Below are 143636 nucleotides of genomic sequence, written 5' to 3'. Positions count from 1 at the left end.
CAGTATTGTTTTTAATATTTAGAATTTGGGGGAAAAACATGTCAATTCAGATAAAGGGGCAGCTCTTTCTGCCCACAGGTCCTGTCCCTGTGCTTTAATAGAACAACCATTTTGTACACACACACAAATAAGATAAAGGAATAAACTGCAGTATATCCATAGAGTGTAACTCAGCAATAAAGAGAATGAGCTATTTATACACACAATTCTCAAAATAATGTTGCATGAAAGGCAATGGACAGCAATAACTTCTAAGGTTCCACTTAAGATTCTAGAAAAGACAAATTTATCTATACTGAAAGTAAATCAATGGTTGCCTATGGAAGAGATGGGAAGTATTAAGAAAGGCACTGAGAGGGATTAGGAAGGGCCATGAGGTAACTTTAGGGGTGGCTATTTCCAATACAACGGCTGGGTGCTTTCTTATGTTTATACATATATTAAGGATTACAAATTGCACATTTTATATATGTGCAGTATATGGCCTGTTGACTACACCTCAATGAAACTATAAAATATGATTCCACTGCAACATCTGAGCCTCCCACTTCTACTGGAAAACCAGATGAGCATCAATATAGTGACTCTACCTTCTCCCTCCAAATGCCTTGTAAAAAGAACCTCTTCCCCAGCAGCAAGAAAAACTGGCAAGCAGTGAAAGCTATTTCCAAGTTGAGTCACCAGAAGCTCTGCTTGGTCACAAGATCTACATCCTTGGACCACAATGTCTATCCCAGCGTTCTTGCCCATGCAGCAAAGACACTAGGTATAGAGCCCAGGGAGGTACAGAAATTGATAAACTTTACATTCTTTGCTCTGCCACTGACCTTGGTCATAGAGTGACACAGCCCTGGAGAAGCTAAGAATTCCCATGCATCCCCATTTCATACAGCCATAGTGACAGGAACGTTTGTGGAGGTCTTTTTAAAAAGGGCACATCCACTCTCATTTGCTGCAGTCTCCCCAAACACAATTACTCACACCCAGTGTTTCTGTACTAATTTTGTTTCCTCCCTGGGATGGTAAGTCTTGCAGCCAGACTTGGGTACCAGATCTGATTCTGGCCTTCGGGGCATATGCACTTGGTAGGCCCTCAGAAACAGCTTCCCCTCAACAGAGCTGTAAAATATGGTACATATGCTGGAAATAAGATACTCAATCCATGCTGCTCCCACACATATCGAAGGCTGTCACAATCTTCCTCAATACCATCCTCAGGGGGATGTCTGGGCCCTCAAATAACTCTGAAATCCAGATGAAATCAGGCCCATAAACCCCTGCACTCTCACCTAAGCAGCTGTTGTCAGCAACACCAGAACTGGACTAAGAATGGTTCTCTGCCAACCTCCTCTTCCATCTGAGGCACATGAAACTGGAGCCCCCCCACACACACTGTTTATTGCTTCAGTTTGGCAGGGCCTAAGAGTTTTCAAATCATTTCAAACAGTAAAAAGAAAGTCCAAGATTAACGATGGCTTAAATAATAAGAAGGTCTTTATTATCACAGACACCAGAGCAACATAAGTAGTAGTCCAGGTAGGGTGACTGGAGGCTGGAAAATCTGTCACAAGTACCACATGAGACCAATAATGTCCATGAAGAAAGTAAACCTTTTCTGTAAGCCAGAACACAGCTCAGATCCTCTTGGATGTACAGTAAGGTCCACACCTTTAATCAGTCAGTGGGGGAGGAAATGAGAAATCCCATTTAATTCAGGATTCTGGTAATTCCCTCCAGGGACTGGAGAGTACAAAGTTCTACCTTCCCTGAGGATATTATGGTAACTAAACTGGTAGAGATAAGATGGTTTCAGTCACAAGCACTGAGTGACAAATCTGTCAAGGACCTGTCTGAAAGTGCAACACAACCCACGAACACGTCCCTGTACCTGACATTCATAAGCTATCTCCCTGGCGTTAATGCTGATATACGAGGATCAACATCTGTTTGATGTCTTCCTCCCAAAGGATAATCACAGAGCTCCTCTCCCTATGAGTCCCGTTGCTACGTTGAAAGCCATCCTAAAGCCTTCCTGCAGTGTGAACTTTCTGGTGCCGAATGAGGTGGGAGCTTAAACTATAGGCTTTCCCACATTCATTGCACTCATATGGCCTTTCTCCAGTGTGAACTTTTTGGTGCCTAACAAGGTGGGATGTTCTGATGAAATCTTTCCCACATTTGCTGCACACAAATGGCCTTTCCCCCGTGTGAACTCTCTGGTGTGCAATAAAGTCAGAGCTTCGACTAAAGAATTTGCCACATTCGACGCACTCAAAAGGCCTTGCCTCAGTGTGAATTCTCTGGTGTTTAATGAGGGTGTATTTGTGGCCAAAGGATTTCCCACAATCACTGCAAACATACGGATTTTCTCCAGTATGGATACTCTCATGCTGAACAAGTGTGGATTTGTGTCTGAAGACTTTCCCACAATTGTTGCACTTGTAAGGCCTCGCTCCATTGTGAACTCTCTGGTGTACAATTAGGTTGGAGTGATGGCTAAAGTATTTTCCACATTCACTACACTTGTAAGGCATTTCTCCAGTGTGAATTCTTTTGTGCTGAGTAAGGTTGTCTTTGCGGCTAAAGGCTTTCCCACATTCTTTGCATTCATAAGGCCTTTCTCCGGTATGGATTCTCTGGTGCTGGATAAGGGTTGCTTTGCGGCTGAAGGCTTTCCCACATTCACTGCACTCGTAAGGCCTTTCTCCGGTATGGATTCTCTGGTGCTGGACGAGGGTGTCTTTGCGATTGAAGGCCTTACCACATTCGCTGCACCTGTAATGCATATGTCCACTGTGAGAGGCCTCCCCACTCTCGGTGCTCCTTGTCTTCTTCTTGCTGTGACTGGCCTTTTGCTGGTGACTGCCCAAACTGGCCTGGAAGTTCTGCTCCTCCTCACATGGAAAAGGCTTTTCTGACAGGTGAGGTTCTTCACAAACTCTATAGTTCTTCACAAACAAGGTCTTGCCTTTGTCTCTTCTTAAGGGTTTCTCTACATTGTACTGCTTCTGGTGCTGAAGAAAGTTTGCACTGAACCAGAATTGTCTCCCACATGCCCCACATTTGTAAGGTTTCAGTCCTTGGCGTGTTTCCTGGTGTTCATCCAGGTGCAAGATATCTTTCAAGATGGGGCCACATATGTCACAAGGGTGAGCCATCTGGGCTGATGAACCTGCCTTGGAAATACTATCATGTGACACTTCTACAGAAATGCTCTGCTCTGAAGGCGCCTCTTCATCCTCCACTGCACACCAACAACCTGAAGGCAGAAAAATGGTGTTGAAGTGCATGATGACTTTGGTGCGAAGGGGCAACCCCATCACAAACGTGTCTAGTATACCCAGGATTTAGTCCATGGGGGTGTTGGCAGGATGCAGATTTGGCATCAGGTTAAAGAAAAAGCTGCTGTGCAATACTGGGCCTCAAAGGGTGACAGAATGAGGAAGCCTTCACAGGGGACAAAGACACAAGGATGGGGTGTAGCTCAAGAGAGAACCTGCAGGCAGAATGTCCAATTTATTCCTCTGCAAATGATTTTTAGAAGGGCCTTGGCTACTGGTGAGGACTGTACAGAAATGTATGTCTAGGCCCAGAAAAATCTGATGTAAAATGAGCAAGTGGTATTCAAGAATCATTTAAGGATATATGTACATCTCAAGACACATTAGCATTGTCCAACACAGGAGAGCACTGCAGAAGGAGCAGTCGAGAGCACTGGTGAGTGGGCATGGACAGCCCTGGGTCGGAGGTCAGAACAGAAATGACAAGTGTGTAGAGTGTCCAGAACGAGGAGAAAAAGACAGAAATAGGTACGGTCTATAACCTAGGCACCAAACAGGAGTGGGACCAGGACAGGCTTCTGGTATTATTTGAACCCAGCCCTGACACTGTCACACCGCCCCAATCTCCCACTCACCAGGGCCTGTCCACGTCCCTCCTGCCATGGCTAGAGTCATGACCTCTCAGTCAGGCACTCAGAGTTCTTCCCCCTGCTAAGTTCAGGAACCATAAAGGATCTGGAAAAAACAAGTCACAGAGGAAAGACAGTGCAAGTAGGAAAGCAGTGGCCCAGAGCAGCCCACCCACAGGAGATTAAGACAACTAAATACTACAAAATGAACATCCGAAATGTCTTGCAGGATCAGCACACTGGACCCCACAGCAGTGACCATGATGGCAATTCATAACACAGGTAGGTCCAAGGAAATGCCAATTATAGGAAAGGGGCAGAGTCCAGAGTACAGAGGTATCATGAATGTAGGCATAGCCATACAGCCAGGGAAAGGGCAAGCAGGGTAGTCCACTGGGCTGACCACTAGACTCCTGACCCTCAAACCCTTCCTGGCAACACTTTGGGGCAACAGGGGCTGGGGAGCATAGGAGTAAAGGAGGCAATACAGAGCAGAGCCCCAACACCCAGAAAACCTATCTTAGTGAGGGGAAAAAAGCAGTGCCCATGGGCAGCTACAAGAGAATGGCAACCTCTGAGGGAAGAAAGAGTAGAGCACAGCCCAGAAAACTGGGGTATGTGGGGTCTTACCTGGGAAGACCGTAAGCACAAAGCATAGACAACACTGCGTTGTGACACACCTCTCTGGGCCTTATTAAGCAGCCCTCACTCCTCCCAAGTGAAATTCACAAACACATCCCTGAAAGTCACATGACCCTGTACAAAGTCAACAACTGAGCACAGGGGTAGCAGCTCTCCCCAGGACTCCTGGTCTACCCACCACACATACACTTTCCTCCCCAGCTCCCCAACTCAGACCAGATACCAGGCCCTTGTAACTGATGCCTACTCACTTTCCCCATTTCCTAGTGATCATTTTGTCCAGCCTAGAACAACAGGCAGGGGACAGAGAGACACTTCTGCCAGCTAGTTCCCCTGGCGTCTAGAGATCATGCCTCTCATACAAATTTGAGCTCAGAATTCTCCCTAAAGCCCCCAGGCTATGAATTCAGATTCCGTCTTCAAGACCATAGCTCCCTCCTGTCTATGGATACCCACAACACAGGTGTCTCCCACATGCAAATCTGCACATTGCATCCAGAGAATTCTTGGTTAATGCATCCAAGATCACATCTGGCTCCAGTCGATGGTCCCCACTGCCATCTAACTCTGAACCCACCTTTTAAATCCTCCCTTCCTGTCCCTAGTCCTTAATTCAACTTTAGCAATCCAGAATGAAATACAGATAACAGACAAACCCAACCCCTTCCCACTTTACTGTCATATACTAAGGATGCTATACTCTCAACAATCACGGGCTTAACATGTAATACTAAATTCTCATTCAAAGCCCACACCCACCATCCTTCTACCTCAAGCACAGTTACTCTGCCAGCTGACCCAATTTGTCCCTGAGCTCATCTACCAGCTTGACTGAAACTCCCCACATCCCACCAAAGGCCACCATGAACACCTGGGAAGCACACAGAGGATGGAAAGCACCTGCTTTGGCCTCACTTTCATCTCATCTCTAATACTACTCTACCCCAGCATCCATCTCGAGTCCAAACTCTCTGGAAGACTTCCCCACCTGCCAGGTCCTACTCTCTCCCTCCACCATGGACACTAACCTCCCTTTTTCTATCTCTTAGGTAACTCCTATCCCACTCTGCTGTGTTCAGACCCTAAATGGCACTGCCACTATGACATAAAGGTTCTCTCTATGAATCTAAGTAAGTAGTTCTACTCTAATCCATATACTGACTGCCACCTTGTGGACTTGAATCCCGCCTCTGAAATCCAAATCTGTGTGCACAGCTGTCTACCTGTACCTCCACTCAGATTCAACATGGTCAAAGCCTAAGTCTTGATATTACTTCTGAAAGTTACTCCCACCACCAACTTCACCATCTCAATTGAGGATTTCTTCCATCCTTATACTTTCTCAGGCCAAAAACTTTGAGAGCTATAGTCATCCCTGACTCTTCCTGTTCTTTCTCTCACCATCCACATCAGAAAATCTGGTTACCCCTACTTAAAGAAAAACAAAAAAAAGGACCAAAATCCAAGCATTCATCCCTCACTTCCAGAGCAACCAGTCTAGTCCAGCCATCACCTACAGTGCTCCTTCCTCACCCCAAAGTCCTTTTTTCACTATGCAGCCAGAGAAAGCCTGTTAAGACCACAGTCAGAGAAAGCCTGTTAAGACCACTCCCTCCTCTACTCCAAATCTTCCCTGGCTCCCACCACTTTCAAAACAGAAGCCCAGTTCCACAAGCTGCCATTCCAGAATTGAATCCTGTCCCCTTCTCTCTGATCACGCTAGACATAATGGAGACCTGAGGCTCCCTAAACACTCCTGCTTCAGCCTCAAGTGATGTTTTTGCACATGCTGGTTCTTGTGCCTGGGGCACTGTTCCACACTTCATCCCAGTGCACTCAATTCAAGGCAAAAGACCGTTAGTAACACCAGCATCCCCAAGCTCAATGGCAAGTAGAAGGGTACGTAAAGACTCCTAAGACACCACCATTTGCCCTACTGGGTTGCCAAATCATGGGCAAGTGGAGCGTGATGAATGAGGCCCTGCATACTCTGCACTCACCTATGCAGAGATCCTAAGTGCTTCTACCATCAAAGCAACCTGGCAGAAAGGAGGATCTGAGAGTGGCAGGTTACCAGAGTGGGGTATCATGGACTGAACTATTCCCCTAACTCCTGCCCTGCCCCTTGGTGAGGATGATTTCTTAATGTCTAATCTCAGATACTAAGACCTTAGTGTTGTCTCCTATCAGATGTGTGTCCATGAACAAAGATGTGTTGCAGTGTCCTCATCTGTAAAGCAGGGATAATAGTGGTACCCACCTAAAAGGGCTACTGTGTGTATCAGACTGGTAAGTACATGTCAAGGATCCTTGAATTAGCTTTTACTTCCCACAACCTTCACGTTTTTCCAAATGTTTTTGGAGCAAACGAAGGGATATGTTTTTATTTCAAATATGTTTTTAAGCTTTTAAGAAAATGTGATATTTTGGGGTGCCTGGGTAGCGCAGTCGTTAGGCGTCCGCCTTCGGCTCAGGGCATGATCCCGGCATTTCGGGATCGAGTCCCACATCGGGCTCCTCCACTGGGAGCCTGCTTCTTCCTCTCCCACTCCCCCTGCTTGTGTTCCCTCTCTCACTGGCTATCTCTGTCAAATATATAAATTAAAAAAAAAATCTTAAAGAAAAAAAGAAAATGTGATATTTAAGACTCATCATAATCAAACCCTTAGAGGCAAGCACTTCAATGAATTACTAAGCATTATTAATATAAACTTATCATATCTATACATTTCAAAAAAAAAAAAATCTTAAAGAAAAAAAGAAAATGTGATATTTAAGACTCATCATAATCAAACCCTTAGAGGCAAGCACTTCAATGAATCACTAAGCATTATTAATATAAACTTATCATATCTAAACATTTCAAATGTTTAACTGCTTGTGTGTATCTGCCAAGTGTGCATTAATCCTTTCACCAAACCAGCCAACCTGGCACATACTCATCTGAAGGCGAGCCTGCTGGCAGCCTTTCATTAGAGATGTTCATATTCTCTCTTTACCTAAGAGTTGGGGAACTGATGTACCAGGACCCTAGAATGGGCTGAGGCTGACTTTTCCTGTGTTCCACAGGCAGTGCCTTTGCTGAATCCACAGAGTGGCAAATCTATAGCACCTCACACCTGCTTCTGCATCTCAGGCCAGGTCCTTATACCTTACAGCCCCCTCCTCCTGCTGAGACCATGCTTCTTTCTGGAGGGAATGAAGGATGTCCACCCCTTCTTCCCTGCCCTCCAATCTCTCACCTTAAGGACTACATAAGATAAACACTTCCTTCATATTCTTCCCCCAAATCTGATCTCCAGGCTTCAACCTGAGGCCTCATCCCTCAGTGGTCTCCAACACAGCTCCCTCCCCAGAATTCCAGACCTGCATGGCCAGATGCCCGTGGGACACTTCCTCTGTGCAACAGCTTGGCTTTACCATGTCCAAAATGCAATTCCTGATTCCTTCAAAGGAGCTACCTGCTCCAACAGACCCATTCTCACTGAAGTTCATGGGGGGAAAAAGGAAACAAAACTGTTTACGCCCTTCACTTTCTACTTTACATACAGACATTATCTGACACAGCAAGAAATCCTTTAAAATCCCACTTCTTCACCTCCCACCTCCCCGCCACAGCTCTGGTCCAGACACAGCACTGCTGGAATCTGTTGCCTCCTCACCGGCCTCCTTGCCTCCACGCTCATCATCCCACCCTGCTGTAATCTATTCCCCCGAGCCACATCACACCACGTCATAGTCCTCCACGGCTCCCAGCGTCCTCGCCTCGAAGGTACGCAACTCACCCAGCCCTCCCATGCAGGGCTACCACTCGCCCTCTAGACTCACTGCAAATACGAGGACCCCGGTTTCCTGAATCCTCCCCGCTCAGTCGCACCTCCAAGCCTTTGCTCGTGCTAGTCGATCGGCCAGGAACACTCCGACGGCTCATCACACCGGCTGTTAGAAATTAAGATTCACCCCACAAACACCCCCGCGGCCCACAACACTGGAGCCTGGACTGCAACGACTTCAACAGGCGCCCCTCATTCGGGGTTTCGTGATGCAGAGTGGAAGACCGAAACGCTTCAAAGTCTGGCGAACAAAGTACCCACCTACGCAGGATCCATCACCGCGGCCGCCGCCATCACAATCTGGACCACACGGAGCCGTGGAGTCCCAGGTGGGGATCCACGCACCACCGTCGCTTGGCCCTGGCCAGGGAGCCTTCGCGGGCGCTACCACCGCCAAGCCTCTCTGCAATGGGCACAGGGTCTCCTCCCGTGCCTTCCCGCTTTCCTCACTCTGAACCAAACCAGTGTTCCCAAAGCTCCGCTCTGAGGGTTCCACCAGGAGCGGACAAAATGTCCGCCGCGAGGAAGACGCCGGAAGTCCCGCCCAGACGTCTTCCCCGGGCTTTTAATAGCGCCGCCACCGCGCGGCGCAGAGATTTCTGGGTAATGTAGTGTCCCTGAGCAATCTGCCCTAGTGACTGGGGACTTGTCCCCCGCAGGGGTTAGGCAGCGTGGTCCCGCAAGGGACGCTGGGAAATGGTGCCTCAAGGCTCAAAGGACGGGGCGACGCTTCGGTCCTCTTAAAGAGCCCGCGCCCAGGTTCCGTGCGGTGTAGTCCGTTGGGGGTGGGTCCAAGAAGTGTTTGGAAACATTCTTGTAGAATGAGCACATCATGTGAAATATCATTTTGAGTCTACTCACAGTCCGCTCGTATTTCCTTGCTGGTTTTTAAATCCATGTAGATGGAAGCTTTAAATCGGTTTGGGGCGCTTTGGCTGGGACGGGGACCGGGGATCAGGGGTCAGGTCAGCGGACGGGGCCTAAGGAGGATGCCTTGGAGGGTTATGCAGCCGACGAAGGCACTTTCCTGTCGGTGGGGGCGCTGATGGAGGCCAATCCAGGTGCAGCGCCCTATAATTCAAGTGATCCTTCTTAGCCCAAAGCTGAGATATATTGATTTCCCTCTAGGAATATGCCGCCTATCTGAAAAGGACCATTATAAATGCTTTTTGATGTGCCAGGACTGGTGGCAGTAAATGTGCAAAGGTGACCATATGAACCTGATGAGGGAACGGAAGGCAAGCTGAAGACAAAGCAGAAGCTGACACCCTGCAACCCCCTCCCCCACCATGGGATGTATGTGACATTCCTCAGGCACTCATGGCTGCCCTAAAGGACAAACAGTCCTTACTACCTATAGCCCATTGACAAGTCCTTGAAACAGGCACGGTGACATTCCTCTAGGAACTCAGCTGCCTCGATGTTAATACTGTGCTAAAGGCAAAAGGCAGTCCTAGCCTGACCCCCTCCCCTCCCCCAAGATCCTGTAAGTCTACTTTAACGTATAAAAATTCTTTTGGAAACTTCCTTTATCTCTAACCCCCAAGATATGTATTGGCAATCATCCCCCAAGCATATGGCCCACCGATATACATCTGAAGGGTCTCATGACTCAGGTTTTATTAGACAGTGATAAATGACCTTTTCCCAACAACAGTTAGCCCCCTCAAGGTCCTGGAAACCTTGCTTCCAAAATTCCTTAGAGACTTATGCTATCCCTAACCCCCTCCCAGCTTGAGGTTATATAATGGGCCATCCCTCACAACCCTGGGGCAGCAGCTCTTTCTGCCCACGGGTCCTGTCCCCGTGCTTTAATAAACCACCATTTTGCACCAAAGACGCCTCAAGAATTCTTTCTTGGTCGTCGGCTCCGGACTCAACCCCACTGAACCTCACGTATATTCACCCGTACCTCATCAAACCCGGAAATAAAGACTTAGAGCATCAGGATCTCATTTCTTTGCTAAGAAGTGATTTTCACTTCACTTGCAATTACAGGGACAGTGTCTGAATTGGAAGTTGAGATTATTTTTGGTAAATGATGAAGAAGAGGAGAGGGAGAGTGAAGGGAGGGGAAAGAGGAGGAGGGAAGGAAAGGAAGCAAGGAAGGAGGGAGGAAAGAAAGGAAGGAGGGAAGGAAAGACGAAGGAAGGAAAGCAAAGAAGGAAGGAAAGAAAAAGAAAGGGAGGAAGGCAAGGAAGGAAAGGAAGAAAGAAACATTTATGAATTGTTTAAATTACTGAAAGCTATTAATAGAATTCTGTGGTTACGCACAGATATACTCAAATATGGCTCCGGGGGACATATGACAAGTGAAAAAGGTTAAGTGGTCAGCAAAAATTGAATTGGAGACATCAAAGTCTGAGAAGTGAGAGAATGAGGCTGAGCGTACGTGGGGGCTGAAACACTGACTATAGCAGGGTTCAGTCTCCAAAACGTAATTTCTTTCCACTCTTGAAAATGCTGAGTATCTACTTTGAGGGAGAATTAAAACATTTAGAAGTGCTGCCAGAGGGCAACCCACTATAGCAGGGTTCAGTCTCCAAAACGTAATTTCTTTCCACTCTTGAAAATGCTGAATATCTACTTTGAGGGAGAATTAAAACATTTAGACCCTCTCGGGTCCCCTCCCTCCTTGGGAGCTTTGTACTATCACTTAATAAACGTTGCTTTGCTGCCCACCAAAACCAAAACGAACAAAACAAAAAAGTGTTGCCGGAATGATGAAGATGAACAAGAATACTGTAATACCATGCCTATTCATGGCCCTAATAAACATTCATTGAACACCTACTGAATTTCAGGCAGTATCTTAAGTGCATGGAACAAATTTGAAAATAAGAGACAAAGACCCCAGCCATCAAGAAGCTTACACTCTACCGTATTCAACAAAGAGAGAGAAAGAAATACGAAATATATACTGAATTATGTGCAGTGTAAGAATGTGGTAGGTACAATAGAAAAGAGAAAAGATGAGGGCGCCAAGAAATGGGGTATGAGACGTAGTATTATATAACCAAGGGAGGCTGATTTGAGCCCATGTCTTAGTTTCTAAAGGTGACTTAGTGACAACATGGATAGGTCAATGCCATTGAGAGAAAAGTTTAATGTCACCGTTTCCCTAGAAATGAAAGGCTTAGCATTACCACAAAAGGCCACAGAGGGAACACCAGGTTTTGTTTAGCCCGCAAAAGCAGGAGCCAAGGGAAGGCCTAGCCCTGAGACTTTATTGTGTTTTCTACAGGAAAGGCAAGGCAGGGCAGAGCAAACAGCTGAGAACTGGCTAATTTGATTAACTCCGGTGTGGGTTTTGGGTTATAGAGGTGGTCCCTAGTTGCCTGTATATGGCCCTCGGATGATTTAAGGCAGGCGATTTTCTTCAGGAAACACTTAAATGGTTCAACATTCCTAGGTAATGGAACTCCCCATTTAAGGTAAGCCACTGGGTGCTTATATAAAACCTTGAGCCCATGAAAACTATTAATACAAGTTAGACTCCCTAAAGAAAACGTGCAGATTTTCAATTGGAGGACAATGGGCTAACGAAGAAAAAGAACAGCTCTTTCTATGAGACACAATGTTTCTCGAGTTTACTAGAAGCCGGAAATTTATCTCATTATGATTTATCTTTCATAACAAACAGGTTGCTTAAATATATTGGATTAAAATGATATTTAGATAATTTAGGTACATGTTTTATTTTTATATACATTAAACTGTATTTTACATGAGATACTTTCAAAAATATGATAGAGGTGCCTGGGTGGCTTAGTCAGTTAAACGTCCAGCTTTTTATTTCAACTCAGGTCATGATCTCAGGGTCACGAGCTCAAGCCTCATATTGGGCTCTGCTCTGGGTGTGGAACCTGCTTAAGATTCTTTCTCTCTCTCCCAACCCCTCTCTCTAAAATAGAAAAAATATACATATAACAAGTAAAAAGAATTTTAATACAATTTTAGTTATAGCATAATAGAAATACAGAATTGTACATTTAGCCACATATATATTTTTAATAATCAAACATTATATTTATGAAGTTAGTGATAATAAAAGTAAAGTGATTTTTTAAAAAGATTTTTATTTATTTGTCACAGAGAAAGTGAGCACAGCAGGGGGAGCAGCAAGCAGAGGAAGAAGCAGGCTCCCTGCTGAGCAAGGGGGGGGGATGTGGGACTTGATCCTAGGACCCTGGGATATCATGACCTGAGCTGAAGGCAGATACTTAACCACCTGAGCCACCCAGGCATCCCAAGTGATTATTTAAAGAAGGAAAATAAAAGTGAAATAAAAACGGAACTCTTTGAGAGTTTCCTTTAAGTAAAACCCAGGCATCCCAAGTGATTATTTAAAGAAGGAAAATAAAACTGAAATAAAAACGGAACTCTTTGAGAGTTTCCTTTAAGTACCAACAACTGACAAAATTTTCTAAAAATTAATTTTATTTCATAAAGAATAACATTCAAGATCTATTAAAGAAAACCAGAGCTGAACAGCAGTTAAAGCAGTAAAACAGGTTTTAATCAGAAACTGTTGTAATAGTGGAAAAGAGATCTCAGTATAGAACTTGGCTCAATTCCAAATATAGCATGAACAACTAGGGGTTCATAGCCAAGAAGCAGTGTGGGGGTCAGTGGATGGAAAAGTACTAAGAGGAAACCTCAGGGGTGTGGGGGATTCTTGCTGAAAGCAGGCAAGTGTGATCAGTACCAACTGGGGGATAGTAGGATGAGCAATTTGATCAGATATCAAGGGTTGTCAGCTATTAAGCGGGGATGGATTCTGGCTAAACCAACTTAATAGGATTCTTGCTAAAACTGGGCAGTGCAAAGATGGGCACAGAAGTCCACATGTTGAGGTCTAGTTGGGAATAGGATTCTGAGGAACCTGACTAAAGTTGGTCAAGGAGAGACTCTCAGCTTTGACCCCTAAATATTACTAAATTGGAAGTGCATTATTTTACCACTTATTTTTTAAATGAAAAGATACTGTAGACTAAGGTAAAAGAGTGCTAAACTATAACACGTACTAAATTTTAATTATTTTTTATTTGTTTATCATAATTTTGATTATTTCACTGGACAAAGATTCTCAGAGATCCATGATCTTTCCTATGAAAGGTTTTGATCATTGACATGACCGCTAGAACCTGCCAGAAGATATCACCTACTTTCCGGCCTCGCCACCTTGTATACCACATACTCTTAGCTAAACATCATGAACTTCTTTTCATTCTTTGAAGTCCTCCTGTGTTGTACCAACTTAGGGTATCCCCAGTCATTTTCTTCTCCTTTGCAACACTTTTCACTCAATAGGCTTTAACAATGCAATAAATCTTTTGGATGTCACTTCAGAGTTTGAATCAACAGTGAGTTTCTGCTCCAGAACTCCTGAATACTGAAAATCTCCCCTGTGTCATTATCATTACTGCTGGATATTCTCCAATGAATAACTTATGCAATTTTAGAAAGTCATTGTCATATTTACTCCATGTTCATTTTTGGCAATCATATAAGCGGTATGAGGCCAGGGTTATTTTTGCTGTTATTCCATACTGATCCCTATGTGATAATAGATCACCTGGCATAAAGTATGAGTGTTTTATGTGTAAACACACAAAAAAGTGATTAAATAATTAATTAATTAAATTACAGGATGCTCTATAGGGAACTTATTGTCCAGAGACCCTACTTGGAAAAATCATTTTCTTCCCAGAAAGCAGAGAAGAACGGAGAGGCACAGGTGTCACTGCCAAGGAGCACAAAGGGGCTGAATGTTGGGAAGCCAGAAGATGCCAGTGCACAGATATTCACCAACCAGTGGCTTGGGTTCACAATAAGTGTTACCCACAAAGACAAAGTGGAGGAGAGAAAATAAAATGAGATGAATATGCTCACCAGGACCTAATTCAGGATTAATCCAAAGAAAAGGAGTTACTTCTCTATTTTAAACACCATAATCTGAACATATAGTCTATATTAATACATATGTAAACAAGATAAGAACGAATTACTGCACTTATTGTAAGCAAAAAAAAAATAGTAATTTTTTTAGATTTGTTATTTATTTATTTTTGCGGGGGGGGGACAGCGCACACAAGTGGAGAGGGGGGCAAAGGGAGAGGCAGACTCCCCGCTGAGGAGGGAGCCTGATAGGGGACTGGATCCCAGGACCCTGGTATCATAGCTTGAGCCGAAGGCAGATGCTTAACCAACTGAGCCACCCAGGCACCCCCCAAAAATAGTATTTTGATACTGTAATTATATATGTTCATATACATAAGCACATACATATATAGTGTATTCACACCATTTTATTAAGAGATATCAGATCTTCCTGAAGAAATGAATGAATCCACATCTGGGATAGAAGTTACAGAAAACTATCTCAGAACTCTCTACTGTATAAGAAAACAAAACAGCCCCCCCCACTACTAAGATTATGTAAACAGGATGCTAGCGTTGGAGTGCCTGGGTGGCTCAGTTGATTAAGCGTCTGCCTTCAGCTCGCTCAGGTCATGATCCCGGGATCTTGGGATGGAGCCCTGCATTGGGTTCCTGCTCAGCAGGAAATCTGCTTCTCCCCCTCCTCCTGCCCCTCCCCCTGCTCCTTCTCTCTCTCACTCACTCACTCTCTCTCTCTCAAACAAACAAATAAATAAATAAAATCTTTAAAAAGAAAAAAAAGAAGAATGCAAGAGTCGACAGGAAGATAAATAAAATCTTTAAAAAGAAAAAAAAGAAGAATGCAAGTGTTGACGGGAAGGATGTCCAATGACAAAGTGTGGGACGCTTTCAGCATCAAATAGTAATTGTGACAAATTAAAACAAATAAACATGTTTTAAAGATGCATTTTTATCACTTTAAAAAAATGACTACATTTGGAGGACGATAGAAGACCAAATCAACACATTCTAGAAGTCCATTGAGCTATCCATTGTGCCACAGAGCCTGCCAAAATCAACACATTCTAAAAGGGAAAATAAAGAGAAAGGATTCAGATCTTTTCTGCTATCTAAACTTTCTCTTTTTGTAGAAGTTTCAGCCTGATAACAAAAAGGGAAACAGAAGTGAAACAGCACCTAAATGGAGGAAATATTCATTAATGACTGTGGAATCCCATAGATGACAGGACCAGGATGAATGTCATAATGGATGGGTCCAGAGAGCAATACAAGGACCTATGCATTTTTGCTGGAGGAAAGATGGGGTAGGTTCACAGATGAAATGAGTGTGGTCTTGGGTGGTTTCTGTTGTAACCATGTGATGCGTTCATGTGGTTCATATCATTACCGACTTCTCTTTTGTAGATGTTTGAAAAGGTCTAGATTAAAGTTGGAAAGTATTTGTTGCAATAACTAACACATACTGTTTGTTCTGTTTGCCGTAATTTTGTTCTTTTATTGTCTACAGCACCATACTTTATTTTGCATATTTACCCTGTCATTTTCAGATATGAGTTCATTGAAATCTATTTATATTACTCTTTTTCTTAGTGTTTTTCCTAAGTCAGCACCAACAATTTAAACGCCTTCATTAGGAGGAGAGGAAAGTGATAAAAGGAAAGCCAGCCATAGAGGTAGAGTTTGCAAAGTGAAACATACAAGACCCAACCAGGTGGGTGGGTGCTTCCCAGCTCTGACCAATTTTTAACTTGTATGGCCATATCAACAAACCCAGGTTGGTTTCTGCAATATTCTCAATTTTCATAAAAACACATTTCCAATTAAAACGCTACACGGGTAAGCAAAATATATCTATTGTTTACGAGTATCATCTGAGCTTCCAGTCATGGGCCTTGGCAATAAATACAGATGCAGTATATTAAGGAGATCCTACCTCAAGCACAACTTTTAAGTTTTCCAAAATTACTGGGTATTGGGTTTTTTTTTTTTTTGCCTTTCTTTTTTATTTTTGTTTTATAGTGGTTAAATATTATTACAATTTTTTCTGAAATAAGATCACAATGCTGTACACCACCATTTTTTGCTTAATATATTTCAGGCATAGTCTGTCAATAAGACAAAATATAATCCTGGATGTATTTCTGGAAATCACAAAATCACATGTATAACATTCAGAGAGGATGCAGGACCATAATGGCTAAATACAATTAATAAAATAAATTATTATTAATACTAGTAAGTGTTTAGAATATACACAAATGCTACATTTAAAAAAGTAATCATTTTCATTTTTCTCTCTCGAGACAGTGTTGTATTTAAAAATGTAAGCACATGGGGCGCCTGGGTGGCGCAGTCGTTAAGCGTCTGCCTTCGGCTCAGGGTGTGATCCCGGCGTTCTGGGATCGAGTTCCACATCAGGCTCCTCCGCTGGGAGCCTGCTTCTTCCTCTCCCACTCCCCCTGCTTGTGTTCCCTCTCTCGCTGGCTGTTTCTCTCTGTCAAATTAATAAATAAAATCTTAAAAAAAAATAAAAAAATAAAAATGTAAGCACAAAATGTTATGAAAGATATGCTTATTTATATAATTTGATAATAAAATTATAGAAATGTGGAAGAAACACTGAAAGAAAATGCATGAATTTTTTAAAAAGATCTAAATAAAGCAGAGATAAGCCATGGTCCCAAATGGGGCACTTTAACATTAACAAATGAATCCATAAAATGAATAAATGTATGCTTAAACAACCTAACTTATAACCAAATAATAATGTACACAAGTTTCCTGTGCTAGTGAAAAAGAAGAAAAACAAATGAAATTGTTTATGTTTTAAAGGATTTTATTTTAAAGATTTTATTTTTTTAAATTTTTTATTATGTTATGTTAGTCACCATACAGTACATCATTGGTTTTTGATGTAGTGTTCCATGATTCATTGTTTGCATATAACACCCAGTGCTCCATGCAATACGTGCCCTCCTTAATACCCATCACCGGGCTAGCCTGTCCCCCCACCTCCCCAAAGATTTTATATTTATTTTTTATTTTTTTTATTTTTATTTTTTTTAAGATTTTTATTTATTTATTTATTCGACAGAGACAGAGACAGCCAGCGAGAAAGGGAACACAAGCAGGGGGAGTGGGAGAGGAAGAAGCAGGCTCATAGCGGAGGAGCCTGATGTGGGGCTCGATCCCATAACGCCGGGATCACGCCCTGAGCCGAAGGCAGACACTTAACCGCTGTGCCACCCAGGCACCCCAAAGATTTTATTTTTAAGAAATTTCCACCCAACATGGGGCTCAAACTCACAACTCTGAGATCAATAGTAGCATGCTCTTTCAACTCAGCCAGCCAGGCATCCCAAAAAATTGTTTAATGAGAGGGTTAATTCTCTTGGTTATTGAAAAAAATGCAATTACAGCTTGGTTTTAGTCAATAGCCAGAGAGTAAAATCAAGGTTATGAACAGATTGTAAACAGAGCTATAAAATGTTGCAAAGTATTTGACACGTAGGGAGGTAGGCAGACAAATATAGATAAAATTGGATAAGTCTTTTTGTATATAAAATAGATGAAGATTTACAGGTATGAAAAATAGGAGAAACTTAGTGTGAGTAAAAATGAATTTAAAGATCAGTTGGAAAAGAAAAGTTTGATACATATAATTAAAATATTTCCATACTTATTTGAAAAAATAAAGTTAAATTTCTTTTTTTTTTTTTTAAGATTTTATTTATTTAGTTGACAGAGACAGCCAGCGAGAGAGGGAACACAAGCAGGGGGAGTGGGAGAGGAAGAAGCAGGCTCACAGCAGAGGAGCCTGATGTGGGGCTCGATCTCGCAACGCCAGGATCACTCCCTGAGCCGAAGGCAGACGCTTAACGACTGTGCCACCCAGGCGCCCCAATAAAGTTAAATTTCTTAAAAATAAAAACATGTATAAATACAAAAATCTAGATCTAACAGGCAAACTATATAGGAGTGTGTATATATATTTTAAAAATAATGCCTTCTGATAAATACTTAGTAAGCAATCCATAAAATAGAATCCTACAGCAATTTAAACTTTTGGAACATGTGAGAATGTACAATTTATATAAGATGAAAGGCATGAGGGGCGCCTGGGTGGCTCAGTCTGTTGAGCGTCTGCCTTTGCCTCAGGTTATACTCTCAGGGTCCTGGGATTGAGCCCTGCATCAGGCTCCTTGCTTAGCAGGGAGCTTCTCCCTCTCCCTCTGCCTACCGTTCCCCCTGCTTGTGCTCTCTCTCTCTCTCAGATAAATAAATAAAATCTTTAAAAAAAAAGATGAAAGGCATGACAAAATTAAATATAAAGATGAAGCACAAAATAACAGAAAATATTTTACATAAGAACAATGGAAAGGAGAGGCAGTCAATCATATTCTAGATGCCCACTCTAATCAATGAGATAAATGATCATGTATTTTCTAACATTGAAAGTTATATAAATAAGCATTTCTTAAAAATTTTTTAAATGTTTTTTCTTAGAAATCATCCAAATGCATAGTAAATATAAAAGGATATAACATTTATATGTAAAAATACACTCATTTGCCAAATATTTAATTTACGTTCACATCTTCACTTTACATAATCATATTATAATCTCCTATAACCTCACCTAGATAAATATAAATATAAAATGAATTAATTATGGTTTCTCAGTTTGAAAATTTTTATAATGGTATAAGAATAGGATCTTTCTGTATTTATAAAATATTATTATTAGGTAGAAATGTTCAGTTCCATTATCCACATTTAATTAAATAGCAATTCTTTGTAACCTTCTAAATTTTAGATGTTTTCCAGAGAATTAAATTAGGATTCATCAAACAAGAGCTGTCTTCATTTTTGCAATAGTATTTCAGTTGTTTATATTAATAGGCAATAAGTTATCAAATTAAAATAAATTTTGTAACTGACATTAAAGTTTGGGAAACATTGGAATCTTTGTGAAGTACAGATTAGTTAAAAGTAAATGCTAATGAATCAAAACATTTCTGGAAAGATACGCAATAACTGATAAATCATAAACCCAGTGACTATGAGCTTAGGGAAGCGGGAGAGTGAAGAAGAAAAGAACATTTGTTTTATGCATATAAGTTTGTTAAAATATTTCTTGGGAAAAAGGTAGAAGGTTTACAACACCAGTTGAAAAATTTAGGAAACCACAGGTGAAGTTAAATAAAATACACATTAGAAGTTGATTAACAAGTCCAAATAAGAGAAAGAGATAGGAGGATTGCCCTTGAATCATAATTATAATAAAGATTAATTTATAATAAATCATAAAAATGAATTTTAATAATTACATATTTTAATTGAGCAGGAGTGAGAAGAACAATGTTTGGGTAAATAATGTAGTACAAACGTTGTGAATACTGGTCCCACATGTTCTTTAAGAAACACAGAGATTCGTGTACAAATAAAGCCCCATCTTATGTCTTTTTTTTAAAAAAGATTTTATTTATTTATTTGTCAGAGAGAGTGCACAAGCAGGGGGACTTACTCCCCCATTTACAACACACACACACACACACACACACACACACACGCAGTGAATCACTCACCTGTCATCAGACAATAGGTCTATACTTAGAAGTTAGGAGCTAAGCATGCTCTTACGTCTAGAGGATGAAGATTCGAGTTCAGTGTATTTACTTAGGAAGAAGACTCCAGATGCAGCATAGTAGTGAAGACAGAGGTTAAATATCAGGCACCCCTGCGACAGGAAGATGAGGACTGGACATTTCAGGAACCCCTGGAAAATATGCCTCCTACCTGTATTTATCAGGGCTCATAATGCAACCTCAGGAGAAACAAGATCATAAAATTTCCACACAGTATTTATTAGGTTTTCTTTTTTTCTTTTTCTTTTTTAATTCCAGTATAATTAGCATACAGTGCTATATTAGTGCCAGGTGTATTAGGTTTTCTAGTAAATATTCTATTTCTGTGTCTTGCCTAGAGAGAAAGTCTATATACCAAATTACATTTCCTTGGGGGGACAGTGGCTGTCACGGTCACAGAGCACAAATGAAAAGGGGGCATTTTATCCTCAGGATAAAGGTTTGGGCCACCATGAGGTCAGCCCCTTGATGGGAAGTAATTATCATCTCATCTGTAACTCTACTGACCAAGCCTGTATACAGACTTGAGATGATCTCAGAAGAACGTTTGAGAAGGGTTTAAATTGCTGTATGCTGTAATAAGTACTAATTACTTTATCCAGAGAGAACTGAAGACGGGAGCAGCTAGGGCAAGGCATAAATGTAGTGCCTGAAAGGGCCAGATGAAATCGGCAGGGAAGGTGAGGGCAGCGAGGTCTACGCAGGGGGAGAAGGAAGCCGAGAACAAGGCAGGCCTGTGTTTGTGGCCAACCTGAGGGTTGCATCTCCCAACTAGGACTACTTCTCATTTCTGAGAACCAGGAGCAATAACCACCTTGAAGACGAGAGTAATGAGGGGGAAATGAGAAGGAACTGCCCGAGTGTTAGAGATGAACCTGGAGACAAGTGGAGAAACCTTTAGGCACTGTTTCAGTCAACTCTATAAAGCACCTAACGTATCACCCATTATTCTCAATGTATGAGAAGGATCACGGAAGCAAGCCAGAAAACCAGCACCAGGGGCGCCTGGGTGGCTCAGTCGTTAAGCATCTGCCTTAGGCTCAGGGCGTGATCCCCGCGTTCTGGGATCGAGCCCCACATCAGGCTCCTTTGCTGAGAGCCTGCTTCTTCCTCTCCCACTCCCCCTGCCTGTGTTCCCTCTCTCGCTGGCTGTCTCTCTCTCTCTGTCAAATAAATAAATAAAATCTTTAAAAAAGAAAAAGAAAACCAGCACCAAACCAGTTAGGGGCGGGGCACCTGAGTGGCTCAGTCAGTTAAGAGTCTGCGTTTTGCTCAGGTCACCACCCCAGGGTTATTGGATCAAGCCCCGCATAGGGCTCCCTGCTCAGCGGGGAGCATGATTCTCCCTCTGCCTGCTGCTCCCCCTTCTTGTGCTTTCTGTCAAATAAATAAAATCTCTAAAAGAAAAAACAAAACAAAACAGGGAAAGAGTAGGGCACGGTGGGGCTAGGATGAGATACTAAGTAGGGTGGTAAGGGGAGGCCTTTCTGTGAAGCAAGAGTTGAAAAGAGATGAGGGGGGAGGCTCCAGTGGGTAGTTGGGGAGGTGAGATCAAAGAAGAAGAAACAGACAGCAGTTGTGTTTCAGCAAAGCTGGCAGCCAGTGCACAGGGAACCAGAAGAGTTGAAGGAGCTTGTCAGAGAAAAGGTTAGAGAGGCAATATGCGGCTGAGTCCAGTGAGGCTCCCAGGACTATGCAAGGATTTTGCCTTTTCTCAGAAAAGCTGGGAAACGTTGCAAGGTTTTAACCGAAAGATCGACATTTTCTGACTCCTATATTGACAAAATAACGTTGACTGGTGAGTTGAAGAGTTAACCATTTTTTTCTGTCTTCACTTCTGCACGTCAATTAGTTGTATGGTAGGATTTCAGGGAAAGGAGATTTTCAAGTCTTTTCCTTTTATGTTTTTTTAAAGATTTTATTTATTTGAGAGCGAGCACAAGCAGGGGGAGCAGCAGGCAAAGGGAGGGGGAGAAGCAAGCTCCCTGGGAGCCCAATGTAGGGCTCCATCCCAGGACCCTGGGATCATGACCTGAGTTGAAGGCAGACGCTTAACCAAGTGAGCCACCCAGGCACCCCATGTCTGTTCCTTTCAGAGCTAAAAGGAGATATCTGCACTCTGTCCCTGTCTCATGGCAGGCTGCCCCCTACTGCACGCGGGCTTCCACCTACACGTCCTACAGGACTGCTGTCCCCATGGTCAGCAAAAGTTTATGGTCACTAAATGCAATGGTCACTTCCAGGTCTTTGAAAAGTAGCCACTCTAGTAACTTTGGATGCTTTTAGGCTCTTTCGTTTCTTGAAATCAAATCTATACTCTCCCAGTCTTTCTTTTCCTTCCTATCTATCCACAGCTTGTTTTCTGGTTCTTTTGTAAGATGTTATTTCTCTGCCTGCATCATGAATAAGGATGCTTCTCTGAGGTCTGAAGAATCGTTAATATTAATAATACATTCGGAAGAAACCTTATCATGGAAGCACACAGTTCACTTATACTATCTCCTTGGGTTGCACTATCTTCTGACCCAGATCTCACTATTTACTGCCCCCCTCCGGGGAGACTGTCAGTCTCCACAGATCACAGGAAAGTCTCTCTCACTAATGTTTTCCCCCTGCTTCTTGGGAGAACGTTATTAATCACTATTATGTCTGCTAATTGATACAGGAGACAGAAGGCTTTTCATAGTTATACTCAACTGCCCAAGCAGGCACTGTCATTACTGCACCAGGTGACTGGATAATTTGAGGTGAGATCAGATAATTTTAGATTATGTCTTAGGGTTCTGCTGATTCCCCACCACGCATCCTCTGATTGTGGTGACTGTCACCACAGGTCCGGCCTCCTGCAAAAAGACATTTTGGATGATTCTCTGTACACCAGTCTGAGCACATGAGCCCCAAAGAACAGGGCTCTGTATTGGAATAACAAATGAAGTGTAACGTCTGCAAAGGAACTCTGCTTGTCAGGGTTGGGACCCGTATTGACCGAAGCTTCCACATAAAGAGGAGAGACATTTTCTAAGTCATGAGCTAGACTTCTGAAGATAGCCTGCAGCCAGAAAACCCCACGCCCATCTCTGATTCGGCTTTAATTTCAGTTGGTGTGATCAGTGCTGCAGTTGTTAGTGCAGAACATGGCAACGAAGGGATCTGATTTTCGAGTTACTTCTAGTTACTAGATGGTAATTCTGTAGTTAGCTTCAGACTGTACTTTTAGGATCAGCAGGAGTCATACTATTGTTATCTCCATGTGTGGGATGAGGGATGATACAAGATTTGATAAGTTCTCAGATCATGGGCACCCGCTATGGACTTGAGTGACAACTGTCGGAATGTGGACACTTTATTGCTTTAACTTTGAACCCTGGTTGTGATTAAAGAACACAGTGATAGACAACAACCGTGGTCCTTAAAAAAAGTTCTCCTGGAGAATGGAAAGCAGTCTGAAACAGAAAGGTGATTTCGTGAGGACATGTTTCAGAGACCAAAAACATCCAGTGTCTTCAGCAAGTACACGGTCCTATTACTTGTGATCTGTTTTTCTGGTTCTCACAACTTTTTTTTTTTTTTTTTTTAGATTTCATCCATTTATTTGACAGAGAGAGAACACAACCAGGGGGAGGAGCAGAGGGAGCAGCAGACCCCCTGCTGAGCAGGGAGCCTGATGTGGGGCCCGATCCCAGGACCCCGATATCATGACCTGAGCTGAAGGCAGATGCTTAACCCACTGAGTCATCCAGGTGCCCCTGATTATATCATTTAAATTCACAAGTTCCCTTTCCAGGTTCCTGCTTTCACTTTCCACGTTTTTAGATGCATGTGGCCTAGGAGAGATTAAAAGTGTGGACAGAGGGGCGCCTGCGTGGCTCAGTCGTTAAGCGTCTGCCTTCGGCTCAGGGCATGATCCCAGGGTCCTGGGATCGAGTCCTACATCAGGCTCCTCCCCTGGGAGCCTGCTTCTTCCTCTGCCACTCCCCCTGCTTGTGTTCCCTCTCTCGCTGGCTGTCTCTGTCAAATAAATAAATAAAATCTTAAAAAAAAAAAATTGTGGACAGAGGACAGCGGAGCAGGAAGGAAAGCATCACTTGACCACCACGAGCTACTATTTGTGTTCTGGGGTTGAACATTCCTGGATTTTAAGTAATAAGCACCAACATTACACATCTGTTCAACAGATATTCATTGCTTATTTGAAATTTGTCAGCCACTTTTCTAGGCACCCGAGATACTCTAGGGAACAAACTACGAAATTCCTCCTTAAACTTACATTTTAGTGAAGACAATAAATGGAAAATATAATCAGGAAATTATATGTTCTAAATTGGGAAGTACTATAGAAATATACATACTTACAGACATATTCACATATCATTCCAGTGGGGCTGCACCCGAGGAAGCTTCTGGTGTGGAAGAGACACCTCTGAAGGCACTTTTCTGGTGAGTCCTCAGGTGGCGGTGGTAGGTAGATGACTGCCGGTAGCTTCTATGGCAGAGGGAACATTCATACGGCTTCTCTCCCGTGTGGATTCTCTCATGTGCCAGAAGGTTGCTTTTGTGGCTGAAGGATTTTTCACACGTGCTGCACGTGAAAGGCTTCTCTTCTGCATGAATCTTCTGATGCACGTGCAGGTCTGATGCTTGGAAGAAGCCTCTGTTACACTCAGCACAAGTAAATGTCCTCTCGTTATTGTGTCTTCTCTGATGGGCTTTTAGCTGAGAGAAATACCTAAAGATCTTGGGACACTTTTCACATTGGTATGAGTTTTGGGCTTCACAGCATCTTTCTTGGTGTCCCCCACGTGTGGAGTTCCCCTCAGCTCTCTGGTGGGTAGGAACAGGCTCAGGGGTGACCTGGATTGACTGAGAGAGAAACGCTGGTCCCCCCTCCACAAGGACATCTTGATACGAGGGTCCTTTCAGGGACCTTTCCTGGGACCCGGACATGCCTAGACCTGCTTTTCTGGAGCTGAGCGGATTCTTCAAAGAAACACTGTCCTCTTCTGGCCTGGGCCAGTCCTCTTCCCGGATAATGAGCAGGGAAGGTATTTCATTGCCTTGACTAGTAATACTGTCATTTACGTGATAAATGTTGTCACCGTTTTCTTTATCTCCTGTGGGGGATGGAGTGACTCAGTGAAGTTGTACCCAAGGAGGAGTCCACACACAACATCCCTCTGGTACCTCGGCTTACCCCACTCACCTTGTCCTGTTTCCAGGGAAGTATCTTGGGGAGTCCAGGAGGGCATCTCCATATCTGTTCCTGTTGGGGATCCTACTGACAGCTGTTTTGTTAGATGGACAATGACTTCTTTTAAGGGCATATTCTCAGAAAAGAGGGCTTCCCGTCCCTGCATGCGGACATGGACCTGTTATAAAAAAACAAACAATGATCACTGTTAATATATTCTTCATTAATGTGTCTTTCCTAATGGAAAAAGATGAACAGGGCCTGGGTGGCTCAGCTAGTTAAGCTTCTGCCTTTTGCTCAGGTCATGAACCCAGGGTCCTGGCATCAAGTCCCACATCAGGCTCCTTGCTCGGAGGGGAGTCTGCTTCTCTCTCTCCCTCTCCATCTCCCTCTCCCCCTCCCTCCTGCTCAGGCTGTCTCTCCCCCTCAAATACATAAAATCTTGTTTTATTTTTTTTTAGTTTTATTTTTTTTAAAAGATTTTATTTATTTATTTGACAGAGAGACAGCCAGTGACAGAGGGAACACAAGCAGGGGGAGTAGGAGAGGAAGAAGCAGGCTCCCAGCAGAGGAGCCTGATGTGGGGCTCGATCCCAGAACGCTGGGATCACGCCCTGAACCGAAGGCCGACGCTTAAGGACTGCGCTACCCAGGCGCCCCTAAAATCTTGTTTAAAAAAAAAAAAGATGAATACTGAAGTTTTCTGAGGGAAGATCCAGGCACTTCTCTTCATCCTTGAGGTTTTGCCCAACCGACAACTTTTCAGTGACTTCTTCCACCATCTCTCCAATGAAACTCAATGAAATAAATTAATATGTTGGTTCCTATATTATGTCCCACTGAAAGAATGACTGTTAACACTTTTTATTTTTGCTCACTTAGGTAGCTAAAGATTCCCCTTGGTGAGGAAGAGTGTGATCTCACAAATAACTATGTCTACAATAACTTCGTTCTCTACTTCCAGCTATCTCCTACTGACTACTTATTCCTTACTCTTTTTGGCCCCTCTCTCCAGGGATAAAAGAACCTTCTACTCACTAAATCAGGTGGCTTCAGAGAACTATCACTCAGATCTTCCATGAATTTCTCCAGGTTTCTGCCACTGGATTCCCATTTCTTCTTCAAAGTCGACCGACCACTGCAGTGCCTGTTGATCATAAACTGTTCCAGGACGACTTGAAAAATAATTTCATCCTTGCTGTGTTTTTCTGGCTGTAGCCACGAGTAAAATGATTTACAGAGTCTCTGCAGTTCCTGCTTTGCACGTGAGTTGTTGCCATTTTGAAATAAGCTGTGCTGAGCATCCTGGAACTCAGAAATCTCCTCTGCCTTTTGGAGAGCAGGTCCTTGGCTGGGTTTAAAGTCTTTATTTTTTGACCCAGGGTCATCCATGGATAGTTCACACAGAAATGAATCTATTCTTAGTAATAATAATCAGAGACTCAACCTCCTGAATTCAGTTTGTGAAGTCCTGTGTTTCTGAAGATCTGTTTCAAAACAAAATCAGGACATCTATAAATAATACTGGATGTGTTTTCTGATCTTATTTTACTAGTCAGTTAACAGTCAAATGTTGCATAGTGTTGATAGTGGTGGGTGCTTAAAAACTACAAGCTACGGGCACCTGGGTGGCTCTGGTGGTTAAGCGTCTGCCTTTGGCTCAGGTCATGATTCAGGGTCCTGGGATCGAGTCCCACGTTGGGGCTCTCTGCTCAGCGGGGAGTCTGCTTCTCCCTCTCACTCACCCTCTGTGCTTCCCCCTCAATCTCTCTCTCTCTCAACTAAATAAATAAAATCTTAAAAAAAAAACCCTGTAAGCTATAAGTACAAAAGATACATATTTAATTATATCACTGGAGTAATTTAAAAAACAAAAAGAAACTATAAATTTCAGGCCCCTATTACTCCATTGGTGAATTTTATGAGACATTTAAGAAAGAAATAATGTTAGTCTTACACAAGAACATTAAAAAGACACTTCTCTTTTAGTTAATGAGGCCAATTAATCAACCTTACTGATAATAAACCTTACTAGTAACATTAAAGAAACACTACTAGGCAGTAATTCTCATGAGCATAGATGCAAAAATCCTTAATATCTGAAAACAAAACTCAGTCATATATAAGGAAAATAACAGATCACAAATAGGTGGATTTTATCTTCTACATACAATTTGGGTTAAATCTCAAAAAGCAATGTAATTTACCACATTATTGAATTTCAAGAATATGCTATCATCTTAGTAGTAGATACATTAAATAAGCTTAATAAAAGTCAGTACTCAATCCCGAGAAAGATATTTAGTAAACTAGGAGTAGAAAGGAGCTTCCATTGTGTGATAAGGCATTTACAAAATGACTATAGAAAAAATTCTTAATAGTTTTGCCCTTGACATTTGGGCTTTTCCCATACCTTGGCTATAATACTGCTATAAACATCAGGGTGCATGTATCCCTTCGAATCAGTATTTTTTAGTATTTTGGGTGAATACCTAGTAGTGCATTTGCTGGGCCGTAGGGTAGCTCTATTTTTAATTTTTTGAGGCACCTCCATACTGTTTTCCAGAGTGGCTGCACCAGTTTGCATTCCCACCACCAGTGTGAGCGGGTTCCCCTTTCTCCACATCCCCGTCAACACCTGTTGTTTCCTGTGTTGTGAATTTTAGCCAGTCTGACAGGTGTCAGGTGATACCTCATTGTAGTTGTGATTGGTATTTCCCCGATCATGAGTGATGTTGAGCACCTTTCCAAGTGTCTGTTGGCCATCTGTAAGTCTTCTTTGTAAAAATGTCTATTCAGGCACCAGTACAGATGAAGTTGAGTTTGCATCACTTAATATTTATTTCTATTTGCAAACCACACTGTATGGGCAACTACAGGCACAACACTTGGAAGATCGAGCTGGTAACATTAGGAGGAAGATCGAGTTGGTAAGATTAGGAGAAAAGGTACACCGTGGATGGGAATGTAAATTGGTGTGGCCACTATGGAAGACGGTATGGTGGTCCCTAAAAAAATTAGGGTAAATGAAATAAATCAGACAGAGACAGAAAGATAAATACCATATGATCTCACTTAAATGTGAAATCTTAAAACAAAAACCCAAACACGTAAATAGAGATGAGATTGGTGGCTGCCAGAAGCAGGGGGTGAAGGTGGCAAAATGGGTGAAGGGGATCAAAAGTCATGAACTTTCGTGGAGATGTAATACACAGCATGGTGACCATAGTTAATAATATTATATTGCATATTTGGAAGTTGCCAAGAGACCAAATCTTAAAAGTTCTCATCAGAGGGGCTCCTGGCTGGCTCAGTCTGAAGAGCATGCGACTCTTGATCTTGGGGTCATGAGGTCAAGCCCCATGTTGGATGTAGAGATTACTTAAAAATAAAATCTCTTAGGGATGCCTGGGTGGCTCAGTGGGTTAAGTGTCTGCCTTCGGCTCAGGTCAGCATCCCAGGGTCTTGGTATCCAGCCCCGCCTCAGGCTCCCTGCTCAGCGGGGAGTTTGCTTCTCCCTCTCCCTCTGCTCCCCGCTCCTTGCTTGTGGTGGCATGCTCTCTATCAAATGAATAAATAAAATCTTTAAAAAAAACAAGTCTTACTAGAAACAAAATTAACAGGACAACAGAGCCATATAAAATGCTTTCGAGGGGGAGAACTCGTTCAATCCGGCCAGGATTTTACGAAGTCCACCACATCAATCCTTATTGAGCCAGAGCATCTGTCGAAATATACCATCCCCAATACAGCAGAGGCCGCTTTTGGGCAACAGGCTTGAGCAATGAAATGTAGAAATTGACCACAGCGATCCCCTGGCTGAATATGGACAGGCCCTAGGTGACCCACCTCAAATTATCCAGAGGCCCTAACTCATCAATGAGCTACTTACAACCAGGTACAGTTACCAAAAAAACTGGAAAATTCCATAGTCACCATAACGCCTCACCTTCCTTCTTGAAAAAACAGCCCCCACCCATTGCCTCATTGCAAGCGGTCTCTCCACTGCTGAGCTGCCCTCCAGTCCCTTGCACTGTATTCAATAAACTTCTATCACCTCTGTTCTGCTTCAGGTGAATCTTTTCACCTTCCAGGCCACCGGATTTCCACCCGATCTTGTCACCGTACGTGTGGGGGCCCCCATCCAATTGGGAGAGACGCCACACCTAACACCTGAATAAGCCCCATATTTTTGTACCTAGGAGTTTTCCCCCCATGATTACACCCACATACACATGCACAAAACTGGAAATCTCTCTTTCTTCTGGAAACTCACCTACTCAGGAAGATTGAACTTTAAACTGGGTAATCCTCGGCCATAAGCTGAGCTGCTGCAAGACTCACTCTGCACAGGCTCTTTCCGGCCACGTTAAGGCTCCTCCCTCTTATAGGGTGTGGGGTTTTATAGGGTGTGGAATCAATGATGCATTTAACAGACGTGATTGGATAAAGTCTTCCTGTTGATGGAATCCCCGATGGAATCTCCATCTTGCTTAGCTCCAGCTTTCCGATACATTATGAGATAACATCGCTGGGGCTGGAGCAATCGGCCACAATCAAACGCACTAATATTTCTGCAGTGAAATGTGACAACACTCACACTGAAGGAGAATACGAAGATTAGCGTTAGTCTCACATAAATTCTGGCCAAGTTTTGTCGTAAGCGAGTCTCACACAAACTTGCTAGTACTTCCTAATTTCCTGAGATTTGTGGATTGCAAGTGTGGCGGAGAACCAGGCTAATGTTCTCTCCTCCTGTGTCAATCCCAGCCTGGTGAATCAGAGGATATCCCAGGACCCCGGAGGAGAGGTTCCTAGTTCAGCAAAGAGCCCACAGGGATTGGAACAAAGATCATTTCAATGGGAAGAGAGAAATCGGTGCTTATCTTTATGTTGAGAAAGTACATCACATCTGAGAGACTTAATGTAAGGACAGTGTGAAGGTGAAGTTACAATGGTGTGAGGCTCCTGGTTTGAAAATCTGGCTGGTGGGGGACTGTCCTGTACTGAGCAGGAAGAAAGGCAACAGGAAAAGATTCTATGAAATCCAGCACTTCTGTTTCCAGACTCATGGGGAGTGAAACCATCCCATAGAAGATGAGGGAGAATTTGGGGAACAAAGGGGTTATGTTTGCAAGGGACTGGTGTGGCAACATAATCATCGTCCGTCCTCCCTCTACTTTCAAGTTGTGTCTAGACTCAAACCTTTTTCACCGCTCTACAGCCAAGACCTTCAGCCCAGTCCCCACTCTCTCAAGCTTGGATTATTGAGGTCAACTCCTGATGGGCCTCTCCTTCAGGCAGCCTTCAGCCTATTCTCAAAAAGAGCCGCTAGAGGGACTATGTTTTAGCCAAGTCTGACTCATTCCCCTTGTCATTGTGGAACTCCCTGAGGACCCTACAGTCACTGAGGGCAGAGCTTCCCAGCTGCCTCTGGTGAAGGACCTAACCAACTCCACCTTCCTCATTCCTTCCCAGCTGTCATGGAAGCTGAGGGAACAGAAGTCTGGCTGAACACAAGGCACAAGCTCGTACCCTGAAACCTCCCCCCATCTCCACTCCTGGGTGGGACATGTGACATTCTCCCAGGGTTCTCCCAACTATCTTAGTGTTAATAATTGCTAGAGGGGAAAACCACCTCACCTTGACAATGGCAAGGCCTCCGGTATCTTGTAGGTATCTTGCAGGTCGGTCCTCTTTAGCATATGAAAGTTCTTTTGAAAGCTCCTTCTTCCTTACTTCCCCCAACTCCTGAGTATGTAATCACCACTCCTCAAGACCCTGGTGCAGCAGCTCTTTCTGCCCAGGGTTTCTGTCCCTGTGCTTTAATAAAACCACCATTTTGCACCAAAGACATCTCAAGAATTTTTTCTTGGTGGTCGGCTCTGGACCTCACCCTGCCGAACCTCACCTGTATTCCAAAACCACATCAATAGACACACTTTCACAAAATGACTAACTAGAAATATAAAATTAACAAGAAAGCCATGACACAAAATGGAAGACCTTTGATGTCATTAGATTTAACAAACTGTCAGCTTGCTCTAATGATCTAAATGATCGTTCACCACTTCTGTACTAGCTGCAGACAGAAGAGAGAGTGGAGATGGGCAGTGTCCTCTGACCACATTCTGACTTAGAGTAGAAGCCAGATTCCTAACAGTAGCCTGGAGACCCTGTTGACCCGGCCCCACGTCCCGTCCACCTCGGCTCCTCCTCTCACCCCTTTACTCTGCTTGAGCCTCACTGGTATCTGGAATCCGGCAGCTTCTTTCCCATCTCGGACCTTTATTAGCTCTTCCTTTTATGGAGTACACCCTCCCCACCCAGCTCTCCTGCATTCTTGCCAGGTCTTTGTTCAAACATCTCCATCGTGAGAGCTCTGCCAGACACGCTTTCTAAAATTTGAAGCTACGCCCTGAAATTCCCCAATCACTCATCGCCTGATTTTTCTCCTTATCCCTTATCACCATTGGGCACGCTCAACATTCTACCTATTTATCTTGGTTTTTATCACTCCCCTGCCTCCATCATGGAATTTAATCAAACGGAGGGCAGGGATTTTCATCTGTACGTTGCCTACAGCAGTTTACGTGGAACCTGGCACTTGGTACGTCTTCTTCAGTATGTGTCAAGTTGAAATGCATATTCCAGCAAGAGAAGGTGAAATCCTCCCCAAAATGGCGCGGCAGCAATAGGGAGGGGACCATCAGACTGGACTAGAGGGAATTATGGAGTAGCCATTCCTAGACAGTCTCAGGGAACTGACAGACGGGCAACTGGCTATGTCCCAAAATCACCACAGAGAAATTAAAAATTAGAGGAAACTCAGATTCTAGGAACTAGCCAAGCGGGGTGAGAAAACCCTGGGGGAAATCAAGGCCCATCTTAGATTTGGCCAGATGCAAGTTAAAGGCTGCAGGGAAGGGAGGAGCTGAGAAAATCCCTTTAATTGCTCACTTAAATCCCCTGGCAGGCAGCGGCGACCTCGTTTACTGCTGGAGTAGATGGTGATGTCCGGAGACTTTGAGGATGTCAGCAAGTCGAACTCATCAGTGGCCCCTGGGCTATCACCCCATCTCCTCTCATCTTGCAGACCTGGGGGACTACCACTTGGGTTAGACAGACACAACTCCGCCCAGTGGGGCTTCTCTGTGGCCACGTAAAGATAAAAACTGACCAGCAGGGCCACCTAGTGTGGAGGGAGCTGGATTGTCCTTCCTGATCCACTCATCACCAAACATTCACCAGATCTGACAGAGCACATGGCCGAACTGTATCCCTTCCTCTAAGCACACAGGAGACAGGATTTCATTCATCCAAGGTAAGTAACTAGAGAGGGAGGAAGTACACAATCAAAAAAAAAAAAAAGTCCATATTAAACAACAAAGGGAGGAAACAAAGGGAGGAAAGGAATAATGAAGAAATTAAGTGTAGAAAAATAATTAAGGAGATAAGGAAAGAAAAAAAGCCACCAGAAACAAGAAGATAGGTTTTAGGGGCGCCTGGGTGGCTCAGTCATTAAGCGTCTGCCTTTGGCTCAGGTCATGATCCCAGAGCCCTGGGATCGCGTTCCCGCATCAGGCTCCCTGCTCAGCACAAAGCCTGCTTCTCCCTCTCCCACTCCCCCTGCTGGTGTTCCCTCTCTCGCTGTGTCTCTCTCTGTCCAATAAATGAATAAAATCTTAAAAAAAAAAAAAAAAAAAAAGATAGGTTTTAAAAAAATGCAGAGGATGTTAGTGGAAAAGGTACGTCTAAAAACAATAGAAAAGAGAGGAAGAAAATATTTTTTTAAATTAGTAGTAAGATAGATAATCAAATTGAGAACACCTAAAAATCAAAGGAAACAAAGAAGAAATAGAAACCACAAAATAGTGGGACGCCTGGGTGGCTCAGCTGTTAAGCGTCTTCCTTTGGCTCAGGTCGTGATCCCAGGGTCCTGAGATGGAGTCCCGCGTCGGGCTCCCTGCTCAGCAAGGAGTCCGCTTCCCTCTCTCCCTCTGCCCTTCCCCCCACTCGTGTTCGCTCAGGCTGTCTCTTTCTCAAATAAATAAAATCTTTTAAAAAGAACTATGTTTAAAAAAAGAAAGCACAAAGTAGCTAAAAATATCAACTGGCATAGGAAGACATATGTTTAAAATCTTTACGTCGCCAAAACTTTACGTACACCTCAACTGTAATCGGCACTGAATAATGATGTAATAAGTGATGTAGTTTTGGAATGTTGGCGAGGCCCGGGGCTGATGGCCAAGAAGAATTCTCGAGATGTCTTTGGTGCAAAAAAGGTGGTTTTATTAAAGCACAGGGAACAGGATCTGTGGGCAGAAAGAGCGGCTACACTGGAGTTGGTGAGGAATGGCTGATTATATAGTTGGGAGTTGGGGGAGGTAAGGAAAAAGGGAGGTGTCCAAAAGGACTTTCATATGCTAAAGAAGACCCTCAGGGTCCCGGAGATGGAAACTGTCAAGCTGAGGTTGTTTTTCACTCCGGCAAAGCAGTAAGACAGTGGGGAGTTTCCCCGGAGGAATCTCACACATGTCCCGCCCAGGAGTGGGGTGAGGAGGTTGCTCAGCTTGCCTCCTACGCCCTCATCAGTAAAGAAAGAAGATGGTGATGGAGGTAGCACAGTATGGTTAAAAGGAGTCCCAAAAGGAAGGAAGAAAAAATGGGATGACCTAACGAAGGCGCATCTGTGGAGGGAGCAGAAACCCCGTGACGGGAAAGGCCATGATGTTCTCAGGCTGCAGAGCCCTCAAGTGTGAGGTAGAAGGTACTGGAAGATGTTCAGAGACCCAGCAGGAAGACACATGGTGGGTGAGGCAGGGGTTGAGGTGGGAGCACAAGACTAAAAAAAAGTTGGGGAGTTGGCATCACAGAAGCATTCATCATTCCTTTTCTTTCCCCTTTAATTTCCAACCAACAGGACATCCGTAACTCAAGATTCCTCTCCACAGCACACCAGCACGCTAGAGAGATTCATACATCTATACATCTGAAGGAGGGGGGATTGGAGGCAGCAGAACTGGAGGAGCAGTGCTGCTGGTGCCGGTGACCCCATCCGGATCCAGGAGCAGTGCCTCTGGCACAGTGAATGGAGGGCGGGAAGTGCACACCCACACAACTAAACCTGGAACGACATGGATGGATTCAAATGCATGGACCCGTTTACATGGAGAATTTTTTAAAGGGTTTATTTATTTATTAGAGAGAGAGAGAGAGAGCTCAAGCAGGGAGATCTGCAGGCAGAGAAAGGGAGAGGCAGGCTTCCTGCTGAGCAAGGAGCCCAATCTGGGGCTTGATCCGAGGACCCTGGGATCATGACCTGAGCGGAAGACAGACACTTTTTTTTTTTTTTAAGATTTTATTTATTTATTTGTCAGAAAGAGAGACAAAGAGAACACAAGCAGGGAGAGCTGCAGACAGAGGGAGAAGCTGACTCCCCACTGAGCAAGAGCCAGAGGCGGGGCTGGATCCAAGACTCTGGTATCATGACCTGAGCCGAAGGCAGCGGCTTAACCCACTGAACGACCCAGGCATCCCTGAAGGCAGGCACTTAACTGACTGAGCTACCCAGGTGCTCTATATACGTGGAATTTTTTTTTATAAAGACCATACAGTACTGTAAATATATTTCCTTTTCCTCATGATTTTCTTAATGACATCTTTGCTCTAGCTTACTTTGTTATAAGAATACCGTATATAATACTTAGGGGCGCCTGGGTGGCACAGCGGTTAAGCGTCTGCCTTCGGCTCAGGGCGTGATCCTGGCGATCTGGGATCGAGCCCCACATCAGGCTCTTCTGCTATGGGCCTGCTTCTTCCTCTCCCACTCCCCCTGCTTGTGTTCCCTCTCTCGCTGGCTGTCTCTATCTCTGTCAAATAAATAAAATCTTTAAAAAAAAAAAAAGAATACCGTATATAATACTTAAAACATACAAAATATACGTGTTAATTGGCTGTTTATGTTATCCGTAAGTCTGCTAACAGTAGGCTATTAGTAGTAAGTTTTGGGGGAGTCAAAAGTTTAAAGTGGATCTTTGAGTGGGGGTCAGGACTCCTTACACCTCCTCCTCCCCTGCCCTCCGCATTGTTCAAGGGTCTACTGTATAGACCTGAGACGGCTCAGGCAAGAGAAACCAAAAACTTGTGCTATAGCACCACCTGCTGGAAAACAAAAGAAAGGCCTTTAATTCCCAACCTGTTGAACAGTAAAATCAAAGTAAACAAAACTTTATATAAATAAGAGTGTTTGCTATTTCAAATGAGCTAGCAGAGGCACATCATATCACACACTATGAAAAATCACAGTATTATGGTATAACAAAAAGAAAATGATGATTCTCCAGCAACCAAATTCAAAGTCGCAGCGATTGGGATCTAACTGATAGAGAATGCAAAATAGCCATTATGAAGAAATTCAGTGAGCTACAACAAAACTCAAAGGAAATTCAGTGAACTTGGGAAAAAATTAATGAACAAAAGGAGTACTTTACCAAAGAGACTGAAGTTCTAAAAAAACAAACAAATTCTGGAGCTGAAGAACTCAATAAATGAGATGAAGAACGCATTGGAAAGTGTCGGAAATAGATCATATCAGCGGGAAGAGAGAATAAGCAATCTAGAAGATAGACTCGTAGACATTATTTAGGTGGAAGAGGAGCAATAACTAAGACTTTTTTTTTAAGATTTTATTTATTTATGTGACAGAGATAGAGACAGCCAGCGAGAGAGGGAACACAAGCAGGGGGAGTGGGAGAGGAAGAAGCAGGCTCATAGCGAAGGAGCCTCATGTGGGCCTCGATCCCATAACGCCGGGATCACGCCCTGAGCCGAAGGCAGACGCTTAACCGCTGTGCCACCCAGGCGCCCCGAACTAAGATTTTTTTAAAAGGTGAAGAAACCCTATGAGAGCTATCAGGTTCCATTAGGAGAACCAACATAAGAATAACGGGTATACCAGAAGAGAAGAAGGGGCAGAGAGGTTATTTAAAGTCATTAAGCGCCTGCCTTCGGCTCAGGGCGTGATCCTGGCGATCCAGATGGAGCCCCACATCGGGCTTCTCCGCTGGGAGCCTGCTTCTTCCTCTCCCACTCCCTCTGCCTGTGTTTCCTGTCTCGCTGGCTGTCTCTCTGTCAAATAAAATTTTAAAAAAATCTTAAAAAAAAATCACATCAACTATCCTCTGACTAAAATGGCATGAAGTTAGAAATCGACAACAGGAGGAAAGTGAAATCTTCAAATACATGGACACTAAACAACACACTTCTAAGCAACCATTGGGTCAAAGAAGAAATCAAAAGGGAAATAAAAAATTGTCTTGAAATGAAAATGAAAATACAATATATCAAATTTGGGGGAACTGCAGCAAAAGCAGTTGAAATGAAAGTTTACAGCAATAAATGCACATATTGAGAAATTAGAAAGGTATCAAATAAACAACCTAACTTTACACCTAAAGGAATTAGAATAAGAGAAACAAATTAAACCCAAAGTTACAGAGGAAGGAAATAATAAAAACCAGAGTGGAAATAAGTGAAATGGAGACCATAAAAACAATAGAAAGGATCAATAAAACTAAAAACCTGGTTCTTTGAAAAGATAAACAAAAGTGACAAATTTTTAGCTAGACTAAGAAAAAAGAAGACTCAAATAAATAAAAATACAGGGGCACCTGGGTGGCTCATTTGGTTAAGCATCTAACTCTTGATCTCAGCTCAGGTCTTGATCTCAGGGTTGTGAGTTCAAACCACATGTTGGTCTCCAAGCCTACTTAAAAAAATAATAAAATTGTAAATGAAAGAAGAGACATTGCAACTGATACTACAGAAATACAGAAAATTAAGAGAGACCACTATGAACAACTGTATGTTAAAAATTACAAAACCTAGAGGAAAGGGATACATTTCTAGAAACACACAACCTACCAAGATTGAATCAGGAAGAAATAGAAAATTTGAACATACCCATAACAAGTCAAGAGACTGAGTCAGTAATTAAAAAAACAAAACAAAACAAAAAAACCCTCCCCACACAGAAAATTTCAGGGCCAGATAGGTTCACTGGTGAATTCTACCAAACATTTAAGGAAGAATTAATGCCAATCCTCCTCAAACTCTTTCAAAATATTGAGGAAGAGGAAATATTTCCAAACTCATCCTATGAATCCTACATTACCTTGATACCAAAACCAGATAAGGACACCATTAAAAAAAGAAAACAATAGACCGGTATCACTGATAAATATAGATGCAAAAAATTCTCAATTAAATACTACCAAACCAAATTTGAGAATGCATTAAAAGGATTGCACACCATGACCAAATGGGATTTATCCCTGGGATGCAAGGCCATTTCAGTATACACGAATCAATAAATGTGATTCATCACATCATAAAATGAAAGATAAAAATCACATGAGCATCGCAGTAGATGCAGAAACAGCATTTGACAAAATACAACATCCTTTCATGATAAAAACTCTTAACAAATGGATGTAGAAGGAACATACTTCAATATAATAAAGGCCATATATGACAAACTCACAGCTAAGATTATACTCCATGGAGAAAAATTGAAAGTGTCTCCTCTGAGATCAGGAACAAGATAAAAAACAAGGTTGCCCACTCTCACCACTCCTATTCAATATAATACTGGAACTGCTATCTACAGCAATTGGGTAAGACAAAGAAACAAAAGCCATCCAAATTGTGAGGAAGAAGTAAAACTGTCTGTTTGCTGATGATATATATGATCTTATATACAGAAAATTCCAAAGAGTAGATTAAAAAATTGGTGGAATTCTCACTGATTTCAGTAAAGTGGTAGGTTACAAAATCAACATGCAGAAATCAGTGGCATTTCTTTACACTAATGATGAAGCGTCAGAAAAAGAAATAAAGAAAACTATCCCAATCACAATAGCAAATCAAAATAAATATTGTTAAAAAGGCCATACCACTCAAAGCTATCTATCGATGCAACACAATCCCCACTAAACATCACAGACATTCTTCACAGAAATAGAAGAAACAATCTTAAGATTTGTGTGGAACCACAAAAGCTCCCAAATAGCCAAAGCAATCCTGAGAAAAAGAACATAGCCAGGGGTATAACACTTCCTGATTTCAAACTATACTACAAAGCCATAGTATGGTACTGGCACAAAAATAGACCAACTGAACAGAACAGAGAGCACAGAATTAAATTTCGGCATATACAGCCAACTAATATTCAACAGGGACCCAAGAACACTCAATGAGGGAAGGATAATCTCTTCAACACATGGTCCTGGGAAAACTGGAGAAACACAAGCATAACAATGTAATTGTATCCTTACACACAACTCATAAACATTAACTCAAAATGGATCAACGACTTAAACATAAGAACTGATACTATGTGAAAACACAAAAAAGAAGCTTATTGACATTAGTCTTGACAATGATTTTTTTTTTTAAAGATTTTATTTATTTATTTGACAGAGATAGAGACAGCCAGCGAGAGAGGGAACACAAGCAGGGGGAGTGGGAGAGGAAGAAGCAGGCTCATAGCAGAGGAGCCTGATGTGGGGCTCGATCCCATAACACCGGGATCACGCCCTGAGCCGAAGGCAGACGCTTAACCGCTGTGCCACCCAGGCGCCCCTTGACAATGATTTTTTGGACATGATGCCAAAAGCACAAACAAAAGCAAAAATCGACGAGTGGAACTACATCTGCACAGCAAAAGAACCAATTAACAAAATAAAATGGCAGCTTACAGAATAGGAAAAAAATGTTTGCAAAATATTGGCAAAAAATCAGATAAGAAATTAACATCCGAAATATATAAAGAACTAACACATCTTAACAACAACAAAATCTGATTTTAAAATAGGCAGAAGAAAATAATAGACATTTTCCCAAAGAGGACATCGCAGCTTACAGAATAGGAAAAAAATGTTTGCAAAATATTGGCAAAAAATCAGATAAGAAATTAACATCCGAAATATATAAAGAACTAACACATCTTAACGACAACAACAAAATCTGATTTTAAAATAGGCAGAAGAACTAAATAGACATTTTCCCAAAGAGGACATCAAAATGGCCAACAGGCACACGAAAAGATACCCAACATGACTGACTATCAGGAAGATGCAAATAAGAACCACAGTGAGCTATCACCTCACACCTGTGAGAATGGCAATCATCAAGAAGACGAGACAAGTGCTTGTAAAAAAGGAATGCTTATACACTGTTGGTGGAGACGTAAATTAGTCCAACCACTATGGAAATTAAAAAATTAAAAATAGATCTAATATATGACCCTGCAATTCCACTTCTGGGTCTATACCTAAACAAAATGAAAATTGGATTTCAACAAGATACATGCACATGCATGTTTATCCCAGCATTATTCACAATAGCCAAGATACGGAAACAACCCAAATACCCATCAATAGACGAATGGATAAAAAAAGATGTGGTATAGGGGCACCTGGGTGGCTCAGTCGTTAAGCATCTGCCTTCGGCTCAGGGCGTGATCCCGGCGTTCTGGGATCGAGCCCCACATCAGGCTCCTATGCTGGGAGCCTGCTTCTTCCTCTCCCACTCCCCCTGCCTGTGTTCCCTCTCTCGCTGGCTGTCTCCCTCTCTGTCAAATAAATAAATAAAATCTTAAAAAAAAAAAAAGATGTGGTATATATACACAATGGTATATTATTCAACCATAAGAAAGGAGACTTTTCTGCCATGTGTGACAACATGGATGAACTTTGAGTATATTATGTGAGATAAGATAAAGACAAGTACTATAAGACATCACTTACATGTGGAATCTAAAAAAGTCAAACCTATAAAAAAACAGAAAGTAAAACGGTGATTATCATTAGCTGGGTGCTGGAGGATGAGACATGATATTTAAGGATGCAAACTTGTAAATAAGCCACAGCAGTCTAATATACAGTATAATGAATACAGACAATAATATTGTACTACGATGATGTAATGTTATAAAGTTTGCTTCAATGGCAATCATATTACAATATATGAATGCATCATAGTAACATACTGTATACCTTAAACTGACAAAATGTAACATGTCAAATTTATTAATTAAAAAGGAGAAAACTATGACTGTCATTACACCTGGAAAATTTCTATGCCCACAAAAGACATTATTCCAACTCAATATGAAAACTAAGAGCAGGTATCTCATGAGTACAAGATGATTTCTGGCAGAATTATTTGTAATAACAATGATTGGAATCAATCCACTGTTGATCCATGGGAGATTGATTGAATTAATGATGGCACATCCTCACAATAGGGCACTAGGCAGCCATGGACATGATGATAGAGTTCTCTTTACTGCTGTATGTCCAGGACATACTGTTTAGTAAAGAGAAAAAGTGCCAGAAGGTCACATACTCTTAGCCTTATTTTTCTAAGAGTGAGCAGGGGAACAGAGACCCTATGAAAGTTAGACTGCTCTAAATGTGTTTTTCTTATAATTTTTAGAATTATTAAATATTTTGGCTAAATTTGTGTTCAAAAGATATTTTATAATTTATAAAAATAAAGAAATAACCTAACAAAGAGGAAATATTTACACTGACTTTTAAATACAATAATTTGACGACATTTTTTTTAAAGATTTTATTTATCTGTTTGTCAGAGAGAGTTCACAAGCAGGGAGAGCAGCAGGCAGAGGGAGAAGCAAGCTCCCCACTGAGCAGGAAGCCCGATGAAGGGGCTCGATCCCAGGACCCTTGAATCATGACCTGAGGCAAAGGCAGATGCTTAAGTGACTGAGCCATCCAGGTGCCCCATATCCAGACCAATTTTTAAAGTTTGTAGTTATAGTCATATTTTCTACAATGGATCTCATATGCTTTGGCCTCATGGTCTGGGATAGTGGCTCCATGATTATTTTCCTGCACAAGCACAGGCAATGAGTCCAATACATTCACAGCAACAGCCATTCTCCCAGACCTTCCCCCAAGGTCACAGCCACGTGTACTATCTTGATCCCTGCGAGCTCCTTTTTCTCCTTTTACTCACTGTTTTCTCTTTCGTCTGTTTGGATTCTTCTATTTGTTATTCCAGGCCAGTGGCTGGTGGATACCACTACTTTTTGTCTATGTTTCCCGACATTCAGCCCCTTTGTGCTCATTTTCAGTGGATACTCAGGTCACTGATAAAACTGGTAAAACAGTTCTATCCGGTAGGCAAGGAAAACAGCTTTTGCTAATTTGGTTAGGACCATAAGACTCAATTCTCTACAGGAAATTCAATCGTTCTTTCCTTCGTCTGCTAATATTCAGGGGACTAATAATTTTCCGATTCTTGATAAAAGAAAGTATTATTCTGTGTAGAGTAGAACAATTAAGTTCTGGAACCCCTAAAGCCTATAATAGGAGAACATGAATACTATGTATGTTGTTTATACAAAAATTACTCAAACTGTTTTAGCTTCATCAGTAGAAAACTCCATGAAATTCTGAAATAGTATAATAGAGGAAAAGATTTGAGTTTTGGAATTTGGACAAAATCTCTCACTCTGCAGGTTTTTTGGTGTATATATATAGTGGTAAAATGTATGTAACACAAAATTTGCCATTTTAATAATTTTCAGGTATGCAATTCAGTGGTGTTGAGTAAATTTGCAATGTTTTGTATTTCCTGCCATTTATCTATTTATAAAATATTTTCATTGATGTATAGTTCACATACAATGTTATATTAGTTTCAAGTATACAACACGGTGATTTGACAATTCTGTACATTACACAATGCTCACCACGATAAGTGTAGCTACCATCTATCACTGTGCAGTTTTTGCAATATTTTTAAAAAGATTTTATTTATTCATTTGAGAGAGAGCACAGAGGGAGAAGCAGACTGCCTGCCAAACAGAGAGCCCGATGCGGGGCCCGATCCCAGGACCCTAAGATCATGACCTGACCCGAAGGCAGATGCTTAACCAACTGAGCCACCCAGGTGCCCCAGTTTTTACAATACTTTCAACTATTCCCTATGCTGTACTTTTCGTCCCTGTGACTTATTTCTGGTTGGGCATATAAAACTTAAAAAAAATCAAACCAAACAGAAAATATATACCCATTAAGCAATATTTTCCCATTTCCCCCTCCACCAGCCCCTGGCAACCTCTAATCTATTTTCCATCTCTATGAGCTTGCATATTCTAGATATTTCCTACAAGTGGAATAATAATATTTATCTCTTTGTGTCTGGCTTTAATCACTCAGCATAATGTTTTCAAGTTTCACCCATCTTGTGGTATGTATCAGAACTTCATTCCTTTTTATGGTTGAATAATATTCCATCACATGACTGTGTCACATTTTATTTATTTGTTTTTAGAGAGAGAGCATGCGAGTGGTGGGAGAGGGACAGAGGGAGAGGGTTAGAAAATCTTAAGTAGGCTCAGCACCCAGCGCGAGGCCCCACACAGAGCTTGATCTCACCACCCTGAGAGCATGACCTGAGCTGAAAACAAGAGCCAGATGCTTAACCAACTGAGCCACCCAGGCACCCTGAATGTACCACATTTTTAAGAAATCCATTCATGTGTTAACAGATACTTGGGTTATTTTTACCTTTTGGTTATTGTGAATAATACTGTTAGGAACATTGGTGTACAAATGTGTGTTTCAGTCCTGTTTTCAATTCTTTTGGGTATATACCCAGGAGTGTAATTGCTGGGCCCAATGGCATTTTTATATTTAAGTTTTTGAGGAGCTTCTAAACTGGTTTTCACATCGTTTAACTATTTTTACATTGCACCATTTTACATTCCCATCAGCAGTTTATGAGGGTTCCCATCTCTCCATAGCTTTGTCAATACTATTTTTTTCCCAGAGCCATCCTGGTAGATGTGGAGTGATACCTCATTGTGGCTTGGTTAGAATTTCCTAATGACCCATATTGTAAACATCTCAAGTAATTTACACCTGCTGTTTTCCATGATCCCTTTCCTTATCTATTTTCCCTTCACTGACCTCCCATTGGTGTATAAACAGGGACTGACACCTAGCCTCCTAAAAGGAAAACTCTTGCTTCCATTACTTTAAGTTCTATTCCATTTCCTGAGGCTCCCTGGATCCTCTTCTCCATTGCCCATCCCAGTCAGTTTTGCAGCCCACACGTTAAATTCCCTCCTCCAATACCTCTCTTCCATTCCCCAAATGAAGTCAGGGAAATCCATCTTTCTTCCAGTAAGTAAACTGCACATAGCAGAAAGATCTCCAATAGGATGGAGACACATCCTATTAGAAATAGAGGTAATACATGACTTGAGGCTGTCATTTTGTGATTCTCTTCCCCTTTTATTCAACTCAAAAGATAATTTTCCTAATTCAAGTAAATCTGCTTCTAGAAGCAGCTCCTCCTTCAAATAAGATTTCTTCCAACCTTTAAACAAGTTAACAGGTTTTGTGCTGTACTCTGTGGATTTCCATGTAGTCAGAGCTCAGGGCTGAGGTGGCTGGAATTCCTATGTATGCCTGACAGAAAATGCGATATGGGCACTGAAGAAGCTCAGAAATCTGCGTGAGGTCCCCAGGGTGTCTGGAAGAAAACTAACCTGTGCAGGTGCTGGGTGAGACTTCACAGGCTGGGCGAAGAGCTGCTGCTGGGCCTGGGAACCCTGCAGGTTTCACAGACCACAAAGGAGGGTACTATTAAAACCCTGCAGGAAACAAAAGCAGCAATGATTCCCCCTGCTGCTTGCACTCAGGCTGTCACCCCATCCTACTACCCCATAAAGCGTTTCTCACCCTTTGAATTACCAAGTATTTTTCAATTTTGTTTTAAAAGAATTCACCATTGCTTTAGGTTGCTTTTCTGGACACCCCTGCAGGAAGAGACGCCGGGGGCGCTTGTCTGGAGCCGGGGGCCGGAGCGGCGGTTGTCTCAAGTGGAGCCTTCCTTGCATGGACTCGGACTCAGGGGCAGGTGGGTCTTGGATGCACTAGAGGCCCACGGGTAGGCTCCGCATGGGGCTCTGACTGCTCCTGTTTTCCTGAGGAAACCTGGTGAATTCTTTCCCTCCGCCAACAGACATGCTTCAAGTCAGCAGGCCAGGTGTGATCTGCGGTCGCATGTGACAGGGGACAGCGTGGGCTGGGCACAGTGGGGGTGGAACCTCAGACCCCAAGATGCCAGTGGGCCCCAGGGAAGCTCGGTGTAGGGCAAGGGAACGCGGGGGCCAGGGGACACATCTAGCGGGCATAGGCACCTCCTCGGGTGCCTCAGAGTCTCCACCCCAGACCCCTGAGCCTGAGCTCCTCTTCTTACCCAAAGGGCCGAATCCGACTTTCACCTGCTGCTCTGAGGGCCCCCGGGTAGGAGCCGGGAGGTGTGGGGGCTCGCGGAAGTTCCTGTGTGTTGGGCTCCTCCCAGCAGGGCTCCTCCGCCGCCCCCCCCCCCCAACACGGCCTCCAGGTGCTGCGTCTCCACTGCTGGTCCCGGGGACGAAAGTCCTCGCTACGGCCGCACATCTGAGCCGCCAGCGACGCGTCCACGCGGCCCTCAGGGGGCCGAGTTTGCACCTGTCGCCCCCCAGTCCAATTCCCGACCTCTGCGGGCGACCCCAGGAGGCGCACAAAAACCCGCCGGCCCTGATCCGGTAAGGTCCTGAGCCCGTGGGGAGCGGCTCCAACACTGGGGAGGGGGCTCCGCACATTTTGCAAAAGGTGCTTCCGGGGAGGCCTCCCACCTGGCCCGTGACCACCCCGCTCAGCTGAGGGGTGCCTGTGTAGGGTTGAGCTTCCGCGAGGGGACCGTCGCCGGGCCCTCTCCCTCACACCTCCTGAGACAATGTCAGTACCTGTAGAATAAACGCGGCCTCGGGACTCTGAGAACCTCGTGCCGAGCGCCCCCGGCTGCGGCCCGGGAAACCGTGAGAACTACATTACCCATAATGCCCGGTGATGCGTGCTGAGGATGCTGCCAATGAATGCGCAGAAACAGGGCGTTTCCTCTTGTGGACCAGAGCATCGGGGCAGGACTTCCGGCACGTTGTGGCGGCAGTCGCTTTGCTCTTGCGCGCAGCGGCGATCTGAGTTTTTTAGGAGAGCGAAGGCTATAGGGGAGGGGTTGTCTCCAGTGCACGGCAGCTGGTGTGAGGGTAGGCGGCGGTAGTTGACAACCGTGCACGGGTCCCGTCTCTGTCGCCGGTTTCTTAGGACCCCCGCTCCGCCCACGCAGTCCGATGGCGGGGGCTCAGGTAAACGCTCGTCCTCCGGGCCCTCCCAACCCTCCCCTCACCCAGACCCGAAAGGCCCGAGCGCGGGGCGCCTGCTCGCGTCCCTGCGGCCCAGGCCCCGGTGTCTGGGACAGTGGGGAGATCGCGGGTGGCGTCCCCATATCTGAAAGCCAGTGTGATGAAGTGTGAGAGTGTTGTAGGCAGAGGGACCCTTTTGCAGGGGCGATTGATCCAGGAGCAAATGCTCCCGGAGAGTGCCAAGATGAAGAGTTTTAACTTAGCTCTCAGGATGCTGGGAGCCATGGAAGGTTGTGAACAGAAGAGGCACAGGATCTGAGTTAGGCTTTTCAAAGTTTTCAAAAAGTTGCTAGGAGTTAGAACAGACTGGAAAAGGGATGATAACCTTGAGGCACAGGGAAGTTGAGTCCTTGTCCAAGGTCACACAGCTGTAAGAGTCAGCACTGGGGACCGGGGCTCAGAGATAATGCAGTCATCCCAGGTCACCTGTCTCCAGGGTTGGGCAAGGGGTGCAGGGAGGCCTGAGCCTGTGGAGCCCTGCAATGATTACATCCCTCTTATGACCTTCGTCTTCCCACAGATTCCCATGACCACAGAATCACTTACAGACTGTAGGAAGGTGAGTGAAGGATATTTCAGGCCCTCAATGGTCCTGATCCCACCCTTTGTCTCTGGGATTGTGTCCTGGGACTCTTTGCCTGCCACTCTTCCACTCTTCTTGGGGCCAGAGACCCTGAAGAAACTCCAAGCCCAGGGTCATAAATCCAGGCTGGAAGTTATATGGAGAGTTTCCTTTTGCTGGTAACCAATATAATGAGGTATAAAAGATTGTTCCAGACATAGGTATCAGACTATGTTCATTCTAGGAGGTGAGGGTGAGTTTGTTCAGGGAACTGCAGTTCTCGCTTCTCCTTATCATGAGAGAGAAAGGAGAACTGAAAACAGGTGGGAAGGGGTCAGACGTGGAATGGCTCCATGAAAAGTTGGGCGTCTCTTCTGGAGGTGATGGGAAACGCAAGAGGTTTGGAACAGAGGGAGGTGATCTGACCCAGGTCTCATCAGGCTCCCTGTGGCTGCAGCCTGGAGAGGGAGAGCAGATGATGATGGAGTGGGGAGGTGATGGGAAGAACAGGGAAGAGGCAACTGCGGTACTTCAGGCGAGTATTGGTGGTTGTACCAGGGTGGTGGCTGTAGACGTGGGAGAACCGGTTGGATTCTGGATCAGTTTTTTAGTTGCTGCTCAGAATTTCACATTTTATGAATGAGAGAAAGGAAGAGAGTTTTAGGGCTCAGCAGCTGGAAGGATGGAAATTCAATTAACCAGGATATTAAAGTTGATAGTAAGATTAATTTTCACTGGGGATATCAGTTTTGTTTTTGGCTATCTTAAGACTCGGAGATGTTTCAAAGAAAAATCTGTGGGGAACAATTAGTAGATGGTCACATAGGTCTGGAACTCTGAGGAGGGGTTCAGTAGGGAGACATGCAGGAGGTGGTAGACAATAAAGGTATTGGCTGCCCAGGAAGGGGGAGGTAGGAGCTGTGACTGGTGTCATGCCTGGGCATCTGGGTGGGGTGCTGGGCCTCATAAACACAGCTGAGGGAGAGAAATGGCTGTGGGAAGGTTGTGGGAGAGAGGACAGTCTGTCAGGTGGTCAGGGTGTCCGTAGGAAGCATAGACATAAGAGGAATATGTCACAAGAATAATTGAGACAAGATGACACTGAGGCCCAGACTATAGTGCTTATTCATGCTGTGGACTTACCAGGAATTTATTGTGTCCCTTGGTGTATCTTAGATGTTTCAGTCAGGCTGGCAAATTAGCTCAGGGTCACAAGTGACCATCTAGGAGCGTCACTGGAACTGGGGTGGAAGACCTCCAGGGCTGGGCTGAAGGATGATTTGATGGAGGGGCAGGCAGTGGCTGATGAGGGAACATCAACTGCACCACAAGTGGAAGAGAGCCATGGGGTCCTGAGATCTACAGGTGGTTCTTGGTGGCTGGGATTGAAGCAAGGAGCAGAACTGGGCAGGGAGACCTTCAAGTGGGTTTTGTCCCCTCTGGCAGTGGGGACCATTGGAAGTCTGGGGTAGTACTGGATCCTGTTTGAATTTGCCAACCACCACCTGGATGCCATATGTGGGTAACATGTGGGGAGGACGGGGTGATGCTTCTGGGTAGGAGAGTAGAAGTGGTATCCAGAGTGAGACCATGTGAGAGAGGTGTGATAGAAATAGTTACATGAAGATAGAACATGAACCAAAGGACCTAGAGCCATGACATTGAGGTCATCAAGGGTGAGCCCACATTTGGTTGTGCCTCAGAGGCACAATCTGGGGACCCCCAGTTGCCTGACATGAGGACATATGCCCCAATGCCAGGGTCAGTGTTTAGATGGCATCTCCCTGCCCATATGCCTGTTGTTGTGGGCAGTCACAACGATCGTGATACCTTGAGAAGAGAGCAGGTATCTCTGGCTCCAGGGCCTGATATTTCCTTCATAGTGGAGATGTTGGAAGGAGGGTGAGCAGGGGATGTGTGTCTGGGTGAAGAAACTTGAAGTCCTAGAAAAGAAGCTGATCAAGGAATGATCTATCCCCATTGTGGCAGGGCTGTGTGACCTTTGAGGACGTGGCCATTTACTTCTCACAGGAGGAGTGGGTGCTCCTTGATGAGGCTCAGAGACACCTGTACCATGATGCGATGCTGGAGAACTTTGCACTTATAGCTTCACTGGGTAAGGCCTTCACACTCACCCAAGTGTCCTGGTTTTTGTCTGTCCTCTTTTACCTCACAGGAAGCTGCCCTTTCCACAGCCAGACAGTGGGTTCTGCGCACTTCCCCATTTTCTTGGCATATGTGTTGTCAGTGGTAGACCGAGTTGTGTGCACAGCCCTGAGAAAACCTAAGTCCTGTTGCTCCAGGCATTCAGGGAATGGTCTGGGATTCAGGAGTCTTGCAGTCAGCCTAATGCACCTTACCTTGTTTGCCCTCTCCCTGGCAGGATGACTTGTCCAGATCCGTGGCACCTTGTGTTCCAAGTTCTCTATTAATGATTGAGTTTGAATAATATTGATGTTGGAGATGGGGTCCTTATGGATGGGACCACAACATTAAGGTTATAGTAATCCACCAGGAGGTACCCTTTAATTTTTCCAGATTGAAGAACAGGCACAATCGGGTTGTAGGAAGAGAAGTAGTGAGGATAATCACCCTTTTATTAGATTTTTATATAATAAGTTTTAGGCCCTGTTTTAACTTACATTGGGCAATATTAACCATTTTACCTGGGGCGGAGGTGGGGGACTGTGGAATCCTATTTTATTAACCCGATCTGTGTCAAAGACTTACATTAATTTTAAGTGCATTATTCATCATGCTAGAGCATCTGTGCCCAATATGGGATATTTTGGGGTGTTATGACATTGGGAAATTTATGCAAGGCTATAGTTCAAATGAGGCATATCTATTTTTCTGTTTTATATCTGGTTACTTTCCTGAGCGTAGGAGTACAGTGTGTAAAAGTAGTGGGATTCCCTAGATATGATTTAAGCCCCAGTAATGATTATGTTTCTGAGGTTTGGGCTTTGGTGCCTTTTAGTAAATGATGATTAAACCACTTTATTGAGGAATTATTGACATGTAAAAAGTTGTACATATTTCATGGATACAATATGATGGGTTCAGGATAAGTATACACCATAAAACCATTATCATCATCAAAGCCATAAATATATCCATCACCTAAGTTTCCTTCTACCCCTTTATTATTATTTTCATTATCATTTGTATTTGGTAAGAGCATTTAACATAAGATTTACCCTCTTAGCAAATTTTAAGTGTACAATAGTCCCCTCCTTATCTATGGTTTCTCTTTCCACGGTTTCAGTTACCCACAATCCCCTGCAGTCTGGAAGTAGATGATCCTCCTTCTGATGTATCTTCAGAAGGTTAGTAGTAGCCTCATGCTAAGTCACAATGCCTACATCATTCACCTCACTTCATCTTATCACACAGGCATTTTATCATCTCACATCATTACAAGAAGAAGATATATTACAGTGAGAAATTTTGAGAGAGATGACATTCACATAACTTTTATTATAGTATATTGTTATAATTGTTTTATTTTATTATTAGCTACTATTGTTAATTTCTTACTGTACCTAATTTATATATTAAACTTTATCATAGGTACGTATACAAAAAAGTGTAATATTTATAGAGTTCAGTACTATCTGCAGGTTCAGTTATCTGCTGGGGGTCTTGAGGAATATATCCCTCAAGGATAAGGAAGAACCTCTGCATATTTTAGTATTATTAGCTATAGGCTGCTGTATGGTAGGTCTCCAGAACTTACTCATCTTAATAATTGAAAATTTGTACCTTTAAACCATCACTTCCCCATTGCCTCCTTCCCATAGCCTTGCAAAGCCCCCTTGTCAAGATTAGTTCATCTTATATTTATGGGTTTATTTCTGTGCTCTCTATTCTGTTCTGTTGGTCTATGTGTCTGTTTTTATGCTACTACCATACTATTTTGATTACTATAGCTTTGAAATATAATTTAAAATCAGGAAGTGTGATGTCCCCAGCTTTGTTGTTCTTGCTCAAGAATTCCTTGGCTATTCAGGGTCTTTTGTGGTTCCTTATTAATTTTAGGGTTGTTTTTCTACTTCTGTGAAAGGTGTCCTTGGTATTTTGAAAAGGATTGCATTGAACCTCTAGATTGTGTTGAGTCATATGGAGATTTTAAGAATATTAATTCTTCTAACCTGTGAACAATGGATATTTTGCCATTTATTTGTATCTTTAATTTCTTTCATCAGTGTTTTATAGTTCTCAGTGTATAGATCTTTCACCTCCTTGGTTAAATTTATTCCTAAGTATTTTATTCTTTTTGAAGCTATTGTGAAAGAGATTGTTTCTTAATTTCTTTTTTTCCATAGTTCATTGTTAATATATAAAAATGCAGCTGATTTTTGTGTGTTGATTTTGTATCCTGCAACTTTACTGAATTCATTTGTTCTAACAGGTTTTGGGTTCAGTCTTTGGGTTTTCTGTATAAGATTATGTTATCCACAAATAGAGATGATTTTGTCCCTTCTTTGCCCATTTGCATGCTTTTTATTTCTTTTTCTTGCCCAATTACTCTGGCTAGGTTTTCCAGTAGTACGTTGAATAGAAGTGGCGAGAGTGGTCATCCTTGTTTTGTTCCTGATCTTAGCCAAAAAACACTCAGCTTTGCACCATTGAGTATGATGTTGGCTGTGGGCTTGTCATATATGAGCTTTATCATGTTGAGGTACATTCCTTCTATGCCTAATTTGTTGAGAGTTTTTATCATGAAAGGATGTTGAATTTTGTCACATGCTTTTCTATCTATTGAGGTGATATGATTTTTATCCTTCATTTTGTTAATGTGGTAAAACACATTGATTTGTGTTTGTTGAACCATCTTTGCATTCCAGAGAGAAATCCCAGGTGGACATGGTGTATGATCCTTTTAATGTGCTGCTGAATTTGGCTTACTAGTATTTCATTGAGGATTTTTGCATCTACCTTCATTAGGGATATTGATCTGTAATTTTCTTGTGTCATAGTATCCTTATCTGGCTTTGGCCTGAGGGTAATGCTGGCCTTGTAAAGTGAATTTAGATGTGTTCCCACCTCTTCAGTTTTTTTGGAGGAATTTGAGGAGGAATGACATTAAATATTTCATAGAATTCATCAGTGAAGCCATCAAATCCTATGCTTTTCTTTTGGGGGAAGGTTTTTTGTTTTTTGTTTTTAAGGGGAAGTTTTTGAGTACTGACTCAATGTCCTTATTATTGGTTTGTTCAGCTGTCCTATTTCTTCATGGTTAAGTCTCAGTAGGTATTATGTTTCTAGGAATTTATCACTTTCTTCTAGGTTATCCAATTTGTCGATGTACAGAGGTTAACAGTAGTCTCTTATGGGGGCGCCTGGGTGGCGCAGTCGTTAAAGCGTCTGCCTTCGGCTCAGGGCGTGATTCCGGCGTGCAGGGATCGAGTCCCACATCGGGCTCCTCCGCTGGGAGCCTGCTTCTTCCTCTCTCACTCGCCTGCTGTGTTCCCTCTCTCGCTGGCTGTCTCTATGTCACATAAATAAATAAAATCTTTAAAAAAAAAAAAACAGTAGTCTCTTATGATCCTTATATTTCTGTGGTATGAATTATAATGTCCTCTCTTTCATTTCTAGTTTTATTTATTTGAGTCTTCTCTTTTTTTCCATAGTCTAACTAAAGGTTTGTCAAGTTTATCTTTTTCAAAATCAAACAAACAAGAACCTCTTAACTTTAGATCTTTTCTGTTGTTCTTCTAGTCTTATTTTATCTATTTCCACTTTGACCTTTATTATTTCCATCCTTCTGCTAACATCAGGCTTAGTTCTTTCCTAGTTCCTTGAGATATGAAGACTTAAGATCTTTTATTTTTTCCTAATGTAGATATGTATCTACTGTAGCCGTCCCTCTTAGAACTGCTTTTGCTGGATCCCATAAATTTTGGTATATTGTTTATTTTCATTTATCTCAAATATTCCCTTTTGATTTCATCTTTGGCTCCTTGGTTGTTCAAGAGTGTGTTCTTTAATTCCCACGTATTTTTGAATTTTCCAGTTATCCTCCTGTTATTAATTTTACTTTTCATTGCATTTGGTCAGGAAAGATACTTTATGATTTCAGTTTTCTTAAGTTTGTTAAGACTTGTTTTGTAGCCTACCATATGATCTATCCCAGATACTGTCCCCTGCACATTTGAGTAGAATATATATTCTGCTGCTGTTCAGTGGAATGTTCTGTATATGTGTGTTAGCTCTGTTTGGTCTTGGTCTATAGTGTTGTTCAGGTCCGTTGTCTCCTCTACCATCAAGGTTTTATAAGATGTGAAAACATCATATTATACAGAAAGTTAAAAACAAACACATGATGAGTAGTCTCCCACCATGGTCAGCATGGTTCATCAGCATTTCTCTTTTTTCAGTTTGTTGGCATGGGATGGAGGATGAAGAGGCAGCTTTTGAACAGAGCATTTCTGGAGAAGTTTTGTTACGGGTCAAGACTCCAAAGGCAGGTCCATCCACCCAGAAGACTCACCCCTGTGAGAAATGTGTCCCAATCCTGAAAGACATTTTGCACCTGGCTGATCTACCTGGGCAGAAACTATACTTGGATGGAGCATGTGCAAACCTACACCAGCTTCGGAAGCATTACACTGCAGAGCAAGGGGATGTGGAGAGGGCCTCATTTGTAAAGAGCTGCATATTCCATGTGTCAGGGAATCCCTTCACCTGTAGGAAGGTTGGAAAGGAGTGTCTGGCCACATGGGGCTTTCTCCACCACCAGGTCATTCTCAACAGTGAGAAGCCAAACAGAATCACCAAGTGTGGGGAGGCCTTTCACGGTGGAAAAAGTCATTACAAAGCGCATGAATGTGAGAAAGCCTCCAACCACAAACAGAGTCTTGTTTACCACCCAAGAGCCTCCACTAGAAAAAGGGTTTATGAGACTAGCAAATATGGGAAAGCTTTTCACTGCAAGTACTCACTTGTTCAGCTCCAGAGAGTCCACACTGGAGAAAGGCCTCACGAGTGCAGTGAATGTGGAAAATCTTTTAGGCAAAGAGCCACCCTCATTATACACCAGAGAGTTCACACTGGAGAAAAGCCTTATACATGTGGCGAATGTGGGAAATCCTTTAGTCAATGTTCCAACCTTATTGAACACTCCAGAATCCATAGTGGAGAAAGGCCTTATGAGTGTGAGGAATGTGGGAAAGCCTTTGGGTGCAAATCCAATCTCATAAGGCACCAGAGAACTCACACTGGAGAAAAGCCTTATGAGTGCAGTGAATGTGGAAAATTCTTCAGACAAAGCTTCACCCTCGTTCAACACCGGAGAATTCACACCACAGTAAGGCCTTATGTGTGTGTCCAGTGTTGGAAATCCTTTAGCCAAAGAGCTACTCTCGTTAGGCATCAGAGAGTTCACACCAGTGAAAGGCTTTACGAGTGTGGGGAATGTGGGAAAGCCTTTGGATCCAAATCCAAACTTGATCGGCACAACAGAAGTCACACTGGAGAAAGGCCTTATGAATGCACTGAATGTGGGAAATCTTTTAGACAAAGCTACAGCCTTGTTGAACACCAGCGAATTCATAGTAGAGCAAGGCCTTTTGAGTGTGGCCAGTGTGGGAAATGCTTTAGCAGAAGAGCTATTTTCACTAAACACCAAAGAATTCACACTGGAGAAAGGCCTTATAAGTGTGGTGAATGTGGGAAATCCTTTAGTCGAAGCACCAGCCTTATTCAGCACTGCAGCATTCACACAGGAGCAAGGCCTCATGAGTGTGGCCAGTGTGGAAAATCCTTTAGGCAAAAATCTGTTCTTATTCAACACCAGGTAGTTCACACTGGAGAAAGGCCTTATGAATGCAGCAAATGTGGCAGATCTTTTAGCCAACGCTCCAGCCTCAATCTCCACCGAAAATTTCACATCTTGGAGAGGGCCCATGAATGCAGGAAATATGGGAAATCCTTCACTCCAACATCTGATATTGTTTAGCAACAGAAAGTCCACACTTGAAAATAGGCTTAGATTTGAAGGAAACATGCTGTCTACTTGTTCGCTGTAATGGCACGAAATAGTTTGTGTGAGGGAGCCATGTGCCTTAAGTTAAACCTCATACTTGCAAGCATCCAGAGTGGTAAAACTCCCCAGGAGTTTATAGGGCTGTGTGAGGTTTACAGGAGCTGCACTGCACATTCCAAACCACCCAGGACCCTTACCAGAGTTAGATCACTGCCAGTTCCTCTAGGAGAAGCCATCCCACTTCTGTCGCCTTGTACAGTGTTTCATCAGTCACCCCAGGGTGCCAAAGGCAAGGCAGATGTTTGTGTTCTCCCCCCTTGACTGGAGGAAATCTTGAGTAGTCTTTGCCCTTACAGTGATCTCCCTTTTCTGATTAAGTATGAATGACCCAGTTTGGGCCAAGAGTGGGCTCTGCTGGAGGCTTGCAAGGAAGGGTTACCTTCTTCATGGAAATTGTTGGTTTCACATAACACTTGTAGTTGAATTTTCCAGCCTTCAGGCCACCAACCAGTAACAGTCTGCCTCATTGCTCTGGTTTGTGCAGCAATAAAGTTCTTACTGTTTAATCTATCTTTAGTCTTGGAGGTTGTATTCACTGTTTTGGATGAGTGGAAAACAGAATTGTGCTTGTGTAGGGGCCCCAACTTTGTGCAGCTCAGTGGGGACAATACAATGACCACAGAGTAGTTCTCATTCCAGTTTTGGCCTAATTTGCATTGCTGCACAAGACCTAGGAACCAGTTCAGTGCTTCATGGTCCTAATTTGTGACCTAGATGCCCCCATCTACTGTGAGACCATAGGACACCCCAAGGAAGGGTCCCTTTTTTTGGCAAGCTCTGGTGCCTTTAGGAATGGCATGAGTTTATTCTCTTGCTCCCAGAGGGTGTCATGTGATGCCCAGCACTGTTGAGGGGAAGAGTTTCACCAGGTTCTACAAAGGAGCCAAGTGTCCTGATGTTTATAATTCTGAAGACGGGTATCACTCCTCAGACTACAGGAGCCAGTTTCAACCATAAGTGGTACTGATATCCTGGATGTGATTAACAGGCAGGGGAGAGGCCTGCAGCAAACTAGATGGCATATGCCTCTTCTAAAAGTGCATTCCTAAATCTTCCAGTGACTGGTTGTGAGGAGTTACAGGACTGCCAGAGCTGTGTATCTCCTGTAGCTGAAGTCATTGTCAGAGCAAATAATCTAAAAATTTTGTGAATTCATTGTCTTCCTGGGCTGTTCACCTCAGTTGCCATCCATTGCTCTAAAGGCAGAGAAACAAAGAGAATGGAGATCCTGTTGTCTCAGGATGTGGCTTTTGTGGTCCAGCCAGTGTTCCATTTGTCCCAGATTGGAACAGCCTCCATGGCTCACCAGTATTTCCTGCAGATTCAGAGCTGCTCTTCCTCAGAAATAAGGAGAAATAGAGTGGAGTCAGTACTGGGTTAAGCCTGGCTTACAAAAAGTAGGTGATTCAGATTTTTTATTTTGAACTATTTTTTAAGAGACTTTATTGAGGCATAATTGACATGCAATAATATACACATATTTAAGGTGTACAATTGAAAAATTTTGTCATACATTTAAACCCATCATAAAACCATCATCATCATGATATGAACAACCATGATGTACCTTGTATTTTTTTTTTTAATCTCTCCTTGTCTTTACCAGACCTACAGGGATCCAGGGATTTACTTCAACAACTGTCTAGAATTTACATGAATTGAGTCATAAAGTGTGTACTCTTTTCTGATAGTTTCCATACTGCGTAATTATTTTGAGATTCCTCAATGTTGCTTATATGAATGTTTATTCTTCTTATTGTTGAGTAGTATTCTTTATGGATATGCTATTACTTGTTTTATCCATTCATCTGCTAATGGGCAGTTGGGTTGTTTCTAGTTTAGTGCTGTTAGAAATAAAGCTTCAATGAACATAGGCATATGATTCTCTATGTGAATATGTGTTTTGTTTCTCTTGTACCAATACTTCAGAGAACATGAATGTTTTAATATTTAAGGAACTGCCAAACTGTGATCTAAGCTGGTTACACCCGTCTATGTTCCCATCTCCCTGTGGTTTTAATTGCAGTTCTCTGATGTTTCATGATGTTGAGCAGTTTTTATATTTATTTGCCTCTTGTATATCTTCTTTAATGAAATGACTGTTAACACCATTTGCTTATTTTAAAATGGATGAAAGGGATAAAGAAAAGGGGGGTAATCAGAAGGGGGAATGAAGCATGAGAGTCTATGGACTCTGAGAAACAAACTGAGGGCTTCGGGGGGGGGGGGGAATGGGATAGGCCGGTGATGGGTAGTAAGGAGGGCATGTACTGCATGGTGCACTGGGTGTTATACTCAAGTAATGAATCATCGAACTTTACATCAAAAACCAGGGATGTACTGTATGGTGACTAACATCATATAATAAAAAATAAAGTAAAATTACATCCCCACACTAAGGAAAAAAATAATAAAATAAAATAAAATGGATGTTGGCTGATACTTTTAATTAATAAATAAAAAGACATGTTTTGGAACACTCATTTTTCAGCAATGATGTGTCCTCTGCCAAATGAAGTACTGTTTTTGAATTCTCTAAGAATGTCTTCTCAATTTCTTTTGCTCTATTCACAGTGTAACACCCACAAAGGCTATATACTTTTGAGCATTATCTACATTCTTAACATATTCTCCATTGTTTTCTGAAGTCTAGACGTTCCATAAACAAGCCCTGTGTTGTAGTGTTTGTCAGTTTCCCTCATGTATATACTCCCATCCTGGTCAATTTCAAGTTGCCAGAGTGTCACTGAACATAGTTTTGGGAAGAAATGTAGTAGCACAACACTGTATTCTATATCCACCATACAGATACAGTAGTCATCAATGACCTCAGGAATATATGTAAGTTAAGACATAGTAAAAATTTGGAAGTGACAACTTTTGAATATTTATTACTTTTTAAAAAAGACTTTATTAATTTGTTAGAGCACAAGCAGGGGGAGCAGCAGGCAGAGAGAGAAGCAGGCTACTTAAGGAGCCCAATGCGGGACTTGATCCCAGGATGCTGGGATCATGACTGGAGCCAAAGGCAGACACTTAACCGACTGAGCCACCCAGGCATCCTTATTACATTTACTTTAAAAAATAGCTTTATTGAAATACAGTTGTCTTAAATTGTGCATATTTAAAGTGTCCAATCTATGTTTTGATACATGCTTACCCCCTGAAACCAAATGTTCTGTCATTTTAATGCATTCCTCCTAACATAAAAATGATAGACATATTTGCCCTTTGCAATGAATATTTTCAAATACATACATAAAAGGAAATATGTCATGAAGCCCCATGACTCCAGCCCTAGTCTTTCAACATTGATCAACTCTTGGCTGTTTTTGTTTCCTCTATCCCCACTCACACTACTGGAGTGTTTTACTTATAATCCCAACATCTTGTTCAATGCCTAATCTCTTTAGAGTGCATTTCCAAAATGTGAGGACTCTCTTGTAATCCTAATAACTTTTTTTCAAACAAAGTATTTGAAGTATCAAAATATATTGTCAGTGCTCTGTTCTCTCAGTTTTCCTAAACTGTTTGTCCTTTAAGGCAATCAGATCCAAAATGGATATATCTGACTTTTAGTAGATGTGTATGGTCCCTACTAACTTAAAGCCACTTCATCATCTAATTTTTAGACCATTTGTTTGTTGAAGTTCCTTAGTCATTTGTCAGAATTTGCTACGTTCTAGATTTGTCAGCTTGGGAAGGAAACAGAAGTCCAGATCCAGGAGGCACAGAGAGACCCCAACAAAATCAACCCAAGGAGGTACATATCAAAAAACATAGTAATTAAAATGGCAAACAGTAGTGATATAGAGAATTTTTTAAAACAAAAAGACAAAAGAAAACAGTTACATACATGGGAAATCCCATAAGTCTATCAGCTGATTTTTCAGCAGAAGCTTTGCAGGCCAGAAGAGGGTGGCATGATATATTCAAAGTGCTGAAAGAAAAAACCTGAAACAAGAATAGTCTACCAAACAAGGCTATCAAGGGACAGATAAAGAGTTTCCCAGACAAACAAAAGTTAAAGAAATTCATCACCACTAAGCCAGCCTTACAAGAAATGTTAAAGGGGATTCTTTGGGCAGAAAGGAAAGAAGCAAGAGTAAGAAAAGTAGGAAGCACAAAAGCAGTAAAATTAAATGTATCTATAAAAACCAGTCAAGGGATTCACAAAATAAAAGGATGTAAAGTATGACACCATACACCTAAAAAATAGGAGGGAGGGGAGTAAAAATTTAGTGTTTTTAGAGTGGGTTCAAACTTAAGTGACCATCAACTTAATTTAGACTGCTATATACATAAGATGTTATATATAAAACTAATGGTAACAACAAATCAAAAACTGGTAGTAGATATGCAAAAAGTAAAGAGAAAGGGATCCCAGTATATTACTAAAGAAAGCCAGCAAACCATGAGAGGAGAGAGCAAGAGAAGAAAGGAACAGAGAAAAACAACAAAACGACCATAAAACAAGTACCAAAATGGGAGTAAATACATACCTATCAATAATTACTTTGAATGTAAATGGACTAAATGTTCCAATCAAAAGTAGGGTGACAATGAATTAAAAAGCAAGAGCCATCTATCAATATGCTCCCTGTAAGAGACCCTGCAGACCTACAGACATCTGCAGATTTAAAGTGAAGGGATGAAAAAGCATTTGCCATGCAAATGGAAGTGAAAATAAAGCCAGGTTAGCAACGCTTATATCAGACAAAATAGATTTTAGAATTATTCATGTAATGATATTAACCATAACAAATAATAATATCATGTATTTTCTTGTAGAAGATTTCCTCTTCTTGAAATTACTGTCTGTACTATACTCTGCATCCTACCCTTTCCACATTCTCCATTCATTTATTTGTCCTCCACTTTGTCTATCAGACTCAAAGGCATTCCCTTGTACTGTGTCTCTGTGACCTTCCTGTCCTCTAAATACGAATATGATATTTAGCCTTGTCTATTCCACATATGACTGCAGAGCCAGCTGCAGCCATCAAGTAAATAGATTGGCTTCACTGTCAAGTTGAGGCCTCTTCCCTCTAATCATCTTTCAGGCTACCTAGCCAGCCAGGAAGTGCCCATATCCAACCTCAACTAAGATCCTGAGTCTGTTCCAAATGGCCTCCTAAATCCTCAATCCAATGTCTCCATTTGAATGTCTCAAATGCACCTTGAGCTCATATTCCAACATCCCCAATTTCACTTAATAGTCTTGCCATCCAAACAAGTTTGAAATCCAGATTCAGCCTTTGGCCATAATACTCTACACACAGTGCTGAGAAACTATGATTGCCTCAAGTAAGTCTGCTCTGATGTATGGGTGTCTCTCTTTTGTGATGAGTCCTAATGTTATTAGTGCTTTCTATCCAATACCAATTCTCCATACGTCTTATAAATTGTCGGCATGCAATGATCATTGGGTAGTTGATTATTTCATGCACCACTGAAACACGTTTGTATCCTACTTCTATTGCTATTTCTGCGTTTATTAGCTAGAAATTCTAAAGAAGCATAAAGAATTTTTCATAATCTCCTGTTCAGTTACCTCAAAATACAGTCTGCACCACAAAGGGAAGAAAGATCTTGATACATTTGCTCTATTTAGCAATTTTCAGAACAATTATTTGGGTCACATCATCCTCAAACAATAACCAAATTATTTTTTGTTTTGGTTTTTTAGAGAGTGAGTGTGGGGTGGGGAGAGGGTGATGGAGGGGCATAGGGAGAGAGAATCAGGTTTTTAAATTTATTTTAGTCAGAGAGAGCACACAAGGGGGAGGGGCAAAGGGAGAAGGGGAGAGAATCCTCTAGCTGACTCCCTGCTGAGTGCAGAGCCTGATTCAGGGCTCAATCCCAGGACCCTGAGATCATGATACCAGCTGAAACCAAGAGTCGGACACTGAACCCACTGAGCCACACAGGTGCCCCCAAATATTTATCTCAGGATAAGATGCCCCCTTTGCACATGTGCTCAGACTGTGATCATAGTAGCCACTATCACAGCAGGAAAAACCATTAGTCAAGTGACTCTTCTTTGCAGAGAAGTCTAAGATTTTAAAATGAATTGTATCTGTCTGTGTTTGTTAGAGCTGCTATAAGGAGATACCATAGACTGAGTGGCTTATAAACAACAGAAACTTCTCACAGTTCTGGAGGCTGAAGTCCAAGATCAAGGCGCTGACAGATTTAGTGTCCACTTCCTGGTTCACAGACAGCCTTCTTGCTGTGTTCTCACATGGTGGAAGGGGCAAGGAAACTTCCTGGGATCTCTTTTATAAGGGTACTAAGTCCATTATTAAGGCAGAGCCCTCATGACCTAATCACCTCCCTAAGTCCCATCTCTTAATACCATCACATTAGGCATTAGGTTTTCAACATATGAGTTGAGGGGGACACAAATATTCAGACCATAGCAGTATCTGTTAGGAAATTCAGTTAGAAATATGTGGGGGTGGGGAGAAACAGGTAGGATTGCTGGAGTTGGAATACTGAGATGTATCCATGCAGCGAAGAATTTCTTTGTGTGGGAAACAGGCAAAATGTTACATCATCTGCTTTCCCCTTCTCCTTTCTCTCCTTCCCCTTCTTCTTTGGGGGGGTAGGGTCAGAGGGAGAGGGAGAGAGTGAAGTGTAAGCAGGCTCCATGCCCAGTGCAGAACCCAATGCGGGGTTCAATCTCACAACCCTGAGATCATGACCTGAGCAGAAATCAAGAGCTGGATGCTTAACTGACTGGGCCACCTAGGCACCCCATCTGCCTCCTTCTGATATGCCTCATTCACTTCCCTTGTCATGACCCTAGCTGAATTTTTTCTTGTCACTTGACTGCACATACCAAAAGCTTACAAAATAGACTCTGAAGCTTTGATCAACATATAGTTGGAGAGCAATAATATTTGTTGGTTGCCAACTATGGAATGCACGTATTTCATGACTAACATTGCAGTGTGTACATTTGGGTTTTTCTTTGGGTTCCTGTTCTGCTGAATGGAATCTATAATATATTGTCTTACTTTTAGGGATTTTTTTTTAAGTAGAAAGGGTAGAATAAATATAAAGATGCTTGGATAATAATAAGCTTAAAATTATAATTTATGTCAAACCTCTCTCATTTTAGGTAAATTAAATCTACTTTATATATTCCACATAAAATTTGAAGGACCTTCATAAACTTATTTAAACATTTATAGAAAACAAATTTCTCACTATTCTCTACCTGTTTCAGGGACATACATTTTCCTCTTCAATATCCCAGCAGTGGCTTGTGTGAAGTCTTTTCTCTCTTGAACCTGAGCCAACACACTGAAACTCACAAAGTTGACTCTAAAGCTTCAGTCTACTTAAAGAGCAACAAGATAATGTTTATTAGTTCGGAGCTCTGAGTGAAGGTACTTTGTATCTAAGTGACACTATGATGTAATATTACGTGTTGCTCCCCCATACGCTGAATGCAGGAGTAAGTCCCCCTTGTGGAGTCTTTAAGCAACACTACAACAAGGCTGTGTAAATTATACACTCAGTGGTATATGAAAATAAAGGATCTATTACATTCACAGTTCCTAGAAGAGGGAGGCACCATACCTCATACGAGGGCCAGATGGGAGGCCAGATGGAGCCAGGGAACTGGCTCAACCAAGCTGGTGGAGAGCCCAGAGAGAGACACTGAGGACCCCTAGGCAAGCATTATTATTAGGAGTCAAGGGGGAGTACACAGACAAGCGACGTAGGGGAATCTCATTAATGCAGTAGAATGTCATTAGATCACAGGGAAGGGCAAGAAAAGGAATTCATATAAGGTACTAACCTTATTATCACACTGGTATACCTGGTCACGTGGGTGGGGTGCTCACAGCTTGTATGTAGAATGATGAGGCAGCAGGAAAATGTGGTTTTAAAAATTTATAATACGGTGTGTCCGCTTGCTCCATTAGGAACTTCTAAAATAAAAAGATGCAGAAAACGCAATTTGGGAAACTGCGGAAATTTCGGGGCGTCCCCTTTAGGAGTATCCGATGCTGCCCCCTTCTTTGGAGCCTGTGCACACCCTTTCCCATTGCCCCTGTCCTGGACGCTGGGCGCTGGTCTCCTAGAAAGAGCAGAGGATTCCTCGTCCTGCCGGAGGCAGAACAAAAACTACATTACCCAGAAGGCTGTGCCACACGAAGAGGCGTTGCTGGGCTCCACTGGCAGGGGCGGGACTTCCGGCGCCGCGGGTGGGCGTATGTTTGTGACGTGACGGGTGGGTGCACGGGTGACTCATCGGGCCGACGCGGGGAACGGCGGCGAGGCGCTTCGCCCGCATCTCTGTGAGACTTGGGGGCGGGCCGGCTAAGCCCGCGGGAACCCCGTGGCGCCCTCGCGCGGCCCTGCTGTCCCCGCGGCCCGATGGCGCCGCCCGTGGACCCGGCGCGGGTGAGTGGGCGTGTGGGGCGGCCGTGCCCTGTGACCCTGCGCCTCTCCGACGCCCGGCCGCTGTTTCCCGGCGCTCGGGGTGGGTCCCTCTCCGCTCCGGAAGGCAGGTCGGGGGCCACGTGGGGTAGCGCGCATTTCTGGCAACCGGTGGGATGCTGTGTGGAAGGGACAGGCGTGGCTTCTGCAGTCCCCCTCCGCGCCTCCCGCCCCGCACCGTGTGTCCCGACCCGCAGTCCCAAGACCTCACTGTGGGTTCCGGCCGCGCCCCTTCCCGAGGCAGTGACCTTGAGCGAGTCCCCCTGCTGCGCTGGACTTGTGTGTTCTCCGGTGTAAAATAGAGGAGTATTGACAGTTCCTCTTCCTGGGTTGACGGAACTAGAAAGGGTCCGTGGGTGATGTGTGTCACCCGGTGTCCTGAAGGGTCCCGGGAGCATCGCTCTGGGAGCTCTTTCCTCTTGAGCCTGGGTTGGTCTTGGCTCAGCCCAGCGGGAGTCTGACCTCTAGCCTCTAAAGCTAAGGGCTGGGGTGGAGGAGACGCAGTAGTTTTTTGGAATTGCTGCCGTGCTAGGGCAGAAAAGGTGGAAGGACAGGCTGGGAGCCAGGATTTGAAAAGTGAGTCCATTCAGATGGTCAGTGATGATAGTGTGCAGGATTGTGGGTGTCCCTTTGGATACAAATGCACAGGGGGATCCAGCTAACTGTCTAGCAGTCACCCCAAGTACCCTCTTCATAGCCTTGATCATTGTCAGCACTTGCCTTACTCCTATCCACATGGCTCCCTCCCTCCCTTTCAGACCCACTCCAGTGTGCCATCCTGAAAGACGCCTTCCTGTTGCCCCATGTAAAGTGGACTACAATCGCTTTAGTCTCCTTTAGTCTCTATTTCCTTGTCTTTGGAATCTTTAGGGCCCTCTGACATTGTCTTGCTGATTTTAGTTGCTGGTTTAGGATCTGTTTCCAGCCCTGGATCGTGAGCGCCTGTTGCTGCCCTATGCCAAGACCTAGAACGGCCTGGGCTTGTCAAAGGTACTCAATAAATGGTTGAATGAGTAAATGGGTCTCCCCCTCAGGGGGCTCCCATCATACTTGTATTAAATGCACACAACCCCCACGTGGCCCTCAGGGCTCTGCTCCATCTGCCCCTGAGACTTATCTCAGTGCTCCCCTTCCCTTCTTCCCTTGCTTACTGTACCCAGCTGGGTGGTACTGAACTTGCCAAAGTCCTTCCCATTTTGCCGCCTTTGCCCTTGCACTTCCCTTCATCCCAGGCCCTGTCCCCAGGTCCTTGCAGGGCTGTCTCTTTGCACCTCTCCTGTGCATCAGTGTCACCGCTTAGAATAGCCTTTCCTGGCTGTTTCATTTCTAATTAAGGTGCCCCTGTCCCCCACCTGCCTGTTTTCTGTTAATTCTGTCATCTGCTGCTGGATGTTCAGTTCCTGTTTCTGCTCCTTAAATGTGAGATTGTGGGTGACTTTCTAGAGCTGCCCGAGCCTCAGGCTGCTGTAAGTAACGGTGGCATTTACCTCATGGGCTGTGGGAGGATTAGTAAAAGTCACAAAATACATTGAACACATTCCAGGCCAGGCACTTCACTGTTTGCCATGTGGACATTTTCTCTTCTCAGAACTGTCTGGTGAAGTGGGAATGATTCTTGTACTGATGTGGAAATCCGGGCTTAGAGAAATGATTTGATATCTGCCCCAAGGGCACAGCTGGCAAGTCTCAGATTCAAGAGTCTTAATTCAGTCCCTGTGAGTCTGGCTCCATAACGGGATTTTTAGTCACTATCTTAGTTTGTGAAGCCCTTAGCTGGGGCGGGCACATGGGGAGGACCAGGGAGACTCAGCTACTACTGCTGCAGTTCTCCTTGGAATTATCATCATGATGATTTTCCCTGTTCCTCTGATGTCCCAGGTCACCTCCCACAGTCTTCATGGGAATGCTACTGTCTGTCATCTCCAGCAGCTTCCTAGGGGAGGTTTTTCTCTCAGCCATATTGCATTTGTGTCCAAAGGCTGTGTCTATCTCCCCCTTGAGCCCAGCACAGAGCTCTGCCCTCAGGAGGCCTCAGTGATTCAGGTTTGGGTCTCTCTGCATCTTGACCAGAGACTGAGTTACAGGATTCTGACCCCATCCAGCAGCACGAAGTCAACATCATTACCTCTGTTTGACTTTGCAGGTTTTGGTTACCTTCAAGGATGTGGCCGTGACCTTCACCCAGGAAGAATGGGGACAGCTGGACCTGGACCAGAGGGCCCTGTACCAGGAGGTGATGCTGGAGACCTGTGGGCTTCTGGTCTCACTGGGTAAGGGCTCACCTCTCATCCCTGTGGGGCAGATTCCTGGCTGATGAAGAAGGTCACAGGAGCCATCTTCTCTCTTCCCCAAAGACCCTGCAGTTTTCTGTTTCCTTCTCCTACCTGGTCTCCCTGCATCAGATCTGCATCAGGGATCATTGGGATAGAAACAACTTCCTTCTGAACACAAACCCTCACCCCAATACCCAGCACACTCAGGCTGCAGTCTGAAGTCCCTATTCCAGATTGCATAGGAGCCTGTTGGGTCAGGCATCCAGGGCCCAGTTAGCAGGGCTGTGAGTGACGGGCTGTTCTCAGGAGAAAGGGTGAGTCAGGCAGATCCCCATATAGCATTTGTCATCAGTGCCCCCCAGGGATCTTCCTAAATAACACAGTCTCTGTAAAAAGACCCCTGTGTCTCCATGATCATCATTTGTTCTCCTGAGGCCTGGGTCACAGTCCTCCACTGGGGCAGGAGATGCTTTGGAAAGAGCACAAGAATAGCACAAAATGCCAGGGGTGGGCACCTTGAGAAAGCCAGTCCTTTTACCTTCTCGGTCTGGAACGCTGATTGGTGTCAAGAGAAAGTCTCAGAACAGTACTGAGCATTTCATGTGCCTTACTTGTGGGTAATTTCTCTCTTCAGCTGAAGGAACAGCCTCTAGCTCACAGTCCTGAGCTATCTACATGAGCTTGCTAGGGCTCTAATGGTATTACTTTGATTTCGTTGTGTTTTGATGGTAACCTGCCATTTGTGGAAAGTGAACTTGACTTTTCTCATTTACCAGAGCAAAACAGAGTTCCCTTTTAGAACAAAATACTTAACCAAAAATTAAAAGTGGGTCTGTTTAAAGAGAAGCCATCAGTGACAATGGCACCCTGTGTGAGAATGCAGACTAGTCACTCTGAGTTCAGGTGGGAAGACAGACATCAATTCTTAGATGAATTGTGATGAGTTGTACATAGAAATATTAGGGGAACTTAGGACTATGTAGCCAGATGGTCATAACACATCATGGGTGCTTCAAAAAAGACATCTCAGGAAGTGACATTGGAACTGAGCCTTGAAGCTTGGAGGGGAGGTAGAGGAGAGGTTCCAGGTGGAGGAACTAGTACAAGAAGAGGCCCTGAGGTGAGAGGGAGCTCAGCTCCTGGCAGAGCCAAAGGAACGTCAGGTTCACCTTTTCTCCTGCCCCTCCCTGAGCTTGGTGCCAGGCACGTAGGACACATCGGTGACTGTTACTGAGACCTGTCCGAATGAATCCTGGGCTGAGGATTAGAATCTGCCAGTAGAGACTTCAGTGGGTCCTGGTGCCTCAGTCCTTGAAATTCTGTACAGAACCCACCTATCTCTGTTGAGCTGTATCTGGCTGCAGAAAAACAAGCTTGAAACTGGTTTCCCCTGAAGGAAATTTCCCATCCGACCTAATGAGAAGCTCCAGGATGGGGCTGGCCCCCAGGTTGAGGGTTGCAGCTACAAAGTTCTATCCTCTCTGCTCCTCTCCCTGGACCACGAATCTCCCTGTTCCTCAGGCTGGCTCCCTTGTGGGCCTGTGGCATACTGCGGCCTGGACTGAGGAAGCAGCCCCCTTGTTTATCCTCCCCTCACGGAATAAAGGCTTTGTTTTCAGCTCAGGTTACGTGCCTCTCAGATTACCAGTGATCAGAGATGCCATTCACTGATTTCTTCCCCTGGCAGTTTCTCTTCGGGAGAGAGAATTCCCTAGGGAGAGCCCAGAACTACTGATGGCTAGGCCTCAGCCCAGGCAATTTTGTTTCTTTCAGTTTGAGGTTGGAATCAAGCTTCCCTGAGTGGTTCTGAAGCACAGGGTATTTGAGAACAGTGACTTAGATTAATTACAGAATGCCTTGGGAAGGAGGGGCTCCCATTCCCAGGGTCCCGTGGCTGTGTGTGAAAGTGGTGTGCCCAAGTAGGATTGGCTTCTGCTGATGAGGTTCAAGGACATTGGTGGTGTATAGAGAGACAGCACCACCCTCTGTGGCAGCTGCAGCCCGAGAACGGAATTTGTGCACTTGGTTTCCAGGTCACGGATCAGCATTTTCTTCACAGCTTCATTCAGGTCTTGTCCCTGCCATGAAGTCCCAGATGGGATGGAGATATTGCCTTTTTCTCCTACACCATGACCTGTTTCTTTCTCCGTCGACAGGGCATCCGGTTCCCAAACCAGAGTTGACCCACCTACTGGAGCATGGGCAGGAGCTATGGACAGGAAAGAGAGGCCTCTCACGTAGCACGTGCTCAGGTAGGAGCAGACAGCTGGGCAGGTGGGGTCATGGGAGCCTTCAGCATGCAAGCAATCAGTGCCTCTGAACTTCTGTGTAACTCTCTGTGACCTCCTGGTCACATTCATGGAGAAAATGAATGAAATGGGAGTCTCCTAGACTCTCAGATGAGGAAGTCATGCCTTGAAGAAGAAAGTAACTCATCCCAGATCACTCACTTGGTAGAGGTGGGACTGGAACAATGGCTTTCTGGCTCCAGAGCCCTCTTAACCACCACATGATACCTCCCAGCAGAGCAGAAGCTTGTCTTTTATACCGTTTGTCCCCTAGTGTCCCTCCATCCCTCTCCTTCAGTCCTAATTCTCTTCCTTTTACGGTGATCCCCTTTCAGTGTTGGCTTCACCAGGCATCTGGGGCCCTTTCTTCCTTCAACTGTTCAGCACTCTCCAAGAGTGACTCTTCCATTCCAACCCAGTGCTCCCTTCCTTTTCCTCTCTCTGGCAATTCTGATTCTCCATTAGGACCTAGCTCATAGGACACCTCCTGTGGGAAGATGACCCCTTTTTCTTCCCAGTCCTGTTTGGTGCCACTTCTCTGTACTCTTTTTAACACCAAGAGACATCAATTCTTGAAGCAAATACCCCACAGTCAGTGTTATCAAAACTGTCCTCCCTCTTCTCCTCTGGACTGTGAGGAGGGGTCTCCACTCCAGATCCTCAGTCCCCTGGTCCAGCCTGTCCTCTGGATTTTCCCTTTAATGGTGTTAAGGGTACAAGGACCATAGACAGTCATTGGAAACCCCGGATACAGAGCTGTGGAACACAGCAATCCCAGGGTGCTGTTTCATCCTCACTTTCCCACTGAAGTGTTGAGTTTGCTTCTTCTGTATTGAGTCACTAAAAGTCCCCTTCTGTGTATTGGCTTCTCTGCAGGTGACAACGTGAAACTTCAGACCAGGGACCCAAGCACTTGTCAGCTAGTTTTATCTGAGGGAGCCTTGCGCCAGGGAAGCCTGACTCAGGGATCTTCAAGGGACTCCAGGTTGGCGCATGCCAGGGATTGGGAAGGGCTTTTGGAAATACAGAAAGGTCCGTTGAAGCCTGGGGCAGATGCTCAAAATGAGACTCATCTTGGGAAAATGAGCCTTGAAGATGATAGTTCGGGGACAGATGATAGTCCGCGCTCCAGGGTGTTACAGGAGAGAGTCTCTCAGGGACATGTTCTCCATGAATGTGACCCACAGGGACTAGGTAAAGACCGCATGATTCATGTAGGGAATAATCTCTACAAATGCAAGCAGTGTGGGAAAGGTTTTAACCGGAAGTGGTACCTTGTTCGACATCAGCGGGTTCACACTGGAATGAAGCCCTACGAGTGCAACGCATGTGGGAAAGCCTTTAGCCAGAGCTCAACCCTTATTCGGCACTACCTTATTCACACAGGGGAGAAACCATACAAGTGCTTGGAGTGTGGGAAGGCCTTCAAACGTAGGTCCTACCTCATGCAGCACCATCCAATTCACACTGGAGAGAAACCCTACGAGTGCAGTCAGTGTCGAAAGGCCTTCACCCACCGCTCTACTTTTATTCGGCATAACAGGACCCACAGTGGAGAAAAACCCTTTGAGTGCAAGGAATGTGAGAAATCATTCAGCAACAGAGCACACCTGATTCAGCACTACATCATCCACACTGGAGAGAAGCCCTACGATTGCATGGAGTGTGGGAAGGCCTTCAGATGCAGCTCAGAACTCATGCAGCACCAGCGGATTCACACCGGGGAGAAGCCCTATGAGTGTGCCCAGTGTGGGAAAGCCTTTCACCGGAGCACGTACCTCATTCAGCACTCCGTTATCCACACGGGGGAGACGCCATACAAGTGCCTCGAATGTGGGAAGGCCTTCAAACGCAGGTCACACCTCCTGCAGCACCAGCGGGTTCATACTTGAGAGAAGCCCTCTCAGTGCCAGGAATGTAGAAAGGCCTTCACCCACTGCTTCTCTTTTGTCCTTCATAAGGGGATCCACACTGGAGGAAAAAAACCAAAAACCCTTTCAGTGTAAAGAATGTTGGAGAGGTTTTTTTTGTTGGCTCTTCAAACACATAAGTAGTCACACTGGAGATGAGGCCTGTGATGCAGTGAACACGAGAAAGCCACTGCTCTGCCCCCAGTCATCATTGGATTCATACCGGAGAGAATTTTGAGAAGGCAGGTCACCCGTGGGTCCACCTGTCAACATCAGAGAAAGCCCTGGGGAAACACATTTTGAACACAACTACTGAGGAGTCTTTAGCCAGAAGAAGACTCTTACCTACCATCTGAGAATTTGTAATGAACAGGAACCACATTGTTGTCATTGCTGTGAGAAAACCTGTGGACAGGTCAGCACTTACTGGTAACGTCAAGAGTCAGACGGAATGGGACACAGTGTGGGCCTTACTGTGCCTGAGAGAAGGATGTGGGAGACGGACAGTGGGTACTGTGCACTTAAAAGACCTCCGGCCACAGGTCTGCCCCTTGGTTAACACTTAGAAAGCCATCTCAGCATTATTTTTAAAAGAAGAATGAAAAGAAGGGGCTGGAAACCTGGACTATAAACGGAACAAACAAATGTCTTCACGAACTCTTTCAGATTTCCCTGCCAAACCTATTACAGTTTTTCATCAGTTTTATAATTTTGGTGGGGGAATGTTTGAGAGAAAGTGTCTCAGCCCTTTGTTTTTATGTGTGTTCACTGCTGTCCTGTGTCAGGAAGCTTGGACAGTAAGGACAGTTCTACAGACGTTTGCTGGAAGCGTTGTTCCATACATCTCTACCCACAAGGAGCATCATTCTTTCTGAGAAATGTGAAGGCCGAGTCATGCGATACTTGAACTTAGAAGAAGTTAGAATTCTGAAAATAACATCATATGCCACTTGCCTCTGGTGTTGTGAGAGAAGGATCTGCATACAACAGCCACATTAAAACATGCTCCCTCAAGACTCTTTAAGGCTTTGATACTTATAAGTAAAACCCCTTGTTTGTGTGGTTTTTAAATGCCTGATGTTCTCCCTCACTTTTTCTTGATTCCATTCTGCTCTTCTGTTTTCTGTATTTTTTCCCTGACAGCATGTGTGTGGCCTTCTCAGTTGGGGCCTAATTCCTTCCTGTTGTTGGGGTTTCACAGGTTAATCCCATGTAGAGGACTGCGCACTCCCAAGTGGCCCCTCTACAGCTTTCTAGGGGCTGAATTATTGCTAGAACCAGAGAAATAAAACACTCTACTGAGACAAATTTATGATAAGCCCAGAAAAACAAACACAGTATTCTTATTGTCTGATCTTACAAATGGTTGTGTGAAGTTTTGTTTTAAAATAAAGTGCCAGGGATTTGAACAGGAGATGCCGGTTGTGCACATGCGGGAGTGGGGTTTGTGTTGGCTTCACAGTTGCCACCATGGACTTATTCCCTGGGCGCTGGCATTGGATACAGTCATTTGAAATTCAACCTTGGGCTTTCCTCCAAGACTAGTTTTCAAGGTACACAGATAATCAATGTTAATTGGTTAAAAATGTACAGAAAAATATAAAATGATCATTTTCTCAACTTGGAGCTTTCCTCAGTGCCTTTTAAAAGACTACATACACAGTTCACATTTTCACAGTGGGCATGCGCCTTTTTTGCGGTACACATAGTATAACTGCATTCCTTGATGAGTTAATAAGAGTTTTTGTTTGGATAGTGTGCATAGTTTTCTATTCTTTGGAAAGGAGAGTTGACTCAAAGACCCCTATCTCTTCTGTCCTCTCTGGAGGGTGGTGTGTATTGTAGTGGTGGCTGTACTTGTGGCTGAGCCTTGGGTTCAAGAGAGTTGGAGAAACTCCTCTGGAAACGTCTTGGTTTTTATAAAGGGTTCTCCTTTGCATGCCTGGGACACTGACCCCAGTTTGTCCCAAAGCAGGAATGATGCATCTTCCACTAGATGAAGGAAATCTGGGGATTTGTTCCCTCAACTTCAAGGTCTTTCCATACAGTCTTCAGTTAATGTGTTCAGTGCCAGGACCTACTATATACTTGCTGCCATGCTTGGCAGGGGTCTCCTGAGACTTCCATCCTTCATCCACATGACCACTTACTGTGTTCTGGGCACACTATGAGGACTGGGGCAGCTGGGTGACTGAGATAGAAATCATGTCGTTGAGCAGGGAGGGAGCTTAATGCTTAGTGTAGGTAAGCAGACTACACTGAAATCCAAAAAGAGAAGGAAGTTGAGCACATGGTTTTGCTGGGTTCTTTTTTTTTTTTTTTTTTTTTTTTAAGATTTTATTTATTTATTCGACAGAGAGAGACAGCCAGCGAGAGAGGGAACACAAGCAGGGGGAGTAGGAGAGGAAGAAGCAGGCTCACAGCGGAAGAGCCTGATGTGGGACTCGATCCCGCAACGCCGGGATCACGCCCTGAGCCGAAGGCAGACGATTAACCGCTGTGCCACCCAGGCGCCCCTGCTGGGTTCTTAATCACCTTGAAAATTTTGTCTCCAAAGTAGGATTCTTCTCCATTCTCAGGGTACTGAACCTGAAGGGAGGGTGGTAGTGAATTAGTAAAGTTAGGATAAGTAGCAGAGTGGATTCTTACAAATGGATTCCTACAAATGTCACAAAAGGTAACATTTAGTGCTCCAAGAAATCATTTATTGTAGATCTTAAGTGAGTCTTGGACTCTTGTAGGTATATGAGAGGCACAAAACACCAAAAGAATTTTGCCCTCGTAGAACCTACGTTCTGGGTGAGGAAACGGCAATGTTCCTAACTTCCATAGAATGTTAGAAGGGGATGGGTTCTGTGGAAAAGAGAAAAGCAGGACAGCGGTGACGGAAAACACAGGAGAGGGAAGAGTCCCGACAACAAGACTTTTTGCATTAGGGCTGGTGTGGATGATGTGTTCTGGCATGTATGTTAAAGAGGTGAAAGAACAATCTATTTCTTCCTCTCTAGTGCATATGTGTATACATTTTTTTCTTGCCGTATAGCACTAGGTAGTTTCTGTGGAGTAAGGTTGAGGGCTGGGCGATGCCAATTATTTTTCCTTCGTCTCTGATCTTGGGTGAAATATTATCATACCTATGGCGAGTGTTGTAGAATTTTTTGAATGTTTAAGGAAAATCCATTCTATCGTTGTTTTCAAAAAAAGCCAAGAATGGGTGAATTAGCATCAAATTATATTTTATTCATCATCTGAGTTGATGATACATATCATTTTGTATGAAGTGGTAAAACATATTGATTTTTGAATTTTTAAATCTTTCAGTTTTAAACTTACAGTAAGTGCAAGAATAGTACAATATACTCTTGTATAAATTCTACCCAGATTAAACAATTGTTCGTCCTGCATCTTTTGTTTCATCAGTCTTTCCTGGCATACATGTGCATGTGTGGGTTTCTGAACAACCTGAATTAATGGGGAAATGTATTGCCTCTGTACAAGTGAATGCCTCAATGCGCGATTCCTAATGGCACATTCTATATTACCAGAATATTATCATAATCAGGAAATTCACTATTGGTAAAATACTATTATGTAATCCACAGGGCATGTTCAGATATTACCATTTGTCCTACTATTGCCCCTTGGTGCCTTCACAGGTCGGTGACCAAACCCAGATAGGTTGTCTTTGCTCTCCACTCCTTTAATGAAACAGTCAGCCTTTGAGTTCCTTGGATGTGACATGTCATGTATTTTGTAGAATTTCCCTCTCTCTCTGCTGTTTCCTAATGCGATATTTTTCCTTTTGCGCTGTTTTACACTGAAATCATAGAAGTGATGCTGTGTCTTTCGTAGTACTTCATATCAGGAGGCACGTGGTGTCCATGTTTACAATACGGATGGTAACTACAGTCACTTCTGTAAGTTTGTGTTCTTGACTTAAGAATTACTATTTCCCGTTATTTTCTGTAACATTTTTAAGAGTTTATTTGAGCAAAAATTGATTCAAATGAGGCAGCATCTAATCTAGCAGATAGACGGGAACTCCAAGAAGCTGTACAAAATGACATACTTTTGTAAGGGAGAAGGAAGTAGGGACAAAGAAGTCACCCTAGGCAAAAAGTGGGTTGGTTCATACAAGGTCACTTTCCTTCAGGAGGTGGCTGGAGTCCATCAGGTAAAGTACCTGACTAGTACTGATTAGGATATCCTGATGGTTTATAGTTCCATTTCTGGGAAAGCCAAACTGTAATTAAGTCCTGGTTTGGTGACATAGGACTTAACATAGGGGACTCCATGTTGGCCTATTGTTTTATTTCCCTTTATTTTTCGTATGTAGTTACTCAGAAGATGTTTTGAAACTGTGAATATACTGATCCACGTCAGTATTTCACCCCATAGTTTTAGCCACCACTGATGATTTTCAAATCCCAGCAGTCTTCTCACATTTATTAGTTGGCATTCTACTTTGGAAGTAAGTTTCCCAATGGATTGTCTGTTCACTCATTTTTTATTAATTTACATCAGTAGGGAATAATGCACACTTAAATATATAAGTGGGCCATTCTTTGTGATGCTTTAATCTTCCCAGATTGGGCTCAGGGGAGCTCCTTCCATCTTACTTCTTTGTCCCCTTTTAACTTCACCATCACACTGTGGACACAACTTTCTGGTACAAAAGAGGTTACAGTTTTATCTTGTATCTTTCCTTATCCTGCCAGGAATCAGTCTTTTCTTCAAGGAGGTTTTCTTCTTTTTGGTAGAGACCGGTACTGAGAAATCAAGAACTGGGCACTGGGTGTGCTGAATGGCACATGTTAATCACTGCTTCTAGGCCACCTTTTGACTATGTAGAGTGTACTTCTAAAAAATGATTTTATTTAGAGTGTGAGCGGGGAGAGCGGTAGAGAGGCAGAGGAGGAGGGATAGGGAAAAGGAGAGAATCTCAAGCAAATGCCTGGCTGAGTGCAGAGCTCCACACGGGGCTCGATCTCACAACCCTGAGATCATGACCTGAGCCAAAACCCAAGAGTTGGATGCTTAACCAACTGAGCCACCCAGGAGTCCCTGAGTACAGAGTTTATATTCACAGATGCTACCCATTCCATGGCAGAACCAAAACCACTGAAGTTCAGGAAATGTTTTAAACTTATTTAAAGTAGGCTCCACACCCGACATGGGGCTTGAGCTCATGATCCCAAGCTCAAGAGTTACATGCTCTACCAACTGAACCAGCCAGGTGCCCCAGTGTTTTAAACTTTTTTTCCTTTTATTTAAAATTTAAATTCTAGTTAGTTGACGTACAGTTCAATACTGGTTTCAGGAGAAGAGTTCAGTGGTTCATCATTTGCATGTATCACCCAGTGCCCATAACAAGTGCCCTCCTTAAGCCCCAATGAGGGGCTTGATCCCAGGACCCAGGATCATGACCTGAGCTGAAGGCAGATGCTTAACCGACTGAGCCATCTAGGCACCCCGTGGATTTTTAAATTAATTAACCAGTAATAAAATTATGCTCCTAGCATTTTTAAAAATTAGTTTTAGTTTTAAATTTATTCTTAGAGCAGCTGGACTCTTATCAGTATATGTGGTGTTATATATGAGTCCCCTATTACTTCTTATATAAAATGAGCCATTTTTGCAAATGACAGAATTCATTAAACATATGTATTTGCTACCTACTATTTGTAAGACTTTCTGCGCAAGGGTTGCAATGTGAGAGATGATATTCATAAACACTTCCCCATGTGAAGAATAAATGCAGAGTGCAAACAAAATTGTATTTAAAATGCTATATCTAGGGGCACCTGGGTGGCTCAGTCGTTAAGCATCTGCCTTTGGCTCAGGGCATGATCCCAGGGTCCTGGGATCGAGCCCCACATCGGGCTCCCTCCTCTGCTGGGAGCCTGCTTCTTCCTCTCCTACTCCCCAAGCTTGTGTTCCCTCTCTCGCTGGCTGTCTCTCTGTCAGATAAATAAATAAATAAATAAAATCTTAAAAAAAAATGCTATTATCTACCTTGGGCTTCACGGAGCCTACTTAAAAAAATATAAAATAAAAAAAAACATATTAGGGGTGCCTGGGTGGCTCAGTTCGTTAAGGGTCCAACTCTTGATTTCAGTCAGGTCTTGATCTCAGAGTTGTGAGTTCAAGTCCTGCGTTGGGTTCCACGCTGGGAGTGAAGCCTACTTAAAAATAAAGATAAAATTTAGGGGCGCCTGGGTGGCACAGCGGTTAAGCGTCTGCCTCCGGCTCAGGGCGTGATCCTGGCGTTATGGGATCGGGCCCCACATCAGGCTCCTCCGCGATGAGCCTGCTTCTTCCTCTCCCACTCCCCCTGCTTGTGTTCCCTCTCTCGCTGGCTGTCTCTATCTCTGTCAAATAAATAAATAAAATCTTTAAAAAAAAATAAAGATAAAATTTAAAAATTAAAATTGTAAACCTGCCTATTAAAAAAAGTGAAACATGAGAACGAGGGAATGAGACAGGGAAGGTATTGTGGTTCTGCTTATCTATGGATTTGCCCAGAGGAGGCATCAATGGGAGTGTGACTTTGAGTAAGGATATAAAGGGGCTGGGCTAACAAGCTGTATAGAGAATGGGCATAGCAAGGGCAAATTTTCTCATCTGTTTGATCTTGTAATGGTCTTGTCATTACTCTTAGTCATTACTCAAAGATTAGAATTCTTCATCAGTTATATAGTTACATAGTGCCAGCCAGGATCAGCTAGCGTGCGTATTTACACCTCTCCCTCCTCCCCACCCCCTACTAGACGCTAAACAGGCTGGGTTTCATCAGCTCCCTGAAGGCTGTAAGTGATTTCCCATAAATGGGTCTTTCCAGGTCATTTTTCCTCTATCTGTAATTGCTGGACCAGCTATGCATAAAGCAATTCATAGAGTTTTTCGTGTCCATATAAAACAAGGACACAGTGACACACTTCCTTGTCCCTGAATGTGATATTTCTCTCCATTATACTTTCTCACATTTCTCCTCTGAGTAATTATATACTGTAATGAAATTAATCCTTTTTAAAATTTATTTTAATTCCAATATAGTTAACATACAGTTATATTAGTTTCAGGTGTACAATATAGTGATTCAACAATTTTTTAAGTAATTTTTTATTATGTTATGTTAGTCACCATACAGTACATTCCTAGTTTTTGATGTATGGAGGGCACGTATTGCATGGTGCACTGGGTGTTATACACAAGTAATGAATCATGGAACTTTACATCAACAATTCTATACCTTACTCAGTGCTCATCAAAATCAGTGTTCTCTTAATCCCCTTCACCTATTTCACCCATCCCCCCACTCATCTCCATTCTAGTAACCATCCGTTTGTTCTCTATAGTTAAGACTCTGTTTCTTGGCTTTTCACTTTTGTTTGTTTTGTTTCTTAAATTCCACATATGGTATTTGTCCTTCTCTGACTTACTGCGCTTATTAGCATTATACTCGCGATCCGGCCATGTCGTTGCATAAGGCAAGATTTCATTCTTTTTCATGGCTGAGTAATATTCCATTGTATCCATATGTACCACATATTCTTTTTTTTTTTTTAAGATTTTATTTATTTATTTGACAGAGAGAGACAGATAGATATATATATATATATGGTGGCAAAAAGTCTGTGGGAGACAGACAAAAGGAATAATCAGGACTTTAATAGTCTCAAAATACAGATGTTACTCTGACGGGTAACCAGACTTTAAAGGTGCTTTACTAGTCTCCTTCTTGTACAAATTTGACATTTTCTCTTTACCATCTAGGGACCTCACCTGTCCCTTTGGATCCATCATATCTATATCTAATATCATCTATCTACCTATTATCCATCTATCATTCTATCTCTCTCTCTATGTATCCATCCATCACCAATCGATCTAAATACATATGTAATATGTGGCCACCCCATCCACTTAACCACCTACCTCATTTTATACATTGTTCTTTTTTCAAACAGAAAACAATTCTGACAAAAGACTCTGACTGACACGCAGGCAGGTTCACCTTCCTCTCTCCTAGAGCAGGGGCACTAAATTTAGATTCTCCCTGTGACTCACAAAGCCACTATAATCAGGTGGACACTGTGGGCCATTATTGCCCTGTGCATTGCTACAATTTTTTATTGGGACTGAGTGGTTAAAAATCACACTGATTTGAAGATTCATTCATTTCTGTTGTGAGATCTCATTAAAAAGAAAAAAAAATTAAGTCCTATACCATGACTGTTAGCCTACCTATTGCTATTTTAATACATTCTATGATTTCTTCTCCAAATCATTCCTACTTCTCTCCCTATTCTCTTGTTTTAGTTTTATAATATTTTACTATCTAGTGTTGTTTAATCTTAACTGTCATTATCAAGAGTCAGTTTTCTACCCCAAAACTTTAACACCACTGGACCCTTTATTTCAATTGCATAGTGTATTTGAAATGATGAAATGCTGGAATATGGATACATTAAAAAAATACCTTCTTTTTACCAAACCTTAATTTAATGCTTTGAAGAAAATAAACACTGTATATCTTTTTAAAAAGCTACTAAGGAGAGGTGGATGATGAAACGCGAGTGCTTTTGAGAATAGCATCATATAAGCCAGTGAATATTCTGTACTCAAAAAGGTTTTCAAATGTTTTAAACTCTTTGGGCCATTTTTTAAAACTTGCAGAGTTTTAAAACCTTTGACTAATTATAGTTTGTGATAGGAAAATGAAAATGAAAATACTGTACCACAGAAATGTGACCCATAAAACAAGTTTGGTAAATTAATAAAAATTATACTTGACAATAATGGAATATCATTTTCAACTGATTTCACTTTCTTATTTTAGAAAGAAGCATTTCATAACTTTACAATGTTTTTACTTCTAAGTACTACCTGTTCACACACACTGCCAGCATTTTAAAAATCTATGATCTAGGGGCGCCTGGGTGGCACAGCGGTTAGGCGTCTGCCTTCGGCTCAGGGCATGATCCCGGCGTTATGGGATCGAGCCCCACATCAGGCTCCTCTGCTATGAGCCTGCTTCTTCCTCTCCCACTCCCCCTGCTTGTGTTCCCTCTCTCGCTGGCTGTCTCTATCTCTGTCGAATAAATAAATAAAATCTTTAAAAAAAAAAATCTATGATCTAAATGATTAATATCCATAGTGAAGTCGTACTTAATATTTTCTCCTTTATAATCTACATAGTTAAATAACTTCTTTGTATTTAAGTTTAATTCATTTCTGGTACATCTGTATTTTTCTCTACTTTCATGTTAATGAAATAAAATGGCCTCTGATTTGGGCCATGCATAATAATGATGTATCAAAACAAATTTATAAAAATATACACTAGCATTTTTACATGGCAGGTTTGACATCTTTATGTTAAGATAGAGTATGTTATTTAATTCTAAGATGAGAGCAAGAAATTTACCTCCAAAAATATATATATATAAATTTACCTCTACTATTTCAAATAAATCTCCAAGCAGTTTAGCCATGTATTCAATAAACAGCTTTCCCAAATACTTGATGATTTACTTTCATCAGATACGGGTTTTGGTATACTGACCCCGTTCTGTGACATCAATCTGTATATTTCTTCAGCAGTGATGAGTTGTGTGTAATGCTCTTTTTATCAGGCCTAGCAAGTTCTCTTCATTGAACTTAAGTGTAAATACACAGATGATATAAAATGCATTATGTAATATGGAATATATGTAATATATAGTATATAATTAGGTATGTTTATATTTTTTGTTCTTTTTTTTCCAAGATTTTATTTATTTGACAGAGAAAGACACAGCAAGAGAGGGAACACAAGCAAGGGGAGTGGGAGAGGGAGAAGCGGGCTTCCCGCTGAGTGGGGAGCCCGATGCGGGGCTCGATCCCAGGACCCTGGGATCATGACCTGAGCCACAGGCAGACGCTTAAAGACTGAGCCACCCAGGTGCCCCTATATTTTTGTCTTTAGTAGTATGAGAAAAATTTAGGGGCACCTGGCTGGCTCAGTTGGTAGAACATGTGACTCTTGATCTCAGGGTGGTGAATTCAAATCCCACGTTAGGTGTGGAGCCTACTTAAAATAAAAATTCAAAAAAAAGAAAGAAAAAAAGAAAGGGTGTCTGAATAGCTCAGTCGGTTAAACGTCAGACTCTTGATTTTGGCTCAGGTCATGATCTCAGGGTAATGAGATTGAGCCCATGTTGGGCTCCAGGGTGGGCATGGAGCCTGCTTAATATTCTCTCTCTCTCTCTCTCTCTCTGCCCCTCCCCCATCCCTCTCTAAAACAAGAGAACAAAAAAGGAAAATATAAATTTTAACTGGAATTATATGAAAAAGATACTAATTGTGTTAACTAAATCATTTATGGCATTCAATTTTCTATTTTGGGATTAAGTCTGTCATGCTATTTTTTTAGTACTGATTTTAAGCTTTTACTAGGGCTTTAATTTTGCTTCAGCATTTCCCTACCATTATTTAGCTTAAATTATTTCATTTAGTAGAGAATATTTTAGTAGACTATTTGATATTTTGCAAAACTGTATTATCTTTAGTGAGATATCTTTCTCTATAATTGCAGAGACAATATTTCCTACATACAGAAAACTGGTTGATTTCTGATTATTTTCATAGCATATACATAAATGTTAAACTATGTTATTAATTCTAACATTTTATGTGGTCCTATAGTGCCTCTGAGATATGCAGGAATTTCAGCTCTCAATAATATATTTCTATTTAAAATAAATATAGCTCATAGCTATTTTCCCTGCCTTGTTGAAATGCCAGGAAATTGGTGAGTCAATAAGGGACCAGAATAGTCCTCTTATGTCTGATCAACTTGGGAATATTTCCATATTTCTCCATTTAGTACCAAACAGAATATTTCTTGAAGAAAACCCATTCTTAGGGAAGCCTCCCCTTAAAATTTTGTTGAATTTCATTTTATAGTAATATACTTTAGATCTTTGCTTCTTTTTCCATCACCGATAAGGTTTTTTATCTGAGTGAAATCACTGCCTTGCCACAAAGGCTCATACAAAATAGACCTGGTTTGGATATCTGCCCCCAAAGAGCTTTCTTAATGTGATTATTCCTTTCTTTTAAATAGTATGGTAATTTATTTATTAAGCTAGATTCCTTATATTTAGAATTATGTGAAAATCTGATACATTTCATTAACTGATTAACACACAAGCACCTGTATATTAGGCAGGTTTTACCTTCTTTAGCTTCCAAACTGCTCATTTATCTGGTCTCTCTGGATATAGACATCATTTGATTTTTAGAGTCCTGTCTAAAGACAGAAAAACATTTAAATATAGTAAGAATAAAGTAATTTAACAACGAAATGCTAAGAATAAAAAGTATATTGTCTCAAGTTGAAAAATATTGCCTTAAAGACATAAAACTTAGAAAATATTAATAGAAGAAAATATTTTTGAAAACTGGCATAATGGAATATTACAAATATATGTGAAAGATAATAGCATAAGGCTCACAGACTTATTACACAGTCATTTCATTTCATTTACACTGCTACCCACATTATCCACACTGGATTATTTAACAAAAAAAATCATATATATCATTATATTCTTGAGTAAATAATCAAGAACATACTTCCACACAATGACATGGGATCTAAAGATGGTATTCATTCATAAGGAGGACCTGAGTACCTTTATAATACCTATAACAATAACAAAAACTCAATAATACCATTAAATAACAGTAAGAACTCATGTTTTCCTTATTTCCTCAAAAAAACACTAATAATCATTTGACTCAGGATGTAATCAATGTACCCCCATATAATTTGTGGGGGGTTTTATTTTATTTTTTTTAATGTTTTATTTATTTGTCAGAGACAGAATGAGAGAGCACAAGCAGGGGGAGCTGCAGGCAGAACCAGCAGAGGGAGAAGCAGGCTCTCTGCTGAGCAAGGAGCATGAAGTGGGACTCCATCCCAGGATGCTGGGACCATGACCTGAGCTGAAGGCAGACACCTAACCAATTGAGCCACCCAGGCATCCCTAATTTGTGTTTTTCTATTAAGAATCTGGCAAATAGTAAGTCCTCCTTTTTTTTTCATTCTTATAAAAAATAAAATAAATGGATCATTTATCTAGAATAATTTAAGACATCCTATTAACTTACTCCATTCCACTGATGTTGTTTCACACACTGTCCCAGACAGCCACTAAATGCATAATTTTTGCTAATGGTTTACTCAAACTCTAGGTCAGTTTATTGTGAAGGATACTTCAGAGGTAGCACAGTTCCTTCACACTGCCTCCCACTAGAAGTTTTTCACAGCTTTCTTGCTTGATGGTTTAACAGGATGTTTCAAAGTCATTTTTCTCATGCTGGCTAGGAATTGTCAAATTTTTATTAAGATGTCTTACACTTTTTTAGTGAGAAATTGCATTTAGAGGTCACAGTCTGGAGAATGGAGGTGGTACTTGCTCAGAAGTTGGTCATAATATCTAGACCTGTTCATATTTCTCTATATATTTCAAGTCAAATATGGATTGGTTAATGTTGATATTTTTTTTCAAGGGAATGAAAAAATATGGCATCTTAAAACAGTTTCCTTTTCTATTTCTTTTATTTTTTCCTAAATGTCTGGGTTCTCAAGTATATTAATATTCTTATTCAGTCATTTTTTAAAAAAAAATTATGACTTTACTAAAAAAATATGATATTGGATACCAGTTCACAATTTCTTGGCTGGTTGTTTTATCTGAATATATCCCAATAAAAATAAACAGATAAAATTATTTTTTTAAGTTTCTCAAAAGTTATTATTTATATGGATTGGTCACAAACTTCACACATAATGAGGTTTGTATACATACACACAAATATATATCTTAAAATTCACTTTGACATTGAAAGTAATGGGTTATTCTATTATATGTTTACGTTATTTGATAAATATCCAAAGTATTTCCATTTTTACAATAGTCAAAATATAATACCAGGTCAGTTCACAGAAGTCTAGCATCCAACTTTCTCTGCCCCATGAGGCCATCGTTTTTATAAGTTTTTTGTTAATCCTTCCATTAGTCCTCTTCAAACACTGTACTTATTTTTTATTTATACTGGTATTCTTTGCATTCTTAGAAAAACAGACCCTAGTTCACATGCTCGTCTGCATCTCACTTTTTTTTTTCACATAAGAATATATCCTGGAGGTAACTCCATACCTGCAGTGAGGAATTCCTCCACATTCACAGCGTAGAGAACCAGGGCCCGTTGTCCTCAATGTTTGCATTATTTCCAGAGCAGAACATTAGTGAGTGACACTCACACAGATACTCTCAATGCTCATTTACAGAGAGAAAAGCCTGTGTTAGGCTTAATGCTGGAATTGCTGCGCAAGATAACAAATTTTTATTATTTCTAATTCTTCTGACTTCAATTAAGATCAAATTCCACTAGATATTGCTGTGATGAGTTTTGCCAACTTGGAAACGGGGATTTTCTTCCTCTGTCAGGGTTTGGCATCATGGGTAATTCTTCACTCCTTTGTCTTTATAATTTAATTCTGTTTACTGGATACAGGATGAGACCTAGAGGCCCGATTCTGAACCAACTATTATTAGCTAGATCCTTGCTTCTTTTCTCTATAGGGATTCTTCAGGCAGTGGCAGTTTTTGAAAGAATTTGTGTCCTGGATGATGCAGAATTTAAACATATCTTTTTTTTTTTTTTAATATAGAATGGGCAGAGGGGTTTTCCTCAGCACCACCTCCCTCTTCAGTGGCTTTCAGGACAATGAGCTTTGCCCCCAATTTCTCTACATGGATTGAACTCAAAGGTAAATCCTCAAAGTGCATTGGCTTCTGATCAAACACACACACATAGACACATGCAAACGTGTACAGACAAGCACGTCAGTGCAAATACATACTCATACAGATACACACAGAGAGACATACCAACAAAGGATGCTATACTTCTTATTTAATTGCTTGCAAGGTGATATGTCAGCCAGGGCCAATTAGAAGAGAGAAACCACATCAGAATCTGTACAGTGAGAGTTTAATATAAAACACCAATAGGGCATTGCTGTAATGACAGATTGGTCCATAAAAATAAAGAGAGTCCTGAAACATATAGGAAGAGCAAATATTAGAAGCCACTACCCTTTGGGCTGAGATTGTGTAAGACATCCCCCAACCCCACCAAAGGACCTTTATAAGATCTTGTCCGAAAGGGCAGGTGGTGATTTATGGAATGACAGAGTTGCCTTGATGCCTCACCAGCAGTACTTCTGGGAACTGTCCTCTGGAAGTTGGGAGTGTTTGGGAAAGCTATTCTTGAGAGTCAGAGGTAGGCCACTTTAAAACTTCTCAGGAATGGTGGTGTTGGGAAAGCTGCTGGCTACCATGCACAGCAGGACCGGGGAGCTGGAGACCCGCACTGAGACTTCTCTGTCATTCAATGGTCCAGCTGTGTGCTTGCCCAAAAGGTACAGATTTCATTCTGGGATATGATCTCTGACTGCTCTGTCTCGGGCCTTGAGTTCCTTATATCCGATAATCCTATACTCCAGAGTTCTCGCTACTTTTTACCCTCCAATCCCTTGTTACTCCAGTCCTCTGTTTCTTTAAACTTTTCCTGTTCAAATTATGGCACAATAGTGACTCACTGACCTCTCCACTTTCTCTGTTCCCCCTAGTTTATATACAATACAGAGACCAGAGTGATCCTTCTAACATACAGGTTGGATCATGCCCCTCTCTATTCCAATACTATGTACACACTGGCTCACCATTTCACTTAGAGAAACTCCAAATTCTTTACAACGGTCTACAGTGCACGACATGACCTGGCTCCCTTAGCCCTTCAACCTCAAAGCTGTACACTTACTCCCTTCATAGCTGTGCTCTGTCCTCACATTTTCAGCAAAGATCCAGGCATGATCCTCTCCTTCACGTACTAGTCTGGTTATTTCATCTGTGTGGAACATCCTCCCATACATGCAAATCCCTCACCACTCAAAAATTTGCTCAAATGTCACGCCCCTGTGAGACCAACCCTGATGATCACATTTTACATTGCCATCCACTCTACTATACACGCGCATCTTTACCTGAATTTTCTACCGTCTGTATTTGGGTGACACAACTTTACAACTTACTATGAACCCCAATATTTCTTTTATTATTTGTTCTTTGTTTCCATCAATTAGAATGTGAGCAACACATTTTTGGTTATTTTCTGGTGTGAACACACATTTAGAATAGCGTCTGAAACAGATGAGGTGCTCAATAAATATTTATTCAGCAATCAAACAGCAGGTCACCACCCCTTTCCTTCTGTTTGTACACCTTGGTCAACTTTCTCTCACTTTACTTTTTCTTTTTTTTTTTCTTTTTTTTTTTTTTAAAGATTTTATTTATTTATTCGACAGAGAAAGAGACAGCCAGCGAGAGAGGGAACACAGCAGGGGGAGTGGGAGAGGAAGAAGCAGGCTCATAGCGGAGGAGCCTGATGTGGGGCTCGATCCCAGAACGCCAGGATCACGCCCTGAGCCGAAGGCAGATGCTTAACCGCTGTGCCACCCAGGCGCCCCTTCACTTTACTTTTTTCTTAACAGCCGAGTTTGTTTTTGTTCAGTGGTCTCAGAAATAAAAACATGCTTTGGAAAACAATTTTCATGGTAGCCCGGATGCAGCATAGCCATGGACTCAACTGAATTCTCTCACGTCTCAGAACCCAGGGACCTCTGCTTCCCACCGAGCCTTATCCAGTCACCAACTTCACCAACTTCTCTATTTCTATAGTCATTCTCTTTGTATACATTTGTTAATTAACATTAATAGCTTTATATAATTTGCTTACTTGACAAATGCTTTTCAGATATAATCTTAAGTCCCATACAGACCCTCTCCCACCAATTACAAGTGAAGAGATAATCACTTCCTAGCAAGAGGCGAAATCATGGAATCCCCACTCTTTATCTCAGGCGTTAGAATCCCCATCTCCACAGATGTACAGGTGTGCAGATCTCGCCACTGCAGCCACTGTCGTGGCAGCAAACACAATCTGGGTAGGTGGCTATTTTAAAAAACAAATATCAGAAACTCTGAAGAAATAGAATGTATTTCATAAAACCTAGTAAGAAACTCATATGAAAAAAACCCCCATTCTTCTTGCTTAGATTGAAACAAGTACTCTTATGATTAAAAGCGTCAGGGAGTTTTCTGAGGGATCCATACACTCTGTCACGCTCCTCTGCCTGCTTCAGGGCTCTCAAGCATATCTTCCTTCTTCCCTGTTACCCTGACATCTTCTCCTCTTGCTTCTGAATAAACAGACATGCAGACACTCTCATGACTTTCAGGGCAAAGACTTAACTCTAAATGGAAGTGAAGAACAGTAAGATAATGATTTTTTTTTTAAAGATTTTATTTATTTATTCGACAGAGAGACAGCCAGCGAGAGAGGGAACACAAGCAGGGGGAGTGGGAGAGGAAGAAGCAGGCTCATAGCGGAGGAGCCTGATGTGGGGTTCGATCCCATAACGCCAGGATCACACCCTGAGCCGAAGGCAGATGCTTAACCGCTGTGCCACCCAGGCGCCCCCAAGATAATGATTTTTTGTTCTCATCTGCAAGTGGACACTTGGTTTCTGGGTGGCAATTGCAGCTATATGCAGTAGGGTTTTGTTTGTTTTTAATCACTGAGAGCCTGTGTGTTTAAAGGAGTCTGTAATTACATTTCTCTACAATACCTATGATTGGCGGAAGATTATAAATCTCCAACTCCTGTGTGGAGATATGACTCTTTTAAAAGTGACTAACGATTCCACATTTAAGAGAGCAGAGATCATCAGGGACTTCAATATCCTCAGATTCTTGATGTTACTCTGACCTAGAAGCAGATTTCAAAATTACTGTGAAATTATAATTATCCTATAAATATGTAACCCTTTCTACCCAACAATAACTTCACTGTCCCTTCTGATCAATATGAAATTCTAGTGTGTTCACCCCTCACACACCCGTAGCATTAACAGGATGGTTTTTCTGACATATAAAGTTCTACCCAAGTAGCATAATGATGGATATTTCAAAATTCTTTCTCTGAGAGCACAGTGCACATAATTTAGCCCCTAACCATGCCTCCATGGCCACCATTCCCTTTTTTAAAAAAATTATGTTAGTCACCATACAGTACATCCTTAGTTTTTGATGTACTGTTCCATGATTCATTGTTTGCATATAACACAGTCCTCCAGGCAATACGTGCCCTCCTTAATACCCATCACCGAGCTAACCCATCCCCCCACTCCCCTCCCCTGAAACCCTCAGTTTGTTTCCCAGAGTCCATAGTCTCTCATGGTTCGTCTACCCCTCTGATTTCCCCCCCTTCATTTTTCCCTTCCTTCTCCCAATGTCCTCCATGCTATTCCTTATGTTCCACATGTGAACCATATGATGTGAAACCATATAATTGTCTTTCTCTGCTTGACTTATTTCACACCATTCCCTTTTGATTAAGGGAATAAAATGAGTCTCTTATTTTTGCCCTTGAATGACTACACTTGAGCATAAGAGTGACCGGTGATCACAGCTATTAAGGAGTCAGAGACTCCTCAAAGTTGTCTCTGATTTATAGAAACTGTATAAACCCTCACTCCACATAAAACGACATTTTTGTTGGAGAATTAAATTCATTTTATGTTTTCTTTTCAAAATTATTTCCGGAACTTTCCCTTGGTTTAAAATTCTTCTTTGAAAAAGTTCATATGTATATTCTACTACTTTTTCTTAAAATTATCTCTCAATTTTTTTAAAAGATTTTATTTATTTATTCGACAGAGACAGAGACAGCCAGCGAGAGAGAGAACACAAGCAGGGGGAGTGGGAGAGGAAGAAGCAGGCTCATAGCAGAAGAGCCCAATGTGGGGCTCGATCCCAGATCGCCGGGACCACGCCCTGAGCCGAAGGCAGACGCCCAACCACTGTGCCACCCAGGCGCCCCAAAATTATCTCTCAATTTTAATTGCTGTTATAAAAATCACAATTGTATTTAAATATTTTGAACAAATCCACCTGCCTATAAAGTTAATGTGGAAGATTATGTCTAAATACCCCACAGCTCCCTCCTTCAATAACCCAAGGACTAAGGGTTGCTGTCAATTAGTGCACATCCTTGGAGAAACATTTTTATTTATTTACAACTACTTAGTAAAATCTCTTTTAGATAGCCTCTCTCTGCCTTTTGTTTGCTTTTTTAAAAATTTTTCAGGGGCAGGGAGAGTGGGGGAGGGGCAGCAGGGAGGGGGAGAGAATCTTAAGCAAGCTTCATGAGGTGGGGCTTGATCTCATGACCCTGAGATCATGACCTCAGCCAAAATCAAGAGTCGGATGCTTAACCAACTGAGCCACCCAGGCACCGCCTTTTGTTTGCTTTTAAAGACATATTCTGAATGCGCTTTATGTGGGGGGGGAATGTGGTTAATGAAAAGCCCCTCAGGAAACATGAAGATAGTAATACATATATTTTGAATTTCCTCCAGATCTTCAACTCCAATTAAGACCAATTTCCACTTCAAAAAAAAAAAAAGACCAATTTCCACTTGATATTGATGTGATGGGCTCTTTCAACTTAGAAATGGGGATTATCCTCCTCATTCAGACAGGGGTGAGGATCCTGGAAAATTCCTTCCTCTTTGGTCTTTATAAATTCACTTTGTTCACTGGACACAAGTTGAAATCCAAAGACCTGATTCTCAACCAACTGGTCTTAGCCAACTCCTTGGTGCTTTTCTCCAAAGGGAACCCACAGACCATGGCAACTTTGGGATGGAAATACTTCCTGATGATATTGGATATAAAGTTGTCTTTTATGCACACAGAGTGGGCAGAGGAGTTTCCCTCAGCATCACTGCCTGTTGAGTGGCTACCAGGCCTTTAAGATTCATTCTAATATCTCTAGGGTAATGGAGCTCAGAATATCTCCAAAGTGCATTGGCTTCTGCTATTTCCTCTGCTGATCTTACATCTCCTGTTAAATATCTACCTTCCAGTAAGAGTGACTGGGCCACTGAACAGCAAAAACCTTAGTTTGAAAAAAAACATCTGTCTACTGTTCTGGACTACCCCAAGATAAATTTATAGGCTCACTAAATTCTGTCGTGTATTCTTTCTTTGACTTTGTGTGTTTGAACCTCAGGATCTGGGCCAGTGGCTCCATGGTCCTTGTCTTGCTCAGGCACAAGCAGCAAGTCCAATATATCTGCAGCCATAGCCTTTGTCCCAGATCTTCCCACGAGGCCAGAGCCACACGCACCATCCTGATCCTGGTGAGATCCTTTGTCTGCTGTTACTCTCTCTCTTCCGTTTTGTTTCTTTGCATAGTACTTATTTTGAGTCCAAACCAGTGGCTACTAAACACTGCTGTGTTTGTAGCATTATGTTTTCCAACATTCAGCTCATTTGTGCTCATCAGCAGTGATATGTACGTCTCTCAGTTCTGCTTTGCCTGCTGGACAAGGAAAACAATTTTCCTTAATCTGGTAAAACAGTTGTATATCTTTTCATCTGTGCAGATAAATCTATTTTTCATTTCACCCTTTGTTACTATATAGGGGACTATTTGGTGCTAGTTACAATTCCAGGAATCTGTGATATCCAGTGATTAACACCCCACTCTCATACAGCTATAGTGGAGCCAAAATAGATTTATACAACATGCAATGATTACTTAATATACACATGCTATATTCCTCAACTAAATTCAAGATCCTTTAGGAGGATATAATGTATGAAAACTACTAAGTTTGCCAAACATAAGTAAAACGTCCCCTATATCTAGCATAAAACAGGGTCTTTTAATAGTTTCATTTTACTTTTTAAAGATTTTATTTATTTATTTGACAGAGAGAGAGACAGCCAGCGAGAGAGGGAACACAAGCAGGGGGAGTGGGAGAGGAAGAAGCAGCCTTCCAGCGGAGAAGCCTGATGGGGGCTCAATCCCATAACGCCGGGATCACGCCCTGAGCCGAAGGCAGACACTTAACGACTGAGCCACCCAGGAGCCCCTAGTAGTTTTAATATATATATTTTTTTTCCTAAACATAGATGGATGAGGCTGTATCTATCAGGGAAAATATCTGGAATGGCCCATGTGGGGAAAGCACATGCAACTTAATAAACAACAGAACTATAGTATTTGTGGCAGAATACCATAGATCAGACAAGAATTCTAAACTTTGTCCTAACAATGGCAACGATCAATGAAGGGACATCACCTTTGCTTTTTAGATGTCATTTAGTACATACGTAATTAAATGTGTTTTATTTTATTAAACTTCCTCTGATTCCTAATTTTGATTAAAATATTTTGATTTAATGGTTCTCAAACCTAGAGTTTCCAATCTTCAATCACTGGCTTTTATTTTTAACAAAAGGCAAACTTTCAAGAATGTAAGTAAGCATTTTCACTCTACTTCTCACCTTTATTATTAAATAGAAGAGATTTTTCCCCAGTGATCTCTTTTCCTCTATTTAATTCAGGCTGTTCATATTGTCTTTAAGGATTTTAATTTAATCTTTTAATTTTCCTGAAGACTCCAGGTAATTTTACAACTATTTTACAGTTAATTTTGATAAATCCTAGGACTGAATGCTATGTCTTTGAGAATGTATAACCTTTTATTATTTATTTACACACAGAAAATGATGACATTTATAGGCCTCAAGTCCAATTAATTTTTTTTAAAGATTTTATTTATTTGACAGAGATAGAGACAGCCAGTGAGAGAGGGAGCACAAGCAGGGGGAGTGGGAGAGGAAGAAGCAGGCTCATAGCAGAGGAGCCCGATGTGGGGCTCGATCCCATAACACCGGGATCACGCCCTGAGCCAAAGGCAGACGCTTAACCGCTGTGCCACCCAGGCGCCCCCAATTAATTTTTATAAAAAATTCATGCACTGTCCAACTGTTTCTTGAGCTTAAGTTTACACAATAGTCTATGATGAGGACTTTTCCTTCCCATAACATCCACTCGCACAGGCTCCGCTCTCAGGTCAGGCTGTGTTTCTCTAAACCATCCTGATTTAAATGCTTTCTAATTACCTCCGGAGTCACCAACCAACTTCTGTCCTCTGTAGTCCTAAAGTAATTCCTAGACCAATTAATTCTTGAATAGTTGTTTAGAAAACACTATATATAAAACTGAACCTTAGCCCAATGACACCTAATTCATACAGTTAATCAATGAAGTCACAAAAGATACAGTAGTTTCCTTATCTATGACGACCGCACCTGTGACGCAGGCAGACACGCCCCACAGGGAGCTCTCCCAGGCCTGTTCCAACGCCTGCGGTCAGTTCTTTGCCGACCTGCACGCCTGTCCCCTGACCTTGTTGGTCTGTGGGTTCTACAGCAGATTTCGTATTTACTAAGAGTGGGTCTGAAATTATTTTATTTCTGTGGTTTTACTAACAAGTTATTCGTGCAACTCAGCTATAAGCTAAGTATCCTCATGTCCATCTGGAGATGAGAAAACAGATTTACAACTTATAAACTCCAGCCATCATTCCAGGTACAACTTGACTCAGACTCGTTTGTCCAAGTTCTAGACCGTGTTCTTAATGGAAATACTTTGCATCCAAATAACTGTGATCATCCTGTTTTTGAAGCTGAGTGAATCATTTTGGGAAAGTTTTTTCTTTTGCATTTTATGGATTGATCTGTATTTCACCTGATTTTCAGCTAATCTCCCTCTGGGGTCTGTGAGGAATTCATACTGATACCGACTGATTTTGTGTTTGTTTCATGCCTTGCCTCTCATGAGAGACCTCATTAGAAAGAAACCTGCTAGTTAAACCTAATATTCAACCTTTTTTTTCTTCATTTTCCATTTCCAATTTTTTTTAAAAGATTTTATTTATTCATTCGACAGAGATAGAGACAGCCGGCGAGAGAGGGAACACAAGCAGGAGGAGTGGGAGAGGAAGAAGCAGGCTCATAGCAGAGGAGCCTGATGTGGGGCTCGATCCCACAACGCCGGGATCACGCCCTGAGCCGAAGGCAGATGCTTAACCGCTGTGCCACCCAGGCGCCCCTCCATTTCCAATTTTTATTTTCTCTTTTCTGCTCTCTGGGCAGGTTATGTGTAATTCATCTCCATTAAAGTCTTACATTTTATTGTTTTTGGTTCTATCACTTGAGGACCACACTTAACATTTATCCCATTTTTCTTTACATTCTTACTGTGAAAGACAACATTGGTACAGGGAATATATATTTAGAATTTAACAAGTGTTCCTAAAATGGATGCTTCTGTATCTGCCACTGAGGGAAATAAAGAATGCTAGTAGTGCCCTGCCGTGTCAAGTGTTCCATCCCAGACATGGTCTACACCTCCTCCAAGAGTAACCCAACATCCAGAGTTTTAAAGTCAGCATCTTTTGGATTTTAATAGTTTTCCTTACTATGCATAAATCCTAAAACTATAGTTTGGCTCTGTATATCACTGACATTTATATGATGGACTCATACACTATGTATTTGTTTGATCTTATTTCTTTTGTCCAATGAATGTCAGTATGATTCACCTATGCTGTTCAGTGTGTTTGTATCATTGATTTTCATTGCTGCTGAGGGCACCGTTTCATAATCTGTCTCTATTCTACACTGATGGACCTTTGTATTGCCTTCAAGTGTTGGTAATAACAACAATGCAGCTGTAAAAGCTTTTGTTCGTGTGTTTGGATACACATCAGAATGTATTTCTTTGGAGCAGCAGTTCCCTTCCACACCAGGTGTGGATATCCAAATGTATGTGGATCTCCTTCTAAGCTCTACATGGTCTCCTCTGATCTGTACGTGTAGCTCTGTGCAAATATCTAACATCAAACTATCATTTCTAGTTTTATAACAGGTCCTAACTTCTGAAAGAACAATCCACCTTATCTTTTTTCTCTTTCTCTTCTAAATGTGCTTTATTTTTCTGTGAATTCTGAGTTTTATTTTATTATTTTATTTTTTTAAAGATTTTATTTATTTATTTGACAGAGAGTGAGACAGCCAGCAAGAGAGGGGACACAAGCAGGGGGAGTGGGAAAGGAAGAAGCAGGCTCGCAGCAGAGCAGGGAGCCCGATGCGGGGCTCAATCCCAGGACCCTGGGATCATACCCTGAGCCGAAGACAGACGCTTAACGACTGAGCCACCCAGGCGCCCCTGAATTCTGAGTTTTAAAAACTTACTGTCAAGTTCAACAACAGTAACAAAAATCAGAAAAACAAAAACTTAAAAGCATTTCAGCACTCAGAAGACTTTTTCTCTTAAAACTACTAACTATACCAGAATTTACTTTGAAACTGTGCTATGTGTACAAAATAATTTTTTCTTTTAGATAATAAAAAAACATTATGAAGATATGGATTATCCTTCCATGCCAGCCCTATTTCACCACCCTGCTTGGTTTGTCTTCTCTGAATATTTGTTTTTAAGATAGTCATTGTGGTAGATTCCCAGTTTGGAAAAATAAATTCCAAAGTTTAATATGCCCACAAATATTTTTATTGCTTTTCTTTCAAATGGCATATTGGCTGAGGATATTTTTAAAAAATTTCTGCTTACTTACTACTTAGCCCAGTCTATCTTTCTTAAATTAAAAGTCTCAATTAATTTATTTTAATTCCAGTATAATTAAGGTACAGTATTATATTAAGTTTCAGGTGTACAATATAGTGAGTCAACAATTCTATACATTACTCAGTGCTCATCATAACTGTACTTTTAATCCCCATCACCTATTTCACCCATCCTTCACCCACCTCCCCTCTGGTAACCACCAGTTTGTTCTTTATACTTAAACATCTGTCTTTTTTGGTTTGTTTCTTAAATTCCATGAGTGAAATCATATGATTTTTGCCTTTCTCTGACTTATTTCACCTAGCATTATATCCTCTACATCCATCCATGCTGTTGCAAATGGCAAGAATTCATTCTTTTTAATGGCTGAGTAATATTCCAGTATGTGTGTACATTTTCATACACACACACACACACTCACACACACATCTTTATCCATTCATCTAGACACTTGGGTTGTTTCCATAACTTGGCTATTGTAAATAATGCTGCAATAAACATAAGGGTGCATGCAATCTTTTCAAATTACTGTTTTCGTGTTTTTTGGGTAAATAGTAGTGGAATTACTGGATCATATGGTAATTCTATTCTTAATTTTTTGAGGAATCTTCTGTTTTCCACAATGGCTGCACCAGTTTGCATTCTCACCAACAGTGCATGAGTTCCCTTTTCCTCCACACCCTTTCCAGTACTTGTGTTCTGTGTTTTTATTTTAGCTATTATGACAGGTGTGAGGTGATACTCATTGTGGTTTTGATTTACGTTTCTCTGATGATTACTGATGTTGGGCATCTTTTCATGTGTCTGTTGGCTGGCTGAGGATATTCTTGGTATATAATCTTTACTTCAATACTTTTAAAGTTTTTATTTCATGGTAACACTTGCACTCATTGTGAAAAGGAATGAGCTCAAGCTGATTTTAGTTTCTCTATTTCTCTCACTGTACATGTGTATAACTTTCTCCTGTCCTTGATTCTCATTACAATGGCTCTAGGCAGCATGTGTTTCCCTGTTCTAAACATTCCCCCTCTGTAATTTTCTCCTTCTTTGTGTTGTATTATCTAGATACATGTCTACTTCTTCTTTAATGTTTTAGATTTTTAGCTTTCCTTTAAAATTTTTATTGGCTTTACCCCTTTCTGACTGCTTTTGTGATTTTCCCCATCGGAGAAAAAAAAATTTTTTTTTAAAGTAAGCTCTATACCCAACGTGAGGCTTGAACTCATGACCTGGAGATCAAGAGCCGCATGCTCTACTAAGTAAGCCAGGCGCCCCTGATATTTTTTATTTTAGTTATATAGACATTTATTTATCCTACGCATTGTGTACTTTGTGAAACCACTGTATTCAATGTCCAATATTTCCACATTATCACTTTTACATTGTATTATATTACTAATATCCTCCTCACTTTGAAAGTAACTATTACACTTTATTTAATAGATATATTAGTCTGTTACAAAAGATGTTTCTCCAGTGTTATACATAGCCCCTTTGACAATGGTTTTGCTTACAGGTAACTTTGAAAGAGAAAGCCAAAAGGTGACTTCTTTACTAGATAGGAAAAAACTAGAAAGTCATGGTAATGAAAAGGTGTGGTGTCAAGCAGTCATGCAATCTTTATGCAGCAGCAGCTGCTAGGTTTTGCTTGCCAATCTGCCATATATATGGCTGGAAACCACAAGGAAACCACAAGCCCAAATGGATTGAGAAAGATTATTCCTTAAACAGATAGCATAAGAAAGTCAGCAAACATTCTGTCACCTCCTGCTATATCTGTCACATAGGACACCACCAAACTAAAGGGACCAGATTACAGGCAACATGTGCGGTGGGACTCAGTTGCGGAGGAGCCTATTCAAGCCTGGCTGTGAATGGTTTAATATCCTTGCAGATGGACCCTATGGTGGAAGGGATTAAGTGGAAATTCCAATGACTCACAGGAACCAAGAAGGTAGTGAAACTCTCATATACCGTTGGTACGAAATATAAAAAAATAACCATTTTAGATCAGTTCGGCAATTTCTTAAAAAGTTAAATATTCACCTACACTATGATTCAGGCATTGCATTCAGAGATATGAACACAAGAAAAATGAAACATGTATCCGTATAAAGATTTATATGTGTGAATCTTCATATAAGTTTTATTTGGAATAGCCAAAACCTGCAAACCCAGATGTCAAGGAACAGATATGCGGAACAACAAATGGCAGTACATCCATACGACAGAATACTCCTCAGCAACGAAAGGAATGAACTTTTTAAATCTCAAGGTAATTATGCAGTATACACGAAACCAGAAAAAAAGAATACTTTATGATTCCAATCATATAAAATTCTAGAAAATGTAGTCTACTATTAAGGCAAGTAAATGTAGTCTACCGTAAAGAGAACCAAAGAGGTTAGGGAGAGAGATTAATAAAAATTATGAGGTATACGTGTGGGACTTACATGTTCATTATCACAATTATGATGATTTTGTCAAATCTTATCAAACTATACACTTTAAATATGTGCAGTTTATATCATTATAACTTAAAGCTTTAAGCAATGGTTCAAAATAAAAGTAAGGATCTCTCCCACTCCATATTAAAAAAAAATCAGGTTTGGCAACATTCTATTATCTCTATCACCTCTCTCCTAATGCTTTGGGAGGGATGTCTTACTTAAGTGATAGCAAATATTGATGAAAAATGGAGGATGTTTCCACCTTAGTCACAAAGGCCATATCACTGGACTAAGAGATCTCCCTTCTCTCTATCCTTGTTTTCCTGCATGTGTAATAACAGTCTTAAGGTCAACAGCCCAGAAAGCTATAGAAATCCACAAAACCTTAATTTCTCTGCCAATGACCTCAGCTATTCAAGATACAGAGGCCGGGAGGTACACGCTCACCCAACATAGCCACAGTCACTGGAATAGCTGTGGGTGCACTTTTAGAAGAGGGATGTTCCATCTAGTTTACTGCAGGCTCCAGCACTTCCTATCAATTCAATGTTTTCTCATCAATCATGATCCCCCCTAAGCCCTTTAGTGTTAAAACCAGTGATACTACCCTACTAAATTCTGGGCATCAGGGCACGTGGCTCTTCTGAAGGAACTGGGGAAGGAAGAGATTCCCCCTAACCATGTGGTCATTACATGATATGCACTATAAATAAAGGAACCAATCCCAGAAACACTGGGGATTGTTACAAGTGCCTGCTCTTCAATGTAACCTCTGGGCTCACAAAAAAATCTTGGTTTCCAGGCTGCATATTAGTTGTACAAAGCCTGCAGTCTTTCCTTGGAGGCCTTGGGCAACAATGTGAACTAGGCCAAAATTGAAGAGTTATTCTCTGCCATCACACTTTGTCTTCTGAGGCACACCGAAGTTGGGTACTCTCACACAAGCTGTTTACCCCTTCATGATGTTTTCAAAGCAACATTTAGTGATTAAAGGTGGCTTAAACAATGAGGCCTTTATTATTGCACAAATAATAGCAAGGTGAGGCAGGCAGTTTATGGGTTGGTGACATGGAGACTGGAAAAATCCATCACAAGTGTCATATGAAAACAATGTCCCTGAAAACAAAGTGTCTCTGCAAGCCACCAGTAGAACCCAGACAAGGTCTTCTGGGAGAAAACTGGTCAGGTATACACATTAATTAGAGAGAAGGGCATGACATCACTCTAAAGGCTCAGGCTGCTCATTATTTTCTCCAGACAGAACATAGAGATCTACTTCCCTAAACATTAGGGTAACTGATGTATACCATGGGGGCCTTTCAGGCAGTAGAGCTGACTTATACCACAAAAACTGGCAGTCACCAAGGACCCCAAGCTGGTTAGGAAGCACAGTATGGTTCCTAGAAGCTTCCCACATACCTGGAACTTACATGGAATCTTCCCTGTGGTGTATATTCAGATGTATGAGTCCAACTTCAGGAAGATGTCTCCCTTCCAAAGGCTCTCTTCCAATGTCATTGTATCAAACACACTGAAAGTCTGCTCCTTGCATGGCTATGGCTTTGCTGTGTGAACTTTCTGGTGCCCAATGAGGTGCGACTTTCGACTGAAGGCTTTCCCACATTCACTGCACTCATGAGGTCTCTCTCCAGTGTGAACTTTTTCATGTCGGATGAGGTTACACCTTCGGCTAAAGGCTTTCCCACATTCACTGCACTCATAAAGCTGACCTGCATTGTGAACTTTCTGGTGCTGAGTTAGAGCAGACCACTGACTGAAGGCTTTCCCACACTTGCTGCACATATATGGCCTTTCCATGTGGTGGTGGACTTTCTGGTGTCTAATGAGGTTAGACCTACGGCTGAAAGATTTTGCACACTTGTTGCACTCGTGAGGCCTTTTTCCGATGTGAACTTTTTGGTGTTGAGCAAACTGGGTGTCACCGAAGAATTCCCCACATTCCCTGCACTCATGAGGCCTCTCTCCAGTGTGGACCCTTTTGTGTTGAATAAGGTCAGAGTTGCGGGTAAAGGATTTTCCACATATCCTACACTCATAAGGTCTTTCTCCAGTATGAACTCTCTGGTGCTGAATGAGGCCAGAACTTTGGCTAAAAAATTTCCCACATTCCCTGCACTCATAAGGTTTTTCTCCAGTGTGAACTCTACGGTGTTTAATGAGGCTGGAGGTGTCACCAAAACATTTTCCACATTCACTGCACTCATAAGGCCTCACTCCAGTGTGAACTCTCTGATGTTTAATGAGACTGGAGCTTTGACTAAAGGATTTCCCACATTCACTGCACTCATAAGGCTTTTCTCCAGTGTGAACTCTCTTGTGTACAATGAGGCTGGAGCTCTGGCCAAAGAATTTCCCACATCTGCTGCACTTATAAGGCTTTGCCCCAGTATGAATTCTCTGGTGTTGAATGAAACTGGAGATGTGGGTGAAGAATTTCCCACATTCAATGCATTTACAGGGCCTCTCTCCAGTGTGGACTTTCTGATGCTGAAAGAGGTTAAACCTTCGGGTGAAGGATTTCCCACAATCGCTGCACTCATAAGGCCTTTCAGCAGTGTGGACACTCAGGCGTTGAGCAAGAGTGTATTTGTGGCTGAGGGTTTTCTTGCATTCACACCAACTGTAACGGCTCTTCCCACTGTGAATAGCTTCCCCACACACGGTGCAACTGTGTGGTTTCTGCCCATTATGAGTGGCCTGGTGTTGGCGCTTGCCTGAACTGGAGAGGAAGTCCTCATCAACCTCCCCAAAGGTAAAGCACTTCCCTGACACATGGGACCTGCAGCTCTTCACAAATGAAGCCCATTTCAACAGTTTCTCTCCACTGTACTGCTTCCCATGCTGGTGAAGGTTTGCAGTGAAACTGACTTGTTTCCTACCTGTGTAAGATCTCAACTGGAGATGTGTTCCCTGATGCAGAGCCACACCCAAAATGTCTTTTAAGACCAGACAACATATCCCACAGGGGTGTGCCTTCTGGGGATATGGGCCTGCATGGTGAGTCCTGACCTGTGACACTCCTACAGAAGCAGCCTGCTTGGAAGGTGACTTCCCATCCTCTGCTCCATGCCAGTAACCTGAAAACAGAGAAATTCTAATGAAGTATACATAGGCAGTAGTGGGAAGAGGCAACACCATCATAAATGTGTGTCCAACACAGCAATGAATGTGCTGATGGCACGTTTCCAGATGAAGGAGCTGGGGTGAAGGTAAAGAAGCTGCTGCTGTGGGGCACCTGGATGGTTCAGTTGGTTAAGTGTTTGCCTTAGGCTTATGTCATGACCCCAGGGTTCTTGGATCAAGCTCCACATCTGGCTTCCCACTCAATGGGGAGTGTGCTTCTCCTTCTGCCCCTCCCCCCAACTTGTGCACTTGCAAATAAATAAATAAAATCTTAAAAAAAAAAAAAAAAAACCAGCTGCTGCTGTGCAGTACTGGGCCTCTCCAGGTCAGACAGTGAGGGAGGCCTCTCCAGGTGAAGAACACAAGGATGGGATGTGGCACAGGCAGGAGGAGCAGGATCTATAGCTCATTCCTCTGCTAATGACTTTCAGTAAATCCTTGCTGACAACTGCACAGAAAAGTGTATCTAAGCTCAGGAAAATCCAAGTGTAAGAGAGCTGCTGTTTAAGAACTATGTGAGTAGGGGCACCTGGGTGGCTCAGCTGGTTAGGCATCTGCCTTCGGCTCAGGTCATTATCACAAGGTCCTGGGATCAAGCTCCGCACTGGGCACCCTGCTCAGCAGGGAGTCTGCTCCTCCTTCTCCCTCTCCCTCTGCCCCTCCTCTCACTTGTGCACTGTCTGATAAATAAATAAAATCTAAAAAAAAAAAAAAAAGACCTATGTGAGGATATGTGCAAACTTCATGATACAATATGTGTAGGCCGATGTGAGAAAGCACTATAGAGGAAGCAATAAGAGGAACTGGTGACAGGTGGGATTCCGGAGAGGTGGGAATTAACCAAATTTAGAGCAGAAATGACAAGTTAGCAAGTGTCAAGAATGGGGAAGGAAAAGTGGAGATGAGGTGACCAATGGCCACCAGTGGAAAAGGACAGGTTTCTGGTATGATCTGAACACAGTCCTGACAAGCTCTCTCCTACTTAACAGTTCTCAGGGCCAGGGCTCCTCTGAGACCACCTTGCTATGGCTGGAGTCATTTCATCCTGGGAAGCACCCAGGACTCTCCTCCATATCCCCTGGATCGGGAACTAAATGGGACCTGCATGATGCAAGTTCTAAGGGAAAAGTGGGACAAATGAATGGCCAGCACTGGCCCAGAGCAACTTAACACATAACAGACCATAGGAAAGAAAAGTAATATGACAAAAAAATCCTCAGAGGAGGATCCTGTAAGAACTGCCCATAGTCCACATAAGTACTGCCCATGTCAGTGACTACCATTCCTGGAGCAGGCAGGGACAGGAAATGTTATCGCCTATAGACAGGGGGCAAAACCTGAAGCAGAGAGGTGCTGTGGACTTGGACAGAGTCAGCCAGACAGTTGAAGGGTGAGCAAGGTGGAAACCATTAGCATAACTGCAAGACTACTGACCCTGAATCCTTCCCAGTGAGGCTCTGGGGCAGTGCACTCAGCCCAGCCCTAAGGACTGCAACTAACCAGGGAACTGGGGAGGGAGCAGTGCCCATGTTTGTAATGGGAGAGATATGGAGCCATCCCTGGGATAAAAGCAGAGAGGCTTAGCCCAGGTCCCTGAGGACGGAATGAGGGCCTTACCCAGGGCAGTTACAAGTGCAAAGTTCTCCAGCATCACATCATGGTATAGGTGTCTCTGAGCCTCATCAAGGAGACCCCATTCCTCCCAGGAGAAGTACACAGCCACATCTTCAAATGTCACACTGTCCTGTCAGGACAGAGACAGATGAAACCCTGAAGAGCCCCTCTCTCAAGGACCCACAATCCCTTTCCCCACAAAATCACCCCATTGGCACCACTGGTGGTCTCTCCTCATGGTTCCATTAATCACTGTGTTCAGACCTCAGCAACAACAGCAGGTCATCGGATAAACGGCATCTAAACTCTGGGCCTGGCACATAGGGCCCCAACCCTCCCGCTAAGCAATACCCCTGCAGTGCTCCAGACTAAGCGTCCCGGACTCAACCAAATTTGGGCTTTCCCTTCAACCTTAAGTCCCCAGTACCAGGACCCCAGGTCCATTAGTTCACACTCCCTGTCCACATGCACATCTCTGTACCTGTGATGCAGATCGTACCTTTTACGTCTCTGGAGCCCACAGATGCACTCTTTCCCCTACCACAACTACCCCCCTGCCCCACAGCACAGGCATCTCCCTAGATTCTCCCCATATCAGTTGGCACACGGCATCAAGACAGTGCTTGCTTGGCAAACTCAAATGGAATCCAAATTTATCCAGACCTCTGATGCCTTCCACTACCAACTACCAAGGGCAGTCCAGAATCCTGCTAGGAAAGCCTCCCCTTCATAGAAAGCTGGCTCTGTTCTTCGCTTCAATCTCACCAACCAGAACTACATGCACATCTCAGATATCTCTGGCCCTCTTCAACTTCTGTGCTGCCCTTCCTGTCCCCTCCAGTCACACCTAAACATCATTCAAAACCCAGCCCCACTGGTCCCCTACCCCAGGCCTAATAACCCACAGATGACCACAGTGGACTCTGAAATAACCTATCCTGACTGAAACATCTCATGCCCTACCCAAGGGTCACCACAAAATCCTGGGGAACATCACCCTGCCTCAATTACTCCTATGCCTCCACATTCCTCTCACGTTCACTTTTCCCTTAGAAACCTTGGTCACCTGCCAGATCATCCTACTGCCCACACCTCCCTCCCAGTCCACTTTTCTCCCTCATGTGTGTACCCAATAGTCTCCACCTTCAACCAGATGCCCAAGCCAGAGGCCCCGTTCTTGGCCCACACCATCTTCTTCTTGGACTGCTAACAGTATTACCACCAGGACCTAAAGATTCCCCTTCCTCAGTGCAACCCACAGCTCCACCCTGGTTGACACTGCAGCAATCACCTTTGGGATGGCTCCATCCTGAGACCCCCTCCCTACCAAACCGTGTGTGCAACTGCCCACTTAATGCCTCCACTCAACAGTCTCTGAAATGACTCAGGTTTAACATGGCTGAAACAAACCTCCTAATATCCCTACTGAAAACTGTTCCCACTACTGACTACCTCATCTCAGTTGATGGAATTTCCATCCTTCCAGCTGTTAAGTCCAAAACCGATGGGGTCATCCCCAGCTCCTTCCTTTCTGTCCTTCACCTTCCACATCAAAAAGTCTGGTTGGCCCTACTTAAAAAAAAAATGAGTCCAGGATCCAACCACTTCTCCCACCTCGATGGCCACCATTTACGTACAACACCACTCACCTGGCCTATTACAGCAGGTTCCTTCCTGGTCATCCTTATCCCAGAGTCCATTCTCCACTGTGCAGCCACACAAGGCCGAGAAGACCTTGGTAAGATCACTTTACTCCTACTCAAATGTCCTATTACCTATAGAATTGACACCTGACCTCAAAGGCAACCATTCCAGCCCTGTTCCTGTCCCATTTCCATGAGGAAAAAAAAGGAAACCTTCAGTTACCTTGACACTCCCAGCTAAATTACACCTCCAAATATTTGCACATATTGGTACTGTTCCTAGGATAACCTTCCACATCTCTTTCAATTAGTTGCCAGAAATAAGAGCCCTTCCATATAACGCTCAGCCTAGACTCAGGACTCTGTGCCTGGAGTGTCTCCAAGGTCTCCCAGACCCAAGGACTGGGAGAGTGGCAGGCAGAGTCCCAGGACACCTTAATCCCCAAGACCATTTGGGAGGGGTCAGGACCAGTAAGGGACTGAGACCCTCCGCTGACCCATGTTGGCCTCATGAGCATTTCTTCAGCCACAGAAATCTGTGAAAAGAGCCAGGCCCTAGAGGAAGATAACCATGGCCAGGCTCCATGGGCTCAGATCTCCCCATATGCCTGCCCAGCCCTGGAGCCAGGTGACCTCCGCTGACTGTCTAACCTTTGTGCCTCAATGAGGACTCTGACCAGGGGCGTCACCTCCTGGCACCTCACTGTCCTCATCAACGCCCTTCCAGTCTATTCTCTTTCCCAGCAACCTTCGGGAAACTTAAAACCCTCACAAAGATCGTGTCCCTCCTTTCGCCAAAGTCCCCCTTGGCGTCGTGTCCTCACAGGAAAGTACCTCACCTCGGCTAGCCAGTCCAGGCGTGACTCTGCCTCACGCTCTCTGTCACCTGAGGGCAGAATCCTACCGTCTCAGGCCCCCTCCAGCCTCTGCCCCAGCCGGCCCCTCAGCCCGGAGCCCGCTCCCGCAGCCAGCACGCCGGCGCTCACACACGGGGCCCCAGTCCACCGGCGCCTCCCTGTCCCGGACACAAGGGCCTGGGCTGCATGGACCCGAGTAGGCGGCCCCCACTCGGGCCTTTAGAGTCTAGGTCGGGGAAGGGCGGGGAGGGCCCGGGGGACGAGCGTTTACCTGAGCCGGGTGCCTGGGCACGACGGCCGCCATCCGACTCTGGCGAAGCGGACACCCGGGCCCGCGGTCCCGGTCCCGGCCCCGGCGCGGGGCAGCCCGGGCGGCGTCACCGAGCCGTAGACCCAATCTGTGCGGTGGGCCAGTGCGCCTCCCCCCGCCCCTTCTCTGATCCCGTAACCTCACTCCCAAACCAGCGCCGCAGTATCTCTAAATCAATGCACGCCCTAGGAAGCCAAAATGACCGCCAAGAACAGGACGCCAGAAAGTCCCGCTCCAATATGACGTGTTGCACAGAAGTGCCCTCTCCTGAGCCTTCATTGGCTCAGCGCCGCTTGCCGCTCGTACAGAGCATTCTGGGTAATGTAGTTCCCACAGCTCTGCAGACTCAACCAATACTGTGTCCACAACTGCCTCCCGGGCAAGTCAGGCCGCACCGCGAGGATCGCTGGGAAATGGCCTCTCCAACGTGAGACTGGAGCTTGCCTCCTTAAGGAAGATGAGCACCCATACTCCTGGGTCAGTTATTGCAACTGATCGCCAGAGTGTTTAGAAACATGTTATTTCGGGGCACCTCGGTGGCACAGCGGTTGAGCGTCTGCCTTCGGCTCAAGGCGTGATCCCAGCGTTGTTGGATCGAGTCCCACATCAGGCTCCTCCGCTAGGAGCCTGCTTCTTCCTCTCCCACTCCCCCTGCTTGTGTTCCCTCTCTCGCTGGCTGTCTCTCTGTTGAATAAATAAATAAAATCTTAAAAAAAAAAAAAAAGAAAGAAACATGTTATTTCATCCTCCACGAAGCCGAGCTTGCTTAAGAAGCCAAACATATTATTTCAGATTCCCTCAAAAGGACACAGATCCAAATGGACATATCATTCATCCGTTAATCGGTACAAAACGTGTTTGCTCCGTAGCTGGAAGCTTATAAACATCATGCTATTGCTTTTCGAATGCACGTACCCCGAAACTTTGGAGTCAGTTTTGTTAGTTCCAGAATTTTATGTCAGGGGCAGGAGAGAAGACTCGGGATAGGGTCATAGCAATGAAAATAGAGGAGGAATGGATGTTGGCCACTCTAAAGCAGGTGGACAACGGTAAGCCAGGCTCTGGTCCCCTATCTTTCCTGCTTAAATTATCAGTGATTGTATCCAACCCAGTAAGCAGTACTGTTTTATCCATAGCATATTTCTTACTCCATATCCTGAAATATATTCAATTCTTTTTACGAAATGATAATGGCACAACTTATTACCACGGCCAATGACCTACTACTAACAAAATGTATGCTTCTTGTTCTCCTCTTGCTCTAGATGTATCGATAAAACTAATGAGGAAGAAGACAGGGAGGATTTGAGGAGAATAAAAATTAAATTGAGAAGTTGAGTAAATGTTTAAACTGAAAGGAGGGGAAAAGAGCTCCTTTCTGTATTCTGGGTGTGGGCACCCACTTTGTGCAGGTGATAACCGGAGTTGACACTGCGGGGACAAGTGAGGACCAGTCACTCATGCAGAGAGACAGGTTAAAACAATTCAACACAAAAGTAGAGAAAGTGCCAAAAAGAGGAGATGAGAAAAAGCTTGGTGAGGTGGAAGGAGATCAAGTAGTCAGAAAAGGGCAAGGAGGGCGGCGTAAGAGGAATACAAGGAGCAGAAGTGTGAACACAAATGACAGCGCCAAGTGAGGCTCAGGTCTCTGATCTCACTTTTCTATGTACACTCACTACAGGGGGGAACCTCAACCAGACTCAGGTCTGATGAATTTTCTCTGTACTTACAACTCCAAAGTTTACATCTATATATCACATTTCCCCCAGGAACTGACCCATACTTCTATTCACCTACTCAGCATGTCCAGATGGGCTTGAATCTGCTGTCCCCGGTAGTCACCATCTTGGTTCATAACAGCTCCATTCCTAGTTCCTCAGAACACCAACCTGGAGGCCACCCTTTAACCATGTTCTCTCTTGTCCTTCACAGTATTCATGAGCAACTCATGTGCTACTTAATCTCATAGGACAAAAAAAAAAATCTATATCTCCCTACTAAATATGTTAATAGCTGATCCAGCTACCATCTCCTCACCCCTGATTTTTTGGAGTTATCTCTCAATGATCCCCCTACTTTCCTTGTTCATATACGGTCTAATCTTTAAATAGTAGCCGGAATGACTAATCTTTCCCAAGTAAAATCATGTCACTTCCCTTTCCAAACCTTTCAATGCTTGCTTCTTTACAAATTAAAACCTCAATTCTTCCAGTAGGTTTAAAGGACAAACATGACCATGTCTTGGCCCAACTCTATGAACTTTCCTCCTACAGGGAGGGCTTGCTGCCTATTCCCTTCAAGTCACTGGCCACACATAAGGACAGAAGTCAAACATCTACTGGCTATTTCAATTCACCATATGTTATGAGCCAAACCCATTCACCTCTGGTGGGTGAATTTTAGGCAACTGATTTTAAGTACCTTTCCATTACTTCATAAAATAACTCACAACTGCAACCCTCTGACACCCACTTCCACAAACAAATTTCAGGCTAAAATGCTGTATTTATTACAGTATTTATGTGTTTTTCAAACTTTTAACATGTGTAAAACTGTGCTATGGCATTTATTAGGAATCTATCTTCTTTTTTTATGTTTTACTGATTACATTTTGAGGATCTCAATAAGCCCTGTGATTTTTACTCTGGACATAGCTTGGTGGTTTTCAGGAACACATACATTCCATTATAGCACAACTGACTCTGTGGACTTTCCTCCAGAATATATTCTTAAGCAAAAAGCTATGGTCTAGAACAGACACGAACACACAGACACACACGCCCTGTACAGCTAGAGGAATCTGTTTGAGATCAGTAGATAGTATCAATGCCAATATCACTGCTGTGATATTATAATACGGTCTTGGAGAAACTGGGTAAAGCACACACAGGATCTCTCTGTAACAGTTCTTACAACTGCATGTAACTTGCCAATTTGCACATTAAATATTTCAATTAAAGAATCCAAGGGATACATACAACACAAAAATCCCTGCAAAGTATCTTAATTCCTTTACTTACCATGTCGTGGTAAAATCAATTGGTATTGATACGTTTAAAAAATAAGGCTAATAATTAAAATTTGGTACAAATAACACTAAAATGAGGTAATTTTAAGGAAAATGGAAGCAAAAGTTAAAACTCTATTAAACTATGAAGATAAGAAATAAATAACAGCAGAGACAAAGTATAGCCCAGGATAATATATATAAACATATTTTTACAATATAAATATTGTATTTAACATAATTCTAATATAAATATTTTGGTAATATTCCTAACATTCCCTAGTTATAACAGAATTATAAAAATAAAAGTCAAGGGAAATTAAGACAATGGGTACTACCATTTTATAATGAAAATTAAAAAAAAATAGAAAAGTCAGGGACAAAGAACAAGAAGCATCTAAAAAAATCACACACATAATGTATATGGATATATTTTTACTGATAAATATAAATTACCAACTTATTAAGAAACTATTTATTGGGGTGCCTGGGTGGTGCAGGTGGTTAAGCGTCTGACTCTTGGTTTTGGCTCAGGTGGTGATCTCAGAGTTGTGAGATCAAGTCCTGCCTTGGGCTCTATGCTCAGCACAAAGTCTGCTTAAGATTCTCTCTCCCTCTGCTCCTCCCTGCCCATGCTCTCTCTCTCTAAAATAAATAAATAAATCTTTTTTAAAAAAGAAACCATTTATTTAACATATGGTATTTAAATATCTGTACCATTAGTTCAAAAAATAGAGGTAAATTTGACCTCACTATTAAAACATTTTATTTATTTATTTATTTATTTATTTATTTATTTATTTGAGAGAGAGAACACAGCTGGGGAGGGGGCAGAATGAGAGGGAGAAGCAGGCTCCCACTGAGCCAGTAGCCCAACACGGGGCTCAATCTCAGGACCTTGGGATCATGACCCGAGCCAAAGGCAGATGCTTAACCTATTGAGCCACCTAGGCGCCCCTAGAATTGGAAAGTTCTAATATTCTTTTCCAAAGTAGTTAATTTTGGATTACGAGAATGCTTACACTTTTTTTTAAAAGGTTTTATTTATTTGACAGAAAGACTGACAGCCAGCGAGAGAGGGAACACAGGCAGGGGGAGTGGGAGAGGAAGAAGCAGGCTTCCGCTGAGTGGGGAGCCTGATGCAGGGCTCGATCCCAGGGACCTGGAATCGGGCCCTGAGCCGAAGGCAGACGCTTAACAACTGAGCCACTCAGGCTCCCCAAGAATACCTACATTTCTTTTTGTATTCTTTAGTTGTTCCCACCATCATAAACAGATTGGAAAATTCAAGTCATTCACGTTTTAGGGAAGAAAACTGAATCTTGCTGTGATGTATGATAAACATACAACAACCTGCGGGGATAGGCCTTCTGGCTGGTGGAAGCACTGATCCACTAGCAATGAGCATGTGCTTTCCATGGACTGAAATCAGGACACCTGATAAGGGAACACACAGAAGGAATCCACTCAGCATTATGTCAAGCAGACAGGAATTGTCAAAAATCTTACTATTTGTATGAATATTTACATAAAATGGACATCTGTATGGAGGGATCCTCAACTGTGATTGTTCCTTCCCTGGGCTGGGAACTTCATACCGTAGGAGGGGAGTAGTGCATCAACGTCATTATTTGATTTAACTTTATAGATATGTATGTCATTTCAAAATATTCGGAGTATACATTATAATTTCTAAAATACTATTTAAGGGTGAAGTAAAAAAAAAAAAAACCAGGATATCACTAATATAATGAAAAGTTCACAGAGCCAGAACAATGAAGCAAAACAAGGGATAAAGAAAAGAACCAGAAATCATCTTCGATAGGAGTCAAAAGATGCAGCTAAACAACAAAAACATAAGTCAGTAGAATTTACTGTGGGCATTTCAAAGTGCATAAACCCAAGAGCCTGATAATGACTTTGCAGAGGTTATGGACTACTCCAGCCCCTAAAGACCGGTGATTCACAGGCAGTAATGACTCATAATTTCCCCTGATCACAGACGTTCTGTGGAAACACAGGAAGGATCTAAGTTAAATGCCTCCTGCTGTCGGAGTGGAGTGTGGACCATTTCTTCCAAGAGTGACTGGTCTGAATTTTTATTTTATTTAAAAAGAATGATATGGGGGGGGGTGCCTGGGTGGCCCAGTCAGTTAAGCGTCTGCCTTCACCTCAGCTTATGATCCCAGGGTCCTGGGATTGAGCCTCACATCAAGCTCCCTGCTCAGCTGGGACCCTGCTTCTCCCTCTCCCTCTGCCACTCCCCCTGCTTGTGTTCTCGCTCTCTTGTCAAATGAATAAATAAAATCTTAAAAAAAAAAAAAGAATTATATGGGACATGTGGTTAAGTTGAAACCACACTAAAGCAAAGAGATGATTACTAGATGAAAAACTGATCCATTTTTAGAGATATAGGAATGGAAGCCAAGGCCCCAGGACAGTAGAATGTTGAATACTATGAGAATGAGAACATCCAGGCACTTTCCAAATCTGGATAAATGTCAGGGTAACATTTGTATTCAGGGATTTTAGGTCCTAATTATTCTGTTTTCCATACATCACAATCTCTTTGTTATATTCATCTGTTTTAAAAAAGATTTTATTTGTCAGAGAGAGAGAGCATAAGCAGGGGGAGCTGCGGGCAGAGCAGGCAGAGGGAGAAGCAGGCTCCCCGCTGAGCAAGGAGCCCGAAGCAGGACTCGATCCCAGGACCCCAGGATCATGACCTGAACCGAAGGCAGACGATTAACTAACTGAGCCACCCAGGCGTCCCTATTATGTTCATCTTTACTAAGACTTAACATCTTATAACATGGAGATAAATGAGCCTTTCAGTGGTCTAAGAGATGTGGTTAAAAGCCTTCCACCAAGGATATTTAGAGACACGTTAGAAGACTCCATTTAGCACAACATACCCCTGCTCAAAACAAAACAGAACCTCCAAACAACATGCACATACACACCAACAGCAGATATCACACAGACGTTAGGTGTCTACTCCAGAGTGGGAGATCACCTTCTTTATGTTGTTACTCACAACATACTTGAAGCCTTTAGAGTGAATGCTGCTCTGGTGACTGTTTCAAGAGAAGCAAGTGAGAGATTTCAAAACAATATACCTGAGGAGACGGGAGACGTCAGGCAGCCCTGAGGCAATTTGACAAGACTGGTGACAAGCCTCTGGTTTTCTCAGCAAATGTTTTTATGTCTTGCCTATTTGTGTTTGGTCTTATCTATCTATCTATCTATCTATCTATCTATCTATCTATCTATCTATCATCTATTGTGGGTTTTTTTTTTTTAATTCCAACCTCAGGAAGACAAATTTATTTTAAGAATAGTTAATCCATGGGGCGCCTGGGTGGCGCAGTTGTTAAGCGTCTGCCTTCGGCTCAGGGCTTGATCCCGGTGTTCTGGGATCGAGCCCCACATCAGGCTCCTCCGCTGGGAGCCTGCTTCTTCCTCTCCCACTCCCCCTGCTTGTGTTCCCTCTCTCGCTGGCTGTCTCTCTCTGTCAAATAAATAAATAAAATCTTAAAAAAAAGAATAGTTACTCCTGGGTTTCCTGAGATAAACATTTTCTAAGAATTGGATACCTGAAAAGAAGAGCTATTTCCCAAATTCTGTTTGCTCCCAGGACAGGACTGCCATGGCAGCATCTGTGCAAGGGGGATGTATACACTGAGACAAAGTTCTGGAATTCCATGTTCTCATTTGCTTGCTGGGAAATGATTATCATTTCACCTATAAGTGCAGTGACAGTGTCTGCATGGGGAGAAAAGATTAACTGAAAAACGTTTCAGATTGAGCAAACCAATAAAAGCTATTAAAAGTCTTAGTAAGATATCCATTAGGAGTAGCACAAACTGAAATAAACAATCAAAATCCAAAAGAATGTGAGGAAAGGAATCTGAGATCTAATAAGGGAGGGACAGAAGCCAATCAAACGTCTATTGGGGCTTCTTAGAGTATTTGAAGGTTTTTTGCAAAATAGGATTTCTTGCCATTCCTGAAAACATTGACGTTGGTGAAACTGAAGGAAAAGATACTGTGGATGGAATTAGAAAGTATATCCAGAGTTGGGCAAATAAATGTTAAATGTGCTTTGTCATTTTGTTCAACATTTTAAAACATCAATTATGGGGGCCCCTGGGTGGTGTAGTCACTTAAGCCTCCAACTCTTGGTTTCAGTCAGGTCATGATCTCAGGGTCATGAGATCGAGTTGTGAGTTGGGCTCTGCGCTAAGCAGAGTCTGCTTGGGTTTCTCTCTCTCCCTCTGCCCCTCCCCCCTGCTCGCTCTCTCTAAAATAACTAAATAAATCTTAAAAAACACACACATCAATTATGTACCTCATGTGTTTTGGGCACATTTCTAGGAATATGGAATATAACAGTGCACAAAATGTAAAAAGAAATTTCCCTCCTGGAACTTACTCCATAGTTGATGGAAAAGGCAATACGCAATTCATAAATTATATTAAGTTACATAGTGTAATAGAAGGTGATGGGTCCTAATGAAAGAACAGCGAATGGGTGATGAAGAAGTCAGGAGTCTGGGATGGGCTGAGGCAGTAAACTGGGTATCTATATTTGGACTCGTACTGGAGACGACAACACAGGAAGTATTTTAGGTGGTTTATTTCTTCCTTGCCAACTGTTACACATCCATCATCTTGCCTTACTGAATGAAACTGGAACTCCAGGATAACTGAATAAGAGAAAGGAGCAGCTATCTTCCCATTGTTTTAATCTCATAGGAAAATTTTAATAATGGATAATAAGGTATATATTTTTAAGAGTTCTTTGTAGACATCATTTGTAAGATTAAGGAGGATTGCTTCTATCCTTACTTTATTATCTCTTTCAATGTAACAATACTGAACAATTGGCAAATTGAAATTTGATGTAAATATTACCATTTATAATATCATCAGATGTAGAAAATACTTGGAGATATTTAAGATATGTGAGGCCTATAAAAAGAAAACTAAAAAACTGCTAAGAGGAGTGCCTGGCTGGCTCAGTCAGTACAGCACGTGACTCTTAATCACAGGTTTGTGGGTTCAAGCCCCACATTGGGTGTAGAGATGACTTTAAAATAAAATCTTTTAAAAAACATTGTGAACAAAATTTCAATAAAATCTAAATAAAAGGAAACATATCATGTTTATGGATTGGGACACTCAGTATTTCTTCTAAATTGAAGATTAAATGCAATCCTAAACAAAATCCTTGTAGGCTTTTTTGTGATATAGAAATTGACAAGCGGATTCTATTTTTTTTTCTTGTATTTTTAATTTAAATTCAATTAATTAACATATAATGTATTGCTTTCAAAGGTAGAGGTCAGTGACTCATCAATCTTATATAATACCTAATGCTCATTACATCATGTGCCCTCCTTAATGTCCATCACCCAGTTATCCCATCTCCCCATCCCCCTTCCCTCCAGCAACCCTCAGTTTGTCTCCTGTGATTAAGAGTCTCTTATGGTTTGTCTCCTCTTTGATTTCATCTTGTTTTATTTTTTCCTCTCTTACCCTATGATCCTCTGCTCTGCTTCTTAAATTCCACAGATCAGTGAAATCATATAATTATCTTTCTCTGACTGACTTATTTCGCTTAGCATAATACCCTCTAGTTCCACCCACATTGTTGCAAATGGCAAGATTTCATTTTTGATGGCTGAGTAGTATTCCATTGTATAAATACACTACATCTTTATCCATTCATCTGACAAGTAGATTCTAAAATTCATATGTAAAGGTGAAGGACCAAGAATGACTATTACAACTTTGAAAAAGAAGACAGTCGTAGGGGTACATAACCTTGATTTTAAGACATATCACAAAAACAAATTATTCAACACATGAAAGTATATAATAGATAAATGCAACAGAAGAGAGTCCAGAAATAAACATACACAGAAATGATTGACCTTCAATGAGGATACAAAAGCCAATTCAAGGGAGAAAGAATAATCTTTTAAATCAATATGGCAGCAGCTTTCAGGTATCCATGTTTTTACCTTTTTTTTTTTTTTTAAAGTAATCTGTATGCCCAAGGTGGGGACCAAACTCATGACCCCAAGATCAAGAGTCACATGTTCTACTGACTGAACCAGCCAGGTGCCCCGGGTATCTTTTTTTTTTTTTTTTTTTTTTTTTTTTTTTTTTTTAAGAATGTCCAAAAATTAACTGAGAAAGGCACACATACATCAGTTAAAAAAAACTATGGGGCGCCTGGGTGGCTCAGTCATTAAGCATCTGCCTTCAGCTCAGGGCATGATCCCAGCATTCTGGGATCGAGCCCCACATCGGGCTCCTCCGCTGGGAGCCTGCTTCTTCCTCTCCCACTCCCCCTGCTTGTGTTCCCTCTCTTGCTGGCTGGCTCTCTCTCTGTCAAATAAATAAATAAAATCTTTTAAAAAAAAAAACTAAAAAAAAACTTACAGACAGAAACATAGGAAAAATTATGGCTTTATATTTGGCAAACTTTTTTTTCCACACAAACATTTCTTATATACAAGATCAAAAGGATATTCAGTGAAAGAATGGACAAATTAGACTACATTGAAATTTTAAAATTTTTCACAAGAAAAGTGGTCGAAAAGACAAAACCAAGATTGGAAGAATATATTGACAAATATTTAAAATAGAAGACTTTTATCAATAATCCATGGACAAATGTCAAAACCCAGTAATTAAGATGACAAATCACATGAATTTCAAAAGATATGATGGCTGTAAATTGGCACATGAAAAAACATCTAAACACCACATCATTAGGGAAATACAAATTAAAATCACAAGGTTCCATTATACACCTATTATACCACTGAAATAAGGAAGCCTGACCATACCAGGAGTGAGTAAGGATATAAGGAAACTGGAACTCTGGTTCTGGTTTTTCTGGTGAGAATGTAAACTGATACCACCATGAGATTATCCCTTAATAAGTTAGACATTCACCTACACTATGACACAGGAATGCACTGCTACATATTAATCACAAAGCCCTGCAGTCTTTCCCGGGATGCCTTAGGAAGCAATGCAAATGAAGCCAAAATAGGAATAAGAAATATTTTCTGACTCACACTGTGCCTCTGACATGACACTGTAACTCACAAAAGCTGTTCACCCCTTCACACTGGCAAACCACAATTCTATGCTAAACCCACCCCCGAAGTGCACATGGCCTCCAAACTTCGATGTGGCTTAAACAATAAGGTATTTGTCTACTACCAAGGACCTTCTCTACTGTGAACTTTCTGGTGCCTGATGAAGCAATATCTTCTACCGAAGTACTTTCCACATTTGCTGCACAAAAAAGCTTTTCTCCAGTGTGGACTTTGTGGTGCTGAACAAGTCTATCCTTGAGGTTGAAGCCTTCCCACATTCATTATACTCAAAGGTTCCTTCCTTCAGTTTGGATTCTCTGTGCTCAAGATTTCTTTTGTAAATGGAGGACATCCCACATTCATTACACTTATTCAAGGCCTCTCTCCATCATGAACTTTTTAGTGTTGAATGTTGAATGGACCAGCAATCAATGTCTAAAGAATTTCCCACATTTACTACATTCATATGGCTTTTCTCCAGGGTGAACTCTCTGGTGCTCATTGAATTCAAACCTCTCTATGAAAGTTTTCCCACACTTGCTGCATTCATAAAACTTTTCTCCGATGTGGATTCTCTGGTGCAAATCTTTTTTTGTGGATGAAAGATTTCCACATTTACCACGCTGAGATGGCCTTCTCCAGTGTGAACTTTCTGGTGTTTAAGGAGAGTGGAGCTGTGTCTGAAGAACTTCCCACACTGGCTGCACTCATAAGGCTTTTCTCCAGTGTGGATTCTCTGGTGCTCAAGAAGTCTGCTTTTGTAGACAAAGGACTTTTCACATTCACTGCATGTATAAAGTCTTTCTCCAGTGTGGATTCTCTGGTGTTCAAGAAGTCTCTTTTTATAGATGAAAGACTTCCCACATTCACTGCACTTATGAGGCCTTTCTCCAGTGTGAACTTTCCAGTGATGATTTAGGCTAGATTTGTGTCTCAAGAACTTCCCACATTTGTTACACTCATAAGGCTTTTCTCCAGTATGGATTCTCTGGTGCTCAAGAAGTAATCTTTTGTAGAAGAAGGACTTGGAACATTCGTTGCACTTATAAGGCCTTTCTTCAGTGTGGATCCTCTGGTGCTCAAGAAGTCTCCTTTTATGAATGAAGGACTTCCCACATTCACTGCATTTATAAGGCCTTTCTCTAGTGTGAACTTTCCAGTGATGAATAAGACTGGGTCTGTGTCTGAAGAATTTCCCACATTCATTACACTCATGAGGCTTTCCTCCAGTGTGGATTCTCTGGTGCCTTAGAAGTATTCTTTTGTAGAAGAAAGACTTCCCACATTCATTGCACTTATAAAGCCTTTCTCCAGTGTGGATTCTCTGGTGCTCAAGAAGTCTCTTTTTATAGATGAAAGACTTCCCACATTCACTGCACTTATAAGGCCTTTCTCTAGTATGGATTCTCTGGTGCTCCAGAAGTCTGCTTTTATAGATGAAGGACTTCCCGCATTCACTGCACTTATGAGGCCTTTCTCCAGTGTGAACTTTCCAGTGTTGATTAAGACTAGATTTGTACTTAAAGAACTTCCCACATTTGCTACACTCATGAGGCTTTCCTCCAGTGTGGATTCTCTGGTGTTCAAGAAGTCTTTTTTTGGAGACGAAGGACTTTTCACATTGACTGCACTTATGAAGGCTTTCTCCAGTGTGAGCACTCTGCTGCTCCGTGAATTTAACCTTTTTGGCGCAGGCTTGCTCACGTGTGCTGTGCTGCCCTCGCAGAGTGTGAGAAACTGCCGTGCCCCTCCTGCCTCTGTGTGGATGCTCTCTGCTGGGGATGACCTGGTGCTGGAGAAGGCCCACGCTGCCCAGGGAATCATCCTCAGCCTCTCCACAGGTGAAAATATTGTCTGACACGAGGATTTTGCTCTTCGCGAACAAAGCCCCATTCTCCTCCCTTCCAAGGTCCTTCTCTCCATGGTTCTGCTTCTGGTGCTGGTATAAATATGAACTAAATGAGCACAGTTGCCCACAAGGCCCACAAGTGTATGGTTTCAGCCCAGCACACGTTCTTTCGTGCTCAGCCAGGCACATGATGTCTTTCTCCGCTGGGACACACACATTGCAGGAATGGGCCTTTGGGATAGACAGGCCTGGATCTGGAGTACTGGCCTGTGACACTNNNTCCACAAAAACACATTGCTCAGAAAGAGCTTCCTCAGCCTTTACCCCATGCCACCAACCTGAGATCAGAAAAATGCTGGTGAAGTTTATTATAGATTTTGGTGACTTATAGACTTAAGTCTATAAGACTTAAGACTTATACTTATAGACTTATTATAGACTTTATTATAGACAACCCATTAAAATGTGTGCAGGGCAAAACCAGGACTGAGTCCATGGGTTTGTTTTCAGGACAAGGGAGCCAGGATCAGGTGAAGGAAGGGGACACTGTGTAGCACTAGGCCTCTGATGATTACAGAACAGTGTGTGGGGGGACACAGGCCTCACAACTAGCAAGAAAGTAAGACACAGCTGTGCCAGCAGGAGGTCTGGTACAACTTTCTCCTCTGCCTGGGGTACTCAGCAGGACCTTGTCTGCTGGTGACAAGCGTGTGCTGTGTAGAATGTGTGTCCCACCCCAGGAAAAGGCAATTGCCTTTTGGCTGGTGGTCAACCATTTAGGGCCATGTGCACATCTCAGGACACACAGAGTGTAGGCTAATGTTGCAGAACATTGTGGAGACAGAAAAGGGGAAAGATGTGAGGGACATAGATGTAGGGGACAGCCAGGGACCAGAAGTCACAGCAGAAATGACAAGTGGGCAAAATGTAAAAGATGGGGAGGAAGGATTGAAATGAGGTATGGCCATGAGCCTTGGCACTAAAATAGTAGTGAGCAAGGGACAGTTTCCTTTTTTTTTTTTTTTTTTAAGATTTTATTTATTTATTTGACAGAGATAGAGACAGCCAGCGAGAGAGGGAACACAAGCAGAGGGAGTGGGAGAGGAAGAAGCAGGCTCATAGCAGAGGAGCCTGATGTGGGGCTCGATCCCAGAACGCCGGGATCACGCCCTGAGCGGAAGGCAGACGCTTAACCGCAGTGCCACCCAGGCGCCCCAAGGGACAGTTTCCTGGTATGATTTATTCTCAGTCCTGAAATCATGTCTTCCCACTGCTCCTACTCACCAGGCCCAGGATCCCATTAATCCCCATTCCTATGGTTGGAGAGGCGTCTGAGCTATCAGGCACCCAGGGTTCTCCTCTACCCCTCAGCTCAACCTAGGCAATTTTTTGGGACCTAGCAGATTGAAGTCCTCAGGAGAAAACAGGGCAGCTAAGTGGACGACACTGGCCCAGAGTGACCCAACCACTGAGAGACTACAGGAAAGAAGTTTATTACTAGGAGGATTTTGAAGACGGTCTTGCAAAAATAATTTAGGGTTGCCTGAAATTCTGACTATGTTAGTGTCTCTAATTCCCAAGACAGGCAGTACACAAAACAGAAGGGGGCAGAAACTGTGACACAGATCTTCCACAAATGGGAACAATCAACAAAGTAAGGAGGGGCAAAGCTAATCAGCATGGATCAGGCAGGTTCAAGACTCAGAACCAAAACCCTTCTGTGAGAGGCTTCAAGGCAGAACATGTTGGGGTTTCATAAAGCCCAGGCCCAGCAAACACAACATCTGTGCCAAGAAAGCAGGGAAGGAAGCAGTGCCCATGGCCCAGCTCTGGGAGGGACAGAGATCCTTGGAAAAAGAAAAAAAAGCAGAGGCTCATATAAGGCAATGTGTGGGAATGAGGGTCCTTACCCAGGGAGGCCATCAGTGCCAAGTTCTCCAGCATCACGGTGCGGTACAGGTGTCTCTGAGCCTCGTCAAGGAGCCCCCACTCCTCCTGGGAGAAGTACACAGCCACATCCTCAAATGTCACATGGCCCTGTCACGATGAGGGCAGAGCATTGCATAAGCAGCCTCTCTGACCAAGACCCCCAGGCTATGGCCCTGCCCCCCAGCTCCCCAACTCAGAGGAGATACCAGGTCCTGCTCCACTGGTACCCACTCTTCCTCATGTCAAACTCCTCACTGTTGCCAATCCTCAGTAAGAACAGATGGGGGAGAGGCAGTCTTACCTATGTTCTAGGCTGGTGTAGAGAGTCCCTGCCACTCTCTTCACAGTTAACTCTCCTGGGATCACCCAGATCATGCCCCATATGTCTCTTATGTTCAGCCTTCTGGCTTAAACCTGAGTACAAGGACGCTAAGTGCATCCTCACACTCCCTCCACATTTGCACAGTACAACGGGACCACTCCTCTCTTGCACGCCAGACCACGACCACTCACCCACAACACCACTGCCACCTCTGGTCCATGTCACAGGCACCTCTCCAGCTCCTCCACAAGCCACTCTGCACGTGGCACCCAGGCAGGGCTTGCCAAATACAACAGGATCCAGGGGTACCCCAGGCCTCTGATGGACCCTCCTGCCAGAGGCAGCCCCAGCACTGCTCTGAGGACCGCCCCACCAGGCCCGGCTCCTTGTTCCATCTTTAGCCACCCTAGCCTGTGCAGGAGTCAGACCATCTAAGCCCTCCTCCTCAGTGTTGCTTGTGCTGTCCCCACACAAGTCACACCTTTCCTCTCTCCACCTCCTCTCATTCAAAACCCAGCCCTACTTCTCCTATCGCAGCCAAGAGACTCTCAGCTGACCTCCTTTTCTCTTAAGCTAATCTGTCATCCCGTCTGACACACTTCAGGTTCCACAAGAGCTGTCACAAAACTGAACCTGGGGAGGGAAAAAAGTACCACGCCTTACACAGTGTCATCTGATCTCCATTACTGTTGTGCCTTTCAATAAATCTTGCATCCAGCCCCTGGGAATCCTGTGCCACCACCTGGACTCCCATCTGAAGCCTGTTCCCTTATACCCCCCACCCCAACACACACACTCATCGTCACTGTACTTCCTCATGTCTTAGTGATGACAGCCATCCCTATCTAGGTGCCCAAGCAAGTGAGCCAGTCCATGGAGAATATCCTCCCCATCCTTCCCCTATAATGGTATTGCCACCATGATCAGCAGGCTGCACCCTCTTAAATGTGACATGGTCTACATGCCTGCCACCGCTGACGGATGTCTTCAAACCTGAACCCCTTCCCTGAAATCCAGATGCTTGTTTCTAGATGCCCACTTGCCACCTCCACTCAGAGGTCCCGGCAATACCTCAGACATAACATGGCGAAAACCTAACTCCTGATAGTTCTGCTGTTAAGTACTCCTGCTATGGACTTTCCATCTCAGCAACAGCACTTCCACACTTCCAGCTGAAGCCAAATATCCTGGAGTAATCCCAGATTCTTTCTCACGCTGTACAGCAGAAAATCATTTCTACTTACAAAATAGCCTAGAAACAAAACAGTCTTCTCCAACTATGGAGCCAGTGCTATGATCCGGCTACCATTAACCTTCACCAAGACTGCAGCTTCCACTGGGGTCTCCCTGCCTCCACCCTGACCCTCACAATCTGTCCTCCACTCTGCAGGCAGAGTAGCTTTAGACCTGAGTCAGATCACTTCCCTTCTCTGCTCCAAACCTTCCATGGACCCACTAAGCTCAGCAGACCCAATTCCTCAAGCTGTTACTTGAGGACTGACTCTTGCCCCTCAATCTCTGTTCCCAGCAGATTTAATGTAGTCCTGCAGTTCACTGAACACTCCCATGTGGACATCCTGGTTCTTGTGCCAGGAAACCTTTCATCGCTTCACCTTATCGACTAGAGAAATGGGACACCGCAACACAACTTCTGACTTTGACTAAGGACCCTGCACCTAAGATGACCCCAGGGCCCAGAACAAAGGGCCTGAGTATGTCACTATCTCTTTTATCTGTGTGCCAGGACCATGGGGATGGGGAACAGGGCCAGTGAGCACAACCTCCCAGCACTTCTATTATTTCAATGTGTTCACCATCTTGGAGGCTCCCTGAATCTCACTGCTCAACAGATTTTATACCTCCAGCTCCTCTCCCATCTGGGAGGTGGGGGGTAGCTAAAAGTTGAAACATCTTTTTTTTTTTTTTTAACATTTTATTTTCAAGTAATCTCTATACCCAACGTGGGGCACAAACTTACGGCCCCAAGATCAATAGCCTCATGCTCTTCCATCTGAGACAGACAGGCACCCAAAAAGTTTAAACTTCTAATCACCTGGTCTTTCTGGTGAACAGCCCTAACGTGAGGCTATCTAGGAGCCCCACCCCAAATCACCTCATTAGAATAAACTCCTGTGTGATAAAAGGGGACAGTTCTGATACCAAAAACCACGCCTAACATCCAGGAAATTCCAACGGTTTTAGAAGATCTATGGCAAAAGTCCATGACACTGAGCCAGCTTCCGCTGAATCCAGACCAGAGATTCCATCTGCCTGTATGTCACCTCTACTTTGGGAGCTCAGAAAGAGTCTGTCCAAAATCCAACTCCTAGGCTCTTGCTGAAACCTGCTCCTCACACCAGTTTCCTCGTCTCAGAGCGTCCAGATACTCAGGCAAAAGAAAGACTGGATAGTCTTTCATTCTGTCCTTTTTGCTTACAGCCACACCCGCTGCAGCAGGAAATCCTCCCGGTTTTATCTTTAAGATTTACCAGGAATCTTATTACTTGTATTCCAGAAACCAGCATTATTGTTTCGAGTCTTTTGCTGCAGTCTCCCCCGCTCCCCAATCCCGTTCTACCCTGAGCAGCCTTTCAAAGACTGTAAAACTCCAACCCAGCCCGCGTCCCTCTTCCATTCACAACCGTCCAAGTCCCCTGGAGCCCTCACCCAGACCGCCCAGGGGCTCCCTGCAGAGGGAAGTCGGACCCCCGCTCTCCCGAAGGCTGCCGGCTCACGCGCGCCCCCACGGCTTCTCACGCGCTGGTCCCTTCCACACGCATCCCACTGGCTGCCAGAAATGGGGCCCCCACCCACGAACGCCCCAGATTCTGGGGACCTGGGCGGGGACTGCAGTGCCCTGAGCAGGAGACCCCCACCCCCTTGGGGTTCGGGCCACAAGAGGGTCCAGAGAACACAAGCTCTCACCTGAGCCGGGTACTCCAGCCCGGCTGTCACCATAGTAACCTACGGGTTCAACGGGGCGAGGGGACACGTGATAATGGCGGAGATGGGCAGGAGGCCCCGAAAGCGGCTCCCCGCAGCCGCGCTCACACCGAACCTCAGACCCGCTCCCGTGCAGAGGCCACGTTTCTTCTTTCGCTCCTCTAGGTTCTAGTTCCCTCCGCAGGACACAGGGACTAGGAGCGTAGGATCAGAAGCATTGCCTCCACGAGGAACAGGCGGGAAGCCCACCCCTTGGCCTTTCGCCCTCTTGGAGACGCCCAGTGTGCGCCCTCATTGGTCAGAGTGATTCGGAAGCTGGGCGCACAGTCTTCTGGGTAACGTAGTTCGTCTAATCCCTGGCTTGCTGTGGGGTTAAGAGCCTCTCCCGCTCGCCCGCACATTGAGGGCCGGGTGGCCCCAGTGAGAGGACAAATTAAAAATACATCAAATTAGAGTCAGAAAAACCTGTTAGCGTTAAAATAAAACTGCCAGTTATTTAACCAGCCAAAGATGGGCTTATTTGGGAATAAAAGAGAATTGGAATCCAGGACGAACAAACTACTGCAAAACCGTAGGCAGTCGAAGGACAAGGAAAGGTACCCACTTTTACGGAGAAAAAAAGTAAGTTGGGAAGGCTGTTATAAAGAAAATCCATTGGAGGGGCGCCTGGGTGGCACAGAGGTTAAGCGTCTGCCTTCGGCTCAGGGCGTGATCTGGCGTTATGGGATCGAGCCCCACATCAGGCTCTTCTGCTATGAGCCTGCTTCTTCCTCTCCCACTCCCCCTGCTTGTGTTCCCTCTCTCGCTGGCTGTCTCTATCTCTGTCGAATAAATAAATAAAATCTTTAAAAAAAAAAAATCCATTGGAGTAAACTGGGAGTTGGAAGTAGAGTGGCTTCTCATTGGCTGAGTTGTTGAGTTGGGGGATAAGGAAAGTTTTCTTTCTCCAGCTGGGCTAGTAAAGTAGCATGCGTCTGCTAGGTCAAGTGTATCCCTTCTTTGGGTCTGCAATTGAGTGTAAGTGGTAGTGCTAAGAGCTCCCCTTGCCGGAACCTCCTCACTACATTTTAGTGGGGTTTCAGTTATTAATTTTCATACATTGTGTGTGTAGAAGGTGAATTCACTTAGCTGTAAATCAGCAGATATGATTTAAGAGAGATCTTAGTGACTGAATGCGGATTGGTTTAGAAAGATCCTCCACTGGTGAAGCAGGGTTACCCGTCTGGGCTAGGACGGGGGAAAGGGGCAGGGGAGGGAGTGTCAGATTGTGTAGCCACCTGACATTTATACATAATTGATTTCCTAAAAAACTTACAGTGAAATTTATAATTTTTAAATTTACATTTTTATAATTTTTAAAACACCACTTAATATTGAAAAGAGAAATTTGGAAGATAACTAATAGAATAAAAACATGTAGGGGTGCCTGGGTGGCTCAGTCGTTAAGCGTCTGCCTTCGGCTCAGGGCGTGATCCCAGAGTCCTGGGATCAAGCCCCACATCAGCCTTCTCCTCTGGGAGCCTGCTTCTTCCTCTCCCACTCCCCCTGCCTGTGTTCCCTCTCTTGCTGGCTGTCTCTCTCTGTCAAATAAATAAATAAAATCTTAAAAAAAAAAAAAGAATAAAAACATGTAACATAGAGGTGCCTGGGTGGCTCAGTCAGTTAAGCATTCAACTCTTGATCTCAGCTCAGGTCTTGATTTCAGAGTTGTGAATTTAAGCTGCCTGTTGGGCTCTGAGCTGGGCATGGGGCCTACTTAAAAAAAAAAAAAAAGAATTTAATGGACCTAGGACAGTGAAGTAAACTAACAAAAAGGGAAAGATTTGTGATCTTTTGGAAGAGACACCATAAAATAAATTTAAATCTTGTTTAAAAATAAATTTAAATATAAAACACTGGGGCGCCTGGGTGGCTCAGTCATTAAGCATCTGCCTTTGGCTCAGGTCATGATCCTGGGGTCCTGGGATAAGCCCCACATCGGGCTCCCTCCTCAGTGGAAAGCCTGCTTCTCCCGCTCCGACTCCCCCTGCTTGTGTTCCCTCTCTCACTGTGTCTCTCTCTGTCAAATAAATAAAAATCTTAAAAAAAAAAGGTTCAAAAAGGAAGGAAATTTCTAAGTTTAAAGAATTTGGGGAAATCTCTCACCTTGGGTCTTACAAAAATACATGCAAGTTTTTTTAAACATATTTTTGAATCATAATTGAGTCCAGTTCTTTCTGACAGAAAGAAAATCACCTGGAAAGATCCTATGGAGCCTCAGGGGACTGAGAGAAATCCCGTGTGTTTAGATTGTCACGAGGTGGGGAGAGCAGCAGACTACGAAATGAGGAAAGGATGGTGATGGAGGGTTCTGCAAAATGGTAGCCCTGCAGTCCCAGGACAGCTCAGCCCAGCCGTCTGTCACAGATTTGGTGCGAACCAAGCTCATTTTTCCTTACAGCGCAGCAATGCCCCTTCAAGTTCTGCCTCCACGTCCTCGATTGGAAGTTGGTTCGTGCCCCTTTTCCTTCCTTCACTGCCTACCGAAAACCTTTAGCAGAATAGCTTCCTCTAAAAAGAATTGCTTTAGCAACATCTCAGAAATGTTAATGTGCATTTACTTTGCAGAAGGTAGTGTTAATTTACTTGGACTGGAAAACTTCAGTCTCATATCTGGGAACTCTGGGTATCTGGCTCTGAGTCCTTGTTGAGATAGGGTGGTGGGATTTATTATGTGCTGTTTAAAGTCCAAAAATCCCGTGGGGCACCCAAGGCGGGTTTGTTTACGGACAGTTTTCAAAAATCTTAAAAAAAATAGTCTTAACAAAAAAGTTCAAAAGACAGCATAACAAGGTATATGGTAATGAAACTCTAGATGGCTTGCAGTGAAATCATCATTCAAGGTAGGGATTTATGGATGAAAATTACGTTGCCTCACTCTTACCCAAATGTATTATTGTAATGGGTGTAATATCTAAATGTGGAATTCTCTTACTGAAATTATTTTGGAAAAGAACGACATGAAAATTGCAAAAAGACAAAAAGCTAACATTAACTTAGTGCCTTATGAGAGGCTGAGATCTAGAGAATATTATACCTTCGCTTTACCTGCAGATGGCTATAGTGGTGAAGCTATTTGTCTACAGATACCTTCTCATCTGCTTGAAGCCAAAAGTCCAGGACTGACCCCAATGTACTTAACATGCATATGATCTGGATTCATCTATATAATGTGCCTCTGATACTAACAGATTAAAATGTGAAATAATTCTAGTATTGTTTAGTTTTTGATACCCATTTTTGATGGGTATAGCTATATCTATTTCAAAGAACCCTTTTAGGAGGTAATGTGCAGGAACTGTTGCCTCCTAACCACAGCGAAAATGCTGTGGGTTCTGACCACAGAACCACAGATCTCTGTGGAGTTTATAACCAAGGGGAGAAAGCCATTGAAAAAGGGGCCCAGATACACTAGATAAAATTCTCTGTGTGTCTGGCTTGCGATAGTATGTGCCCTAATGGTTATAGCCCATGTTTTGTGGATGGAGGACAAGAACCAAGGAAAACACTACTTGCCAAATAGTGTCAGAGACTTTGTGGGCTCATATGCTTAGTAATAATAGCCCCAGTGGCCACAGTGTGTACTTATGAGAAACTCATTGGCATATGCAAATTGCAATAGAATTAGGGGTGACTACTTCCCATATGACATCCTAGGGACATTGAGCATTTTAGGGCCCATAAAATGTACTCAGATATCACCTCAGCAATAAGCAGGCTATGGCAGGGGTGCCTGGGTGGCTCAGTCCATTAAGGGTCAGTCTCTTGGTTTCAGCTCAGGTCACGATCTCAAAGTTATGGGATTGAGCCCCCTGCCGGTCCCCAAGCTCAGCATGGAGTTTGCTTGAGATTCTCTCCTTCTCCCTCTGCCCCTCCTCCTGCTCATGTTCTCGCTCTCTCTGTCTCTCTCTGTCTCTCTCTCTAAAATAGATAAATAAAATCTTAAAAACAAAAAAAAGCAGCCTATGGCAAAAATAGATGTGGTGGCCAAACCATCATTGGCTCTGAAAGAGCCCTATGTGAAACTGTCATGGGTCTAGCTGGCCTGAGATAACCAGAATCTGTCTTTACTGAAGAGAGAGATACTGAGGAAAAATATTCATTGGCCATACTGACCACACGGAAGGTGTGTGTTTTCCAGGAAGAAGAGAAAATATTTGTTATCTTCCGTGGGGCTGCTGTAACAAATCCCGCAAACTAGGTGGCTCAAAATAGAAGAAATTTGTTCTCTCCAGTTCAAACAATCGGAAGTCTGAAATCAAGAGGTTGGCAGGGTAGGTTCCTTCTGGAGGCTCTGAGGAGACTGTTCCATGCCTCTCACCTAGCTTCTGGTGGTTTCCAGAAATCCTTGGCTTGTAGATTCATCTCTCCAGCTTCTGCATACATTTTCATGTGGCCTCTTCCCTTGCGTTTCTGAGCATATCAAATCTCTTCTCCTTTCTCTTATGAGGACATCAATTATTGGACTTAGGGCCCACTGTAAATACAAAATGATCTCTTCCCAAGATCCTAAATTAAATTATATCTACAAAGACCCTGTTGTCAAATAAGTCACTTCCCAGGTATCTGGTATTAAAATTTGGACATAATCTTTCAAAGGACACTATTTAACCCTGTTAACAGATGGTGAGCAGCTTGAACAGATAATACAGCTTTAGAGAAATGGATAAAACAAATTCTTCAGATAGTAAGACAGCACACTAGGGAACACAAATAAAAAGAGCATTCACGCTGACCCAAAAGGAACAGTTATATTTGCTTCTCCAGATTGAAGCAAAAGTAGGTTAAGAACAATAGCCTGGAATCTTGTCAGCTGAAACAGCCAGGTACCAAGCAACTGGGGACCACTTATAAAGCCCAAAGCCTAAAATTACTCATACTAACCAATACTAAACTGTTCACCTGGCCTGCCTTGCCTGTCCCCCAGAAACCCAAATAAAGGTAGTACCCTAAACCTTCCCCTTGCTTCTGTCTTTTACTTCCTGACCACCCTGGTGTCTTTCCCATGTGGCCCTTTGTGACATGCCTCCTGTTTCTAGAACATGTGAGTATCATAAACTTTGTTTTCCTGAGACCCTCCTCTGTCTCCTCTTGTGACCACACCTGATTGCCCATTTCTTAAAAGAATACAAAATAATGAGGAAAATAATTTTTATACATTTTCAAAGAATCCTTCCTCTAATAACTTACATTTATACCAGAAAAATAGTAACTTTTGTGTAGGGGGATAAGAGGGACAAAGTGAAAAATTACCATCACCAATAATGGGAAAACAGACATTACTATGCCTCCTAATATAACACATTGAGGGCAAAGCAATACTTCTGTGGTGTCCTTGCCACAAAAATGCCAAAACTCAATTAATCATTAAGAAACCTATGACACACTAGCTGAGGTAAATTTTACAAAATAATTGGCATTTACTTTTTAGAAACAACAAGAAAAAAACACTCCTGAAGAGTGAGAAACTGTTTCTGATCAATAGAAAATAAAAGCAAATGAGAAATAAATGCAATTCTTGATACTGGACTTGGCTCTGGACTGAAAAAAAATAGTTGTAAAGGGCATTAATAAAACAATTGGCATAATTTAAATATGGCCTGTAAATTAAATAATATTATTATATCAATATTAAATTACTTGGTTTTGAATACTGAACTAGGTTATGTAGGATAATGTCAATTTATATAGGAAATATACACCAAAGTGTTCTTTGGCCAAGGGGTACAATGTTCCCAACATACTTTCAAGGTGTTCAAAAAACTATATATATATATATGTGTGTTCAAAAATAACACATATGTTCAGAAATTATATATATACATATGTATACACATACACAAACATGCATATAAGAGTATAAGACAGAAAAATCTTCTTTAATCTTATAAATAACATCTTTAATCTTTAATTTTATAAATAACAAAAATACTGTTACAAATATCATAGCTCATGGCCCATTATTAAAATATTCCCATAAGATTAAAACAAAAGGAGGATGGCTGCTCTTTGCACTCTTAATCAACATTTTTCTAAAGATCCTATTTTGTGCAATAAGGCAAGAAGATAAATATGTAACAATTGGAAAGGAAGAAATAAACGTGTCTTCCTGCATCATGTAAACTATTTCCTCAAATGTCATCTTCACTATGAGTACAAGTATTGACAGCCAATCACAACTTTAACCCATCTCGAATTCCTGATCTTTTTATCACCTGTACTCTGCTCTTCTTGTTTCTATAGGACCCATCACCTTCTAAAGTACTATGTGACTTAGTATCACAGATGCATTGTTTGTTGTCTTTTCCATCAACTACAGAGTAAATTCCAGGATTTCTATTTATATTTTGTGCACTGATATATGCCGTACGCCTAGAAATGTGCCTGAAACCCATAAACTACACAATAAATATTTGTTAAAATACTGAACAAATAATCACACCATAATACCCTATTTATTCATACAACTCCAGATACACTTTCTCCCTCCACCCACACTGCTTTTTCCTTCAATTTCACTGCCTTCAGCACTCTCAGGAATGGGAAAGAATTTTCTTCCGTAAATAGAGCCCTCAAACTAAGGCATTTGATCAACCTCTTTCTCTCACTGATTAGATAAAATGGTACTTTTTCACATTCCACTAGAATTAAATTATTTCAAAAGTAGATTCTCCCCATCTGTTTCTGCCACTCTTTTTTAAACAACATTTTTTAAGGTTTTATTTATTTGTTTTAGAGAGAGATCACACAAGCTGGGGGGAGGGGCTGGGGGAGAAGGAGAAGCAGACTCCCTGCTGAGCATGCATCCTGGTGCAAGGCTTGGTCCCAGGACCCCGAGATCATGACCTGAGCCGAAGTGAGACACTTAACTTACTGAGCCACACAGGTGCCCCTCTGCCACTCTTAATGGATATCCTATTAGCACTTTTAATAGCTTTCAGAAGTTTTCACAATCTGAGATAATTTTTTAGTTATTTTGGGAATAATTAGAATTAATCTCTACTCCCCATGCAGACACTGTCACTGCACTTACAGGTGAAATGATAATCACTTCCTGGCAAGCAGATGAGATCACAGACCAAACCTTTATCTCTGGCATACATATCCTATTGAGACACTTCACAGATGCTGTGGCGGCAGTCCTTGTCCTGGGAGCAAATCTAAACTGTGTAAATAGCTTTTCTTTTCAGGTAAGTATCACATTCTTAGAAAATACTTATCTTAGGAAATCCAAGATTATTCTTTTTAAAATTGGCCTTTTGAGCTGGTAAGGGGGGAAGTCTTAGGTAGATGATAGATACACAGACACATAAATGATAGGTAGACAGACAGCAGATAGAAAGATGATAGATAAAAATAGATAGATAGATTAGGTAAGAAGACCAAACACATACAAACAGGAAAGACATTTGTTGAGGAAACCACAGGCATGTCACCAGTCTTGTCAAACCGCCTCAGGGCACCAATAAGCAGATACAAAATTTGCTTTATGTTTCCTAATTTCTCAATCATGTTGGAAAAAAGATTGATACAATACTGACTGGCTCAGTATACAAAGGTCTCCTGTCTTCATCCCCACAGCTGCTGAGCCCTCATTCAATCACCCAGAAACTTATAGATGGACACTGAGGTTATTTCTTTTATTTGTTTGTTTTTGTTCTTTTGGCAGAGTTATTTTTCTCTTTCTTTCTTCCTTCTATTTTAATGGATTTTATTTTTTCATTGAAATGTATTTGACAAAGAACATCATTGTGCAAGTTAATGTGTACAACATGTCAATTTGATACATTTATATATTGTAATATGATTGCCATTGTAGTGATAATTAGCACCTCTATCTTGTTACATAATTATCCTTTCATTTTAGTTATTGGAATAATTAAGTTATAGTCTCTTAGCAAGTTTTATGATTATCAGAGGCTATTTCTAATCCAGTTTGTCAGTGGATTGCCTTTTGCACACACACACACACACAAAGCATAAAATGTTAATATCCACTAAAAGTGAGAAAATAAGTTTTAGGATAAATGCTGAAAAGTACTCTGCATAGTGTTGACAAGGCATTTATTTTTGCTTTTTTCCTCTCATTCTTCTGACTTCAATTAAAATCAGCCCCTAGATATTGATGCAATGGGTTCTGGCAAATTGGAATTGGGGATTATCTTCGTCACTCAGACTGGAGTTGGGATCCTAGGAAATTCATTCCTTTTTTGTCTTTATACTTTCTCTTTGGTCACTGGACACAAGTTGAGACCTACAGACTTAATTCTCAACCAACTGGTCCTAGCCAACTCCATGGTCCTTTTTTCCAAAGGGATCCCTCAAACAATGGTGGCTTTTGGATCCCAGTATTTCCTGGATGATGCTGCCTGTAAACTTATCTTTTATTATTACAGAGTGAGCACTGGGGTTTCCTTCAGCACTATCTGTCTCCTCAATGGCTACCAGGTTATTAAACTGAACCCTAGTATTTGTAGGTGGATGGAGCTCAAGATTAGATCCCCAAAGTTCATTGGCTTCTGCTGTTTTCTCTGCTGGATCCTACATCTATCGATAAATTCATTTATTCCTGTAATAGTGAATGGTCCATCAAATAGCAAAAACCTTAGTGTCAAAACTAATGGATACTGTTCCTGGAATGGGGTATTGAGGTTTAACATATTATATACAGTCATATATTTTTCCCTTGACTTTATGAGTTTGGGCTTCTTGGTGTGGGCTAGTAGCTCCATGATCTCCACCCTGCTCAGGCACAAACAGCAAGTACAGCACATTCGCAACAACAGCCGTGCCCCCAGAATGTCCCATGAGGCCAGAGCCACACGCACCATCTTCGTCCTGGTGAGCTCCTTTGTTACTTTTTATTCAATCTATGCTATTTTGACTGTTTGGATGACTGTGGTTGCAAATCCAGGCCAGTGGAAAGTGAACAGCACTGTGCTCCTCTCGTCATGTTTTCCAGCACTCAGCCCCTTCGTGCTCATGGTCAAAGACACTCGAGTCTCTCAGTTCTGCTTTGTCTGTAGGGCAAGGACAAATTGTTTTCCCAATGTGGTTACAGTGATATGAGTCTGTTTTAATAGCATTTAATCATTCATTTAAACATTTGTTAACATTCTATTAACTACTGTGTGATAGGAAATTATGATGTCATGGCAAATAAGGCCAGGAAAAGCCCATTGTCTTATAACAGAGATAAAAAGGAACACCACATACTGAAGTATACAAAGATTACTCACTCTGTGTTAGGATCTTCAAAGGAGAAGTTTAGAAAATTTTGAAATAGTGTAAAAGAGGGGCGCCTGATTGGCTCAGTCGGCTAAGAATTTTGACTGTTTGGATGACTGTGGTTGCAAATCCAGGCCAGTGGAAAGTGAACAGCACAGGCCAGTGGAAAGTGAACAGCTAAGAATCTGACTTCAGCTCAGGTCATGCTATTGGGGTCCTGGGATCAAGCCCTGCACATGGGGCTCCCCGCTCAGTGGGGAGTCTGCTTCTCCTTCTCCCTCTCTCTCTGCCCCTCCCCCCACTCATGCTCTCTCTCTTTCAAATAAATAAACAAAATCTTTTTTAAAAAGTTCAAAAAGAGGGGCGCCTGGGTGGCTCAGTCATTAAGCGTCTGCCTTTGGCTCAGGTCATGATCCCAGGGTCCTGGGATCGAGCCCCGCATCGGGCTCCCTGCTCAGCGGGAAGCCTGCTTCTCCCTCTCTCACTCCCCCTGCTTGTGTTCCCTCTCTCACTGTGTCTCTCTCTGTCAAATAAATAAAAATCTTAAAAAAAAAGTTCAAAAAGGAAGGAAATTTTTAAGTTTAAAGAATTTGGGGAAATCTCTCACTTTGGGTCTTACAAAAATACATGCAAGGTTTTTTTAACATATTTTTGAATCATAATTGAGTCCAGTTCTTTCTGACAGAAAGAAAATCACCTGGAAAGATCCTATGGAGCCTCGGGGGACTGAGAGAAATCCTGTGTGTTTAGATTGTCACGAGGTGGGGAGAGCAGCAGACTACGAATAAGAAAAGGATGGTGATGGAGGGTTCTGGGTGAACACTTAGGACAGGCCAAGAAAGCTGAACATTTGTTTAAAAAAAAAAATAACAGGTCAGAATAGGAGTTCAAACTATGGGTAAAAATGTCAGCTCTCCTAATTTAAAATTATAAAATATTTAATTTTAAATTTACTTGCTTAATCAATAACTCTTTAAATATTAATACAGTTTAAATTGCATCAAAAAGAATAAAATACCTAGGAATACGTAAAACCAAGGAGGTGAAAGACCTGTACACTGAAACCTATAAGACAATGATGAAAGAAATTGAAGTAATTAATGAAAGAAATTGCCATGTCTACTGATATTCCATCTCTTATCTGAAATCATTTCATGGTGTCTATTCCCAGTGATTCCCAGTTCTTCCCTTTTTCCTTTCTCTTATTTTTTGCTTTTTTTTAGTTCTATCATATATTTTTATTGTACTTAGTGACTTCATAAATTTAGTCTTGTTAGTGTTAAATTAAAATGACTTTTTTCTATAAATATTTTGAATTGACTCATCTATATACAGAGTTAAAGTGAATATTCATACTGACACACTACCCCACTTCTCCCTCCTCATCTCCTCAATCCAGGGAAGGAACGCTGTCTACAATTGATGAAGATTCTTCCAAAAAGATTGTAACTCAACTACAAATATTGTGCAGGGTCTCTCTTAACTCCCCTCTGCTTGCCTTCCTGCTGAGCAAATTTTTTCTCTGAATTCCCCTCTCAGAATTTACTAATCAGTGTCCATGGACCACATAGCATCTCTGTCGATGGGATCAGTGCTTCCACCTCCAGCAGCTTCCACTGGGGAAGTAACAGTGTCCCTGAGTCATTCTTCTTCTTCCCAGCCCTTGACACAATAGCCTTCCTTTCCTCACACATCACACCAAAGCTGTGACGGTCAGCCAGTGCTCAGCCCACAGGTGAAAGGGCAAGGGAAGGATCAAAGAAATTGAGGGTCACGTGAGAGAAATAGAGTCAATTGTGGGAATTTAGGGGGTCAGAGGTGATCATAGAATTAAATGCTGACATCTCTCTTATCAGTGGCTGTCTTTGGCCCAATATGTCACCCTGGATTTGGGAATTATATTGTGGGTCTGGAAATTATTGTGCTGCCTGGACACCAGAACTGAGTCTTTGAGAAAGGAAAGGAGAAGATGGAGGATGTGTAAATAAGGAAGATGAATATTCAGATATCTGATACTCTCTCTACCAACCTTCAGAAGTCAGGCTGGTTTCTAATTCTCTTATATGGCAACACTTCACAATTAATGACGATAATTGGGTGTTTAGTCAACAATGAGACTATATATCCCCGGCTCAGCTCAATGAAAACCACTTTGTAGTCCTGGAGGTCCTTCCCAAGCCTGAGAAATTCAGTTCTCTCCCATTATCATATTTCTAATGCTAGGACCTCAAGTACCCAGTAGGAAATGGAATCACTCTCTATAATAGAAGTTGACCTGATGATACATGTTCTCTCTTCTTGTTTGTGACTTCATCTTACAAAAAAATCTCCTTGGGGTACCTGGGTGGCTCATTCAGTTAAGCATCTGCCTTCTGCTCAGATCGTGATCCCAGGGTCCTGGGATTGAGCTCCATATTAGGCTCCCTTCTCGGTGAGGAGTCTGCTTCTCCCTCTTCTTCTCCCCCAGCTTGTGTTCTCTCTCTCAAATAAATGAATAAATAAAATCTTAAAAAAAATAAAAGAATATCCCTATCTCCAGGAGACCTATCTAGGGTGGGATCTTGCTGCTTCAAGAAGTAAGATTTTCGGGGTGCCTGGGTGGCACAGCGGTTAAGCGCCTGCCTTCGGCTCAGGGCGTGCTCCCGGCGTTACGGGATCGAGCCCCACATCAGGCTCCTCTGCTATGAGCCTGCTTCTTCCTCTCCCACTCCCCCTGCTTGTGTTCCCTCTCTCGCTGGCTGTCTCTATCTCTGTCAAATAAATAAATAAAATCTTTAAAAAAAAAAAAAAGAAGTAAGATTTTCTTCCTTTCTTTACCTGGGCTAGAGGTTTCATTCCCCATCCTGTGCTTTCTCTTGGACTTGCAATGAGACTTCCAGGAAACATAGGCTGCAAGTTAACAATCCCCAAAGAGTGTTTTCCTATTCATAACCACCTTCAGAGTCTTATATTACTGCACTAATAGCAATAATGATTTTCAGACCTTTCCAGGTATTGTTTTAAAAACTCTAAATATTTTCACTCATTTAATCCTCATTGTTACTTTGCAGTCCTCAAACAGCCAAGACACTCAAACCATGTCATTTCAAAAGCACTTAGGCAACTTGCTTTTAACACAAATGCTTAGGCTCTTTCTTACCTCAGTGATCTAGGGACTTCTGTGTTCTTGTTTCTCCAGTGATTCTGATGTACCCCCAAAGTTTGAGAATACCTGCACTAGAAGGAAATGCCAATTAAAGAACTATCTAGTGTAAGACACAAGCACTCGAGATCCACCTCAGACATAAAGTCACACATCAGAGAACATGATGTCCCCTGCTCATCAGCTATTGACCAGGGAGACAGGCACTCCCCCACATATAGATTCACCATCACATTCTAACCCTCCTCTAAAACTACAGAGCTTTGTTCCTATCAGGACACATTTAAGCAAGTTTTCTTGATCTTCCTTGCTCATCTTATGGAAAAGAAACCTGAATATCTTAGATATACGTCACATGATTAATATTTTAGGTTTTGACCAGATGTGTGCTGTCTGAGGTTGGGTTTTGTAGAAGCAGAACCTGGCACAGGGTTCAATGACATGTGATTTATTGAAGAGAAATTATCAGGAAAAATTGAAGGGCGGAGAACGAGGCAAGGGAAGGAGCCACACAGGGCTGCGGCCTCATGTGGAATTTACATCAGCCTGATCCCTCACACATCTCTAGAGTGTAAATGGTACCACAGGTGGTCCTAGTTTGAGGTATAGGAGCACTCCTTTTGTTACTCTAGGTCAAGCAGTATTTAAATACTCCCCAGATAAACTGCTTCTGTGTTTACTTTTTCTAAAACATTGGACTTACCTGTAACTGCAGAAATCCATATATGAAACATTTTACTTTGTATTATTTCTGAACATTAATTTCTTCTTCTGTTGAGTCTGGGTTGCAGAGCTATGAGCATTCTAGAAATCAATCTATCAGTGAATTAAAATGCTGACATTTTTTACAAAAAAACTAGAGTTCTATATTGAAATGTCTACAGTCTGCCTCATTTGGGTGTTTAATAGATTCTAAAACAAAAAATGTTCAAAAGTGAGATCCTAATGTTTCCAAGCTCTTCATTGGCACCACCACCACCCCTTCCCATCTCAGTTAAGGACAAAATCCATCCTTCCGTTTGGGACACAACCCTTGAGTCATCCTTGACTAAGCGTGACATATAAGCTGACCAGTGGAGGAGAAGCCACATTCTGATCTGAGGACATGGAGCTGTGTAACAACAATCATGTGCAACTTCTCATTAACAAAGACGCTATAGAATGAGAACACAGGGCACCTTCTCAAAGTGAATTTTTATTGAATAAATGTTAACGCATAGCATGAGGTAATTAGTAACACTGTGCATAATTTTGCTAGGAGACGAAAACTGGTAAGGAGTAATTTACTTTTCACAAATGGTTTTCAGAGATAATTTCAATTCCGCTGGTAGATACTATCATTGCAATTACAGCAAACAGATTGAGATCAAGAAAACCCATTTATCTTGGAGTTCAAATGGTCACTTTCTGCACATTCTCTGACCGTGGCCATTACAGTCACCGTCCCAACAGAAAATGAAATTTCACAAATACTTCTCCTTTTCAAATAGATCTCAGGTTTCACACTACTGAAAGAAACAAGATATACCTTGGAATGTGGGGTAAAAAATACCCCATTGATGAGACGGTGCTGCTCGCTAGGTTGGATAGGTATACAATCTGTGAGTATACAGGCAGAGAAAAAAATGTATTTTCTGAGGGAAAAGGAGACAGTGCCTTGGCCACGTGATTTAAGGCTGTCTGACAGTTCCGCCCTCTCTCCCTCTCTCTCAACTGCGCCCCGGCAGTGTTTTCTCTATTGTCCCTGCATGATTGAACCCCACAGAGTTGACTCTCAAACTTCAGTCTCCCTAGAACTGAAGAGCAGCAAGACAGAGAGTCCGCCGTGTCCTTTTGGGAGCCTAAACTTTGGGTACACATGAAGCAATACGTCTAAGCATTTCTCCTAATCGGAGAAGCCGTGCCCCAGAAACCGGGCGGTGGCCAGTTAAGAAGGGACGAAGCCTCGCCGCAGCCCCAGAGCCTGAAGGCGTCATGTCCCAGAGGCCCTCACGCAGGCGCCACTGGTCGTTTGAGGTGATTTCTGGAAAGGCGCCCCTTGAAGCAGCAGGCGGAGCTGCGGGAACCATATTACCCAGCAGGCTCAGCGGCAAGAGGCGGTAGCTCTGGGCCAATCACAGCACAGGGCTGGGATCCCTCGTCACGCGAGACCTACGGCGCCTTCCTCGTGGAGGTTGTACTGGGTGTTCCTGGTTCTGTTCACGAGGTCACGGCTGCGGGACCCTGAGTGGACTTGAGGCCGAAGGCCAGAGAGGCTTGAGAAGAGGCGTCGTATCCCCTTTGCACCAGGGCAGGGCTGAGGGTGTGTGGGGCAGGTCAGTGGAGCCCTTGGGACCCTCCCCGGCCTCCCACCTACCGCGGCCCCCGATCCACGCACAGGGCCCCACGGAGGCTGCAGAGTAGCAGATGGACCCGGCACAGGTGAGTGGATGACCCCTCAGGCCCTGTGGACTCCCAACCACGCAGTCCCAGCACCTCCATATCGAGGATAGTGTTGTCCTGGGTCTCGTCACTTCCTCTAACTGTGTCGTTGTGTCTAGGGGGCCGTCTTGATACGGAAGGGTTCCCACCTCTGTCGATCAGTGAGGTGTAGAGGGGTGTCTCAGACACACGCACAAGAGGTGCAAATGCGGGGATGTGAGGCTGAGCTGGGCGGAATCGCAGCTCTCCGTTTTGCGTGGGGGAACAGACAGCCTCAAGGTTGGGAGCCAGGTCTGGAATGACAGGCTGAGGAGCCGGGTCTTTTTGAGGTTGGTGGGAGCCATGGAGGATTTGAAGGAGGGGAGGAACGTGATTTGGGTCAAGTCTTTAATAGGCTTCCTCTAGCTGTAGAGTGGAGAGTAGGCAGGGGTGAGAGGAGGCAGGGACAGCAGGGAGAAGGCTCCTGCAACCCTCTCATAGTACCTGGAATTCTCTTTTCCCCACGTCACCCTCAGCCACCCTTGCAGCTGAAGCATGTGTCATAGGTGTGCAAAACAAGTTACAAAGCCTACAGCCTGGGTTCAGCTCCAGGCTCTGCCACTGCACCTCAGTGGGATAGTCGGCTTCCTTGGCTGTGAGACGGACTGATTGCAGTGTCTTCCCTCTGGGGTCCTGGTGGCAGATGTGGGGGGCAGAGTGTGAAAGGCAGCACAGCATATGCAGGGAATGCCCAGTAAATGCTGGTTGTGGTCATTCATTTCTGTAATTTCTGGGGTCGAAGGAGGCCTTTGACCTGGTCGTCTCCTCATGGCAGTGTGGGTGAGAGGGAAATGGGGCTTCCCAGAATCCCCCTGTCCCTGCACAGTCTGAATGAATTGAGTTTCAGAAAAGAGCCCATTTAACAATGTAGAGACTTCAGGGGCCGTTCTGGCTATGTCCCAGGGCTTTTGAGTGAGTCTCATCAGTGCCTTTGTCTTCCACCTCTTGGGGTCAATGGGAATATTGACATTTCCTCCCCTTGGCTTGAGGGGGTCAGAGAGGGCATATGTGTGATGTGTGTCCTCCAATGTCAAACACTGCCCAGGTAGCCTCACTCTGAGCACTGTTCTCAGGAAGCAGATCCCCTTGATCTTAGGGGCTTACCCCAGGGGAATCCTGCCCTGGGGATTCCCCTGTCTCAGGCCTGCATCCAGCCGAGGACTAGGGGAAGAGAGAGTCTAGGGGCAGACTCACAGTGGGAGCAGTATTTTTGGAATCACTGCTTCTCTGCTGGGATGAAAAGGGCCCTTGGGCACTGGGAGCCAGGAAGGTTACTGGGTTCATCTTGCAGTTGCCATCTGTTTATTAGGAGTAAAGCTGGCTTGCCACTTACAGTGGCAAAATTATTTTTCTGTTTAAGACATTTACTTTTATGTGAAAAGTAGATGCATTAAAGATTCAGTGGTGGCAGTGTGCAGGAGCGTGGTATGCATTTAGATGTAAACACACAGTAGACCCCAGATCTCTCTCCACTACGTGTCCCCCTCCCTTCATTCCAGCCATTCCAGTGCTCCTCTTCAGCAAGGCCATCCCCAGCTTTCCTTTTAAAATGGCCCCGTCTCTCTAATCTTGTCCCTTTTTTTCTTGGCCTCAGAACTCATCTGCATCATCTTGCTCAATTATTTAGGCCTTGTTGGGGATCTTTCTCCAACGGGGGCTGTGATTCCTCTTTGCTGCTCTGTCACCAGGCCTATGACAGGGCCAGAGCTGTAACAGGACCTCAATAGCTAGTTGGAGAATGAGACTCCCCTCAGTGGGCTCTCATCACACTTAGAATCTATGTTCAACACCCCCCCCCATGGCCTGCTGCACCTGTCCCTGTGACTGCTCTGTTCCACCCACGTGTCTTCCTTTCCTTTCTTCCCCATTTCATGGTCCTGCTGCTATGCCGTCCTCCACTTGCCAAGCTCTTGCTCACTTGCCAGCCTTTGCCCTTGCAGTTCCCTCTGCCCACGACACTGTTTCTGGAACTCTGCAGGGCATCCCTATGCATTCCTCAGGCCTCTGCTCAAATGCCACTTCTTCGTCTTTCTAGTTGTAGCTAAAGTACCCCCTGAACCCACATGCTTGGGAGCTAGCATTTTTGTCCAGAGTTGAGTGCCAGGTTGAGATTTACCGGAAAGGAGGAAAAATAATCATAATCAAACAGTGGTCATAGCTGAATTTCACTGAGCCCTTGATTTGCTTTGAGGGACAGTTATTATATTTCATCTCATTCAGTTCCCATCTCCTCAGAGTTAGGTTCTGTTATCATCCCTGTTTGACAGAAGAGGAACTGGAGGCTCAGAGACGTTAAGTTACCTACCCAAGGTCACACACCTCTTAAGTAGTTGAAACTCACATATTGTCCATTGGCTACCAGAGCCTGTGTTCCCAACCACAGTGGGCTGGGGATGCCTGAGGATGACACCTGTATTAAACTTTGTCAGGTGGGCAGGGCTTTCTCCTGCAGGTGAGCTTGAAAACAAGGAGGGCAAGAGGAGCCATCCCAGATAGAGGGAACCTCGTGGACAGAGGCAGTGAGGACAGAGTTGTTTAAGGAGGCACAAGAGGGCCTCGTGATTGCCAAACCCCCCTCTCCCCCGCTGAGATGTGTCTTGGGAAAGGGAGCACGTGTGGTCATTTGCTGGATGTTCCCCCCGCCCTTACCCAGGACACACATCACAGCCAGTCAGAGGGTGCTGTGTATGTTCTTATGGCCTCAGTGGCGTTATTCTCACTCACTGGGGTTCCTTGGTCCTTACAGTGTTCATGACTCAGGGACACATGCTGTCAGGACTCAGGAAGGGAAAACTGACTGATAGCTCACTGTGGAATCTCCTGGGGAGTCTGAGAAGGCTGGAGGCCCAAGCGGGTGTGGGGAGCTGGCCCAGGCCCTGCCTCTCCCAGGATGAGTGGCGCCCCCATCAGTGCCTCTCCCATGAGGAGGGTGAGGATGGCTCCAATCCTCTGTCCATGTCCATGGAAGTATGGTCAGGGATGCCAAAAGTAGATTAACAGCAGCAGTTATTAGAAGTGCTTCACCTGGGGCGCCTGCGTGGCTCAGTCGGTTAAGTGTCTGCCTTCGGTCGGGTCATGATCTTAGGGTCTTAGGATCGAGCCTCATGTTGGACTCTGCTTCCCCCTCTTCCTCTGCGCTTCTTCCACTGCTTGCTCATGCTGTCTCGCTGTCTCCCTATTTTTCAAGTAAATAAATAATCTTTATTAAAAAAAAAAAAAAGTGCTTCACCTGCAGTGATGGAGGAGTGTGAGGGTTACCACAGACCTGGGCCAGAAGGACCTAGGTTCAAATCCCACCTCTGCTGTGTAGTTTGGGAACTCTCAGGTGACTCTCTGTAGCTCCCTGAGCCTCAGCTCGCTGACTGTGATGTGGAGATGCTGATGGCATTTAACTGCATGGCGATGTAAGGATTAATAAATGTACAGAGCACTGTCATGAGCCAGAGACTCTAGTGTTGGCTTTATGAATATTTTCCCTTGAATTCTCAAATAACCTGATAAAGTAAGGGAATTATTATTATTTTTTAAAGATTTTATTTATTTATTTGACCAAGATAGAGACAGCCAGCGAGAGAGGGAACACAAGCAGGGGGAGTGGGAGAGGAAGAAGCAGGCTCATAGCGGAGGAGCCTGATGTGGGGCTCGATCCCATAATGCTGGGATCACGCCCTGAGCCGAAGGCAGACGCTTAACCGCTGTGCCACCCAGGCACCCCAGTAAGGGAATTATTATTATACTGACAGGGGAGATCGAGGCTCAGAGAAACTGAACGGCTCCCCCAAGTTGCACGGCAGGCCAGGTGTTGATTCAAGAGGTTGAATTCAGGGGCGCCTGGGTGGCGTAGTTGTTAAGCGTCTGCCTTTGGCTCAGGGTGTGATCCCAGCATTCTGGGATCAAGCCCCACATGAGGCTCCTCTGCTAGGAGCCTGCTTCTTCCTCTCCCACTCCCCCTGCTTGTGTTCCCTCTCTCACTGGCTGTCTCTCTCTGTCAAATAAATAAATAAAAATCTTTAAAAAATAAAATAAAATAAACAGGTTTGTTTAAAAAAAAAAAAGAGGTTGAATTCAAACTTGGGAGTCTGCTCCAGAGCTGCGGACAGTTAATGCCTTTACCACAGCATGTGAAGCCCACAACCCAGGGCAGGCACACAGGAAGGACCAGGGAGGTTTAGCTTTGGCTTCTGCTGTTCTTATTGTTGGAATTATCATGATTATTTCCGTGTTCCTCTGACATCCCAGACCACTTACCGTCTGCCCTCACAGTCCTCATGGGAATGCGATTGTATGTATCATTCTCCATTGTTTCCACTATAGAAGGCTTCTCTGTCTGCCTTCATGTCTGCCTCCCCCTTAAGTCCAGCTCAGAGCTCGGCCCTCAGGAGGCCTCAGTGATTCAGGGCTGGACCTCTGTGCCCCTTCACCAGAGACTAAGTTATAGGCTCTGATCCTGCCTAACAGCCGTAAAGCAAATAATGCCACTGTGTTTGATTTTCCAGGCACCAGTGACCTTCAAGGATGTGCTTGTGACCTTCACCCAGGAGGAATGGGAATTATTGGACCTGCCCCAGAGGACACTGTACTGGAAGGTGATGAGGGAGACCTGCAGGCTTCTGGTCTCACTGGGTAAGTCTTCTCCTCGCCTCCATGTGGGGACATGCAGCGTCCTTCTTGGTTTCTTCTTTTCTGAGGCCTGACTGGCAGAGCAGGCCTTTGGAGCAGCCTGCCATCCTCCCCACGGTCCCCGCCATGTTCTGGGCTCACTTCCTCCTGCCTGTTCTCCATTTGTCTCCATCAAGAATCACCAAGATGGTGGCTGTTCCCTTTTTGATTTGTCAGATTTTTTTTTTTTGTATATTCCTGATACTAATCTTTTACCCATTATGTGTGCTGCAGTTGTATTCTTAAAAGCTTAGCTTTTTAGAAATTTTCTTTAAAGCATCTTTTGATTAAAAGAAATTCGTATTTTATTTAGTCAGATCAATATATCTTTTGTTTTATGATTGCTGCTTTTTGTGTCTTGCTAGGAAATCTTTCCCTACACCAAGGTCAAATTGTATTCCTTTTCTGTTGCTTACTAATCTGGAATTAACTTTGTGTATGACATGTGGTAGAAATGCAGTTAACTTTTTCCTGCGTGTGGGTTACCAGGTTTTTAGCTTCATTTGTTATATAGTCCCTTCTTTTCCCACTGATCTGCTGTGCCACCATTGCAGTCTGTGAAAGCTGTATGTATTCATGGGTCTGTTTCTGAGCACCATTGTGGCCTGTTGCCAGTTTTCCTTATGTCTATGCCAATACCACGTTGTCTTGATGTCTGTACTTTCATCGTAACCCTAATACTGGGAGGGCAAGCCCCATCTCCTTATTATTCTTTTTTCAGTAATGTTCTTGGCCTTTAACTCTTGCATATAAATTCTAGAATCAACTTGTTGAGTTTCATGGAAAATCATGTTATCTGGACTGGTGATGAACTTATAGATTTGAGGAGAGTTGACAACCTTGTTATTAACATCTCCATTCGTATAGCTTCTCTTTAATATCTTGAAGTAAATATTTCAAATTTGTCTACGAGCTTTCGTCTATGTTTTAGTCACCTAGCTGTTTCTCACACACAGTAGATTTAATATGTCCCCCTGTCAAGTCCTGCTCACCCTCAGCCTTGTAGACACTGTCCTGGGAGTGGAGGTGGCTGTATTTACTCTCACCCTTCCAAACTCTGGAGTCTGCACCCTGTCTGCATTCCCAGCCACATCTCCGCCATCCTCTCGTGCTCTGAAGTTCCCTCAGCATCCAAGATTCTCTCTAGACTCTGCATCTTTGTACACTCTGCTTCCTTTGGCTGCAGTGCCCTCTCACTTTCTATCTGTGGTAACTCTTGCTTTGTTAGGACTCAGATCTCAAGAGACCTCCCAGTTGTCTTTCTCTCTCATTTGGCCTAGGTTAGATGCCCCCTTCCCTGTGTTCCCTGTGACATCCTTTCTTAGAACAAACATAGCACACGATGTCGTCATTTCTCTCCCCTCTGGATAGTGAGGAAGGGATTCTTCTCTGGCCCCTAACCCAAATTCTCCCCAGGGTTGTCCCTTTAAAGATGTCAAGAATCCAAGGACCAGCAAACAAAACAAAACAAAACAAACCCAAAACCAAAAAACAAACCTGAGTTTCAGAGATGTGAAAATATAGCAGGTATCAGTGGCCCTGTTTCCATCTTCCTTTTCCCAATGGCTTGGTGATTTTCTCCCTTCTATGTTGGCGTTGCTAATAGGTCTTTTTTGTGTATTTGATTCCCTTCAGATGACAAAGCAAAAACCAATACCACAAAGCCTTCTGCTCCTCAGCCAGCCTTGTTTGAGGGACGCTCACCCCACAGGTTACTGACTGAGGAAGACTCCAGTGTTTCCACATTGGGAGAAGCCAGGGGACAAGAAAGACCATCAGAAGAACAGGGAGGGCACATAAGGACAGGGACACTCCCCTACAAGGAAACCCTCCCTGGAAAGGTAAACCCTGAATGTGATGATTTGGGAACAGGTAAAAATCTGTGCACAGATGATTTACAGGAGCAAGTCTCTCCAGGAGATGCTCTCCTTGAGTGTGAATCACATAGATCAAGGAGAGACCCCTTGATTCATGGAGGAAAGAAATCCTACAAATGCAAGGAATGTGGGAAAGAGTTTATCAACAATCACTTCCTTCTTCAACATCAGTGGATTCACACTAGAGTAAAACCCTATAAATGCAAAAAGTGTGGGAAGGCCTTTCTCAGGAAGGCAGATCTCACTGGACACTACAGCATTCACATTAAGAAGAAGCTCTATGAGTGCATCGAGTGTGAGAAGGCCTTCAGCCGCAGGTCACACCTCACAGAACACCAGCGGGTTCACACTGGGGAGAAGCCCTTTGTGTGCATCGAATGCAGGAAGTCCTTCAGCCGCAGGTCACACCTCACGGAGCACCAGCGGATTCACAGTGGAGAGAAGCCTTATGCGTGCAGTGAATGTGGAAAGGCCTTTGCCCGCCACTCTGATTTTGTTCGGCATAATAGAACCCACACTGGAGAAAAACCCTTTGAGTGCAAAGAATGTGGGAAGGCCTTTGGTAACAGCTTTTCTGTAACTCGACACATGAGGTCTCATTCTGGGGAGAAGCTCTATGAGTGCAGTGAGTGTGGGAAGACCTACAGCTACAGCTCAACCCTCAGTACTCATCAAAAGATTCATAGCGGAGTAAAGTCCTACAAGTGTAAGAGATGCGGGAAGGCCTTTGACCAGAAGGCAGGCCTCAGTCAACATCAGAGAACTCATACTGAGTTCTTCTTAAAGAGACCTTTTTAAAGTAACTACAGTGGCAAATTGTTTGACTGGAGGGAAAATGTTACTTGGCATCTGAGAGTTCATTTCCATGGCTTTCCTGCATACCGTGTCCTCCTTCATGTGCAGTTTGTGCTGTGGCTGCAGCATTACCTTTACCCGAGGCTGAGCCCTGGCACTACAGAGACTGGACGCCAGTCTCCCAAAATATGACGTGGCTCTCAGCAGAGGGACCTTTTCACGCCTGAGAGTGCTTTGCTGTCATGTAGCCCATGAAGAGACCTGGCCCTCAGTTTGTCCCAGAGCAGAAGCGATGTGCTTTGCAGTGGATGAAGGGTCCTCTCCCCTCATGGTCCATGTCTCCCCATCTAACTTTCTGCTTTTACAGGGGCCTGCTGTGCTTTTGCTGGTGTGATGGGCAGGAGTCACGAGAACCCCATCCTTCGTGCCCATTACCCCACATGTGCCTTGTGTCATGGAAATACATGGGCCTTGCTGTCTAGAAGGGAAAAACACGTGGTAACACAGAGGTGTGGGATAGCAACTCTGCTGCGATTACAATAATGTGCTTAATCCGGCTCAAAACAGGCATGGAGGACAGATGTCCATTTGGAAGAGTGGTTCAGTGGCTAAGGGCTTGGGCCCTCGGGACAGTTGGAATTCCAGCACTTCCAACCTGTGCCATCACCATCTGGATGACCTCAGTCATGTCATTTACCCAGAGGCCTGTCTTGTAAAAGTGAGAAGATGTATGTTAAACTGTGAAGCATGGGCAGAGGAGCAGACAGTACACAAAGGGTGATATCATGCAGACCCATGAGGAATGGAGGAGCCCCAGCTATGTTCGAAGATGAGGAAGAACTTTTTTGGCAAAGGGAACAGCGTGTACCAAGACCCTGAGGCAGGCAAGAACTGGCCTTATTAGAGGAAACAGCTGAAGGCCAGTGTGTCTGGAGGAAATGAGTAGTGAGCAGTGAGATGGAGAGAACAGGGCCAGATGTACAGGGCTTTGTGGATTTTATTCTGACTGTTCTGGGAGGCCGAGGATGGGATTCAGCAGGCCAGTGGCACGATCTTGTCTCTAAATTTGCCCTTGGCTGCTGTGCGGAGAGTGGACTGAAGAGGCAAACATTGATGTGGGAGAGCGACATGAGGCCACTGGGTGGTCCAGGGGTATATTGTCATTGGACTGGCCCATGATGGTGGCATTGGAGTCAGTGGGGAGATGACGACTTGGGACATGTTAGGAGGCAGAGCCAACAGAACATGTGCATAATTGGGATGATGGGTGAGCCCCAGGGAATGACTTTCCCTCCTCATTCCTCAAGAGAGAGCGCTTTGCATCCATGGGAATGTGACGTGGCCTGTCCTTGTGTTCCAGGTTTTCAGTCAGCACCTAGTGTGTTGAGTGAGCAAGTGAAGCTGAAGACTTCTTTTCTTGGACAGAAAAAAGGCAGGACTCCTTCTCCCCTTGATGGTCACATGGGCAGTGAATTTGCCATGGCTTTATTTCTGTGATGCTGAGGGGCCCTGGCCCTGCCCTTGCCCAGATTGGATGAGTTTGGGCAGGAAGCCATGCAGGGCTGATGAGCACCCTTCTCTGCTGTGCTTCTTAGTAGTGGCCATGACAGTGCAACTCAGGGACTTTTGGGGTTCTTGGTTTCTTCCTCTGTAAACTGGGTGATCTC

The 143636-nt window shown here is 43.1% G+C and overlaps 8 protein-coding genes and 1 pseudogene across 8 annotated transcripts; 5 read left to right on the top strand and 4 right to left on the bottom strand.

The window, feature by feature from the left end:
• Positions 1-1476: 1476 nt before the first annotated feature.
• ZNF134 (zinc finger protein 134) lies at positions 1477-8786 on the bottom strand. The gene is made up of 3 exons (XM_008706516.2): positions 8647-8786; positions 3917-4016; positions 1477-3259 (listed from the first exon to the last, which is right to left on the bottom strand). The coding sequence occupies exons 2-3, from the start codon at positions 3954-3956 to the stop codon at positions 2022-2024; spliced, it is 1278 nt and encodes a 425-aa protein (XP_008704738.1). The 5' UTR covers positions 3957-4016; positions 8647-8786; the 3' UTR covers positions 1477-2021.
• Positions 8787-24283: 15497 nt separating this feature from the next.
• On the bottom strand, positions 24284-25456 carry LOC103677254 (zinc finger and SCAN domain-containing protein 4-like). The gene is made up of 2 exons (XM_008706518.2): positions 25138-25456; positions 24284-25048 (listed from the first exon to the last, which is right to left on the bottom strand). Exons 1-2 carry the CDS (start codon positions 25289-25291, stop codon positions 24306-24308), a joined length of 897 nt encoding a protein of 298 aa, XP_008704740.2. The 5' UTR covers positions 25292-25456; the 3' UTR covers positions 24284-24305.
• Positions 25457-45178: 19722 nt separating this feature from the next.
• Positions 45179-55901, top strand: LOC103677255 (zinc finger protein 416). Its single transcript, XM_008706519.2, has 4 exons — positions 45179-45358; positions 45936-45974; positions 47967-48093; positions 52361-55901. The coding sequence occupies exons 1-4, from the start codon at positions 45344-45346 to the stop codon at positions 53938-53940; spliced, it is 1761 nt and encodes a 586-aa protein (XP_008704741.2). The 5' UTR covers positions 45179-45343; the 3' UTR covers positions 53941-55901.
• A 6406-nt stretch (positions 55902-62307) lies between these two features.
• On the top strand, positions 62308-70575 carry ZNF550 (zinc finger protein 550). The gene is made up of 4 exons (XM_040633782.1): positions 62308-62448; positions 64628-64754; positions 66914-67009; positions 67922-70575. Exons 1-4 carry the CDS (start codon positions 62422-62424, stop codon positions 68935-68937), a joined length of 1266 nt encoding a protein of 421 aa, XP_040489716.1. The 5' UTR covers positions 62308-62421; the 3' UTR covers positions 68938-70575.
• Positions 70576-71403: 828 nt separating this feature from the next.
• On the bottom strand, positions 71404-102592 carry LOC103677297 (zinc finger protein 211-like). Its single transcript, XM_040634379.1, has 7 exons — positions 102560-102592; positions 102336-102514; positions 100200-100269; positions 99792-99918; positions 96450-98128; positions 80178-80251; positions 71404-71544 (listed from the first exon to the last, which is right to left on the bottom strand). The coding sequence occupies exons 1-5, from the start codon at positions 102590-102592 to the stop codon at positions 96585-96587; spliced, it is 1953 nt and encodes a 650-aa protein (XP_040490313.1). The 3' UTR covers positions 71404-71544; positions 80178-80251; positions 96450-96584.
• On the top strand, positions 87331-88642 carry LOC103677296 (annotated as a pseudogene).
• Positions 102593-111985: 9393 nt separating the features above from the next.
• Positions 111986-120495, bottom strand: LOC103677257 (zinc finger protein 548-like). The gene is made up of 3 exons (XM_040634378.1): positions 119752-120495; positions 116278-116612; positions 111986-114930 (listed from the first exon to the last, which is right to left on the bottom strand). The coding sequence occupies exons 1-3, from the start codon at positions 119782-119784 to the stop codon at positions 113244-113246; spliced, it is 2055 nt and encodes a 684-aa protein (XP_040490312.1). The 5' UTR covers positions 119785-120495; the 3' UTR covers positions 111986-113243.
• Positions 120496-127923: 7428 nt separating this feature from the next.
• Positions 127924-128877, top strand: LOC103677299 (vomeronasal type-1 receptor 1-like). Its single transcript, XM_008706571.2, has one exon. The coding sequence runs from the start codon at positions 127939-127941 to the stop codon at positions 128875-128877; it is 939 nt and encodes a 312-aa protein (XP_008704793.1). The 5' UTR covers positions 127924-127938.
• Positions 128878-134584: 5707 nt separating this feature from the next.
• Positions 134585-141972, top strand: LOC103677300 (zinc finger protein 239-like). The gene is made up of 3 exons (XM_008706572.2): positions 134585-134599; positions 139135-139261; positions 141170-141972. Exons 1-3 carry the CDS (start codon positions 134585-134587, stop codon positions 141970-141972), a joined length of 945 nt encoding a protein of 314 aa, XP_008704794.2.
• The last annotated feature ends 1664 nt before the right edge of the window (positions 141973-143636 follow it).

The sequence above is a fragment of the Ursus maritimus genome, unplaced genomic scaffold (genome assembly GCF_017311325.1).
Source record: "Ursus maritimus isolate PB19 unplaced genomic scaffold, ASM1731132v1 scaffold_19, whole genome shotgun sequence".
Lineage (NCBI taxonomy): Eukaryota > Metazoa > Chordata > Mammalia > Carnivora > Ursidae > Ursus > Ursus maritimus.
Note: the sequence above shows the minus strand (reverse complement) of the source record. Positions and strands in the feature narration are given on the sequence as shown.

Bases quoted from the DNA above. Each gene is read 5' to 3' on its own strand.
- ZNF134 (XM_008706516.2), bottom strand. From the start codon at position 3,956: ATGACTCTAGCCATGGCAGGAGGGACGTGGACAGGCCCTG. The intron at 3,260-3,916 runs GTGAGTGGGAGA...TTCTGCCTTCAG, and splicing joins AGGGACGTGGACAGGCCCTG to GTTGTTGGTGTGCAGTGGAG.
- LOC103677254 (XM_008706518.2), bottom strand. From the start codon at position 25,291: ATGCAGGGACGGGAAGCCCTCTTTTCTGAGAATATGCCCTTAAAAGAA. The intron at 25,049-25,137 runs GTGAGTGGGGTA...CATCCCCCACAG, and splicing joins TTCCCTGGAAACAGGACAAG to GAGATAAAGAAAACGGTGAC.
- LOC103677255 (XM_008706519.2), top strand. The intron at 45,975-47,966 runs GTGAGTGAAGGA...CCATTGTGGCAG, and splicing joins CACTTACAGACTGTAGGAAG to GGCTGTGTGACCTTTGAGGA. The intron at 48,094-52,360 runs GTAAGGCCTTCA...CTCTTTTTTCAG, and splicing joins TGCACTTATAGCTTCACTGG to TTTGTTGGCATGGGATGGAG.
- ZNF550 (XM_040633782.1), top strand. From the start codon at position 62,422: ATGGCGCCGCCCGTGGACCCGGCGCGG. The intron at 62,449-64,627 runs GTGAGTGGGCGT...TTGACTTTGCAG, and splicing joins CGCCCGTGGACCCGGCGCGG to GTTTTGGTTACCTTCAAGGA. The intron at 64,755-66,913 runs GTAAGGGCTCAC...CTCCGTCGACAG, and splicing joins TGGGCTTCTGGTCTCACTGG to GGCATCCGGTTCCCAAACCA.
- LOC103677297 (XM_040634379.1), bottom strand. From the start codon at position 102,592: ATGGCGGCCGTCGTGCCCAGGCACCCGGCTCAG. The intron at 99,919-100,199 runs GTTGAAGGGAAA...CTGTCCTGACAG, and splicing joins CCTGGTACTGGGGACTTAAG to GACAGTGTGACATTTGAAGA. The intron at 98,129-99,791 runs GTAAGGCCCTCA...CTCTGTTTTCAG, and splicing joins TGCACTTGTAACTGCCCTGG to GTTACTGGCATGGAGCAGAG.
- LOC103677299 (XM_008706571.2), top strand. From the start codon at position 127,939: ATGGGTTCTGGCAAATTGGAATTGGGGATTATCTTCGTCACTCAGACT.
- LOC103677300 (XM_008706572.2), top strand. The intron at 139,262-141,169 runs GTAAGTCTTCTC...ATTTGGGAACAG, and splicing joins CAGGCTTCTGGTCTCACTGG to GTAAAAATCTGTGCACAGAT.